The 141997-nt window shown below is 35.4% G+C and overlaps 19 protein-coding genes, 2 long non-coding RNA genes and 1 pseudogene across 26 annotated transcripts; 19 read left to right on the top strand and 3 right to left on the bottom strand.

The window, feature by feature from the left end:
- The first annotated feature begins 1271 nt into the window (after positions 1 to 1271).
- Positions 1272 to 3755, top strand: LOC115720992 (uncharacterized). Its single transcript, XR_004012357.2, has 3 exons — positions 1272 to 1463; positions 1610 to 1662; positions 3395 to 3755. It is a non-coding gene; the product is annotated as an uncharacterized LOC115720992 (long non-coding RNA).
- Positions 3756 to 5580: 1825 nt separating this feature from the next.
- On the top strand, positions 5581 to 9542 carry LOC133029036 (uncharacterized). 2 transcript variants are annotated; one of them, XR_009685110.1, is made up of 7 exons: positions 5581 to 6136; positions 6840 to 6954; positions 7451 to 7556; positions 7673 to 7811; positions 8782 to 8949; positions 9031 to 9149; positions 9243 to 9542. It is a non-coding gene; the product is annotated as an uncharacterized LOC133029036 (long non-coding RNA). The 2 variants fall into 2 exon arrangements; XR_009685111.1 differs by having other exon boundaries at positions 7451 to 7590.
- A 5440-nt stretch (positions 9543 to 14982) lies between these two features.
- On the bottom strand, positions 14983 to 16599 carry LOC115702473 (uncharacterized). Its single transcript, XM_030629918.2, has one exon. It carries the CDS (start codon positions 15905 to 15907, stop codon positions 15059 to 15061), a length of 849 nt encoding a protein of 282 aa, XP_030485778.2. The 5' UTR covers positions 15908 to 16599; the 3' UTR covers positions 14983 to 15058.
- A 14379-nt stretch (positions 16600 to 30978) lies between these two features.
- LOC115718016 (uncharacterized) lies at positions 30979 to 38045 on the top strand. 3 transcript variants are annotated; one of them, XM_061105679.1, is made up of 13 exons: positions 30979 to 31403; positions 31558 to 31719; positions 31935 to 32065; positions 33171 to 33263; positions 33441 to 33710; positions 33815 to 34451; positions 35007 to 35082; positions 35593 to 35866; positions 36041 to 36121; positions 36218 to 36291; positions 36469 to 36573; positions 37056 to 37144; positions 37733 to 38045. In XM_061105679.1, the coding sequence occupies exons 3-8, from the start codon at positions 31961 to 31963 to the stop codon at positions 35594 to 35596; spliced, it is 1185 nt and encodes a 394-aa protein (XP_060961662.1). In that variant the 5' UTR covers positions 30979 to 31403; positions 31558 to 31719; positions 31935 to 31960; the 3' UTR covers positions 35597 to 35866; positions 36041 to 36121; positions 36218 to 36291; positions 36469 to 36573; positions 37056 to 37144; positions 37733 to 38045. The 3 variants fall into 3 exon arrangements, with proteins under 3 accessions (XP_060961662.1, XP_060961663.1, XP_060961664.1); XM_061105680.1 differs by lacking the exon at positions 37733 to 38045 and having other exon boundaries at positions 35031 to 35082; positions 36469 to 37726; XM_061105681.1 differs by lacking the exon at positions 37733 to 38045 and having other exon boundaries at positions 35031 to 35082; positions 35571 to 35866; positions 36469 to 37726.
- A 3483-nt stretch (positions 38046 to 41528) lies between these two features.
- On the top strand, positions 41529 to 43478 carry LOC133032071 (uncharacterized). Its single transcript, XM_061105891.1, has one exon. It carries the CDS (start codon positions 41529 to 41531, stop codon positions 43476 to 43478), a length of 1950 nt encoding a protein of 649 aa, XP_060961874.1.
- A 1688-nt stretch (positions 43479 to 45166) lies between these two features.
- Positions 45167 to 46720, top strand: LOC115712836 (uncharacterized). The gene is made up of 5 exons (XM_061105607.1): positions 45167 to 45297; positions 45392 to 45636; positions 45724 to 46044; positions 46154 to 46252; positions 46331 to 46720. The coding sequence occupies exons 1-5, from the start codon at positions 45207 to 45209 to the stop codon at positions 46610 to 46612; spliced, it is 1038 nt and encodes a 345-aa protein (XP_060961590.1). The 5' UTR covers positions 45167 to 45206; the 3' UTR covers positions 46613 to 46720.
- Positions 46721 to 57349: 10629 nt separating this feature from the next.
- LOC115702353 (uncharacterized) lies at positions 57350 to 61216 on the top strand. Of its 2 annotated transcripts, none has more exons than XM_030629829.2 (2): positions 57350 to 58041; positions 59836 to 61216. In XM_030629829.2, the coding sequence occupies exon 2, from the start codon at positions 59939 to 59941 to the stop codon at positions 60812 to 60814; it is 876 nt and encodes a 291-aa protein (XP_030485689.2). In that variant the 5' UTR covers positions 57350 to 58041; positions 59836 to 59938; the 3' UTR covers positions 60815 to 61216. The 2 variants fall into 2 exon arrangements, with proteins under 2 accessions (XP_030485689.2, XP_030485681.2); XM_030629821.2 differs by having other exon boundaries at positions 57529 to 58041; positions 59793 to 61216.
- A 1004-nt stretch (positions 61217 to 62220) lies between these two features.
- On the top strand, positions 62221 to 63211 carry LOC115716657 (uncharacterized). Its single transcript, XM_030645509.2, has one exon. The coding sequence runs from the start codon at positions 62284 to 62286 to the stop codon at positions 63133 to 63135; it is 852 nt and encodes a 283-aa protein (XP_030501369.2). The 5' UTR covers positions 62221 to 62283; the 3' UTR covers positions 63136 to 63211.
- Positions 63212 to 70953: 7742 nt separating this feature from the next.
- Positions 70954 to 71805, top strand: LOC115716667 (uncharacterized). Its single transcript, XM_030645521.2, has one exon. It carries the CDS (start codon positions 70954 to 70956, stop codon positions 71803 to 71805), a length of 852 nt encoding a protein of 283 aa, XP_030501381.2.
- Positions 71806 to 73030: 1225 nt separating this feature from the next.
- LOC115716677 (uncharacterized) lies at positions 73031 to 74133 on the top strand. The gene has a single exon (XM_030645533.2). The coding sequence runs from the start codon at positions 73080 to 73082 to the stop codon at positions 73938 to 73940; it is 861 nt and encodes a 286-aa protein (XP_030501393.2). The 5' UTR covers positions 73031 to 73079; the 3' UTR covers positions 73941 to 74133.
- Positions 74134 to 74718: 585 nt separating this feature from the next.
- Positions 74719 to 76005, top strand: LOC115709167 (uncharacterized). The gene has a single exon (XM_030637212.2). The coding sequence runs from the start codon at positions 75093 to 75095 to the stop codon at positions 75933 to 75935; it is 843 nt and encodes a 280-aa protein (XP_030493072.1). The 5' UTR covers positions 74719 to 75092; the 3' UTR covers positions 75936 to 76005.
- Positions 76006 to 76047: 42 nt separating this feature from the next.
- LOC115702465 (uncharacterized) lies at positions 76048 to 77865 on the top strand. Its single transcript, XM_030629913.2, has one exon. It carries the CDS (start codon positions 76842 to 76844, stop codon positions 77766 to 77768), a length of 927 nt encoding a protein of 308 aa, XP_030485773.2. The 5' UTR covers positions 76048 to 76841; the 3' UTR covers positions 77769 to 77865.
- Positions 77866 to 83352: 5487 nt separating this feature from the next.
- LOC115702482 (uncharacterized) lies at positions 83353 to 84376 on the top strand. Its single transcript, XM_030629926.2, has one exon. The coding sequence runs from the start codon at positions 83408 to 83410 to the stop codon at positions 84248 to 84250; it is 843 nt and encodes a 280-aa protein (XP_030485786.2). The 5' UTR covers positions 83353 to 83407; the 3' UTR covers positions 84251 to 84376.
- Positions 84377 to 85065: 689 nt separating this feature from the next.
- Positions 85066 to 86223, top strand: LOC115702420 (uncharacterized). Its single transcript, XM_030629884.2, has one exon. The coding sequence runs from the start codon at positions 85294 to 85296 to the stop codon at positions 86128 to 86130; it is 837 nt and encodes a 278-aa protein (XP_030485744.2). The 5' UTR covers positions 85066 to 85293; the 3' UTR covers positions 86131 to 86223.
- A 1749-nt stretch (positions 86224 to 87972) lies between these two features.
- Positions 87973 to 89051, top strand: LOC115702586 (uncharacterized). Its single transcript, XM_030629998.2, has one exon. The coding sequence runs from the start codon at positions 88088 to 88090 to the stop codon at positions 88937 to 88939; it is 852 nt and encodes a 283-aa protein (XP_030485858.2). The 5' UTR covers positions 87973 to 88087; the 3' UTR covers positions 88940 to 89051.
- A 3810-nt stretch (positions 89052 to 92861) lies between these two features.
- LOC115716693 (uncharacterized) lies at positions 92862 to 94089 on the top strand. The gene has a single exon (XM_030645555.2). The coding sequence runs from the start codon at positions 93115 to 93117 to the stop codon at positions 93949 to 93951; it is 837 nt and encodes a 278-aa protein (XP_030501415.2). The 5' UTR covers positions 92862 to 93114; the 3' UTR covers positions 93952 to 94089.
- A 521-nt stretch (positions 94090 to 94610) lies between these two features.
- On the top strand, positions 94611 to 95829 carry LOC115716699 (uncharacterized). The gene has a single exon (XM_030645569.2). It carries the CDS (start codon positions 94907 to 94909, stop codon positions 95750 to 95752), a length of 846 nt encoding a protein of 281 aa, XP_030501429.2. The 5' UTR covers positions 94611 to 94906; the 3' UTR covers positions 95753 to 95829.
- A 1001-nt stretch (positions 95830 to 96830) lies between these two features.
- Positions 96831 to 98056, top strand: LOC115703098 (uncharacterized). The gene has a single exon (XM_030630587.2). It carries the CDS (start codon positions 97052 to 97054, stop codon positions 97910 to 97912), a length of 861 nt encoding a protein of 286 aa, XP_030486447.2. The 5' UTR covers positions 96831 to 97051; the 3' UTR covers positions 97913 to 98056.
- Positions 98057 to 99914: 1858 nt separating this feature from the next.
- On the top strand, positions 99915 to 101402 carry LOC115716708 (uncharacterized; annotated as a pseudogene).
- Positions 101403 to 102001: 599 nt separating this feature from the next.
- Positions 102002 to 103308, top strand: LOC115716713 (uncharacterized). Its single transcript, XM_030645592.2, has one exon. It carries the CDS (start codon positions 102366 to 102368, stop codon positions 103200 to 103202), a length of 837 nt encoding a protein of 278 aa, XP_030501452.2. The 5' UTR covers positions 102002 to 102365; the 3' UTR covers positions 103203 to 103308.
- Positions 103309 to 117952: 14644 nt separating this feature from the next.
- Positions 117953 to 121975, bottom strand: LOC115702467 (serine/threonine-protein kinase BSK1). 2 transcript variants are annotated; one of them, XM_030629922.2, is made up of 9 exons: positions 121275 to 121975; positions 120982 to 121117; positions 120432 to 120565; positions 120232 to 120337; positions 119734 to 119819; positions 119351 to 119539; positions 118667 to 118831; positions 118473 to 118586; positions 117953 to 118371 (listed from the first exon to the last, which is right to left on the bottom strand). In XM_030629922.2, exons 1-9 carry the CDS (start codon positions 121596 to 121598, stop codon positions 118117 to 118119), a joined length of 1509 nt encoding a protein of 502 aa, XP_030485782.2. In that variant the 5' UTR covers positions 121599 to 121975; the 3' UTR covers positions 117953 to 118116. The 2 variants fall into 2 exon arrangements, with proteins under 2 accessions (XP_030485782.2, XP_030485776.2); XM_030629916.2 differs by having other exon boundaries at positions 118667 to 118834; positions 121275 to 121956.
- Positions 121976 to 123689: 1714 nt separating this feature from the next.
- On the bottom strand, positions 123690 to 129673 carry LOC115702487 (protein ALTERED PHOSPHATE STARVATION RESPONSE 1). The gene is made up of 4 exons (XM_030629930.2): positions 127675 to 129673; positions 127220 to 127425; positions 126187 to 126410; positions 123690 to 125217 (listed from the first exon to the last, which is right to left on the bottom strand). Exons 1-4 carry the CDS (start codon positions 128951 to 128953, stop codon positions 124479 to 124481), a joined length of 2448 nt encoding a protein of 815 aa, XP_030485790.2. The 5' UTR covers positions 128954 to 129673; the 3' UTR covers positions 123690 to 124478.
- Between the last annotated feature and the right edge of the window lie 12324 nt (positions 129674 to 141997).

The following is a 141997-nucleotide window of genomic DNA, read 5'->3' as shown; positions in this document are numbered from 1 at the left end:
TGTGAACATCTTACTGTCATTACATATATAAAAATTACTAATAATTACTATAAGAAAATCTATTCAGCAAATGAACAAATAATTTCCAGAACAATTACCATAAATTTGCTACATAGAAAATGAATAATTAATAAGGAACCTGCAAGTTTGCAAATTGACTCAATACCCAGAATCATGTAATTCAATTATAATTATCTTATATAATTTTGTGTTTATGTATAAACACACATTTATAGAGTGGTGATTCATGATTGATGAAAGAAAAGAAAAAATTTTAAAAAAAACATAAGCAACTCAAATGGATGGTTTGCATAAAGAAAAATAAAAATGACCTAATAGAGCCAAAAGTGTAATCCATACGTAAATTTGATGAAGAATTTCGATGTTGAATGTATAAGTTATTACTTGAAAACACCAAGACATTATTTTAATTAATGTAGAACTTCAATAATGAAATTGTAAAATTTTAAAGTACGAAATCTGTATATTAATTAATACCAAACATATATAAAAAATAAGCATTAAGTATAGAAACTACATAGTTTCTTTGGAACATTTCTTAATATCAATGGTGGTTTAAAGAAAGCAAATTGCAGTTTTACTTTTTTTATTTTAGGTAGCTCATTTTTATAAGTACGCATTATTAGAAGGAGGTTACACTCCACTAATTAAAACTCAGTTTAAATCTTTACTATATGTGGTAACATTTATATAGAAAGTATTGTCTTTTTTCCTTCATCAATCAAAACACTTTTTTAAAAGTGTTACTATTAGTAATTATTATTTAGTTTAAAATATAAACTTTTTAAAAATATAATATTTTTAGCGACGTTTTATATTTTTGTGTGTCTAATTATAAAAATAAATAAGTTACCAACACTTTTTAATTAAGTGTTGTCAAATAACTGTTGTTAAATAATATTTTTGTAGTAGTGGCCTTCTCGTCTTTCATCTCTTACTCTTGCCTCTCCTGTCATACTGCTATTAATATAATTAAGTATTTGACTGTACATATAATTTAATTTAATAGCTATTATGAAATATTGTTCACTATTTGTAAAGTGGCCGTGTACTATATCTTTATATATTAAAAGTGCCTATCTAACGGCATTTCTTGGTTTAACAGAATATACTTTAAAAATAAAAGAATATTCTGTTAAATCTAACAGAACAGAAGATCAATGTTCACTTCTCTAATCTTATACGACCATCCTTCGGTAACCTTACGATTAGTTTCAAAAGCCCTAACCTAACTAGGATCTCTCACTCCCAATCGATTGTAAGCCCTCCACACCGGAAATTCAAGTTCGATTCGTTGGTGGATGCCCATGAAGCCAATCGTATTATCGAAGCCAATCCTAATATCATGACCCCAAATTTTAAGCAGCCTAGGCTCATCTCCATCAAATGTGGTATGACGATTCCCCAACACTAGAACCCACCTCCGCCCTCTTTTGCTTCTTGTGAGTCTACAAATTTGACTTTTTTTTTTAGGGTTAGGGTTAGGGAATTTTCGGATAGGTATGTATGTCTTGTTGTTGATCGATCAAATGTTTATTATTGAAAATTTGACCAACTTTTCTATTTTCTTTGTTTTCTGAATTTGCAGTTGGATTGGGTATACGTGTAACTATAAAGATGGATTATCGGATCACACCTCCTGTAAGATCCGACTTCTTTTTTTTTTCTGGTTATGAAGCTTTATTAGCCATAGTAACGATCGTGTACTTTGTTTGATTATTCTACTTTATTAACTTCACGATTGAACCCTGCGTATTTTCGGAGATAACAAACAACAACGAATTTTGCTTTACTGGACGATAGTGAGCTTTTGTGATGTTAGTTTTGTCCACAGTCGATATATTGTTGGAGTTACCAATTTGATTACTCATAATTTGGGAAAACAGTAATGAAGATTGTAATAGAAATACAAAATTCTTAGGAGCATAAATGTGTCTCCCTGTTATGTTTGGTGAAGAAATTCTACTTTTATAGTATTGGTTTCGTTGTCAAATACATGGTTGGTATATCTTTGCTTATTTTAGATCTGTGGTATTGTACTATTGCCTCAAAGGTATATGATCTATGTGATGGTTGCACCACTGATAATATGTTTATATATAATATACATCTTTGTGTGGTTTTAATTATGAAATTCGAGCTGAGTAACTGGATGTTTCATCTGTCATGTTACATCTATCAATGTAGCCCTTGTTCATGCTATTAGACATTTTCCTACCAGTGAAATTTTTTGGCTTTACAACTATGTCCATATTAGAACAAGAATAAAGAAACTTCAGATCAGAGTTCCACCATCACAGTAACATATGCAGGGAGTTATGTTATAAAATTAGATTGTATAATTCATTCTTCATTAATAATTGATCCTCTAAAAGCTAGAAAAGTTCTTATAATAAAAGTTTTTTCGCATTTCCCTTTTTGATAACATGTTTTTCTTAAAAAAAATAGACCTTTCTTTTTTGACCCCTCGATCTGGTTGTAGCACCCAGTTTAATAGTTGCACTCATTGAAGGCTCTGTTAGGACTAGAAGGCTCATTATTGCTTCTGTATGATATTTTATGAATTTTATTATTTTATATATTTGAGCTAATTCCTTTTGCTCTTGTCCCACTTCTCAAGTTTACGGACAGCAAGACCATAATGGAATATATGTAAACTATGTTGGGGTAAACCTCAATTACTAAACACATGCTAAAACTTTTTAAATTATGTAACAATGTCATAGCTTTTATGTTCTTATACAAGTCATTGATCCATTTTATACATATTATGTAACAATGTCATAGCTTTTGTGGAGATTCATGTGTTGTTAAACTTATGGAGTAAGCAAGTTAATCCACATTAGCTTTAATCTTCCAAATTTATTTTGTGATTAAATCTCTTCTGCTTAATACTGTTCTTTAGATGGGAAGCAAATATTTGTTAATGGCTTCATACTAAAGGTATTGAATTTTTCCTTTTTTTTTTTTTTGTTGTAACATGAATTATTTTTCACATAGCTTGAAGCCAATTAATGCGTAAATGAGTTAAGTGATAATAAAACAAAACTAATGCTTGCTGGTTGACTCATGTTATCTTTCCACTACTAAACTATTGATAAACTATTTATTTGAATAACAAACAATGACATACTTGTACTTTGAGATTGAGGGTAAAACATTTTTGGTCAAAACTGATTCTCCTTTTATTTCAAGCATAATTTTTTTGAAATTGCACGCAGATCAGCTATGCTGCCTACAAGACCTTTTAATCTTTTGTTTTCTTTTTCATTGCTAGCTAAGTACTGAATTTTCAATGCTAGATACTTAGGTATATGTATATCAAATATCTTCTTTTATTCTTCTGATTAACTCATTTTAACTATTGTTGCAGGCTAAGTGAGCCTTTCGTAATGTTCCTCAAAACCATATAGTTCATGAACTGACAATGACAAATATATTCCGCCAAATAAGCATGCAATTACTTGAAAATGTACGCGTCCAATGTTGAGTTTCAACATAATCATATTCCTTCTTCTAGGTTTGATAATGTTGACTTTTAGGTTTCTTTTACACATCCATTGTTGTGCAAGCTCAAATAGATAAAAATGGCATGTACTTTACAAATTCTATTATTTTTATCTATAATACTTTGTTGTTGAATCAATTTTTTTTTCTCTTTTCCATCTTATAATATTCCTTATTATAAAGGGCAATAATAACATTTCAAAAAAAATTAGACTTTATTGTACTAATTTGCTGTCCACTAAGAGCTTTATCATTGCTCTCTTCCTTGCCATTTTTTACTCATTATTGTCTTTTGGGTTACGGTTGAAATACATTCCCTGAGTGACTCTACTGATATGACAACTATTTCTAATATTTGCACTACATTTTTTTTTTGAATAATATTGTATATTATAATAATTAAAAGTTATAATAATAATAAAAAATAAAAATGTAACTAAGTATACGTATACGTGCAATGCACGTAACTTCAATCTAGTAGATATTACTATTGCTTAATAATAATATTCTTTCTTAACATAAAATATTGTTATTAGATACTAAGTGGATGCAGGGCCGGTCCTAGGTATAGGCGGACTAGGCCCGCGCTTAGGGCCTACTTATTTTAGGAGTCCAAATAAAAATATATATTTTAAAAAATACACATATTTTTTTAATAATTTTTAAAAATACTATTTATTTTTATTGTAAGGGTTCAATTTTTTTTTTTTGCCCATCCATTTTAACTCAGGCCGGTCCTAAGTTGATGATATACATCTTGATCTTGCCAATAGTTAATAATATTTCTTAATAATTATTAAACTAAAAAATATACTCGATATACTAAATTAATTAGAGCAGCAACAATATATTATAAGAAAATGTTACTAAATACCATCAATGCACTTTAGGATATTTCTCTTATTACTAATAATATCTATATATGCAAATTGCTTTGTATGAGGATGATGATGATGAAATGTTTCCTTTTCCAGCATGGCCTGCATGCCTAATTTATGAAGACAAAATTAATTAATATTTGGCTTGCAACCACACGTGTGCATGCATCTGCTATATTATTATATATATGAACAGTACTAAGGTTCAAAGGGAAAGACCTAGATGTTTTTAATAAGTACATAGTTATTATTATCATGATTTTTGCTACCTACAATAAACTTAAAAAAGATACAATAATAGTGCAGACAAATATATACTTGAGGGTCATCTCCCATTATTTCTGAGCTAAATCCAATATACATTATTAAACAGGGTATATATATATATATATATATCCCAATTATATATAATGACAAGATAATATTCAAAATAGCTCGAAACCAAATTAATGGAAGTACAAGTGGGATATAAATTAATTATTAATACAACTAATAGGAAATTTGAGGAGGTGCATCTTCCATTAATGGGAAGATTGCTAGTTAGGAACACATACCAACTATGATCAAATTATTAGACAACTTGACGAACATTTTGATTAATTTGTAATTAATGCGTACATACATTCATTCACCATATAATTTTCTAAACCGAAGTATATATATCCTCAGATTATTCAATGTATCTAACATATCCTCTCAATTCCCTGTTCATAAAAAAAAAAAAACATAATCCTTTCAATTAAGTACTTCGACTATAGATAGAAGGATCTCTAAATAAGAGATCATATTCTTGATCGATTTTCCTGATCCAACCAAGAGTGGAAAAATCCACGAAACCGCAAAATTCGACAATCGCACATGGCACTTCTAGTTCTATTATTATTATTATTATTATTATTATGGCGTGCGTGTTGTGTGCGAAATAAACCTAAAGCCAGCCATTAATTTCTTTGTTTTATCATTTGCACATCTAGTACACTTCGGAATTATAACCAAGAAGGAGGTAATAAACTCCCAAGAAACTGCCTATTACATCATTTATTACTACTTTGTTATATCTTTATATATTAAAAGTGCCTATCTAACGACAATTCTTGGTTTAACAGAATATACTTTAAAAATAAAAGAATATTCTGTTAACTTTAACGGAGAACTAAAATACATTTTGCGATTCCTCTTTTTTCTTTAACAGAACCCTATGGCGGCCTCAGACAAGAAAGCTTTGGAGCACAAGAAGGAGATCGCTAAACGATTGGGTCGTCCTCAACTTGTCGACGACAGTTCAATAATTATTGCCACTGTATACAATAACATATCACCTCCATCCTTAAGATGAGTAAATTTAAGAATAACAGATCAAAATCTCGATTTCAATAATTTTGTAAACAACTTAAATTTACTGTGATAATTAATTTCATCGGATGCTTACAGCTTGTCATATTATTCAAGCCACGGTTTAAGAAGCTATGCCCTAAATCTCGATTTCAGATGAACGATTTGATTTTCAATCGTTATATTCAAAATCTCACTACCGACTGAATGTGTTCAGAGAAGAAGAAGAAGCCCGATTCGATTTGATTTTCAATCGTTCCCTAAATCTCGACTTCAGATGAACGATTTGATTTTCAATTGTTATATTCGAAATCTCACCACCGACTGAATGTATTCGGAGAAGAAGAAGAAGCCCAATTGGATTTGATTTTCAATCGTTCCCTAAATCTCGATTTCAGGTAAACAATTTGATTTTCAATCGTTATATTCGAGTGTTTGAGTCTCTAAACAGAGATGGCTTTAAGGCACCTAATTACAGAAGTGAGTTTTTTCTTGATAAAGATTGTCTTTTATTTTTGGAATATGGATGCATTGTTAGAGATTATGTCAGTGGGTGGTTTTAAGATTTAATTTTGTTTATTGATTGTGGGAACACTAATTTCAGTTCTTTGTTCTGATTGTGTCTTTGTGATTTCACTGATTGAATTCCTTTTGTTGAAAGAGCTGCATTTTTGCATCTTTTGTTAAAAATCAAATTGTGAGATTTAGGGATGCATTAATTTTATGAAAGGTCTGGGCTTATTGGAAATTTTACGCAACATTGGTTTTGATATTAAGTTTAATGTAGTTGGGAAGGATATAGAATTATCACAAAATGCCTGAGTAAGATCAAAAAAACTACCTTTAGTGAGAAATTTTCCTTTGTTTTTTCAAGTTTAGTTTTGAAATCTAGAAAGGTTTTGATTGAAATTGGATTGAGCTGGAAGCTAGGGAAGAATTTTGTTGACATATTGAGAAGCTTTCTGAAATAGAGAGGGAAACCAGCATTAACATCAGTATACATGTTGATTTGGGAAAAATAACTTCATATATAGCTGTAGATGACAACTCCCTCATGTCTCATTTTTGAGTTCCTCTTCCTGTTGATGCCTTTGGTGATAGGTTGAATGATCTTTTAATGGGTTACTGATCTCATACAATTCAGCATCAAGATCATCGCCAAATAATTTTTTTGGACAGTTTGGAAATATATTTGTATGACAAGAAGATATTGAAGGTAACACCGGTTTCTTCATTTTTTCATGTTTTCTTTACAACATTTTTTAACCTTTCATAATGAATATTGCAACCTGTTAGAGTACTCAACATGAAAATCTGTTGCTCATTATAGGCTATGGGGAAATATTTGTCAATGAGATTGATGCTTTTCCCGTTTCACAGGTTTTGATATAATACATTACATGATAGGGTGTTATGTTCTTTTCCAAAGGCTTATGGCAAAGTATTTCCTTAGGAATAGTAATGACTTAGTTTTTGCTAAAAATAGTAATGACTTATTTGGTTGGAGGAAGTCCTCCTTTTTTAAATTATCTATGTGATTCAATGATTTGAATCAATGAAAGTCAGATGATATTTTTTACGGGAAAAAAGAAAAATGAAAAACTATAAGGTAAAGGGTACATTTTTTAATGTTCAGTCAAGATGTTTCACTCTCATATCATTTCTCTCTTTTTGCTATGGTTTTTTATATTTATCATATTTTTCATTCTCAGGATTTGTGTTTTTCTTTTTTTCTTCATAAACATTGGTTTTTGATTTCTGGGTTTCCGAAGCAATATAAGGTTTCAGTTAGAGCCGCAATCTCTGTATCTTCACGATGTATGGATCTCTGACCCGCACATGCTTTTACATGGTGGCTTTCTTATTTATTTCAAGAGGAACTACATCCTGTTACACATCATAATTTTGAATATTTAATCCTTTTGTTTGAACAGTTTTTGGCATCGTTCAGGCCCCTTACATATTCAGAAATTCTGAAGATGCTTTAGTTATGGGGCCTTTTGGATTTTGATGTGAAAATATTCTTCCCCCATGATTTTCATAGTCTTCCTTCAGGCTACCATAAACAAAAAAGTAAGGAATATGAATTCACTCACATGTATTGACATGACAAGTACTATTATAGTGTTGAATGCTCTTTCTAAACTATTTTATACAAATCATATATTTACAAAATGTGTGTTGATTCTATTCCCTGCAATTACCCTGTCTCTGAGCTTTATTTGACTTAGTTTTGTATGCGTGAATTTAGTTTCAACTCTTCATATTCAGGCGATAGCTATTTAGTGCGGTAATATCTTAAAAAAAATTATCAGTTTTCTTCTCCTTAATGTGCATTGGCATAATAGAAGAGGAAACAAATCCTCAACCCAGAGAAGATCAGGTTCTCATCAAGGTTGTGGCTGCCTCCATTAATCCTATTGATTTCAAGAGAATGCATGGTCTCTTCCAGTAATTCTAACCTTATACTATTGGTAACTTAAATATAGCAACTCTAAAAGTTACATGTTTTTGTTGCTGTCTTTGAGTTGCAAAGGAGGCGGATATATGGAAAGATCAAGGCTTCACCAACAACAATTTTGTTATCTCACACTGTTCCTTTGTGTTCTATTTATTGGCTTCGGTGATCTTTTTCTTCTATATGATGTTTGCTCAATTCTTAGGTTAGATCTGACTGTAATAGATCTTGTATATTCTTTCAAATTTGCTTTTACCAATTTAGTACCATTGTTAAATTTGATTAAAGATAAAAGTTTGTATGTAAATATTAGTTGAAGTGGAAGTTACTTCCGAGAATGCAGCCACTTGAAACTACAGAGCCTTATAGTGTTGATCCTATTCAGGTAGTAATAACATTCACATATGTTACACCATTTTCGGGAGAAAAAAGTAGAGAATCACATTGGGATAAATATATCCACTATAATAATATTTTTTTTTCCATAATATACACAATAAATTAATTAAATATCATTGATTTTTTTTGTAATTAGTATAATATTGAATTCTTTTACCTATATAGTTTTTTTTTTTTTTTTGGTAGAAAGCATACTATTGGATTGAAGCTGAAATCATATTAAAAAAATATCAACCAAGATTTTTATTACATGTCGTGTGATTTATGTAATAAGAAACTTATGTTCTACAACGACAATGAAGAAACAGATTGTGAAAATCCAAAATGCGGAAAAAGATGTCTTCCTACACCACGGTAAGCACATCATAACTAAATTAATATTTGAACTTATTTGATATTCATATTAACCGTTATATATTCTGAATAAATTATTAGTGCAAGGACATATGTACAACTCGACTGGTACTGATTTGCTATATGCTGTGATGTTCGGTGATGCTGCAGAAAACATAATCTCATGTACTGCAGTTCAATTAAAATTATATTCGGATGAGGTAAATATAAAAAAATAAATATGTAAAATTTATACATTTTCTTAAATAGAAATATATTAAATCTTATTACTAATTATTTTTACAGAAACATAGGTTGTTTGTCCAAAAAATTACGGAGCAATTATCAGCCAAAAAATGGAGAATTCAGTTGTATGTAGATCCAAAACGAACAATGAGTTCAAAGTACAATTAATTCACCATTCAAGCAGCTGAACCAATGAAAGATTAAGAAGAAGTTTCACTATACTCTTTTTAATTTTTCTAATAATATTCCATATTTTTTTTAATACTTTTTTCTTCTATTTTAAGATCTTTAAATTCTGCAAAACTTATATCTTGTTCCTCTCAATTTTCTATTAGTAAATAATAAGTATTATTTTGTTATGACTTATATATACCCAATTTTATTTGAATAACCAATTATAATAATATTACTTTAATAAAACAAATCATTTGTATGATCATACCTTTACATACAATCTAAATAAGAAAAAAAAAAGAACTAAACTTTAAATAAAACTAATATTTACGTGCCTCGGCACGTAACTTCTAACTAGTATCTATATATATACTAGTAAAAAATTACGTGCGATGCACGTATATTGAATTTTATGTTAGGTATAATCTACTTTATTTAAAAGTGATACAATTAATTGAAAAAAAAATTATTAGTTATTAAGTGATTATTATTATGTAAATCTAAATAATGTAATTTATAATGTTGACAATTAAAAGTAAATACTGAATGCAATATATTAGTATTTAAGAATGCTTGATAATTTAACTGTAATATGTTCTTAAGATAATTTAAAAATAAACTAAAAATTAATGTTCAAATACTAAAGCAAACACATCTTAAATGTATGTAAAATAAAAAAGAAAATTAAAAATTAATCTCTAAATTATTGATGATTGAAGATAACATATGCCTAAAAGTTGTAGATAAGAAAAATAAAGATACTCTTAATGGGTGGATTTTAATCTTCCTTTGCTTAGAGACAATAAAAGCATATGAAAAAGGTAAATAATTCATCTTTGTATCAATCAATGAAAACTCTAAATATAAACGACAAATAAAAGAGACATAGGGACAATATTAATAATAAAAAAAATCAACACCCTCAATTGACTCCTTAGAGGAAAAAATGTACATTTACAAATTCTTAATTGATTTCCACATATAATGTCAACCTGAAACATCATCTTATAAAAAACTCACTGGTAAAAATTCCCAAAAAATTATGCAAAGGGAGAGAGTGAGGGTCTCGGTATCGAATTCAAAACCTGCAATCATACGAATAATTAATTAAAAGTGAGGGAGAGATCCGAAACTCTCTTGAGCTGACCAAATTCATGTAGTCAAGTAGAGACAAATTCACAATATGGGTTTTAGATTGACAGGAATAAAAAAACTGTAATATGAGTTGAGACATAAGAATAAAGATGATGAAGAATAAAAACTATATATGCTCGCTATTATTCCATAACTTTCCATACAAAATTCAAATTTCTTAACACTAACCAGATTGAATTTTTCTTAGTAATATTCAAATTATTAAAAATTATACAGTTGAAATGAACTACAGCATGAAATGCCACAAAGGCTTCATGTGTCGGGTCAAACTTCAAGATTATTGCCTCTAACACAAAATGTAATTGATCAAAAAGTGAAGAAAAAAATGAGCATTGTCAATTTAATAAAAAAGCTCTTAATTTAACGATTGATACACATGTAACAAATCCTTTAATTGAAATCTAATCAATGAAATTGTACCAAAAAAAAAAGGCAAATACCTCCATAGCGAAAATTGAATTAACAAAATAGAAATTGCAGAATAAGGAGTGGCTGAGAAAGGAAGAACCATACTTGCGAAACCCCCAAAAATAAATTATAAATCAAAATTTTACTATCATAAACTCAAGCTTTTTGAACATCCCTAATCAAAATCGAATGAATATGTGGAAAGTAATTACCTTTGGGCAGCACTTGGCGCAGTTAGAGCAGAAAATCAAGCCGACTCATCGTTGACGATTGAAAATCAAGTCGATTGAATCTTTAATTTGGGCGAATGTGCTGGTCTCGTTCATCTAAAATCGTTCACCTGTCGTTGACTCATCGTTATCGATTGAAAATCAAGTCGATTGAAGCTTTAATTTCATAAGTCAGGCATAGAATGGTTGAAGATGATTTTGATTTTCATCTCTCACCTTCTTCCTCGTCATTTTGAACTTCATGCGATATACAGTGGCTTCATGTGATATAAATTGGGAATTCTATGAGTTGGCATGCTATAAACTATGTTTGAGATTTGAAAAAAGAAAATTATAGATAAAAATAAATTGGGGATTTAACCCCGTTAACCTCAGCGAAAAAAATTGTTATTTTTTAATAGAAAACTTTAATCAAAATTTGGGGATATACAGTTTGTTAGAGAGATATGCGGTTGTTTTCTTTTTAAATGGGTTGTGATTCTCAAATATTTAATATCAATTCAAATATTAATGAGATTTGTTTTATTATTATTTTATTATATATAAATAATATTTTATTATTTTATTAAATAAAAATAAAAAGTCACGCATGAATTTCTCATAAATCAAGAATTTCAGTTATATAGGCACACTTTATATAGAATAGATATATATAATATCTTTATATATTAAAAGTGCCTATCTAACGGCAATTATTAGTTTAATGATTCTACGATTAACTTAATTAACTTAACAAATAAATAAACCCAATAATTAAACCAAAAAATTAAACAGTCTTTTTCAAAATTAAAAAAAATATCTTACCCACATATCTCTCTAACAAATTACTTCATTTAAATTTCAAAAAATAAACCCAATAATTAAACCCATAAAATTAAATAATATTTACGATTAACTTACATATCTCTCTAACAAACTACAATTTTTGAAATTTTTTTATTCATTCAAATTTTAAAAAATAAACCAAATAATTAAACCAAAAAAATTAAACAATCTTTACGATTAACCCATTCATCACCCATCCAGGCAAACACAACAAAAGCCCCTCTCTCAGATTTCATATTTCTTTCTCATCTATTGCAGTTCTGTTATTTTCCAAGAGTGTCCAAGCTAAAGGTTAGAATATAATTACTTTTTCTTTTCATTTCAGGCAAAGATCGCTCTAAGACAATCTGCTCTGACAATAGGGGTGTTCGAGGAACATAATGCAATCATCAGTTGTTAATTCTCATTGCTTTTGGTAAAAATTACACCTTTAATTAATACTTCTTTGTTACTTTTGTTGTGCTATTTTGAGTGACGGTGGCTTTATAATGAGCAGATGAGATTTCAATTAGCATTGTTAAAATTCATGACTTCTGGTAGGCTGACAGTGGTAGCTTCTTAGGAATACTTGTACACATTAATTTTGATTTTGTTCTGTTTTTGACTCCATATCTAAGATTTCTTCTTGGTAGTGAGAATGTTCCTTCAAGTGTTAGTTATTCTTAATTTTGTAATATTTGAACGGGAACAAATGCAACATATAGTATAACCTTATTATTATTGTTTCCAATATGTTTTTACTAATATTTGTAGTTTAATTTAAACTCCATTATACTGGACATAAAAGTTAAATTAAAATTTATTATTCAAATCTCTCTAAATTAAATATTATTTATTTTTGATTCATTTATTTCCTTCCGAACTCATAATATAATACTTAATATAAAACATAGCATACGTACATCGCACGTAACAATATACTAGTATATATATATATATTGGAGTATTTGATTTTAGGATCTCTAGAGAAGTGTACACTATGTCTATATATAATTATAATATAAACAAAAACTCATTTTTTTAATTTTAAGTATAAGAATGAAAAAACTAATTACTATATATATACAAGAGAATCACTAGTATAAATAGAAACTGTGAGAAAATTATATAATTTGTTTAAACAATCATATAATTAATAATGACAAAAATAACACACCATTAATAATTGAAGAAAAACAAGGATGAAGAGAGCATTAAATTTAGAAACGATTAAAGTAGTAAAATAATAAAATCAACACTAAGATATATACAAGATCAACTCTGATAAATTAATGTAATTTATGGCTCTACTCCTGTTTTGGAACACCACCAAAATTCTCTTTATTGATTGAGCAAGAACAGGTACAATACAGTAGAGATAATTCTTTGATTAGTTCTCTCTAAGTGTTTCAACTCTCACACTCTTACTCAAGAATCTTCTTCATCTACAGAAGATTCTTCATGCAAAATCCAAACCCAATCTCTCTCTTTTCTCTATATATGTCGCTCTATCTCGAAACTCAATCGATCTGATCGTTGTGTCTAAAATGATAAGTATTGGTGGTATTTATATACTTAGAATCAAGATCCTATAGTCAATAGCTACAAGAAGCGAGAGTGTTAAGTTAGTTAGGCAATAACCAACTCTCTTTTGAGCGAGATCTCCACGCTATACGTATGAGTGTTTTTGGGAGCATATATGAGGGCTTTCAAAATCATGGACCAAGACACTCACTGAATGAACTTTTTGAATAAGAAAGAGCTAGTTAGAGTTGACTATCCGAAAATCCTTTCTAGGAACCACGATTGGCCATTCAGAATTCCTTTCTGGAGGAAGGCTAGCTTTCCCGAGGACCTTTCTCGGAAGGACAAGAAAGCTTTCCAAGAGTTGGGTTTCAAAGTTCGCCATGTGAATAAAGAATGCCAAACAAAAGAGTTGAGCCTCAATAATGTCATGATGGGATCCATGGATGTGTTCAAGTAGACACGCGATTTTCTCTACATAGAGGAGTTTGCTTGAGAAAGAGCAAGAATTCTAAGGTAGTGGCGGTGTTTCATGTAGGGCCTGTGCTCCAACGCATTAGAGGGCAGTACACTAGTTGGTGGAAAGTGGATATGTGGTAGGGAAGGCAAGGTGCTCCTTTGTTTGAGGGGATGATTGCTAGATGTGTAACTAAAGTTCCACATTGGCTAAAAATGGGAAGATCATGGGTATATTATAAGGATGAATAATATCTCTATTGGTATAAAAAATTTTGGGAAGGTACCCAAAAGTAAATTCGTAAGGGCTTAGACCCAAAATGAACAATATTATACCAATGTGAAAATTGATGGTGTCCAATATTCTAAATTTCTAATGGTGTCAACTCCCAATTGACATAGAAAGTGTTTTTTGTAATAGTAATAGGGGAATGAGAATGATATTTTGATATTTGGTTTGTTTTTATAATGAATATTGGAATACATAAACTGGTACTTTTGTGATAAAGAAAAATGGAATGAGTAGTGTTATTTAAAGTATATTCCTTTTTATTTTACTTTATAAAAGAAGGGTGTAGAAGGGTTAAGCTTGTTTTGCTTTAATTTTTTGTAAACATTTGTAATAGAAATGAAATTTCATTACATAAGTTGTAATTATATTCATGTATATATATGTATTCTATGATGTATTATATAATGTATAATGTAAAATGTAAAGGCATTACAAGATTTTGAAGAACACAACAATGGAATTGGAATTTTGATTTCATGATAAAGTTGATTACAGCCAACCAACCAAGCTCATTGACTACTTCACTTTCCCATTCCACACTCTCCTCTTCTAGTTTTTCCTCACTTTTTCAAAGTCCTTGTTCTCCAGCTGATCTTCGATAATTATAGTTATAATGAGTACTAAAATTGCTTTTGTCATTAATAAAGGATTATTCCATCACAATTTGTCAATTTATAGCTTTCTTATAATTATATTCATTGAAATAAAAGACAATAAATTGCAACTTAGTACTTGAGTGAAACAGAGTTATAATACACAGAAATATTGATGAGACAAATTTTGTATATTTTATAACAAGACAAAAATTTACATATGTACAATATGATTATGAATCTCCTAACTAGTTGTTAAGGATGTTGAGAAAGGAAACTCTGATTTTGATCAAACCCCTAAAGAGTCTGTCTAGTCTTTCTTCAAAGTTTTGGATGCAAGACTCTAGGCATTGCAGCTCAGTTTGGACATTCTCAATGTTCAATGGACACTTATCAGACTGAATGAGAATTTGCAATACAGAATCCACATTTTCAAACTCATTCACAGCTTTTTCTTCTTCCTCACATCCAATCTTTTTGCTTTGCATTAAAAGCTTTGAAACTAAGGACCAGCTGTTTAGTTTGGAATACTGTGACTTTGGCCCAGAAACAAAGCACAACAAGGACTCAAATACTGCAAGAGTGGCTGCTTCTACCTCTCCTAATGCTCCAGCCAATGCCATGGTTTCGATGTCTTTGTTTGAAGCAGATAATATTGCATTCTTTGAGTCATTACTCTTTAGATTTCTTAAGGCCTTTTGGATTGCTTTCTTTACAACTTTCCTTGAGACTGAGTATCTTTTGATCTCGCTTTCGAGACTTCCTCTTCTTCTTCTCATGGTGGATTGGATCTCGCGTGCGCATTCCTTGGTGTGTAACACGGCGTCTTTGGCTGCGCTGCACATGTCCAACAGCCTCAGGGAACCATCTACCACTTGATCAACCCACTTCTCATGGCGGCCATTTACAAGTGCTTTTCGAGTGAGGGGCAACTGAAGCAACTTCTCAGCACAATTATGCAAATCCTCAAGACCACTCAACTTTTGTGTTATTGAAGCTGAAGAAGTTGCATTTAAATCCCCTAATCTGCACAAGTGTTCTTCACATTCTTCAAAAAGAGGGTGTGGTTTGGTGGATAAAATGTTTGAGTTAGCCATTGGATTATTTTTACTATCTCAAAGAAGAGATGGAATGGCCTTTCAGAGTTGAATCTGCAATTGGGTATTGCTACAATTTGCCTCTGACTTATTTGTTTTCCTTATGCTCAATTATATACACTGAGATATGGAGAAGACATACAGAGCATCTTTGATCTTATTCTTAAGATAATCAATATTCAGCACACAATAATGTGTATATGATTAATAAGTAGATTTGTATTTAATAGTAACCATGTTCCCTTCCCACCGTTATATCCAACTCATTTTCTCCTAAATTATTTGCTTGAAGAAATCTCTAAGTATCTCCTTTCATATGAGGCCGTTGTAATATACAATACATTGCACCACGAGTGGTTTTGCCACCAATTTAATTAATGATTCAAGACAATTGCCATTATTTGCTTCTAATAAATTCTTATGCACGAGTGATATATCATGAGATTACCAAATGAAGGACTGGTTTTTGCACCGTTGTGCAAACAGCTCAAAGTTGACGATGCCCAGCTGTCCAGCCAAGACTCCTACCTATCTCCCATGTTCCTGGTATGTATTGTTCTTATCTTTTTTTCTAAGGCTGGCTCCTATACTAGTAATTAACTTGTAGTAGCTCTATATAGATTATTATTAATAAACTGAAAATAAGATTGACTTTCCTATAACCATCTGCTCAAGATCTAAGTTAAGCTTAATTTGACCTTTAGTACTGTATATATTAATCAAGCCCTGCACTATTATTATTACCATATTACTAAAATTTTATTCATTGCAATAATTGCCCTTCTTTGGATGTTACTTACTTTGTCATCTTCCTATGTGATGTACTTTTGTCCTTTTCACAAGAGAAATGCTATTACTTTATATTGTTCTGACATATATAATATATTAGTTTTCATCACATATTTTAACTTTAATTGAAAATATGACACTGGCTAAATTAAACTGGCTACTAAATTACTCCAAATCACAGTATATCATCATATTCGGTGATGAGCTTATCCTGTGTCTTAGTAATATTGTTCTTTTCACAACTTAAAGTCCACACAAGTAGTTGGGTTATTGGATCAACTCATTATCATGAGTTATATTTATTTCGATATTGTCTCCTCATCTACAGTTCACCAACTCATCTCACCCATCTTCTACGTTGATAAGAGTTCAACAAATTAGTCTTATTGTGTTTTGCCTCCCTACGTGCAGACAAACTCTGTACGTTACTCGTGCACAAAGTGTATATTATCACATATAAAAATTGCCCTCTCCCATATGAAAAGAATTAATACATATATTATATGTTTTTGCATGCTAGCATTAAATAAACTGTTTATTTTGAATCTTTACTGATTGGTCTCTTAATACTTCTATTTTTCTCTTAATATTATATATTTTGAATGCTTGATCTTTAAGAGAAATGCTAAAGGGTACCAATGGTGCCTAGTACCTTTCTCGCTATTGGTTCAACTAAGTATCGTGTCTCATATAATTTAATATAATAGCTTTTAGGGAGTATCGCTAGTCAATCGCAACGCGACAGGTGAAGAAAGTACTAAGTACTACTGATGCCTAATAATAATGCTCTTTATATAGTATGCAAAGTGAAAGTACAATTTGCGTTAAAGATACTTCCAACGTATTCATATGCACGAATTTTAATTAGTTTTAATTTTTATGATATTTGTACAATATAGTACACACAAAATTACAAATAATCTACTCATTTAAACTATATGAAATACAAACTTAGCTTAGACAACTCATTTTACGCTAATTAAACACACATGAGCTCTTAGTTCTGTGACTGCTTGCACTATATTAAAACAGCCAAAATGAATGCATAAAGAACACCAATATCACCATTAAGAAGGGACAATAAAGTGTTATATATATGGGTTTGGTTAAAATACAACCCATAATTAATAATAAATGAGAGATTTCAGTGGAAATATAAAACAAGATGACTAAAAGATCAGAACAATTACAACTGAGCAAAATATTTTAAATAAAGAATTACAATCTCAAAGCATAAAATAAAAAAAAAATTACAACTCAAAACTTAAAGATACATGTTGCTCCTAAAATCGCCCAATATACGTGGACCAGTCAGGAAGGGACACGTGGATCAAATTACTTGAGAAGAACTGCTAAGTCTTTGTATGACACCAGGAAGCGTTATTCGCATGGGTCCCGGAAGATGCACCCGGAGTACAAGGTACTCCCGGAAGCGAGCATAGCTTAAAGGCACTCCGGGATGTGTCAGGTCTCTCCCGAGACATCAAGTCGCATTTAATGCCGCATGGGAGGAAGCGTGTTGGGACTGTAACACGCAATAAAGTCTGACGGCACATCCCCCAAACAGCAGCGCTACAGTAATGATCATTTAAGTCTAGCGACGGCTACTCTGCGAAGAGTCACGTCAACCATAAGACAAAAAGGACATTCTCCATAAAAACCCTACAGCACCTAGGGATTTGACCATGCATCACCCATGGTATATTCATCGGAAATGCCCAACTTTATGGATACTTACAGACACATGTGTAAGTACAATTCTAGGGATTACCCCACTAAAACACTATAAATACCCCCTCAAAGCTCATTTAATGGGGTCGGAGAATCTTGGCTGCTTAAGAGCAAACAGAGAAAAAACTCACCAAGAACATTCTTTGTATTAAAGAGAGAAACATTCTCCCAAGTGTAGAATCTGTATTAAAGACATCCATAAATATCAGTGGCTCGTGGACTAAGGCTCATTAACGCCCCAACCACGTAAAAAGTCTTCATCTCGCTTTCTTACAGCTCGTTATTATATTCATATTTTATTAGTTGCCGAAAACCTCGGTCAACATTTTGGTGCTTTCATTGAGAGCTGAGGAAAGCTGCTTCACAACAAGCATTTAACTTCACAACAATGGTGGAGACAAGAGCTACACGTCACCCTCGCCCTCTAGAAGACGCTCAAGATCCCAATGAAGAGGATGTAGCCTCAAGGGCAGCAGAGGAGTCCGAGGAAGAAGTTCCTTATGAAAACCTCGAGGAACTCCTCTACGAATACGCTTACGATGATGGAAGCTACCAAGATCTGGTGCTCCTCAGACAAAAAGCCATCGATCACGAAGCTGAGATCGAAGCTCAGAAAGTGCAAAATCAAAAGATGCATGAGGTGATGCCAGCCATGCAAAAAGCCATGGAGGCAGCTGGCATTCACGTGCATCCCAAGGCAATGGCCGCCGGACTCGACGGGGAGCCGCCCACGTCTTCGCCCAATTCCCGGAAGCAAAGGCCTAGTGGAACCTAGCCCTATAAGGCACCCCGCCGAGGAACACCAAACAAAAACCCTACTTCGCCCCCGGTCGAAAGAAAAGGCGCAGATCCGCGTAAGGTCCGCTCGCATTTCCCTAAAGGGAAAGGTCCGCAGAGGCAAGCCCCAAAGAGGAGTCTTGGCCCTCGTGATCGAGGGGACCGAAAAGCGTTTCCGTGCACCAGAACCGGGGTAGAGGCAGAGGAGGACAGAGATGTCCACCCGTCGATTTGAGAAATCAAATCAATGGAAATCAAGGTGACCTCCGGATCACCTCGATCAAAAAGATACGGCACCCGAAGTCTCCTCGGGTACTGTAAACGAAGGGATTATGGCAGAGCTTGCCATCCTTCGAAAAGATATTGCCCGAGTCTCCCGGAGGCAGAAGGGAGATGACTCCGACTCGGACAGTGAGGACCGGGAGCCCTGCGCCAAGCATATCCCCGGAGGCGGAGCTCCCTAAAAACTTCAAAATGCCCGAAATGGCGGCGTATACCGGGAACTCCGACCCCATGATCACCCGTCACGATTCAACCGAGTCATGACAGTCATGCGGGTCAAGAATGACGCCAAATGCCTATGCTTCCCCCTCACTCGAGCGGTTCGGCGGAGGAGTTGGTTCAAGAAACTAGAACCAGATCGGTGGGATGTCGGAACAAACTCCAAACCAACTTCCGAGACAATTTGTCGCCGCCAGAAGGTCAATTTGGAAGTTAGTGCCTTGACTAACATCAAGCAACTACCCACCGAGACCTTGAAGAATTACATCAAGAGGTTCCGAGAGGAGGCCTCGAAGACCAAGAAGGTTGACGACGGACAACAGCTTGCGCTTCTCCAAGCAGGAATCCGTACTGGGACTCCCTTCTGGAACGAATTACAGCAAAGAAGGCGCTACTAGCCTTCGTGACTTCCAGAAGCGAGTCCAAAAATATATTAACCTCGAAGAAGCCCAGATCGTGGCTTACGGAGGCTATTATCCCACCGGGATAGCAGGGTACATGCCAGGAGTATCGCCCTCGGGTACTGTCCCGACCGCGACCCCTCCGGTTAGTGGCATCTGCGCTCGCCACTCCCGGTACAACCAAGGCCAAGCTCGCCCCCGCATCTTCCCATTACGGCGATCCGTCCGGGTGAATGGACGGGCTCCTTCACAGCTGCCCCAACCGCTAGCTTAACAGGCCCTACTCAAGGGTCTAGAAGCAAGAGGTCTTCCAAGTGGCAAGACCCGAACGGGAGAGAAGCGCCAAAAGAAGGGGTACACACCCCAATACTCCCAAGACACAGAGCTCACGGACTCTCGGGAACGTGTCTATTTTGCCACAAGGCGTAATACGCATTACGGGAGACCCCGGCATTGTATTGGGACGGCTCCCGAGAGATCCGAGCAAAAGGTGCGAATATCACAACGACATCGGCCACAAGACTAACGCAGTGTAAAAATCTCAAAGATGAGATTGAGAATCTGATCCGGTTGGGCCACCTCTATGAGTGGATCAAGAATAGGTTACCCCACCTTAACCCGGGGGAGGTGGCCGGGGGCATGCCTTCGGGAACACCAGGGGGTACAGCAGGAGTACTGCCTCCAGCTGCTCCCGCAGGTGACACCCAGCATATACCCGGACTACCGCCTCGGCCTAATGGACGGTAGCCATGATCTCCGTGAGGTCCCCATATCGGAGGAAACACTCGAAAGGAGCGAAAGAGATATGCCGAGGCCGCAAGGCACAGTGAGGTGTGGGAGGTCACTCAACTCCCAGCTCAAAGGCCTCGGCTAATGGACCAACCCATAACGTTCACGGAAGAAGACGCCAAGACGGTGCGTTTTCCTCATCACGACCCGCTGGTCATAGAGACCCCCATTGCAAATAAAGTGGTGGCCAGGGTCCTGATTGATAATGGAAGTTCCGTGAACTTGCTCTTCAAAGAGGCCTTCACTGCGATAGGGTTGACCGACCGGGACCTCTCTCCTAGCGGATCGCAGCTCACAGGGTTTAACGGGACAACTCTAATCCCGATGGGAAAAGTCGCTCCCGGTTACCCCGTGCCCGGACACTCCACGTAGCACGTTTAAGTATTGCACCTTCGTGGTGGTAGACTGTCCAACAGCCTACAACGCAATCTTAGGCCGACCGGCCCTCGTCGACTTTGGTGCAATAACTTCTATCCGACACCTATGCCTAAAATTTCCTACCCAGGAAGCCGGAGTCGGAACGGTGAGGGGAAACCAAGGAGAGGCCAGGCAATGTTACAACGTTGCCACCCACTCTGCTGCTCATGGTCCGGGCCCCTGAAGTAGAGAAGGCTGAAGAAGACGAGTTGGATCCTCGTATAGGATCCGAAAGGGTCGTAGAACCAATGGAGGACGTCGAAGAGATACCAGTGTGCGACGACGACTCCACCAAAGTACTCCGGATAGGGAGAGGCCTAGATCCGGAGGAAAAGGATAAAATAATAAAAACACTGAAGGGCGCCATTGATGTTTTTGCATGGCGCCAAGAGGACATGACCGGCATCAGCCCTCATGTCATCACCCATGTCCTCAACGTCAACCCGGACATGCCTCCTATACAGCAAAAGAGACGCCCGCTCGACTCGGCGAAAGCCGAGGCCTTAGAGAAAGAGGTGGATAAACTTTTGTCCAATAGCATGATCCGCGACGTATACTATCCGGAATGGCTAGCCAATCCGGTCCTGGTGCCCAAGCCGAACGGACTTGGAGTGGTTTGCATAGATTTCACAGATCTAAACAAAGCCCGCCCAAAGGACCGCTTTCCGCCGCCCAGATTGACCGGATGGTGGACGCCACCTCCGTGATTCAAACTGCTATCTTTCATGGATGCCTATGCTGGTACAATCAAATAAAGATGCATACGGCATCAGAGTGCACTAGCTTCGGGACCGATAAGGGGGTATACTGTTACCTAGTCATGCCTTTCGGACTGAAAAACGCCGGAGCAACCTATCAAAGAATGGTTAACCGGATGTTTAAAAGCCTCCTGGGACGAAACATGGAAGTATATGTAGACGACATGCTCGTCAAATCCAAAGCATGCAATAGCCATGAAAACGACTTAGAAGAATGTTTCGAAGTCGTCCGAAGATACGGCATGAAGCTCAATCCGAAGAAGTGTACCTTCGGAGTCAAGTCGGGAAAATTCCCGGGCTTCATAGTCAGCCAAAGGGGGATTGAGGCGAACCCGGAGAAAATCCAAGCTCTCTTGGACATGCCGTCCCCCAAGAAACATAAGGACGTGCAAAGTTTGACCGGAAAGGTGGCCGCGTTGAGCCGTTTTATCTCACGATCCACGGACAAGTGCATACCCTTCTTCAACATACTGAAGAAATGCCAAAAGTTCGAATGGACGGACGAATGCGAGGAGGCATTCAAAAGGTTAAAAGACCATATGGCCAAACCTCCTATCCTATCAAAGCCCGTCCTTGGAGAAGACCTGTTCCTTTACTTGGCGGTCTCCGAACATGCGGTCAGTGCCGCATTGGTCCGGGAGGAAGAAAAGATCCAACATCCCGTGTACTATGTTAGTAAACGCATGATAGGGGCCGAGACAAGGTACCCGGTCATTGAAAAGCTGGTATTCTGCCTCCTGATGGCATCGCGGAAGTTGAGACCATACTTCCAAGCCCATCCGATCAGAATTCTGACCAATCATCCACTCCGGCAAGTCCTCCGTAAACCCGAAGCCTCCGAAGACTCCTCAAATGGGCAATGGAACCGAGCCGGTTCGACTTGCATTACGTGCCCCGGATTGCAGTAAAAGGCCAAGCCTTGGCGTACTTCATCACCGAATGTAATGAAGCCGAGGCAACAACCAATACTCCGAGCCACCCATCCCCACTTGGAGAGTATTCGTGGATGGAGCTTCAAACGAAAACGGCTCGGGAGCCGGAAAGTGGCTATGATATCACCCACCGGGTTGCGGCTCCAGGCAGCACTCCGATTCAACTTCACAGCTTCGAATAATGAAGCCGAGTATGAGGCCCTGATAGCAGGACTAAAATTGGCTAAAGCTGTAGGAGCCAAGAGGGTGGAAATCTACAGTGATTCCCAGCTGGTCGTAAACCAAGTATCCGGAGAATACCAAACCCGCGGCGAAAGAATGGCCGCATACGTAACAATAGTCCGAGAACTCGCTCCACGAGTTCACGGACTATAAAATAGAAAGAATCCCCCGAGAAAAGAACGCTCATGCGACCGTCCGGCTAAGTTAGCCTCGGATAGTGAGATCGAAGAGCCGGGGGTAGTACCGTGGAACGCTTGGCGAGCCAAGCATCAAAGTAAAAGAGACCACACAAACGGTTGGGCAAGAACCCACCGGATGGTCCCCATCATAAAATACATAACCACAGTGAGTTGCCCCAAGAGAGGGCAAATCGTCTCGAAAGATTCGATCGGAGCTCATCGTTATGTAATGATGGATCAAATTCTCTACCGGAGAGGACTCGCATGCCTTATTTAAGGTGTGTATCGGACCCCGAAGCTAGACAAATCATGCGGGAGGTCCACGAAGGGTTCTGTGGAGATCATACGGGAGGACCCAGCCTCTCAAAGAAAATATTGAGGCAGGGATACTTCTGGCCAACAATGAAAAAAGATTGTGTAGACTATGTCCAAAAGTGTGACTCGTGCCAAAGGTACGCGAACATACCGAGAGCTCCTCCAAATGAGATCACGCTGATGACAAGCCCCTGGCCCTTCGCGGTCTGGGGCATAGATCTCATCGGGTCTCTACCTACGGGAAAAGGAGGAGTAAAGTATGCAATAGTAGCAGTAGACTACTTCACCAAATGGACAGAGGCTGAGCCTATGAAGACAATAACCGCTAAGAAGGCGTTGGACTTTGTTGTCAAAAACAGAGTGTGTCGATACGCTTACCTCACAAAATAGTCTCGTACAATGGAAAGCAATTTGATTGCGAGGAATTCATCGACTTCGCAACCGACACGGAGTAGTGAAAAGCTTCTCCGCGGTAGCCCGGCCTCAAACAAACTGGCCAAAGTGAGGAGCAAATAATAAAATCCTAAAGGTCACCTTGAAAAAGAAGCCGCCGGCTTGTAAAAATAATCGGCCCGAAGAATTGCCAAGGGTATTGTGGGCCTACCGACGACCCTCGTAACCACAACCGGTCATTCGCTGTTCTCAATGGCATACGGTTGTGAAGCAATGGTCCCGGTGGAAGCATTATTCCCATCCCACAGAGAACGACTTATGATCCGGCCATCAATCGTGCCCCGCTCCAAGTTAAGCTCGATCAAGTCGAAGAACTCCGGATGAGTCCCAAATACGGATGGCCGCTTATCAAAAGAAGGTGACCAAGTATTTTAACTCCAAGGTTAAAAACGAGAAAATTCGCTATCGGTGACATGGTCCTAAGAAGGGTCTTCCCGGCCACCCAAGAACCCGGAGTGGGTACTTGGACCAAAGTGGGAAGGACCATATGAAATCGAGGACGAAATCGGCTCTGGCACTTACAACCGAAAAGAATGGACGGAACTACCGTCCCAAGAGCCTGGAACGCCGATCACCTCAGAAAATACTACCAGTAGCGAATTAAACTTAGCTTTTGTTTAAAGGGTTTGTACCGTCCAAATGTATGCCTCCTCTATATTAAATAAAACTGAGTGCCTTAAAAACAAAGTTTCTATGCCACTCAGGGGGGTACTAGGGTATACCACACGGACAAATAAAAACAAGCTAAGTAAAATATCCCGACCCAAAGGGCAGTCGAAGCTAAGTAAAACATCCCCGACCCAAAGGGCAGGTTAAGCTAAGTAAAATATCCTGACCCAAAGGGCAGGTCAAGCTAAGTAAAACATCCTGACCCAAAGGTGTTAAGCTAAGTAAAATATCCCGACCCAAAGGGCGGTGTCAAAAACATGCGCAAAAATAAAAGGCGTAAGTATGAAATCCCGAGCCAAAGGACAGTTGAAATATATAAAGTGTGGAAAAAAAAAGATCGCACATATATATAAATAAAAAAAAATAAAATATCCTAGCCCGAAGGTTAGGTCATACACATATAAATGGCCCGGGGACAGGCCTTAAATTGTCTCCCCTTCAAATAAAAGCTGCCGCCTGTAAGTAAATTATTCTAAGGCAGCAGCAAGTATGTACAAAGAAAAAAAAAAGAGTTATGAAAAGAACGGGTACAATCTGGCCGCAATATGGCGGCTCACCAGCCCGCGGCGGAAGACGAGGTCCGATCCGTGCCTCAAGCTCAGCATCAAGTCTCTTCTTCTTCTCCCGAAATTTGGCAATCATGTCCTCGGGTTTGGGATAGAAGGAAAGCTTCGATACTCGATCGTTGGTGGCCCAAGCCATGTAGACACCATCATCAAAGCCGCTTCGGGCACGGCACGTGAGACAGGGAGAAGAAAGGAGCTCTCGCCCTCTTGGCCTTCCCGATGATCGATCTTTATAGTCCCGAAGCTCCTTCAACTCCGCAGCCAGAGCGGCCTTGGATTCAATATCCGACCGGTGAGTCTCCTCTGAGACCTCACCTTGGCGCCATTTCGTCCAAAGCCTCCCCCGGCCTCCCGAAGGTCTCGCCTAGCCTTCTCGGCAGCCTCAGTCTGAGCCCTTAGCTCCTCCTGATGGTGGGCCTCCATCCTGCCTCTCCGCTGGGCCTCGGCCTGGATCATGTCCTCCGCCTGAGCCTCCCTCCGGATGGCCTCTTCCTCCCTGGCCTTGGCCTTCTCTTCCTTGGCCTTGGCCGCTGCTTCCTGGCGTTCAACCGCCTCCTGATAGATCTGCCTCTCCGCTGTAAGGTCTTGGAGGACCTTCTTGACGTCGTTCATGTCCCCAAAATCGGACAGAGCGAAGCCATGGCTTATGATGTTCTTGGAGAGGCGACCAGCCTCAGCTGCAAGCTGAGCCATAACGGGGTATAAGGAAAAATTTCTCAAAGGAAGAAAACAAAATACAAACACCAAAAAGGAAACGCAAGAAGTTGCAAAGTACTTACCACAGTGAGGGAATGGCTGAGGTCCTGGACTTGGAAGATGGAGTTCAGGGAAGCGCAAGTGGCAAATCGTTTGGGCGCACAGCGCGTAAGCTGAGAAGCGAACTCACCGGTCATTTCCGCGGCGAAGGGAGCCAGAGTGGGCCCTGTGAGGGATTCGGAACCCGGGGCCCGCCAAAGGATCCAGGTTGAGGTTCCACGGATCATGATAGTCCGGATGGTTAATACTCGCCTCAACCTCCGCTCGCAAAATCCTCCTAAGGGCCTCCACATCGGCATATCCCCGGGAGTACTCGTCCATAGCGTAGTTGTGTTTGGCTATGCGAAGCTCCTGCCTTGCCTCATCCCCCGGAATCGGGGTAAGCTCAATGCGAGGAGGAGCAGGATTTTCCTCCATCTGGGAGAAACCCCCGCCGTCTAGGCCATGAGCGGAGTGTTCGGCCCTCCGAGGCCTCTTCGGCTCGTCCCGGGCGATCATCTTGCCCTTACGCTTGCGAATCGTAGCCACTTCGGACTCCTCCCTCGTCCTCCTCTCGCTACCACCCGGAAGAGCTTCGAGGTTCTCCAAGACCCTCGGCGCTTCCTCCGAGAAGTCCCACCCTTTCCCCTGGCCTTCTCCCGAAGCACCTCCTCGTCATCCACCAAGTCGATGGTTTCGGGAGGAGCGCCGAAGAAACCTTCAAGGAAGGGGCCGGGGGAGAGGGGTGAAAGCCGAGGAGCCACCGGAGTATGGACCCCAGCCAGCCGTTCCAGATGGCATCCATGGAGGTACCCGTTCCAATAAAACAAGCAAGTTGTTAAAAGTCCGTGAGAAACTACTTACAAAAAGGTGCAAAGAAATAAACTACTCCTACCCGGACTCCCTAGTTCGGCCCTAGCAAAGTCCCGAACTTTAATGCTGGCAGCATCATCTCCAAGATAACTGTCCGAGGGCCGAAACCAGCTGGACGCTATGTAAGCCGACGGACCTAAGGGAATAGGTTCCGGAGGGCCGGGGCCATCCGGGACCGACCTAGGTAATCTTCTAAGTTTGTAAAATAAAATTCCTTCAAATGATCCCCACCGGTCGACGGCATCTTAAACCTACGGAGACGCTCGTCGAACCCTATGGGCCTACGACTTGTATATTCATCAACGGAAGGGACATATTGGATTATCAAAGGAGACTTACCACCAGCACCAGAAGTGCTAGCACCGGGAGCGCCCGAATTTGGTTCGGGGACTGAAGGCTGAGGCCGGGAAGTCTGGTTCTCAGAAGAACCTTCAAGACGAAGGGGTCCCCCGGCGGAAGGACCTCCAATCTCTTCTTGAAGTATCTTGTCAAAAAATTTAGCTTCGGACTTCCCGCCGATGGCTTGGCTCCTCCGCACCACCGGGCTCCCCACGCGAAGCCCTCTCCCGCAGGCAGCCTCGGGCACTAGAATACGCCTTCTCCCCGGGCCTTCCGATAGAGATAATCTTGGTACTTCTTCTCTGCCGTAGCAATAAGCTCATCCCGAAAGGCCTTCTCCGCGACTGGCGCCCTCACGTTAGGGCAGATAACCTTGGAAAGGTTGGAGTCATCCACGGATTGGTGAGAAAGGATAAGTTTGGCCTTTCTACAATTCTCCGTGGTGACCAGGCCCCCGACGTCAAGATCGACATTGTCGTAGGAGGCGAAGGCTTGGGCCCTTCGAAGGAAAGCCTGAGTGGTAAGCGTCCGCTGGTAAGGTGGGATCCGCACCCACTCCGTGAGAAGCTCCGGATGGTCCACGGCCCTAAAACCGGAGGAGAAGAAAAATCTAAGTGGCGGTACTCCTTAACATGAGTCTGCTCGTTATACGGAACCTTCCCTTCGTTAGCGGTGGTGGATCCGAACCCATAAAAACCGTCCTTAAATTTGTCCCCTTTCTTGGGGACGGATACAAGTTCGTAAAAATATAAAATCTCCGCCGGGCTGGGAGACCCCCAGCCGCGTGCGGCGTAAAAAATAAATAAGCCTGAAAGCAGGCGGTAAGCTTGAGGAATAAGTTGGTATGGCGCAAGGCCGACAAATACAAGGAAATTAACAAAATAATCCTGGAGCGGGAGCATTGCACCGGCCATCAGATGGGTCTGACTCCAGGCCCCGAAGCCATCATAGTTGAAGTTGGGCGTCTCCGAGTCACGGGGAGGCCGGTGGAAGGTCCCTGAAGTAGAAGGTTTGATTCCAGCTACGTTAATGATGTTCTCCAGCTGATGAGGGCGGTGTCGTGGTCGATCGAAGCCTCGGCCGCCTCCCGCCAAAGGGCGCGGGACTTGTACCCTTCCCGGGCAAATGGGTCCCAGAGAAACCTCCTCCAGGGTGGCAATATTCTTCCCTTTCTTCTTCGAAGACTTCGAGCCAGAAGCAGACATGTTATGCTCTGAGAAAAACGAAAAGAAAAAATCCAGCAGTTAGGCCCCATATCAAACCCCAAACCAGAAAAAAAGGGAGTGGGGGTCCCCTAACCGCTGGAAAGAGGCCCCCTCCGGACACGTGTCACCTGGGAAATTCGAAAGAGAATCCCTGAACAAGTGTCGGGTGCAGTAAAATCACAGTAAAAGTGGTTTTGCAAAAAGGAAAAGAAAAGTCTTCCTATGCCCTAAGCAATTGCTAAACGAAGGATACACGGCCTTTTTCAAACGAAACTGTACGCCTACAACTAATACAGTAAAGCGTAAAAGCAGAACTCAAAGAACTCAAACACTCACACTCCAGAAATCTCTAAGTACGAACCCAGAAAATAGACAAGATAAATGTAAGCATGTTAGTGTCTAAAGATGCGAAAAACTTACAGTTGATTGTTGAACTGGGGGTACTGGGTATGGTTGAGCGAGAGTTGAGAAGCACTGGCGAAATCGAACACTGGAAGATTACAGAAAGTGTTTAAGTGTTAAGACGGTTTGTGCTACTTTGAGGAATTTTTCTCTCTGAGAAATTCAAGCAAAAATGGTAAGGAATGGAAAGTAACCGAAATGAAGGAAAGGTGGTGACTTTTATAGGCAAAAGTGCATGAGGAACAGGCGTCTTCACCTACCAATCATACGGTAGGGGAAACGCACGATTCGAATTCCCAACAGATCAACGGGCCAGATCAATCCGCCATTAAGGTGGTGCAAACGCTTGAGTATCCGCCTGACACCATCAATGCGCCGCATCAATCATGGGGCGTGAAACGAATCGACCTCTGCAAAAGTGAATCACTGCATTTAATGCCATTATTAGACACACCTTCACGCGCCCCAAGTCGTATCATAAGACCGAGGAGGCGGCTGGAAACATTCCTACGAACAAGCGTATTGTCGCATTAAATAACATCATTTAATGTGCCCCCACGCGCTCGAGACTCGAGCTGGGGAAACGAGGAGTCAACTGGAGACACTCGAACAAGCCTTGGTTTATTTTTACTAAGTAAACAAGGCTTGGGGGGTAAATGTTGCTCCTAAAATCGCCCAATATACGTGGACCAGTCAGGAAGGGACACGTGGATCAAATTACTTGAGAAGAACTGCTAAGTCTTTGTATGACACCAGGAAGCGTTATTCGCATGGGTCCCGGAAGATGCACCCGGAGTACAAGGTACTCCCGGAAGCGAGCATAGCTTAAAGGCACTCCGGGATGTGTCAGGTCTCTCCCGAGACATCAAGTCGCATTTAATGCCGCATGGGAGGAAGCGTGTTGGGACTGTAACACGCAATAAAGTCTGACGGCACATCCCCCAAACAGCAGCGCTACAGTAATGATCATTTAAGTCTAGCGACGGCTACTCTGCGAAGAGTCACGTCAACCATAAGACAAAAAGGACATTCTCCATAAAAACCCTATTAAAGACTGTGTGATTTGACCATGCATCACCCATGGTATATTCATCGGAAATGCCCAACTTTATGGATACTTACAGACACATGTGTAAGTACAATTCTAGGGATTACCCCACTAAAACACTATAAATACCCCCTCAAAGCTCATTTAATGGGGTCGGAGAATCTTGGCTGCTTAAGAGCAAACAGAGAAAAAACTCACCAAGAACATTCTTTGTATTAAAGAGAGAAACATTCTCCCAAGTGTAGAATCTGTATTAAAGACATCCATAAATATCAGTGGCTCGTGGACTAAGGCTCATTAACGCCCCAACCACGTAAAAAGTCTTCATCTCGCTTTCTTACAGCTCGTTATTATATTCATATTTTATTAGTTGCCGAAAACCTCGGTCAACAATACAAATAAATGTAAACTATATAAAAATATATATATAATAGTGTATATATATGATATAGAATATATATAAAATAGATGATATATAATATAGATATAAAATATAGGGTAAATACCATTTTGGGCCATGTGTTTTGCAAAAGTTACCAATTGAACCCTTTATTTTGTTAAATGACGAAATAGACTCTGTATTTTCTAAAATAGTAAGAACAGGAACCTAAGCTCAATTTTCAACAATTTTATTTTTTAATATAACCAACTTTAAGACAATTCTAACACGAACATATACAGAAAATGTAACCAATTTTATCATAACATCTCTAGACCAGATTATTATTAAGTTTTATTTTGACAAAAAATCAGTTCAGGGTCCTATTTATACAATTTTAGAAAATACAGGGTCAATTTTATCATTTAACAAAATAGATTGTCCAATTTGTAACTTTTACAAAACACAGGGTCTAAAATGGTATTTACCCTAAAATATATATAAAGAGTGTATATAGTATGTATATATAATATATATAATACTATATAGTAGAAATATAATATATATATATCTTTATATATTAAAAGTGCCTATCTAACGTCATTTCTTGGTTTAACAGTATTTCTTGGTTTAACAGAATATACCTTAAAAATAAAAGAATATTCTGTTAACTTTAACGGAGAAAACCAAAATAAATTCTGCGATTCCTCTTTCTTCTTTAACAAAACCCTATTGCGATTCTTTACGGGACAACGATGACGATTAGTTATCTCCATTTAGTCTATCTCTCAGTCGTCAACCAGTCTCGACCGACTAACTCATTCGTTCTCTCACTCCTTCGTCTTCTCACCATCGCCGCAAGCATGGTTCGGTTAACTGCTGGTACATCATCACCTCAGAACATCATCACCTCAATCGGAGAACAGAATGCGACCTCAGAAAAGAAAGCTTTGGAGCACAAGAAGGAGATTGCTAAACGATTGGGTCGTCCTCTTATTCAGACGAATTTTTACGAGGTAATCATGGGAAAAATTCATATTCAAATTCATGTTGGGTGTAAAGTTTTTACCCTTTTTATGTTTAGAAATTTAATTGTCTTAGGGCATATGCCATGTAATCTGATGAAAGAGGTGGGTTTATATTTATTTGTATGATTTGGTTTATCTTCAGGATGATACAGCATTTGAGAAGCAGAGTGCTCTTTTTGCTCTTGTTGTTTCAGATATGGAGCCATGGCTGCCTGCGGCTTGGTCAAGCAGAGTCACTTTTATCGTCGATGATTTTCACTTTGCTATCGAAAAGTACGACTTCAATTCTGAAATTGGGACTAAGGTATACCACACACTCTCTCTCTCTCTCTCTCTCTCTCTCTCTCTCTCTCTCTCTCTCTCTCTCTCTCTCTCTCTCTCTCTCTCTCACACACACACACACACACATGCGTGTGCTTTTGTGCATCGCCAAATTAATGATTATAGATTATTATTTTTTACATGAGCAATTTTACTTTTATTTACTTATTTAACTATTTATTTTCTTTTTTCTTACAGGTGATTTACAGAACACCATTCTTTCAATGAGGGATAGTGCTTATGGGACCAGTGTGGCACTAGCAGCATATGGGCGTGTTTTGAAGACTCATACTGCTTTGACTTCTGAATGTGGTTCTATGCTTGAAGAGGTCTGTTTCATACCTTATCACTGTTTTCATGGAGTGTTTGATTTCTATATGTATTTTAACAGTTACACATCTCATGTTCTGTATTTTTTTATTATAAATTATGTTGATTAAATGCTTATTAAATTTAATTTATTGGCTTTCGCTAGGAAGTCGTCTTCCATATTTTGTCTGTATTGTGTGTGACTGTTTAGTTGCATAGGAAGTGGGTTATCATCAGTCTCCTCCTCTTGTTTAGGGTTTATGATAAAATCTTAGCAGAGTATGTTACCAGAAAGTTATTTGAAGTCCACTTAGTTTAAATTCTTTCACTGGCTTTTGATGTCTACAAATTCAATATCTTTCTCTTGATATCTCACTTTTTTCCATTTACCAATTGATTCAAGGTTTATTTTATTTTGCATTCAATAATTTTTGAACATCACATTCAGGTTTACTTTTCTTTATAAGAATAATCTTAAAGCAACAATTACATCTTAGTTATTTATTTGCCTTGCTGCTGGTTTTAGGGCCAAATTCTCTATAAAACAAGGTGATAGACCCTGGGATTATAGATCATAGTAAATAAAAAGGGTATATGGATCATTGTAAGATAGTATAAATATTGGGGTAGAAGAATGAGTGTGGGATATGATAAGAATTATATTGTAAGTGAGGGTATCTATAAAACAACGAGATAGACCCTGAGATTATTGAATATAGTAAATAAAAAGGGTGTATAGGTCATTGTAAGATGGTATAATTTTTGGGGTAGAAGAATGGTGGGATATGATAAGAATTATATTGTAAGCGAGCCTTGGTTCTTGGGAGAGTGCTGAGCCTCTCGAATACCCAGTTATTATTGTATTTCTCTTTAATTTTCTATAATATCCTTTCTATTGTTTACCATTTCGATTTCCTTTTCTATTTTGGGGTACCCCACAAGGTCATTGAAGAACTGCTTCTCTATTAAAGCTTTCATTTTTCATTGTCTATTGTATTTTGTTTTTGTATTTTTAAACATCTCTTAATGTTCTGTTTATTACTAGCAATATTTTCAGTACTATTATAAGTTTTATTGGTGCTCTCTATGTTGGGTAACCTTTTTTGTTTTGATAAATATTTATAGGTCTTGGCAATAACGGAAGATCTTCATGATGTTCATAATCTGGGAAAGGACGCAGCTGGAGTACACCATTCTCTTATGGAAAATCTTTCAAAGGTTTCTCTCTCTCTCTCTCTCTCTCTCTCTCTCTCTCTCTATATATATATATATATATGTCTTATTAATTTGAAGGTTTCAGTTTAAATGGTTCTGCGGTAATGTGCTGAGCTTGATAGCACTGATCAAATATGTATTGTTAATCTCCTTGTGACCATATATTTTATTATTTCGCAGGCAAATACAATACTTCTTCCCCTTGAAACAGTGCTGTCTAAAGATGTAGCTGCAATGACCGATGCTCTGGCAAGGGAAGGAGACACCAAGATGGAAATATCTCCTATCCATGGACAAGCTATATATCAGTCTTATTATTTGAGAATTAGGGATGCTTTTCAAACTTTGAGGCCATTGGTACCTTCACTTGCATTGTATGTAAAGGGGCTCTATTCCCTGTTGATCAAGCTTGCGCAAATCGCAAGTTTCCATGCTGGAAATCTTCATAAGGTGCGGCCTTTCCGTAAATGATATTTCATTATGTATCATTATTTTTAAATTTTGGCAATGGCAAATTACTATTAATTTTCCTTTTTCTTTCCCATATTTGCCAGGCTCTTGAAGGTCTAGGAGAGAGTCAAGAAGTAAAATCACAAGGAATTGATCAGTCAAGCGCAGACCTTACTGCTGATGCTACTGAATTTGATGACAAGGAGAGAGAAAACCTCCCCACATCAAATTCTAAAAATACTAAAGAGTTTCCCGCATTTGCTGGTACTTCTTTGGATGATAATGAATGGTTATCTCCACCAAATAGTATCTGCAGTAGTGGTTCTGAATCTGATATTACCTCACCTGAAGCAAGTTTTCCTGGTGAAGAAATGGGACAACTTACACAAGATCTTGGGAGGAGAGAATTGCCGGCTTATCAAGATTCTATTCATGTAGCTCAAATTGACTATGAAGAAATTCCACTTTTTGGAAAGTCACAACCTGTAGCAGAGATTGATGAGACTTATACTGGTCTGTTTAATTCAGCAGCTAATGAACCAAGCGAACATCAGAAAACTATAGCTTCACCAAGTGATCGTAAACTTCCTGCTCCTGATGCTTTGCATTCTTCAAGTAAGAGCACTGAGGAAAACTTCGGAGGCAGTGATGAAAAACCTTCGCTGAACAAGGTTAAAATTAAAGATGAAGATTGTGAATCTCTTTTTCCTAATACAAGTGCTGCTGCTCGAGCAGGCAGGGGTGAGTATGAATAATGATCATATAAAAGTTCTTTGATCTAAACTCTGTTGCATCTTTCTTGCCATTTAACAATGTTTTCTTGGTCAATATGCTTCACGAATTGTATTACATCAGCAAGATGAAAATGATCATATAGTTGGCTGCTTGTGGCCTTGCATTAGGAAACAATTATTCAGTATTAAAACAATATAATTAATTCTTTGCTACTATTACAATATACACAAACGGCAGAATTGCAATGCTGAGAAATCATTGTTGCTGACTTCAATTCATGGAAGTCATGACTAATGTGTGACGAAATGCAAGAATAGTTGAATAATACAAGTAGGTTACTTGTATGTTCTGTTATCAGCAGGTTATAAGATTCACCACGTCTACTAAGGCATTTTATAATTCTGATAACTTGTTTATTCTTTCCATACAACGGCCTGTTAAAAACACTTGCTGACGATATCTTTCATCTGAGAAATGTTGGGCTTTTAAATGTGTCTCCATAAAATATATTAGTAGTTTCCACTGTTCTGTCAGTTATTTAAAAGTTAATTCTCTATGCAGGCAAAAATCCTTATGCAATGTCAGTCTTGAGACGAGTTGAGATGAAACTAGATGGTCAAGACATTTCTGATAACAGGTATGTTATTGTCTTTTAATTTTATTATGTTACAGTTTAATTTACTGCCATTAAGCCTTGTTTGTACATTAAAATTTAAGAGACATTAGTCTCTCTCTCTCTCTCTCTCTCTCTCTCTCTCTCTCTCTCTCTCTCTCTCTCTCTCTCTCTCTCTCTCTCTCTCTCTCTCTCTCTCTCTCTCTCTCTCTTTGGGTGTTAATCATAATTCTTGTTTATATATTTTTATTTAATTCAACCTGAATTATGGACAAAATGGGTATGAGCTTGAATACCCAACTGAATGTGGCCACCAAGCTATGCTTATAATTTTAGTGTTAGGAACTATTTAACTAATTTAAGCTAACTTAAGACTTAAATTATGGACAAGTGTTAAGAGTACTATCTATCTAATTATTTTTTGCTCTTGATTAGTTTTACATCATGAAACTGATTGTATAAAACGAACAAAAACTGCAACTGAAGGAGCAAATTTGCAATTATTTCCATAGGTAAAAATGATTTATGATGTAGGTGAGGGGAACTGTTTTCTGTACTGATAATGGTGGAGCATTGGTTAATATTACTGCAAAATCTTCAACATACTTACCTCTTCAAGAAGCTTCAATCCACAGGCTAGCATGTAGAAGAAGCAGGGATAGTTTCTGGTTTGAAAATGGATTTTGTAATTATTGGTGAGAATGAAGTAGATGATAGCATAATCTTGAGCTTGAAGGCTATGTAGTATGATCTCGCATGGGAAAGGTGTAGACAGCTCCAAGCAGAGAATGTTGTTGTTAAGGGTAAGGTAAGTAAGTGCTATAATTTCAGGCAAGTTGGTTAGTTTATTATAGGTATCAACAATGTCATTCTTGGTGTTATAAAGAGTTGATAATGTAAACAATGCTAAAGAAGTGATCATATGATTGTTTTATTGTACTGTTTTTTAATTCAGAAATGTTGTTGAAAATAATGTACTCAGGTTGTTGGAGCAAACAAAGGTGGAGTTGTGGCTGTGGTCGAAGGCTTAAGAGGTTTTGTTCTTTTCTCGCAGATATCATCGGTTAGTCATTTAACTCAGTTTCCCAATTGTGAGGCTCTTTAGATACTGAATATCTGCAACTGGAGACTATTAAATACTAGACCAACATTCCTCCAGGCTTAACCTCCTAATGTTCTACACTTGGCCATCCTTCTTCCTTAGCAAAGCTCTTATTTGAAGACCAAAGCTTGGTATTTATCCTTGTTTGTCTATACCAACATTTCAAATTATTATTTTCTATTTTATTACTGTGTACTACATTACTCTTTTCTCTGTTTGTCGCAACACTGTTTGTCGCAACACTATCGAAGATTTCTTCCCCAAATCTCTGCGATAATCCTCCAAGGTTCACCATTATATTTCTTTAGGTGGAGGTGTGGGCAGTGGATTTCTGCTCATTCTCGTTGGTTATCTTAGTCTCAAAGCCTTCGAGAAGAGGAGGAACTCATATTTTGCTTTGATTCTTGAGACGGGTATGGATTTCTTTTCTTATTTTTCGATTTTCTATTGACGGGTTTTGTGTTTGGGAGATTTGCTTTTGTGGACAGATCGTAGTATTCTGATTGATTTTAGTTGATTATGGAAAACTAGAAGTACTGATAATGAAATTGGAAAAAATAAGAAACTGATCTGGCATTTCGGCTGCTGTGTGATCTATCTAGAACACCAAATAACTATTAAAAAATTTCTTTTCACAAAAAAGAAATGGTTGTTGCTATCTTGTATTATTTGAAGTAACTGCATTTAAGCATGATATTTTCTGTTTACTTTCCTTTGTTTGTCTAAGTACTAGATTTGATTTTGTTTCAGCTTTGGTAAGGAGTGAGAACAGAATGTTGCATGAAATAAATAATTCTTGATTATTGTACCCTATTCATCACTAAAGAAGTTTTAGTTTAGAGAGATGCTACTGCAATGGTTGCTTATTATATCAATGTGTGACAATGATTGGTAGTGTTGCTTCAATTGGCTATTCATTGGCTGCAGGTGGACATGGTAACTCCTATGTACTCTCAATTAACATATGAGGGGCTTTTAGATGAGGTAAGTTACTATAGCTGGAGTGTGGCAGTATTTTACTTATTAAATAACTTTTATGTGGTATGATTTGACTAGAAATATTTACGAGCAAAAGAGATGTTGATGATACGAGCAAAACAAGCACATGTTGTAAATCTTTAGTTGGTCATGTGGCATTCATTCTCACTGTTCTTGTTTAACCAACATGTAAACTAATTCATGATTTTTTTTCTCTTTCCAATTAGTCTGATTGGTGATATTTTTCTCTGTTATCTTTCTCTCAGATAATCTATATTCTATTTGATATTAAATACCTAGATCTGGCAGCAGAACATTTAGTATTACGTATGTTTTATCTTTTCATTTAGTATTACGTATTGTTTCAAACAACAATATAATGTTCCACCTTAATGATCCTTTGGCTGAGGACCTGATGAGTTTTTATGAGAGAATGGGGGACACATTGGCACACCAATATTGTGGCTCAGCAGGAATGTTTTCATTTATTTTGCTTTTACTTGTATGTTTTGTTTTCTGTAGTATCTGATATGGTACCTTATTAGCCCTTGTGCTCAATTTGTTTACATTTTTCTGAACTGTGATGTCGAACAGATATTTTCTCAAAGAAGGGGGCAATGGAAAGCGACAACTCAGTCTCAGGAATTCTTTAGAACTTTTCAACGTTATTACAGTAATGCATACATGGATGCAGAGAAGCAAGATGCTATTAATGTGTAAGTTTACCACATTAAGTATCATTCTTGTAACTAACACCTTGGAAGCGGAGTCCTTTTTTAGAATAAATATTCTGATATCTGAATGTAATAAGATCTGTAATGGGAAATTGTTTTATCTGCTGAGTTTTATGGGCCATGTCTTATTCAAACATTGTTGCTGCGTCATTAGAAACAATTAGTTTGTTTTACTCTTCTTTTCATGATCGATAAAGGCCTTTGGTGGTTGTGTGAAAAAATTAGTGTGTTGCATGCTGTTTGTTATTCTATCATTTAAAATTGATTAATTTTCATGTAATTAGTACTTAGAGGAAAGAAGCAATAGCTTACTCTCTAATTCAGCTAATTAACTGTATTGATCATCTGTTTTAGTAGTAAGAGTATGGAGATTAGGTGATCAATTTTTTTCTTCTGAGTTTCAGAATTGTTTATAACAATGAGTATAAAGTACAATCAATTCATCATTCAAGCAGCTAAACCAATGGAAGATTAGGTAGAAGTTTCACTATACTCTTTTTAGTTTTTCTAATAATATTCCATATATTAAGACTTTTTTTTTCTTCTATTTTAAGATCACACATTCACTTTAATTTATGTTACATAATATTTGCTTTAAAATCTGTAAAACTTATGACTTGTTCCTCCAAATTTTCTATAAGTAAATATTAAGTATTATTTAGTTATGACTTATATATACCCAAATTTATTTGAATAACCAATTATAATACCACAAATATTACTTTAATAAAACGAATCATTCGTATGATCATACCTTCACGTACAATCTAAATAAAAAAAATAAAAAAACTTAAACTTTACCTAAAACTAATATTTACGTGCCTCGGCACGTAACTCCTACCTAGTATATATATATATGATAGTATATATAAGAGTATTTAGAGAAAAAGAAGAGAACAATATAAAACTAGAGAATAGAAAAAAAAAACATAGAAGAAAAAACATCCAAAGTGGAGATGTGGATCACCAAAAGCTTGAACAAGGTTTCTACACATTTGTCAAAGAAGATTATTTTCTCCTCTATGAAACACTTAGGGCTTTGTAGAAATACTTTTGGGAATTATCAAGTCTTAGAACTCTCTAGCTTTGTGTTTGAAAGATAGCACTACAACATTTTAAGTCAATAGCGGCGGGCTTATTAGCGGCGGACCCCCTCCGCCGCTATTAACATAGGTATTAGCGGCGGAGAGGGGGTCCGCCGCTATTGTTGGCCATGGTTAAAATTTTTTTTTGAAAGCATATTAGCGGCGGGCAGTCCGCCGCAACTGCTCCGCCGCTAATACAAATAGCGGCGGACCCGCAGCTATTGCTCCGCCGCTAATAGTATTAGCGGCGGAGCCCGCCGCTAATAAGTGGGCGGGAAAATTCCCGCCCGTTACATTTGAAAGTATTAGCGGCGGGGTATTAGCGGCGGACCCCGCCGCTAATAGTAATCATTTTTAAAAAAAAAAAATAAATAAATTAATTATTATTAGCGGCGGGGTCCGCCGCTAATACCCTGCCGCTAAAATGCCTATATAAACCCCATCAGACCCAGTTTTACCATTTTTCGTTTTTCTTCAAAAAAAAATCTTTTCCGCCTCACCCACTCCGAACCCAACCCACTCCGATCACCCACTCCGAACCCAACCCACTCCGATCACCCATCAGGCTCCCCAACCGCCTCCGCCTCGACCGACTGCTCCGCCTCCGCCTCGCCCACCGTTTCCGCCTCCAACACAGGTGTGTAATCATATATATATATGTCTTTTTGAATGTTTACATATATATCTTTGTGTTTGAAATTTTTTTTTGAATGTTTACATATATATCTTTTTGTGAATGTTGTCTGCTGTTGTTTAGGAAAGGTGTGTAATCATAAGGTTTATTATTATTATTATTATTACTAAATTATTTTTTAAAATGAAAAGTTTGGTCTATTCTGCTAAGTAATTTTGTTCTCACTATTAGAATGAATATGTACCCTTTTACTTTATTTTCTCACTGATCAGAAAATTGAAAAATAATAAAAGTTTGTGTTATTTGTTTTGAGCCAAAGAAACATGCATTTGCATAATGTATCCAATAGTATATGTTTATTTTTTAATGGGAATTTTTCTTTGTCCCGAATTAGGTAGGGTTTAGGTCCAAACTTAGTTAGTTGGCTATGTAAATATATATAAATTTTTTGTATATAGTGTAATTTTTATTAAATATATATATACTGCATTTTTAAAATAATTTCGTATATAGGAAAAATAATACATATATACATATTACCATTTATTACCATATACATATATATATACATATATACATATATGCATTTTTAAATATATATATATACTGCATTTTTATTTTGTATATGTTATTTTTTGTATATAGGAAAAATAATTTCGTGTTATTTATTACCATTTAGTTTGTTAAAATATTGAATTTTTAAAATAATACAGATTCAGAAAAAAGAATTGTTAAATATGATCTCAAAATATATATGTAAATAAATATACATATTTGATTTGAGTATTTATTGATTCTAATAGGAATTATATATTATAATTTTTATTTGATATAATTAATTTTGTTTGGTATGTTAAATATGTAATATTATCATAGTATAGTGAGAATAGTAAAAAATTATTAAATATAATTTTAGGTTATTTTTTAAATAAAGGAAAATAAAAACAATATAAAAAACAAAAAAGTATAATATAACATAATAATTTAAATATTAAAAATTAAAAAGTTAAATAAAATGAATTTTTTAATTTTAATATAAATTGTAATTAAATTAGTAAACTTTTATGTTTTTTTTTTTTAAAAAAAACTTGTTAATAGAATTTTATGTTGTAATAATTTTATTATTATAAAAAATTGAGATTAATAAACTATAATAAAAATGAATTTTTTAATTTTAATATAAATTGTAATTAAATTAATAAACTTTTATGTTTGGTATTAAGAGAAAACATGTTAATAGAATTTTATTTTGTGATAATTTTATTATTTTAAAAAATTAAGATTAATAATGGAATTAAAAAATTATAATTTAATATAAATTTATTTTATAAAAAAAAAGTTTTAATTTTATAAATTAAATACTTCCCAAAAAAAAAAAATTAAAAATTCAATAAAAAATTGAACTTCTAATTTTATAAATTAAATAAAAAAATTAGTTTAAATTATAATATATATTATATAAATTTTGAACTAATTTATTTTTTTAAAATAAATAATTCTTAAAAAAGAGATTAATTATTTTTTAAATTTAAAGTTATTGATAATTAAATGAATAAAGTTTTTTAAATAAATTAGTTTAAACTATAATAAGTTATTACTTTTTTTTATATAAATTAATAAATAATATAAAAATCAAAATATTTTTAAAGAGTAATTTGTTCATTTTTTTTAATTTAAGTTGTAAATATTAATGAATAAAATTTTTATTTAAATGTGTAATTCATAAAATATGTAAATCATAAAATATTCATAAAATTTTATTAATGTGTAATTCATAAAATATGTAATTCATAAAATATTCATAAAATTATTATTTAAATGTGTAATTCATAAAATATTCATAAAATTTTTATTTAAATGTGTAATTCATAAAATATTTCATAACACTTTACAAATTATTCAAATTTGTAACACTTTATTTGTCGCCTAAATTGTAGATGGCGACAATTGATAAGTCTTGGACTAAAATCAGAAATCGTGGTTGCCATGAATTTTGGAATGGTTTACAAGCCTTTTTAGCAATGGCATCAGAACATAAGGATTGTGATGGAAGAATTCGATGTCCTTGTGTGAGATGTATAAATAGTAGGTTTGAAAAAATAGATAGGGTTAGAGCACACGTATTTGATCGAGGTTTCATGCAAGGATATGATAAGTGGATTTATCACGGCGAGCCTGAGGATGTTGTCGATGATGTAGCAGTTGCCGATATTGAATCAGAGGATGAAATGATACCTATTCTAGAAGACTTCTTTCCCCCAACAACAGAGGATGTACAAGGAGAAGATGAACAACCAACCACAAACCCTCAGTTTGATGACTTATTTGAGGAAATTGAAGCTGAATTGTATCCCGGTTGTGATTGGATTTCGTCTCTAAACTTTTTAGCAAAGCTATTGCATTTAAAAGTTAGGGGAAAAATTCCTAATAACATCTTTGAAGAATTATTGAAGCTTTTAAAGTTTGCGTTTCCGAAGGAAAATAATATTCCATCAACTTACTACGAGGCAAAAAAGAGATTGAAGAAATTAGGCTTGGGTTATGATAATATCGATGTCTGTTTGTATAATTGTTGCTTATTTTATAAGGAGAATGCATCCAAGGAGGCTTGTCCAGTTTGCGGAACTAGTCGTTGGGTTACTTCCGAGAACGGGAAAGGAAAAAGAGTTCCTTGCAAAGTCATGCGATACTTTCCGTTGACACCTCGACTTAAAAGATTATATAGTTCGAGGATTACAAATAAAAGCATGATATGGCATCATACTGGAAAATCAAAAGATGATGGGGTGTTGCGACACCCGGTCGATGGTTTAGCTTGGAAAGACTTTGATGCAAAACATCCCGAGTTTGCAAGGGACCCAAGAAATGTTCGACTTGGGTTAGCTGCTGATGGATTTAATCCATTTGGCAACATGAGTCTTGCATACAGCATGTGGCCAGTGGTGGTAGCTAACTATAATCTACCACCTTGGTTATGTATGAAAGATAATTATTTTTTGCTATCTACCCTAATTCCTGGTGCAAAATCTCCAGGTAAAGACATGGATATATTTTTAAGACCTTTGGTGGATGAATTAAAGGAGTTGTGGAATAATGGGGTAGCAACGAGAGATAGTTCGACCAACTCGATGTTCACCATGCGTGCTGCGCTTTTGTGGACAGTGAATGATTTTCCTGCTCGTAGTAGCTTGTCTGGGTGGAGTGGTCAAGGTTATAAAGCTTGCCCTACTTGTAATGAAGACACGACGTCCATTCGAGTGATCGGGAAGACATCATATGTTGGTCATCGAAGGTTCTTGCCAAGTAACCATGCAATGAGAAGGGATACTCGATTTGATGGTAAAGTTGAAAGAAGACCTCCTCCAAGACGATTTACTTGTGAAGAAATATTATCACAAGTTAATGCTCTCGAACCCCAAATTCCCGGACATCATGAAAATTTTGGGGGTGTGAAACGTAGAAGAGTTGCAGAAAATTGTAATTGGAGGAAGAAAAGTATTTTCTACGAGTTGGAGTATTGGAGCACGAATATTTTAAAACACAACATTGATGTCATGCATGTTGAGAAGAATGTGTGTGATAGTCTCCTAGGAACCATCTTGGATAATGATAAATCAAAGGACACAACCAATGCGCGCCATGATTTAAAGAAGATGGGTATTAGGGAATCGTTGTGGATTTATGAAGATGGGAATGGGAGGCTAATGAAACCGCATGCTCCTTATGTTTTGACTCGTGAGAAAAGACAACTTTTTTGTCAGTTTGTTAAAGGAATAAAGTTTCCCGATGGCTTCTGTTCAAATTTAAAGAGCAAAGTTTCTCCAGATGAGTCTAACATTATTGGGTTAAAATCCCACGATTGTCATGTCATTATGCAACAGTACTAGCGGTTGGTGTCCGTAAATTTCTACCTCGTGACACTCGCAACAACTATTACTCGCCTGTGTAATTTTTTTCGACAAATATGCTCTAGAACTCTAAATGTAAAAGATATGGAGGATGCTCAAAATAATTTAATTCTCGTTATTGTGCAAGATGGAATTGATTTTTCCTCCAGCTTTTTTTGACATAATGATACACTTGGTATTGCATTTGCCTGAAGAAGCGATATTGGGTGGCCCGGTCTTTATGAGATGGATGTATCCTTTTGAAAGGTACATGAAAAAATTGAAGAATTATGTGGGAAATAAGGCACGTCCTGAAGGGTCAATTGCAGAAGGTTATGTTGCTGATGAGGCAGTAACCTTTTGTTCAATGTACTTTAAAGGGTGTGAAACAAGATTTAATCGGCTTGATCGAAATGAAGATGCGCCTTCTGTTTGTCGCTATCTCTCAGTTTTTAATTCTCAATCTCGTCCTTTAACTAGCGGACTTATCAAGCCTCTTGATCATACCAGTCGTGAAAAAGCTGAGTGGTACATTCTTCAAAATTCTCCTGAAATCCAAGCTTACTTAGAGTAAGTTTGTTACATTTTTATAAATTATTTTATTAAATTTTTAGTTTTTATTTTCTATCTCCCTCTATCGTATCTTGACATTATCATACTTCACAGTGAACATTTGGACAAGATCAGGCATGAATATCCTAATGGTAATCACGATGCCTTGCATAGGCAAACTTTCCGTCCGTGGTTTCACAAGAAGGTATAACGACAAAATTGTTAAGTTTTAATTCAATCATTTATATTCCTCTCATATTAATACATTTTATGTATTTAGATATATGAGCTGCACAAGCTTGGAACTTTACAAAATGGTGATGAGTTACTCGCTCTCGCTTCCGGGTCCGATTACTTAGCAACATTTTACGAAGGTTGTGTAGTGAATGGTGTTCGGTTTATTGCATCAAAGCGAGACCAAAAGCGGAAGACACAAAATAGTGGTGTTACTGTTGCCGGAATGTATGGTTTAATTATTACGCACACTTGAAGATGTAATCACTATATCTTATACTGGTGCATATACAGTGTCATTGTTTGAATGTAAATGGTATAACACTAATCCATTAAGAAAGAAGACAATCACTGAAAATAATATAACTAGTATAAATACTCGTGGACATTGGTATCAAGATGAACCGTACATCCTTGCTAACCAGGCGAAGCAAGTTTTCTATCTTGAAGATCCACTCAGAGGTCGCGATTGGAAGATTGTTGAAGATATTAGCCATCGACAAATTTGGGACATTACTGACAACGAAGATGAGACTGATGTAGATGTTGTTAGTGATTCTAACTCTGCCAATTTTGTGTTGACGGTTGATCTTGGAGAGTTGATTATGCAATCGAATGAACCTCCAGTAATTGTTCAATCGTCCGATCAGTTAGTGGATTCTGAGATAGAGAATAATGAACTGGATGAGAATTATGTTGCTGAAGAAGTAGATGATTTACTAGTTGAACATGTAGATGATGAAAATGTAAACTTAGTGAATGATGGAAATGATAGTGATTCTTCAGTGTAACTTTTATTTTGTAAACATTTGTTACTAAAATTTTTTACAATTAAAGGAATATTTAATTTCTTTCGTATTAACATTTTAAATACTTATATTTCAATTATGTGTTTCACATTTGTGAATTCTTACATTTTTTTCCGTCTTCAAATAAAGTAAAATGTCAGCTACGTTAGCGACATACCACGGTGGGGATGGTGATGGCAGGGATCCCCCTGATCCTTCTAGGGTACCGTCGTCTTGCGAAGCAGGTTTTCATATTTTTCGAAATCTACAATTATTCTGAATATAAATAGTGAATGTATGATTTACTAATAAAATTATTTTTCCCTCGAATATATATAGTTCCACCTCCGGTCAGAAAGGGTCGTGGGGTTGCCGCAAACGCTAATCTTGAAAAAAAAAGGAGAGAAGCTGGTAAGCCCTTACCGGTGGAGGTAGATCTTGAAACCGGCAAAGTAGTTGGCACTGAAGCCAGCAATTATGTTCGATTTCTTGGCCAACAAGTGAGCATGTTGTGCCCGGGTGGTCATCTAAATTTTTCCGATGTACCCCAACAATACAAGGATCAAGTGCTCAATCGCGTCAGAGTGAGTGATTTTTAATTATTAAAGGTTGTAATAATTTTATGTCCTCATTTATAAATTAACATAATTTTAAATTATTTTATTACATAGTACTACTTTGATATTGATGGGAATCCCCACCGAGACCTACTTATGGGGACTTTATATTCGGTGATGGCGGAGCGGTATAGTGAGCGAAAGACGCTCAGACACAAGCATTTCAAACAACATTACAAAAAACCAGAAGATTGGGACACAGTTCTCAAATTCCCCCCTGACTACTTGAATACCGAGACTTGGAAACCGGTTTGCGAATTGTTCGTTAGCGAGGCATTTTTGAATCGTTCAACTAAAAATAAATCGAATCGGCAACTAATGAAATATCCAACAACGCAAGGCACAAAATCGTTGGCGTCCATACGCCACGGAATGGTATGTATTAATTCTTTAATTGTTAAATGTTTGATAAAAAAAAATTCTTTAATAGTTAATAATATTTTTTTCTTAAAATAAACTAATTTAATTGTTTATATTTGTATAGGGGGGTCCTCCTGGAGAGCATGTAGTTGAAGCATGGAAGGAGATCCATGTGAAAAAACCGTCTGGAAATTTCGTTAATGAATTAGCTGCAACAGATTATGTAAGTGATTAAAATTATTTATTATTAAAATTTATATTTTATATTAATTACATATTCTAATAATTTTGATTTAAATAGGGAGAACTGATCAAGGAGCTTGATAGGAAGCGACTTGAACGACAATCCCAGAGCGATACTGGGACTGAATCTGAATCTGATACTGGTTATCAGTTTGACGTAATGGAAACAGTTCTAGGCCAAAGATCTGACTATCAAAGAGGCGTGGGTAAAAGGCTCAAGGGCAAAGGAAAGAAACCAATCCCTCAAACTCAATCAACGGTGCCTCCCCAACCAACTACTGAAATGATGAGCACCGTGGCAGATATATTCTCAGCTATGCGTGCCACTTGGGGGGGGTAATTTGACGCCTGAACAACGTGCCCAAATATTTAACCCACGCTTTGACAATTTCGTTCAAACGTATAGTCAATCGCAGTCGCCTGGTGGTTCGTCTTCTCAGAGTCATGCCGCTCCTCCGAACAAAGAACAACAACCTCCTACGCAACCACAATTTCAGCCTTCCTCGCAACAACAATTCCAAAATTTGTCACGCAAAGAATTTGAAAATTTTTTGCAAAGAAGAACTCCCAATCTTTTCCTCAAGAATTTCCTCACAAGAAGAATACCGCTCCGCCAATGGGAAATCGCCTATACCGAACACCGTCGTAGTCTCCTCCGCTCGGCTCAAACTTTGCCGATTTTGGATTATTTGGGAGTTCATCGCAGAGAACCAATTTTTTTCAACTCCCATTTTCAACCAAGCCGAGCTCGGTAATTTGACGCCCGGGTTTATCATCGACCAAGCGTATGTGCCTTCTCCGCCACGGGCTTCGGGGACTCGTACCGAAAATAATCCAGATCAAGACTTCATAATTAGAGACTTGAATGAAGATGTTAATGAATAATTTATTTATGTTTTGTAATAATTTAATTTAATTTTGAGACAATATTTTATTAGGATTAAAATGTTAAAGTTAATTACTTTGGAGACAATTTTAAATTATTAATAAATTTTATTAAATTGTGTTAGATTTATTTATTAAATATTTAATTAAATTGTTTTAATTATATTAATTAGATTTATTTATTAAATATTTAATTATTTATTTATATATAATATAAATAAATTTTTAAAAATAATTAATTTTTTTTTTATTATTTGGTGTTGTAGGCCCAGGCGGAGTATAGCGGCGGGACCCCGCTCGCTATTGCCCCGTGTCAGCCTCGAAACACGAAATCGACACAGGGCAATAGCGGCGGGTCCCGCCGCTTGTCAAGCCCGCCTCGCTATTAACAAGATTAGCCACAAGGAATCCGCTTTTTGGCCGCTAATACTATTAGTAGCGGCCAAGCAATAGCGGCGGACCAATACCGGCCGAGATCCGCCGCTATTGCCCTTTAGCGGCCAAAAACTGGAGCAATAGCGGCCGAGGGGCCCGCCGCTATTGCTCCTGAATGTTGTAGTGTAGAAGAGAAGAGTATGTCTCAAATGATGAACCATGCTCTCTATTTATAGTGTTTACCATTACACACTTTAGAATTCAAACATCCTACACCCTATGACTATTACCATCTCTTAATTGGATGTAAATGGGATTAAATGAGTGATTTGGAGGTTATGGGAGTTGTTAAAATGCATCCTCAAAGTAAAAAACAATTCAATATTAAAGCTAAAAAAACAGTAACTAGTTACTAGTTATCAAATTTTTCAGCTTATGTAAATAACTCTCCAAACCATACCAAACCATTTTCACTTTATTTTATATCACTCATATTATATGAAAACTCTATTTTTACAAGAGAGGAAAGATGCCTTATATAGGCAGGGCTTGAACCCGTACAATTGGAGAGAAAAAAGTAACCAACTGATTTAACTAAATGCCTAACAAACTTAACAAACTTGACTAAATTTAATAGGCCCCTTCAAGATGGAGTGTAGAAATTTTTGACACCCATCTTGGATACAATGTCATTGAAATAGTTAGAAAACAAGGGTTTTGTTAGGATGTCGGCTAAGTTGATTTTTGAAGATACATGACTCATCTAGATGTTTCCGACCTTTTCTCTGACAATGTGACATTCGATTTTCACATGTTTAGTTCTTTCATGGTAGATGGGATTTTCTACAATGTGGATTGCTGTTGAATTGTCATAGAAGAGGATTGATGGTAACTGTATTTGTATGTTGAAGTTTTTGATGATGGAGTGCAGCCATGTGAGTTCACAAGTTGCATTTGCCATGGCCCTATACTCTACCTCAGGTGATGATCAAGATACAGTGGGTTGTTTCTTTCATTTCCAATAGATGAGTGACTGTCCAAGGAAGACACAATACCCTGAAATGGATCTTCGAGTGTCAAGACATGCTCCCCAATTAGCATCCATAAAGGCCTGAAACTGAAGAGTTGAACATGATGCATAAAAAAAGAGTCCTTGACCAGGGGAGCCTTTGAGATAATATAGGATGCAATTTGCAGCATGTAAGTGAGGTTGCCTTGAAGATTGGAGGAATTGGCTGAGTTTATTCACTACAAAGCTGATGTCTAAGTCTTGTTATGGTGAGGTAGAGAAGTTTCCTTATTAACTGTAACGCCCTAAATAATTAGGCACGCTACCCAAAATACTTATGAAACCCTAATCCACTAAACGGGATTACTAATCAAAATAGCGCAGAATTTAAACTTTTATATTAAACAGAAAGAAAATAAACTTGTAATATATTTAAAACTTTTAAAATAGTTGGGATCCCAAAAATATTTACAAACGCTATTACAAGTCATTTATTTCTAGCCGACCTAAACGGCAAAATAGAATTTAAAAGTTCATCACTGATAGACCCTTAACCTGCTTGGTCTGATATGGCTTGAACATGTACATTCTTCATCTTGCTCCTCAAACTCATGGTTGATCAACCACTGACTTACCCTTTCCTTTACAGTAGAGCACCCGTGAGCCAAGCCCAGCAAGACAGTATAAAACATATCAATAATATGCTCATCATACAATATAAACAACAATGCTATTCAAATTTGTCTGTGTGACACAGACCTGCATGTTACGCTCACATGCCTATTTATGTCTACGTGGCGTAGACCTACGTGTTGCGCTCACACGTCTATTTATGTCTACGTGGCGTAGACCCACGTGTTGCTCTCACACGTCTATTTACAATAAGGCCTTAGATCTGTTCATCTCGGTTCTTGTTACCGAGTCCAACCTGGTTATGCCTTGAGCGCATAACCCTTAGTCTCAACATATATATTTATCATATAATTATTGGTGCCACTGCACTATTTGTCTATTTGCTATAGACCTGCGTGTTACGCTCGCACGCCTATATATGTCTATGTAGCATAGACCTACCTGTTGCTCCCACACGTCTATATATGTCTATGTAGCATAGACCTACGTGTTACGCTCATACGTCTATTTACAATACGGCCTTAGTAAGGTTTATCTCGATTATAATTACCGAGTCTAACCTGGTTATGCCTTGCTCACATAACCATATTCATATATATTTACGTAATCCATACATTACGTTCTTTCAGTGGTTTATCCTAGTAATATACTAGGTCTAACCAAGTTATGTCTTATGCAAATAACTCTTGAAATATATGTATGTATTCAATAGATAACAAAACATATAGAATCTTAGGGTAATAACCCTAAATTACATACCAAATAGTCTCTCATATAACATATCATTGCATGCTCAAAATAACACTAATAGAGATTTATAACCCTAATTCATGCTTTCACTTGATTAACAATATTATTGTACATCATGACTTTCTTACCTTCACATAACTTCTAGGGTAATAACCCTAGACTGCATTACTATCAAACTCAAGGTACTAATTTACCGAGTCTAACTTAATTATGCCTTGTGCGCATAATTCTTTATTACAATATATTTAGCATGTCATAGCATTTACACATTAATAATTACTAGGGTAATAACCCTAGGCCATTAAACCGCTCACTTTAGGGTAATAACCCTAATCTCGGTTTCTAATTATCACCAATATAATATTCAATATAAGCACCACCGTGCATATCTCTACGTGCAACTACTGTCTTACCTGTTGTCTCGCAAAGGCAGAGATTCCGAATCCCCGGGTGCTCCTGACCAGGTGCCGGTAATCCTAGTCACACAATCTGGGATTTTTCACAAATAGGGTTAACCCCTGATTTCATATTCATAAAATAAATTCATGGCATTTCAAATACAAATAATCACATAGAGCTCGAAAAGAGCTTTCCAACGGTATAAAGAACGTCCCAAACGGAGTCCCGAGTCAAAAGTTATGGCCGAAACAAAATTCAGCATTTCCCGATGAACTCCAACCGGAATTCCGGATGAACCAACCGGAATTCCGGTTGTCTGGGCAGAGAACACGAAATTTCTCAATCTTTAAACCCCCAAAACTCACTCAAATCATCCCCAAACATTCCCAAACTTTCCAGAGCATCAATGTATGTCATAATAAACATATTCCACAACTTAAACCCAACAATTGCACTAAAAATCAAAAAGTGTCATTAAAGCACCAAGCTTGAGTTCCATGAACTCAAGCTTGCTTTTCACATCCAAAATCACAATTAATCCACTTACAGCAGCTAGCAAATATTATAGGGTCTAAAACACATAATTATGCATCAAAATCCAACAATAAACCCCATAATTTCAGATTGCACAATAATCACAAATCATGCTTCAACTAGCAAAACTCCAAGTTCAAGAACTTGAACTTTAACCCAACACATACTTATTCAATTTCCAGCAGTAAAACAATAGATAAAAATTTAGGTTAAGCATGTAAAACATCCTTGAATTGTACTCTAAGCCCAATCAAACACAAATCAAGAGATTAACACACAAATTATCAAGATTAAACATCCATTTCCCTAAACATGCAAACCAAGATCAAACAACTTAAAGCATGCTTTTTCCACAATAATTTCAGCAAGAATTCAACCATAAATTTCACATAAACTTAGCAAGAATCTACCTCAACTCCAAGCTCAAGAATTCACAACTTCAAAGCTCCAAAACAAGCTAAGAACCAAGCTTTTCTTCAAATTCAACTTGAAATAATAAGAGGGTTTGGGAGAGAGAGGGGGTTGGCCAAGAGTGAAAGTAAAACCAGAAATTTGCATTTCATTTCATCAAAAATCAATTTTAATCAAACATAGTAAATAGGGGTCAAATGACCAAAATGCCCTCATGGCTTATTATTCACACCTACACCCTCACAAGGGTAAATAAGTCATTTCAATACTCAATTAATTTCAAATAAATTTCAGATTATCATTCATCAAATAAAATGCCAAATTATCAATCTAATTTACATTTCGAGCCCGAACCCGGTTCGGCCCGAAATTCCCGGTTGTGACTATACCGCGCTAACCTGTCAGAACACACCTGAAAAGACAACACAGGTATACTATATAATAATATAGTTCCATTAAGCACGTAATCAAATTAATTTCATCATTTTACCCTTCTCGGGTCATAATTACCAAAATGCCCCTGGCTCACTAACGGGGTCTTTAATATATTAAAATTCATATAAATCACATATATTGAACTATATAATAATATAATTCCTCCATTATACATAATTATCTAGTTAGGGTTTTGCTAATCCATTTCTTAATTCCGGGTATTACATTAACCTTCTATATTGAGTTGGATTTTGTAAGGGTTTGCCATCATCATTGTTGAGTTTTGTATTTGGTTCCATTGGTGTTGAGACTGGTTTAGAGCTGAGGCAACCTGATTTTTTTAATAATTGAAGTGTGAAGGGTCTTTGAGTGACTGATATGCCTTTGGAGCATCTGCCTATTTCGAGGCCAAGAAAAAAGTGAAGGCTGACAAGGTACGTCTTGTAGTTTGAACTGTGCATCACCAGGGTGGAGATGAAGTTATTCAATGCTGCAATATTGTTAGTGGCAACTATGATATCATCAAAATAAATGAGAATTGCTAGAAAATTGTCAGATTGTTGTCTAAGGAATAGGGAATGGTCATTTTGTGACTGTGTAAAACCCTGCTGCAGTAAGGTGGTGCTTAATTTAGCATACCTTATCTAGAGGCTTGTTTCAAGCCATATAAGTTTTTCTTTAATTTGCAAACTGCATTTTTTTGGGATTACTCCTTTAGAGTGCAACCTTGAGATAGTTTTATGTAAACATCCTCATGTAATTCACCATAGAAAAAAGAATTGTTGATATCCATGTGATGTAGGTACTAATTTTTATTGACAACTAGAGTAAACAGTAGTTTGAGAGTATTGAATTTAGCCACATGGGCATATGTTTCGAAATAATCAATACCTAGTTCTTGTGTGTAGCCTTTAGCTACTAATTGAGCTTTGCATCTTTAGGTTGAGCCATCATGGTTGTATTTCTTTCTATAGACCCATTTGTTTCCAATGGCATGTTGTCCATCAAGTAGGGGAACAACTATCCATATGTTGTTTTTCTCTAAAGTATCGATTTCATCATCCATTGCTATGTTCCAGATTGTGTATAATCTAGCTTCAACATATGTGACAGGTTCAGGAAGTTAAGCTGTAGCAAAGACAGCTGCTCTAAAGTTTGCACTCAACCTGTCATAGGAAAGAAAAATTGTAATGGGGTTAGTTGTGCTAAAAGAGGTTGTTGGTTCACATGTGTAGTCATTCAAGTGAGCAGGTTTCTGAATTATTGGTTTTTGGGAGCTTCTAGTTTGCAGCAGGAGAATTGAAAGCTGGAGTGTTAGGTTGATGTGTATCTACAGGGTTAGTAGCAGTATTGGAAGGAAAAAACATGTCAACATTGATGTTGATGTTGGAATTTTTGTAAAGAAATATTGATTCATAAAAAATGACGTCTCTTGAATGAAAAATTTAGTTTGTTTGGATATAAAGGAGAGTGTAAGCATTTATATTTTCTGGACATCCTAAAAAAATGCAAGGTCTTGCTCGAGGAGAAAATTTATGAATGTGGGTTACATGAGATCCATAAGCAAGACATCCAAAGGTTCTTAAGTGAGCATGGTATGCAATATTTCATAAGAGGTTTTATCATTAAGTGATAGAAGGGGTTCTGTTAAGCAAGTAAACACATGTTTTTACCATGTAACTCCAATAAATGAATGGTAGGTTGGATTAGAAAGCTAAAGCCTGAGCAACATTAAGTATATGGTTGTGTTTGCGTTCCACAACTGTATTCTGCTAAGGTCTCCCTACACAGGAATTGTAATGAATAACACATTTGCTGTTGTAAAAACTTGTTATAGTTAGTTCTTTAGGAACACTACTGACAGATTTGATATTAGTTTAATTTTGAGTATTGACAAAGATGAAAAAGTTTTGTATAATTTGAGGACCTTCATATTTAGCCTTTAGTAGATATATTTGTGTATCTTGAGTGGTCATCTATTATAGTTAAAAAATATTTGTATCCTTCAACAGAGGGTGTTGGTTATGGTCCCCATATGTCGAGGTGAATAAGGTCAAAAATGGCCTTAGAAAAATTGTTGTTGGATTAAAATGGTAATTTCTTTTGTTTTGCCAAGTGATAAGTTGGACAATGAAAAGGAACAAAAATATCATGAGGAAATTATAATTGTTTATTGATCTTATTAGAAATCAATGCAAAAGGATGACCAAGGCAATTATGCCATTGGTTTTTATCTGTTTGTACATTACAAGAAATTTAAATTTGAGAATCAGAGTTGGTTCTTACTTTCTTACTGCATGTAATGGAGTTTTTCATATCTTTTAGTTGTCCCAATCCTCAAGGTCCAAGAAGGTCCCTAAATGTAACAATCATTAGAAGTGAAAACATGTAATGATAATTATATATAAGAATAGAAAATACATTTGATCAATTAAGTTTTGAAATATAATTGTATTACATGCATTAGACTTTTAAATTACTATTTTCTTTGCATTAAAATATTATTTTCATATATAATTTTTTTTTTATAAAGATGTGTGGATTAGATTGGATCGGTTACTTTTACATGTCAATCAACATCCAATCTACACAAATGCGAATTTTGACTTTTCCAATCCAATCCAATCCAATCCGCACAAGTACGAATTTCCGCACTTTGTAGATTGGATCAGCTATTTTATGAACACCTCTACTTTAACTTAACCATAGTGTAATCATAACAAATTTTATTAAAAATTTAGTTGACAAAGCATTGAACCAACTATTTTTTATAATAAAACAGCGATTTCACACACACATTTTTAAGGTTCACTCAAGACCTCATGTCTTGCTTTGTACTGTTAATGACCTTGTGCTCATTCCATTCATTGACATTTTTGAGAAAATATACTCCATATTTCTCATTTAAGGTGGCACCATCCTTAAGTCAATATAGGCAGAATTCTTACAGGATTTCTTACCAAAATACTTATCACAATTGGTAACTCGTTAAGTACTTCACAATTTTTCAAACAGAATTTTATTAAAGACTTTTAAAAGTATAACCCTCAAATTGGTAACTCATTAAGTACTTCACGATTTTGAAGGATGTAACATATAGTACTTATCACATTTGTTCACACATTGATTTATTCTTACTTATTGAACCTAACACTAGGAAAGTTACTAGTATTAAGTTAGGTTATCCTCAATTATGAACCAATTTATGGGAGCATTGCTATTAGGCACCAGTAGTGCCAAACACCTTCTAGATGTGCCGTCTTGTGATCGGTTAGCGATGCTTCTTAAAAATTATTACATTAAACTATATGAGACTCGATACTTAGTTGGACCAATAACGATATTGACACATAAAAGGGTACTAGACACCACTGATGTCCTTTAGTATTTCTCAATTTAGGGAGTTTTAGTCCCATCCCTTTAAAAGTCTTTTCTACTAAATCTCTAGTTAGTAGCTTTATATTTTTCACTTAATCTCAATATTGAGATGACTCCTTTCTTAGACTAATATGTCTACACTATATAGTATATTTAATTTTTTTGCAAAGTGGGTTATATAATGTACTAGTTGAAAGAGTGAGTTTGGAATCTCGCCATTCAATTTATTGGAACCCAAGGAAAGGTAAGTGAATATATCCAGGAAGTTATTGCCCCATTGAGAAAGTTATTAGATAAGTGGAGGAATTCTAAATACTTAGGTAGTGAGATTGGGTTTTTGAAAATTCTGAATCTTACCGAGAAAATTATTTCTAGAAAGATCCAAATTTATTACGAGTTGAAGATTGAGATAATGCAAGGAAAATTTACAAAAATACTGGAATTTGGGTTAACTTTTACAAAAATACTGTCACACGGAAATTTTTTCAAAAATACTGTGTTTTTATAAAACACCAGTAAAACACAAAGCAGTATAACTCAAAACAACAGTAGAACACTAGTAAAACACCGGTAGAACACCAGTAAAAACTTAACACAGTATACTGCAGTATGAAACTTATAAAAAAATACAGTAAAAAAGTAAAAAATACCGCCTGGCAGTATTTTTGTAAAAAAATAGCAAAAGTTAGTATACCATGTAAATTTCCCTAATGCAATGGGATATGGCCACCGAAATTGTTGCTATTGAGGTCTAAACAGGTGAGGTTTACTAATTGAGTGAGGTTAGTGATATGACAAGTCTTCAAAGACCTGGCAGTTGTAGACAAGTATCAACAAAGATTTTAGTGCTGGAAAGATGTAATTATATGAGCGAGTGTATTAGAGAATATTGTTCCATGTAGATTAAATGTAAAAGTATTGAACTATTATATATATAAGAACATGAGCTACTTCACTAATCACCAATTAGTTTTGAGATAGAACCCTAAGCCATATTCCTAGCGGGCTTTCGATTCACACTTATCCAGATGGTTAGCCAGCCGTACAAAGTTTAGATGGTGCAAATACGCTTGAGATCTGAACAAAAAATAAACGAGCAAATGACATGACTTGTGATAAGGTGATTCAAGATTGGTAAGCAAAAATAGCCACCATCTTGAGGAGGATATTGGAGAATATTGTCCTACACAAATTAAATGTAAAAGTAATGAGCCATATATAAGAATATGGACTACTCCACTCATCACTAATTGATTTTGAAATGGAACCCTGTAGTAGAGTGCTCCAATTAAATGTAGACATGGAACCAATAAAATTATAATAATTAACTAATTCAGCATTAGACATGTTGACATATCTAAGAGAAAGTTTTTTGAGATTGGTGAAGTTTTGAAGCATACTTTTCAAGACATAAGTCTCCACAATAATCTTATCTATTTGGAATGGATTAATGGTGAGATGAGTGAGTTTAGAGAGATGGGAGAATTCAACAGGGATATAACCAGAAGAATTGTTATTATCAAGGTTAAGCCTTTTTAAATTGGTCAAACTACCAAACTGAGATTGGAGAGCCATGAAAATTATTGGAGATGACCAAGTGAGAAAAGGGTATTGCTGGAGTGAAGAGGACCTTTAAGAAAACTAAATCTCAAGGCTAATGACATGTCCTGAAAGTTGATCACATGAGACTCCATCCCACAAACAACAGTCTGTTCCATTCTTCCAAGAGAAAGTATTGGAGTTGTGTTTTAATTTAATGGAAAATGAGTTGATGAATTTGAGCAAAGCAGAGTTGTCAGCAGAATGACACAAGTGATGATTCTTAGAAGGTAAAGAATGAAATGATGTATGTGTTATTAGAGAAGTAGAAGAAAGTAGTAGTACAACAAAGCAATGGAGAAACCAGCAGTAACTCATGTTATTATGCAGTCAGTGAATTTAGTTGAATTTGTTAAACGATCTGCTAATAGGTCTGCTCATTGCATTGCAAGACAGTCAGGTTGTATGTTTGATGAGTTTTTTGCTCCATCAGATTTGTTTCTTATTGTAAGGGATGATAGTTTTTCAAGTTTAATAAAATTTTTACCCCTTATCAAAAAAAAAAAAAAAACAAAAAAACAAAATCAATTGTTAAAAATAATAATAAAAAAAAGGTGTAGTATAAATAAGTGATTCTTGAAACAACTCTACATTTCCACGAAGGAATAAGCATAGTTTAGAGTTGAGAGACATATTTAATATTCAAGAGTTGAGACATATGATTTATCAAAGTCTTTCAAACTTACAGATTACTATGATTAAGCACAAAATAGTCCTCATCAAATGTGTAAATTAATTTAAAAGAAATTATTTAGTTTAATTATCATTTGATAAATTATGTTATTATTATTTTTCCTTTTTGACAGAACACATACTTATTATTTATACTAAAAATTCAAAAATCAAGATAACAATTATTACTCCTAACTAAGAGGTAGAGTCTGATATCCAATGGCGGAATAGTAAAAACTCATATTCTATAGCAAAGAGTCGAAAGGATGGAGATGGAAGAGGCTGAAAGAATCCAACAAATTAGTAACTTATGGATATTTGGTTTTAACATTAGAAAGTGAAACTTTGAATGAAGGTGGGAAGAAGGTGATTCAGTAGGGCTTGCGTTTGGTTCGTGTCAATTTGTTGATGGTTGGTATGCAAGAAAATAGGCGGTGGTGATAGCTGAGAAGAAACAAAATGAATCTACAATTACTATATAAACCTTTGTGAAATAGCTAAAAGAGAGGTGTGAGGTGTGAATATAAGATATACAAGATTCTATTTTCGTGTGAAGTCTGTGACAAGTGTGGATTAGGATCTTTTCCTTCTGGAAATGGAAACAACCAAAAAGTTGTGGCACTAATAAGAACAAATGCTTAGGCCTTCTCTTGGACTTGGAAACTCTTCTCCTTCCCCAAGCTCTTTAGGTACTTCCCTTTTTCTCTCCCTATTCGTTTGGATTCTATTATATATATAATTACTTAGTTGAATCTTTAGTGAGGAAATTTTTTATTGCATTTCTACTTGAATATAGTTCAGCAAGCATAGAATTCTAACAGCTAGGGTTCATCTGAATCATCTCAGACCCCAACATGCAATTTAAAGAACTGAACAAAAATTGGGCAATCAAAAAATTTGGTCGTTGTGGGAATTTTATGTGTAATTACTAATTCGCCTGCCCTTCTCTTAATTGCGTTTACAAGTTTTTATGAGATTTGGCATGCAGTTTAGAGATGTCGCAGGGTTCGGTTTTTCTGAGGGGATCGAATTTCATCCATCCCTTTTGAGAGGAATAGTAATGCGAAGAAGATCTGGGTTACTCATTTTGGATCGAATTGAATCAATGGGCAATACCTTTGCGTTGATCCTATTTATCAAAATATGATTTCTTACTGCGAAAAAAAAGAAAAATCTAGTTCACTATTCTAATGATAAGCACTTATACCGCACTTGTGTGATGAGAACACATGGGAATGAGATTGAATGCAATCTTGATTTTCTCTTCATTCACCTTGCGATTTTTCTTGATTGATCTTGACTTATCTTTTTTATTAGTACCCCTCTCAACCTATCAATAGGCTGATTTGCCAGTATTATGTGGCATGTATTGCTTGTGACAACTTATCTCCATTTTTATATTGAAGTAGAAGTGGCACCTAGAGTTTTAACCATCATTTCAAGTATGCCTCAATCAAACTTTTCATGCATTGCTTGTTAACAACAATTTGGATTAAGAAAAGGTGGATACGAATACGAGTAATGATATGTGCACACAAACTTGACACACATTGCACTACAAATAATTTTAATCAATTATCCTTATTTAAGAGGAGTCCTGCTTATTAAAAGTGTCTTGTCACATTTGTGTTTGTCACGTTTGTGTGTGATTTGTGTATGCACATATCTTTACTCTTTAAAAGACTGTAATTTAACCCCAAAATGTGGTTATTGAGCAAAGATTCATGTATAGGTTCTTTGAAGAAGAGGAATATGAAATGGGTCTAACCTCTTCTATTTAAAAATGTGGCTTCCGAAGCCCGTTTTACACAGAGAGACTGACCTTGTCAACTCATAAAATGGGGTTATCTCCTAAGCAAAAACATGAAATGGGGTGTAATTTCAGACCAAAAATTTAATCTGCAGCACTGAATAGGAAATGAGTGCGTGAGAATCGTCTGGTTTTGTTTATATGCATATGCATTGCATGCTCTTAACTGCATATGTATTTTTTGCATTATTATTCGTGAACAGGGGATATTATACCGTCCATTTGAATTTGGTAATGTAAATTAGTATGTATTTTCCAATTCCATGTTATAATTGGCATATTTTCATTCCAAAGTGAGAGCAGTTGTTTTTGCCATTGTAATAAGGAGTTTATCTGTCACCATTCATATCAAAATTTCTCCAGCATAAATCAATAATCTGATGAAAAGGGAAGGTCTACTCGTTTATTGAATCAATAGAAGCTTCCACTAGATGCTTATGTTATCCATAAGAGGGAGTGAGTTTGGCCAGGGTCAATATTATTTTGTAGCCATAGAAAACAACACAGATAAATAGAACGACTAACTGCTCTCAATAATGTTAGCTTGTGCTTTTGAATATTTTCATTTATTTATATTTGTTTTTCAAATACTTGGAGAAAACTACTTTTGCCCTTTATCTCACCTCACAGGCAGCTGGAGCAACAGATGGTAACTGTAGTATTTGTGTTGCAGCCTGGACCTTTAGATGCAGGTGTTGTTTCTGATTTAAAAGAGGATTGATTTGTCACTTGTCGATAAAGATTCTCAGAGTTCTGCCAGTGAACGAAAAATAGAGATGAATGCAGAAGTTCATAAAGAAAATTGTCCAAGGGACATTGAGAAGCCAGATGGGAATGATGCTTCTGAAGTTGTTCCTCTTGGATTAGGACTTGGAGGTTTGGAACGCAAGAGACGTGTCCGCACTCAGCCACAAAAACCACTGGCCCAAAGTGTAGACAGTGTGACAACTAGTACTTCTGCTAATCAAAGTCAGCAAACGAGAACCAACCAACAGGTTTCAGGACATCCTTCCTCTGTGGTTCAGTTGGCCAGAAATGGTGAACCTTTGGGGGGGCTAGGTTCTGCCAGCCAAGATGATCTTGCTGCTGTTATGTCTCAGGTTCTGCAAAGTCCTGCTCTAAATGGTATGCTGTCCGGCGTTTCTGAGCAAACTAGTGTGGCATCCCCAGATGCCTTGAGGAATATGTTGCAGCAGTTCACGCAAAGCCCACTAATGAGAAATGTAGTAAATCAAATTGCTCAACAGGTTGACGGTCAGGATGTTGGAAACATGTTTATGGGACTGGGAGGCCAAGGTGGCGGATTTGATTTTCCAAGAATGTTTCAACAGATGATGCCCATTGTGTCTCGAGCCCTTGGAAGTACAGGGCTCCAAGCATTGCCACAGTACAATCAACGGAATTTAAGTGGATACGAGAACAATGACCAGGCTTTACAGGGTGACCTTCAATCTGTGACTCAAAAGATTGAAAACATGAGTGAACCGGAAGACATCTTTCAGTCACTAGTTGAATATTCACTTAGGTTATCTGGAATTGTAAATGGCCCTGAAGAACTTGTTGATGAGTTGTGCAGCAACAAAAGCCTTGTTAAAGAATATCTAGAGTTATTACGAGACGAAATAGGCCAACGGTTTCAGAGTGATTTGTAGGAGAACAAGTGCTAGCGTTTATTTGGCTTGAAGGATTTGAGTTGGATTTGCCTATTTGGATATTGCTTTGTGGGATAGCTCGAAATCTGTTTTACGAGTAGATGTCCGAATTGAAGGATTTAAAAAGATTTTTACTTTTTTGTACAAAATAAGGATTAGGGCTTGATGTGCTCTAAGTTATTTTTTTTTTTTGAAATGTGCTCTAAGTTATTTAAGTTCATGAATAATAATGCAATAAAAACAGATGCAATTGAGATCATGCAAGGCACAATTATCAAACTTTACGTTCCAAACCTTTTCGATACTAAAAGGTTAATACAACCAATTTCATAGTGTCTAATCTGTACTCGAGACTTAACAGAAATCAATCTAAATACAATCGAGAGCTATTTTGATCTTTCATATTTCGTCTTCTTTTTTCTTTTTTCGTTTATTGGTGCAGTGTATCAAAGAATATACATTTAATAAAGTTGCCACAAGATACATATCACTTCGATAGAAATGGTAGCTTAGATGGCACCCGCTTCACAAATCAATGAAAAGTAACTTAAATTTATGAGTCTGCTAAGTGCTAACCAACTAGCACCAAGCCATTTTTCTAATAGAAACTGAACTGAGTACATAATTAATGGGCTTTTGGAGATATTGCCTTACATATTAAAATTAAGTAATATTATTTGTTCCCTAATTATGCTGTAAACGTGTACCCCAAGTTGAGTAGGTCAGGCTCCAGCCAGGGCCGGCCCTGAAAATATATGGGCCCAAGATAAATTAAATTTTGGGGCCCTCAAATATATAAAAAAAAATTAAAAGAAGAGTGTTATGGGATTTGAACCCATGACCTTAGACTTTATGCCATCCACCTCAACCAACTAAGCTATAAATATTTATTGTTTATAATACACTTAAATTTTACTTAAATAAAAACCTAATAATTTTTTTTATTTTTTTTATTTCGGGCCCCCGGAAAGTGTGGGCCCTAGGCACGGGCCTAGCCCGCCTATGCCTAGGGCCGGCCCTGGCTCCAGCAATAACTAACTTTATATTGAAAATTTTGAAATAATACAAACATAGCATCTTTCGTGAGATTAATTAAATGGCACTTGGCCTGATTTATTTAATAAGGAAATATGCCAAAACCACTCGTGTTGATTACAAAATATCATGCATATAGCAAGGCCTCATGAAAATAGATGCTCAAAGATACAAGTTAATATACAAATAGGAAATGAGTTGGAGATAATGGTGAGCAGGGAACATTGCCTAAACATTGCTGACATAAAGTTTCGATTCAATTCTCCATGTGTTATTATGCATTGATATTTGAATAAGAAGATGCTTTATGTTTCCTTTACCTAATGATATCTATAAATACATACATAGTTGATTGCAAAGTAATCAAGGCAAAATTTGCTAAACAATCAAAACTCACAAACAAAACTTTCCATCTTCTTGAGAGAAAGAAAGCAATGGCTGCCACAAAATCAAACTTACATGTGCGCTCAAACAGTTTGCCCACCAAATCACACCCTCTTATTCAAGAGTGCAGTAACCATTTGTTGAGATTAGGGTCTTCTTATGCAACTTCATCATCATCTTCCATTGCCCATCAACTCAATGGTCTTGAGGACTTGCACCTTTGTGTTGAGAAGTTGCTTCAGCTTCCCCTCACTCAACAAGCATTTTCCCAAGGCCGCCAAGAGAAATGGGTTGATGCATTAGTGGATGGATCTCTTAAGCAGTTAGACATGTGCAGTGCAGCCAAAGATGCTGTTTTGCACATAAAGGAATGCGCACGAGATATTCAATCAACCATGCGAAGAAAAGTTAGCCTTGAGAATGAGATTAGAAAATACTCTGCCTCAAGGAAAGTTGTTAAAAAGGCAATCCAAAAGGCCTTGGGGAGTTTGAAAGGGTTTGAATCAAAAAACTCAGTCTCTCCTTCCAACAGTGATGGTGAGATCACAGCTTTGGTTAGTGTTATGAGAGAGGTGGAGGCTGTCACTCTTGCGGCGTTTGAGTCCTTGTTGTCCTTTATTTCTGGACCAAAGACACATTCTAAGCTTGGTGGTTGGTCTTTAGTTTCCAAGCTTATGCAAAGCAAAAGAGTTGGATGTGATGAAGATGTTGTTAATGAATTTGCAAAGGTGGATGCTGCACTAAACAACCTCATGAGTAATGAGACAAGGAAGACTGACCAGGCTGTGATAGAGATGCAAAGTCTAGAAATGTGCGTTCAAGATTTTGAAGAGAGACTAGAATGCTTGTTCAGGCGTTTAATTAAAACCAGAGTTTCCATTCTCAACATCATCAACAATTAGATGAAAAAATACATCTAAAATTTTGACACTGTAGATAAAAAAATGTTCACAAATATATACTTGTAAATAATTACTCTTTAGTAAATCATGAATACACTTTTTTTGCTATATTGCGCCTCGTTATTCGATTATTGAATATCTTATATTTTCAGAGCTTTTATTTTGTTCTTTCAATTAGATCATGCATTTACATGAGTGAAAAATAATAATGGGGATCCTGCCATAATTGAAATTATCAAGGATGCAAGTTGTTGGTATCAACTTGAATCACCCTAGCAATATTATTTTGGACTTAATTAGGTTGATGCCACATGGTGTTATGTTAATCCTAACTAAATCTTATGTCAAATTTGTGAAGATTCCCATTATCGATCTCAAGGTAGATACATAAATTATAATACCTGCAATGCAATAATTATCAGACAATATATTAAACTTGAATATTTCCCATATGATATATATATAGTGAAAGCTACCTGGCTGCCTTACTGCCTGCTATACAATAGTGTCATAATTTTTTCTCCTTAACATTATATTTAATTATATAAAGAGCTTGCTGGTAAGTTATATGATTAGTCTTTTTTGAATTTATTATTTTGTTTACTCATAATTTTGTTAATATAAATGAATTTCATTTTATTTGTATTTATTATTTTATTGGTAAGTTATATGATTAGCCTTTTTTGTATTTATTATTTTGATAATTAATGCTGGAAATAATATTATTAATAAATAATCTATTGAATATAATGAAAAATTAAATAGAAATAAATTTTTAGTTTTATAGTTAAATCTACATAGTTTACGACTCTAGTTACTTTTATTTCTATGAGTGTTTTGAGTACAAATTTTGGCAGGGATTTTGCATACAGAATTTGATCGTTCTTTTTTCATTATATTCACCGCTATTTGTAGGAGTATGATAGAAGTTATTTAATCTTATCGTGGGTTTTCCTATGTTTTACTTGTTTTACTAATATGCGAGAATATAATAACCACTTGCTTTTTTGAAATTATAAATGAACTAGTGCTTAGACTTAGTCAAAAGCATACTTTTCTGTTGTCTTCTTCTCGAAAAAGCTTATCAAAAGAACCATAAATCGAGTGCAAGCTTCTTTGAAGCAGACTTGATGAGCAAATCAATACTAACCATCTTTTTTAAAAAAGTGTGAAGAAACAAATTTGGTATTGAAATAGAAAAAATATTATTTTATGGTAAAAAAATGCATTGTTTTGAGCCATAAAGTTTCTCACAAAGATATTGAGGTGTGTTAATACAAAACCAAATTAGGAATTTTATTATATTCTGTCACTGTTGCATAACAGAATTTAATTTGTTATTTTCCTTTTCTTGGTTTTTGTCTTTCTGTAATGAGAGTATTTGTACCTCTATAAATACCTCTGTAATGTTCTATTAATAATAATGTGAGCTTTATTTTTTGCTTCTCTCTCTTCTTCTCTCACTCCAAAATTCATCTATGAATTCTACATGGTATCAGATTGCCATTGACTCTCGTCATCAATGGAGTCTACCTCTACCGATCCTTTTTTTCACTCCCTACAGTCAACCTTGACTCTGCAACATTAATATACACTGGTGCTGAAGGGCATGTTGTAGGCTGATGGTTTGAGAATAAATTTGTATTGGTTTTGTTTAGAATAGGTGGATATGTAGTTAATAGTTTGATGATGTTGATAAGTTGGATGATTGGTGGGATAAGGAAGAATTATGTAGTGTTTTAATTTTTATGTGTGTAGTAAGAGAGGAGACAAGGTAGTAGGCTAGTAGTAAAAGACTTGCTTTGGCTACTCAAGCTTGGTTACAATTTGGAAGTTTGATGGGGTATTTATAGTTGCTCACCCCTTACACTTTATGGCTAGAATTATTTCTTCTAGATCTTTCTAGTTCAAGGATTTTATCCATACATTTCTACATATTTCTTAAGCATGCATAACTAGAAACTTCTAGACTAAAGTTTTCTAGAAATGCCTATGTTCTATTGGATTTTTACATGTCTAGAAAATTCTAAATTATTCTACAATTATCTAAAAGTTTAGAGTATGTTTTTCTACAAATGTGTAGAAAATTCTAGACTTAATTTAGTATTGTAGAAATGTGTATCAATTTCTAATACTCCTCCTTGGTACACATTTCTGTAACTCCAATCATGTTTCGTAGTAGCTCGAACTTGCCTCTTGGTAGTGCCTTTGTGAATATGTCTGCTACCTGCTCTTCAGTCTTGCAGTGCTTGAGCTCGATTTCTTTGTTTGCTTCTGCTTCCCTGATGAAATGGTACTTGATGCTTATATGTTTAGTTCTACTATGAAATACTGGATTTTTCGCCATTGCTATAGCTGATTTGCTATCGCAATATATCTTTGTAGCTTCTTCTTGTAATTCTCCCATGTCTTCAAGTATTCTTTTGAGCCATATAGCTTGGCTTGTAGTCATTGCTGCTGCAATGTACTCTGCTTCTGTTGATGATTGTGCAACAGTTGCTTGCTTTTTTGATACCCATGAAAATATTCCTGATCCAAGTGTGAAGGCATATCCTGACGTGCTCTTCATGTCGTCCATGGATCCTGCCCAGTCACTATCTGTGTAGCCAACAAGTTTTGAGTCACTTGTAACTCCGTACCATATTCCATAGAATTTTGTTCCTTGCAAGTATCTGAGGATTCGCTTGGCTGCTCCGTAGTGAACTTGACTTGGATCATGCATGAATCTTGATAGGAGACTAACTGCGTACATTATGTCTGGTCTTGTAGCAGTTAGATATAGAAGGCTGCCAATTAGACTTCGAAATTTTGATTCATCAGCTTTCGGTGAGCCATCTTCTTTCTTGAGAGCTTTGTTGTTGTCTAATGGAGTTGATACAGTCTTGCATCCTTCCATTTTGAATTTCTTCAATAGTGTCTCTGTATACTTCTTTTGTGAGATGAAGATCCCATCTTCTTTTTGAGTTATTTCGATCCCGAGAAAGTAGTGCATTAATCCCAGGTCGGTCATCTCAAAATTTTTCATCATGTCTTCTTTAAACTTGTTTATCATCTTCTCATTATTGCCTGTGTAGATGAGATCATCAACGTATAAAGAGACAATTAGTGTATCATTCGTACCTTGAGTTTTGATGTAAAGAGTTGGCTCACTCTTGCTCCTCCTGAATCCTTGCTCGGTAAAGTAGTTGTCAATTCTGCTATACCAGGCTCGTGGAGCTTGCTTTAGGCCATATAAAGCCTTTTTCAATTTGAGGACTTTATCTTCCTGTCCTTGTACCACGAACCCTTGAGGTTGCTCCACATAAATTTCTTCTTCAAGATAACCATTTAGGAATGCTGACTTCACATCGAATTGAAAAATCTTCCATTTCTTCTGTGCGGCTAGAGCTATTAAAGCCCTAATAGTGTCGAGGCGTGCAACTGGAGCAAATGTTTCGTTGTAGTCGACTCCGTATTGTTGTGAGTATCCTTTCGCAACTAATCTTGCTTTGTGCTTTTGGATAGAGCCATCTGCGTTGAGCTTTGTCTTGTAGACCCACTTGACTCCTATAGTATCTTTGTCTTGTGGACGATCTACAAGCTCCCAAGTCTCATTCTTCATAATCATCTTTATCTCTTCATTCATAGCTTTTCTCCATACTTCTTGTTTATGAGCTGCTTCAAAGCTTTCTGGCTCCATAAGTACTAAGTTGCATGTCTCGTAGATTTCTGATAGTGGTCTTGTTCGCCTTACTGGTGAGTCTGGCGGAGATTCTATGACTTGTGCAGGTTCTTGTGTTCTTGGTTGAGTAAGAACTTCATTTTGATCAGCTTCTTGTCTTGGTGGTAGAGGAATATTGACTGTCTTTCTTTCAACTTCTTGTGTCTCCCAGTTGTATGCAGCATCTTCGTTAAATTTTACGTCTCGACTGATTATTAGCTTATTTGTTTCTAAGCTATAGACTCGATAACCTTTTGATTGAGTACTATAGCCTAAGAAGATTCCTTTCTCTGCCTTCTCATCAAGCTTGCCTCTTTTCTCTTTTGGAATGTGACTGTAGCATATGCAGCCGAAGACTTTGAGATGCTTTGCTGATGGCTTACGTCCGCTCCAAGCTTCGATCGGCGTCTTATTCTGCACGGCTTTGGTTGGACATCGGTTGAGCAAGTAGACTGCAGTGCTTACTGCCTCTGCCCAAAATCGTTTTGGGAGACCTTTCTCTAGCAGCATGGCTCTTGCTGCCTCCATAACAGTCCTGTTTTTCCTTTCAGATACACCATTCTGTTCTGGTGCGTATCCAACAGTGAGTTGGTGCTCCATCCCTTCATCTTCACAGAACTTGTTGAATTCATTAGAAGTGTATTCTTTGCCTCTATCACTTCTAATTGTCTTGATGTAGTGACCACTTTGTCTTTCAACACGGGATTTGAACTTTTTGAAAATATCGAAGACTTGCGACTTTTGTTGCATAAAATAAACCCATGTCATTCTAGTAAAGTCATCAATGAAGAGAATGAAGTACCTGTTTTGGTCATTTGATGGAGTGCGCATTGCCCCGCAGACGTCAGTATGGACTAGCTCCAGTGGCTTTTTGGCTCTCCAAGCTTTGCCAGATGGAAAAGGTTGTCGATGTTGTTTCCCGAGCATGCATCCTTCGCAGACTGTGTTGATCTCCTTAATTGCTGGGAGGTCTCGCATCATATTCTTCTGCTTGAGGATCTTTAGCCCATGGAAGTTGAAGTGACCAAACCTTCTATGCCATAGCCATGACTCATCTGTTTGCGCTTGCATTGCCACATTGCTTGCATATCTCCATTGTATGGGAAAGCATCTATTTTCTTTCATTTTTACCTTTGCAATTTGAAAGGATTTATCTTGCTTATCATATATTGTGCAAGAATCTCCTTCAAAATGCAAAGAGTACCCTTTTTCAATCATTTGACCTACGCTAAGTAGGTTTTGATCAATGTTGGATACCAAGAGTACATCATTGATGTATCTCTTGCCTTTTTTAGTGTCAATGGCAATGGTGCCTTTGCCGACTGCTTCCATGAAGTCACCATTACCGATTTTGACTTTAGTCTTGGATCTATCAAGACTACAAAAGATGCTTTCATTTTTCGTCATGTGGTTACTGCAACCACTGTCAAGATACCAAGTATCTTTTCCTTCTTCTGTTGCAGCTTGGCAGACATAGAAGAGATTATTTTCATCATTTTTCTCTTCGGAAAAATTAGCTTGATGGGATTTCTTTAAACGACAAGTTTTTTCAGTGTGGCCAAGTTTTTTACAATTTTGGCACTGTGGTTTTCCTTTGAACCAACAGTCTTTCTCCAAGTGACTTTTTCTTTTACAAATGCCACATAGAGGATACTTGTCGTTATTTTCTTTTTGTTTTTCTTGTGTCTTTTTCCCATCAGCTTTTGGTTTTTGAGACCGCGAATTGATTTTAGACTGAAAGGCATTTTCTACTTCACTTTCCTTATGCCTTTCTCGTCTACTTTCATATGCTTCAAGAGAGCCCATTAGTTCAGTTGGTGATAGAGTTTCTAAATCTTTAGTTTCCTCTATCACAGAAACTATTGAATCATATTTTTCTGTACAAGAAATTAGTATCTTTTGTACTATATTCTTGTCAGAAATTATTTCTCCATAGGCTCCCATTTGATTTACTATTTCTTTAATTCTAGAATAGTAATCTTTTGCAGTCTCATTATCTTTCATTCTAAGATTCTCAAAATCTCTTCTAAGCTTTTGTAGTCTAACTGTGCGTACCTTGACTGTTCCTTGGAACTCCTCCTGCAGCGTGTCCCATGCTTCTTTTGCTGTTGTTGCGCTCATAATTCGTGGAAAAAGATTGTCCGCCATAGCTTGTTGCAAGCAATATAATGCATGAGAATCCTTTTGTTGATTATCCTCGAGTGCCTTCTTTTGGTCTTCCGAAAGAGATGTAATATCTTCCGGAATAGTGATTCCTTCTTCAACAATTTTCCATAGATTTTGTGATCGAAAATAGGTCCTCATTTTGATGGACCAAAAATCATAATTTTCTCCATGGAAAATTGGAAGAGGTAGTGAAGAGCGATTGTACTCCGAACTCATGTTGATGAGTGAAAAAGATTACGCCCAGTGATATATGATCGAACGTAGCTCTGATACCACTGATGGTTTGAGAATAAATTTGTATTGGTTTTGTTTAGAATAGGTGGATATGTAGTTAATAGTTTGATGATGTTGATAAGTTGGATGATTGGTGGGATAAGGAAGAATTATGTAGTGTTTTAATTTTTATGTGTGTAGTAAGAGAGGAGACAAGGTAGTAGGCTAGTAGTAAAAGACTTGCTTTGGCTACTCAAGCTTGGTTACAATTTGGAAGTTTGATGGGGTATTTATAGTTGCTCACCCCTTACACTTTATGGCTAGAATTATTTCTTCTAGATCTTTCTAGTTCAAGGATTTTATCCATACATTTCTACATATTTCTTAAGCATGCATAACTAGAAACTTCTAGACTAAAGTTTTCTAGAAATGCCTATGTTCTATTGGATTTTTACATGTCTAGAAAATTCTAAATTATTCTACAATTATCTAAAAGTTTAGAGTATGTTTTTCTACAAATGTGTAGAAAATTCTAGACTTAATTTAGTATTGTAGAAATGTGTATCAATTTCTAATATAGGCAATGGTAAGGAGTTACAAATTTCTAATATAGGTTAAACATTTCTCTCCACCCCTAACTTTTATCCCATTAAGTTGAATTCGATCTTACATGTCCCCTCTATACAAAAGAGTTTTATGGAGAACAACCCTTAACACACTACTATCCTCACCCATTTTTAACCCACTATTAAACATATATATATAAATAAATACATGTTCTACTCTAAGAAGTAGAATTAGGTTATTGGGCATCTATCTTTAATGATAGTGGATTATGGTTTCATGGACTAACCTAGAGTCATTAGAGTGCTACCATTTGCCCAAATACAATTAATAAACTGACCATATCCTAGCTATTATGATCCTAATTGCATAATCAACATTATATCATTCATATAGTTATTCACGTGTACTAATATCGATATTGTGTGAGTAGTACTCAATTATGTAAGTCCATATAAATATTCTAACATTGTACTCATCATCTTTTTATTTGATGAAGAGTATCTTGAACTGTGAACCTGATATTATCCCTTAAATAGAAGATGCTTTAGATAAACAGACCTATTAGAGTCTTTTTTTTTTTTTATCAAATAAGCTCAAACATAGTTTTACATGTATTTTGCGTTGTTATTTCCAAAGGAAATAACATGATTTTGTCTCTTTATTTGTGCAGCCAACTTAAATATTTATTTAGTACAGGTTTCATGTATTATGCCACTAGATTTATTTATTTATTACTGGAATTAAAAACAAGTATAATTAATAAAAGTATTACTATTTAGTATTAGTGGTGTTTAGTATTTTTAGATATATCACTTTGGGATTAACATGTCTAAAAATTAATAACAGATATATGATTTAAGTATCATAATTGCTCATTTTGAAATGTTAATAACAGATATATGATACACGCATGTCTAAAATATTATTAATAGCCAGAGAGGAACCAGGTGGTGGGGGAACACAGTGTCAACATCCTCACAACAATACTATGTTTTGACCAAAATTATATAAAATTATGCTCATTTTGTATTGAAGAAGATGAACGTTCCTCTTGTCTCCCTTACCATCCGAGTATATAAACAGATGATAGTATGTGCCAAAGGAAACCAACCTAATTCATCAACATTCAATACCTATCAAATTAACTCTTTCTTCCTTTCATAAAAAGAAAAATGGAAGCTCATCACGTTCGCTCTACTAGCGTGCCCTCCAAGCAACATCCTCTCTTTTCTGAATATGATGAGCAGTTGTGCAGATTAAGATCCTCTGAAGCAGCGTCTTCATCATCAACTGTTGTATGCAAACTAACTGGACTTGAAGAACTACATGATTGTGTTGATAACTTACTCTGCCTACCTCTTAATCAACAAGCCTTGTGTAAAGAGCAAAACCAGAAATGTCTTGATGAGATTTTGGATGGATCTCTTAGAGTTTTGGATGTATGCAACACTGTCAAGGATGTGTTGTTGCAAACAAAGGAAGCCACACAAGAACTTCAATCAGTTATGCGAAGAAGAAGCAGTGCTGAAGCAGAGCTGAGTAGTGAGATTAAGAAATTCTTGGCCTCTAGAAAAGTGATGAAGAAGGCACTCCACAAGGCTATGGAGAAGAGATGCAACTTCAGTCCCCTTAACAAGGATCAAGAGACAGTAGAAATTGTTAGTGTGTTGAGAGAAGTTGAATCAATCACTCTAGCCATTTTTCAATCATTAATTTCATTCATCTCGGGGCAAAATTCACAATCAAAGTCAAATAAATGGTCATTGGCTTCCGTGATGAAGAATTCGAAAAAAGTATGTTGTGAGGAAGTAATGGAATCAAACAAATTTGCTAGCGTTGATGTAGCACTGTCTATTTTCGTCGGCCAGAAGTTGAAGAAATCAGATAATAAGTTTGTAGAGAATGTACAAAACGAACTCAAAGCATTAGAGTTGTGCATTCAAGATATTGAAGGAGGAGTTGAGAGCCTTTACAGGCGTTTGATTAAAACCAGAGTTTTTATGCTTAACACACTCAACTACTAGCTCAATACTCAAGTAGACAGTAGTGTTATATAGTTATAGGCATACAGAATAGTGTTTTTTTTTCATATAAACTTGTACATCGATGAGATATAAATACACGTGTACATTTTTCCACATGAATTTTGATCATATCATTCTCTGAAATTATGTTACTGATATTTTTCCCCCAACATATTAAATTCAGAAATGAAGTATCTAGTTCTACTTACAATAAAAATCTTGTACAAGATGCAAAAAGAAAAGAAATATCTAACACAACATTTTTAACAAAATAGCATAGAAATAAGAGCTAACTAAGATTGAATCCGAAGAAAGTCAAGTAATCAATCCTTCAGAAAGTGATTTTAACATTTTAATAGTATATATATATATATTTATATATATATATACATTCAGTAATGGATATAGTAGCCCTTACAATCGTACCAACACAAGTTATTTACACATTTTTAACAGTTCTTTTTGAGTCTCACTTGTACTCCATTATTGAGATAAACAATGTTGTCAAAAAGTAAGTCGTATGAGCAGTACTTTGTATATTTCAGAGACCAACAAATATAGGAATATCAAATATATATTTGATTATAAAAGTATTAATTAGTACTATGCAAGTGGAAAAACAATCAACGGTTTTGTTTATTGAAGAAGATTCATACTGAAAAGAAGAACGTTCATCATCTTCATAATTAAATAATGTTGAAAAAGAATTCCATTATTGAAAAGAAAAAGGGGGAAAGTTGAAAAAGGACATAAGCTTTCTGTACGATAAATTTTAGAGAGGACCTAAAGCAGAGCATGACAGCAATTAAGATTCCGCAAAAGCCAAAAACAGCATATTTGAAGCAGACAGTTTTTTATTTTTAAATGTTGTGAAATGAAAAGCAGCACAAAACATTTTGTCTCCTCTATATGATTTTTCTAAGGCCACCAACAGTACAAGCCATTGTACTGTACGATGGAAAATATACGTGAACTTATTGTCTCATATGGCCACTCGTTCATTGCATAATGAAATGGTTGTTTTTTGTTCTGAAACATAAATATGGTATTCTAATTATGTAAGGTTTGGAGTTGGTGGAGTAGGGGAGACATAGCATGAACATGGTTACGCTCAGTGTATCAAAAATGATGAGATTCCTCTTGTCTCCCTTACATTCCCATACCATATTTGGGTATATATAGAGAAATGGCAAAGAAGGATAACAATCAAGTTCAACACATTCAATCAAATACCAATACATCATATATCTCATCTCCTCTGCAACATAAGAGAAATGGCAGCTTACCACGTTCGCTCTAATAGCTTTCCCTCGAAGAAACACCCTATCATCCCTGAATTCGATGCCTTGCTCTGCAGGTTGAGGTCTTCAGAAGCCACTTCTTCCTCATCCTCATATGTCTCCTCCAACCTAAATGGACTTCAAGATCTCCATGATTGTCTTGATAAGTTGCTTTCCTTGCCTCTTAATCAACAAGCGCTCTCCAAAGAACAGAATCAGAAAAAGGTTGATGTTGTTTTGGATGGATCTCTTAGACTCTTGGATCTTTGCAACACAGCCAAGGATGCCTTGTTGCAAATGAAGGAATCAACTCAAGAACTTCAATCAGCTATGCGAAGAAAACATGGGGGTGAAATCAGTCTCTCAAGTGAGGTTAAGAAATTCTTGAGCTGTAGAAAGATGATGAAGAAGGCACTCTCCAAGGCCATGGAAAACAAATCCAAATTCACTACTTCATCAGTTAAGAAGGAACAAGATACTCCTGAAATTGTTAGCATATTGAGAGAGGTCGAGTTGATCACCTTCAGCGTTTTTGAATCAATGGTGTCTTTCGTCTCTGAATCAAAGTCATCAAAATCAAACAGCTGGTCATTAGTTTCCAAGGTGATGAACTCCAGAAGAGTAGCTTGTGAGGGAGTCAAAGAATGTAACGAATTCACAAGCGCAAATGGTGCCTTGGCCAACCTCATCAGTAAGAAGACAAAGAAAACAGATAACAAGGTTGAAGAGATCAATGCACAAAATGAGCTCCAATCAGTGGAGTCTTGCATCCAAGATCTTGAACAAGGAGTTGAGAACCTTTACAGACGTTTGATCAAAACTAGAGTTTCTCTGCTCAACATCCTCAACCACTAGCTAGCGCAGTTTAAACACAATAGTACTTAGGTAGAAACTTAAGGAATATGAAAATTCATATAGCAATAGAAAAGTCTGGGAACCAGCTTTTCATATACACTTGTACATAAATTAGATACAAAATCAAATACTCTTTTGGCCTATATATTTTTCAGTCATCTTATTATTTCTTCTAAACATACTATTACTATACAATTCCTAGCAGAAACGCCTTATGATAATTAGCCGTAATCTAGTTCTAAATTCAACGTGTTTATGATTTTAATGTGAAAAATAAAATAAAATAAAACCAGAATGATCTTTAAAAATCAATTTATAAGACATACTTTACATATGGTATACTTTACAATTTATGATTTTTTTACTGAAAGATTTTGTCAAAAAATAAGAATTTTTATTACAAAAATATAGTTTACATATGATACAGGAAATTCTATCTCAAAACCAATTGACAATGAAAGAGTATTCATGTTATATATGACAATTTATTTTCATACATTAATGTGGGACTAACTCTAATAACATCACCCAATTTAGTTAAAGTGGAAAATATCTCTTACAGATGATATTGAAGATCTTTCACTTATATTTTGCATAATTATAAGTTTCCGATCTCTAGGATAATTATAGTATTGGCTGTAAATTTACTTCCCTTGCTAATAATAATACTACACTTAATAAAATCTCTATGTAAATGAATGCATGAGCAGCGCTCCAACAATAAGAGCTGTATTTACTTTAAAATTATCATACAATGAAACATATAATTAATAATCAAGATAAATATAATGGCACTTGTCTTGAACTATTATTAAAAAAATGTGTCATACGTGACTTGTATGCTTTGCATGTAACATATCAAAAAGTAGTATTCATTAAAAAAGATTCTCTAAGATATTATACATGTTAATATATAATTAAGAGAATGAGTTGGAGAAATGGGTGGGCAGGGAGCACGGCACAAACATCGCTACACTGTATATATCCAAATCTCAATATCATGTGTTGATTTAGAAGATGCTTCACGTCTTCCTCACCTAATGATTTTAATATAAATACATATAGAGTAGATGGCAAAGAAAGCATAGAAAAATTTGCAACAACTTATCACATTCAAAACTTTAGCTCAAAATCTCTTGAGAAAGAAAAAAAATGGCTGCCTTAAAATCCAACTTCCATGTCCGCTCAAACAGCTTGCCATCAAAATCACACCCTGTAATTGAAGAGTGCAATAACTATTTGCTCATATTAGGGGCTTCTCATGCAACTTCATCATCATCTTCCATTGCTCACCAACTCAGTGGTCTTGAGGATTTGCACATTTGTGTTGAGAAGTTGCTTCAGCTACCCCTCACGCGACAAGCCTTTTCTCAAGGCCGCCAAGAGAAATGGGTTGACGAATTAGTGGATGGATCCCTTAGACTCTTGGACTTGTGCAGTACAGCCAAAGATGCTGTCTTGCACACAAAGGAATGCGCGCGAGATATTCAATCAACCATGCGCAGAAAAGTTAGTCTTGAGAGTGAGATTAAGAAATACTCAGCCTCAAGGAAAGTGGTGAAAAAGGCAATCCAAAAGGCCTTGAAAAGTTTGAAAGGTGTTGAATCAAAAGACTTAGCCTTTAACGCCACCAAAAGTAGTGAAATTTCTGCTTTGGTTAGTGTTATGAGAGAGGTGGAGGCTGTCACTCTTGCCGCGCTAGAGTCTTTGTTGTCTTTTATTTCTGGACCAAAGACACAGTCTAAGCTCGGTGGCTGGTCTCTAGTTTCCAAACTCGTGCAAAGCAAGAGAGTTGCTGGCGATGAAGATGTTGTAAATGAATTCGCAAAGGTGGACGCTGCCCTTTTAAGTCAGGAGACAAACAAAGCTGGCCAAGCTATGCTAGAGCTGAAAAATCTCGAGATGTGCGTTCAAGACTTTGAACAAATGCTAGAATCCCTGTTCAGACGTTTAATCAAAACCAGAGTTTCCCTTCTCAACATCCTCAACAACTAAGCATAGAAGATCATTATATGTATATAGTCCACCATGGGCATCCAAAATTTTGATAGCCTAGATGAAATATATGTTCACATACACTTGTAAATGATAGGATATACTTGTATATTCACAGTAAATTTAAAAGACTCATTTTGCCCATTTGACGCTCTCTATGTCTCTGCCTTTTTTGTTTTTGGTGAACCATTTATTACATGAGTGAAAGTAATTCTTTCAACTACCGTAAAAGAAAACTATAAATTAAATCAGAAACAAAATTGCAACTTGTTTGATATGTCACATGGGATTTATGCAATTATTATTATTCAATACAGCACAACGCTTGCATTTACTTACCAAATGTCTCTTGTCGCTAGTGGAGCTATGCAGATCCGGATAGGTTGGTCACTGCCCCTTCCTTGTTTGCAACGAGCTGGTGTCAACGCCACTTAACTGTCTTATTGAAAGGAGACCAATGGAATCATAGGAAATAATAAATAAATCCCAACGTCAATATTAGAATTAATTTTCACATGCTTAATGCAAAGGTGCATACACTGCTGTCTTATTGAGAGGAGACCAGTGGAATCAAAAGGAAACTTACTCGCCAATGACATCTCTATTGTAACTTCTCTTGTCTCATTCGGAGGATTGATCATTGCTTCTTTCACAAAAAGGTTGTATTCAATGCACTCGTGCATTGCAAAAATATTAAATGCCGTATTATATAATTTTCAATAACAAGATCCGCACATGGTGGTTGGGAGACATAGCATCAACATCCTCAGTAATGTATATATATGTATATATATTATAGTTTATATAAAAATCACAATCATGTCAGCCTTACTGTACATGTGTGTGATGAGGATGAGATTCCTTCTGTTTCCCTTATGACTTTTTGCTTATATAAATAGAGGGTAGATGCCAAAGGAAACTCAATCAAAATTTAGATCATCATTAAACATTCAAAAGCTACCAATCCCTTCTCCATCTTTTTACAGGAAAAGAAAAATGGCAGCTTACCACGTTCGATCAAACAGTTTCCCCTCAAAGCAACATCCTCTTATTTCCGAGTTTGATGGTATACTGAGGTCTTCTGCAGAAGCCTCATCTTCAACATCCATAACCTCAAAGCTAAATGGCCTTCAAGATCTCCATGATTGTGTTGACAAGTTGCTTTTGCTACCTCTTAATCAGCAAGCACTGTCTAAAGAGCATAATGAGAAAAGTCTCAACGAGATTTTGGATGGATCCCTAAGACTCTTGGATATTTGCAACACAGCCAAGGATGCCTTGTTGTTAACAAAGGAATCAACACAAGAACTTCAATCAATTTTGCGTAGAAGACGCAGTGGAGAAATGGAATTGACAAGTGAGATTAAGAAATTCTTAGCCTCTAGAAAAATGATGAAGAAAACACTCCGCAAGGCCTTGGAAAACAAAAGCAGTTTCAGCTCCCTCAAGAAGGAGCAATTGAGCTGTGAAACTGTGAGCATGTTGAGAGAGTTGGAATCAATGGCTGTGGCTGTTTTCGAATCATTGCTTTCATTCATCTCTGAGCCAAAGTCAAGCAGCAGCTGGTCATTGGTTACCAAGATGATGAACAACAAAAGAGTTGCTGCAGAGAATGTTAACGAATTGAATGAATTTACAAGTGCTGATGCAGCATTGAATTTGCTCATCACTGCTAAGAAGGTCAAGAAATCAGAGAGCAGCCTAGAAGAGAATGTGCAAAACCAACTTCAAAACTTGGAATTGTGCATTGAAGACCTTGAACAAGGAGTTGAGAGCCTTTACAGGCGTTTGATCAAAACAAGAGTTTCTCTACTCAACATCCTCAATCACTAACTCATTACAATATCATAGATTTGTATCATAGATAGGGCATACAATTGTACATGTTTACAAGATATACATCGCATACTTTTTGCGAATACAAACTTATTGGATACTTTTCTCACATATACCTTTTGTGTTTACATTACTTATATCCAACTATTCATAATTAGCAAAAAATTAGAAAAACGGTTGTTGATAATTCCTATGTTCTAACATTTCACACAATTCTTAAGCTCTAACATTTCACACAATTCAAATTCAATGTTTTATTTCTAAAGAGCAATTAAAAGTCAAGTGTTAAATTTAGAACAGAGGCAGAATGATCAGATTGACAATGAAAAAAGAACACCTATATAATTACTACATGTTGGACACCACAACACGTCAAAAACGTAATTACTTTATTATTGTAAAAGCAATTACACCAAGACTTGAACACTTTAACTTGACCACAATACGCACTAAGCACTCACTCTTTTATTTTATCAGTAGACACCTTTACTACACACTTGTGTATAACTCACACTTTTGGGATACTTTGTCTTTAGACACTTATTAAGAACTCACACACTTTAGACTCTTTTTCTCACACTTGAACTCTCTTGCTCAAACTTGCATCTTAAGCACACACCTCACTTATATTTATAGGCTACAAAGGATGTATCTAAAGATTTCTAGATTTTTCTAATTTACTAGCTAATTAATTACTTCTTACTATTTTCTAAACAACTCTAGAATTATCTAATCTTAGTTCTAGTGATTCTAAGTTTTCTCTAAAACTTTCTAGAGTGTTCTTGATTTTTCTTACAAATTTCTTAGAACATTGTAAAACATTCTAACATATTCTAGATTTGATAATGATTTTTAACACTCCCCCTCATTATCAAATCTTTTTCTTTCATAGCTCCTAGTCACTTGGAGTTTTGGTATGCCTCTTCATATGACTCTGGTTCTCTGAACTTTTCTTCTTCAGCTACAGCCGCATTAGCATATTTCGGATTTGGCTTTCGTGCTCTTGTTGATCTCCGAAGTTCTGGTTGACTATCATCATCTCCTTCTCTTTGATGCACCCCCGTTTGCCATGGATTCTGAGGTGCCTCATCCTCGGTGTTTTCTTCTTCATCTGTATCTTGAGTTGTAGGTAACTCAACAATTTGCTCCCCCATTTTCTTCTGTAATTCATCTTCCATTTCTATAGAATCTGGTAATGCTTCCTTTTGCGATGACCACCATGATGATGTCTCATCAAAGACCACATTCCTTGATGTATAACACTTTCCAGTTGTAGGGTCGCAACATCTCCACCCTTTCCGTTGGCTATCGTATCCCACAAAGATACATCGTATCGCCCTCTTGTCGAATTTGCTACGTAGGTGGCTTGGCACGAATACGTAGCACACACAACCAAATACTCGAAAGTGATTTACTGCAGGTTTACAACCCCACAGTTTTTCAAAGGGTGAAATGAACCCTAACTTAGCCTGGGGAAGCTTATTGATTACATGAGCGGCTGTCTTCATACCTTCAGCCCAAAATCTCCCTGGAACATTCTTTGCATGTAACATGCTTCGACATGTTTCTGCAAGATGGCGATTCTTCCTCTCGGCTACTCCATTCTGTTGTGGCGTATTTGCACATGTGAATTGATGGCGTATGCGGCATTCTCGAAGATACTCAGAAAATTCATCTGAGGTATATTCGCCACCGTTGTCTGTTCGGAGACATTGGATTTTCTTGCCGACTTCTCCTTCTACTATTTCTTTAAACTCTTTAAATTTTGAAAAAGTTTCAGATTTTTCTTTCATAAAGAAAACCCATACGTACCTTGAGAAGTCGTCGATGAATGTAACCATGTATCGCATACCACTGATTGATGGTTGTTTGACTCGCCCAAATACGTCAGAATGGACCAGCTCCAATGGTGCTTTAGCTTTGAACTTTGAATCTTCATACGGTAATTGATGCGCCTTACCGTATTGGCAGCCAGCACATACGGTTTCTGTTCTGACCTCGAGTTGAGGAAGACCCTTCAGCATAGACTTCTTCATCATCATCTTGAGTTTATGATAACTGACATGTCCTAGCCTTGCATGCCACAAATCTGTTGTTTCATTCTTCCGAGTCTTGTCTACATAGGCAGACTCTGCTGACATTACATAGACAGACTCTAAGCGGCATCCTTTCATCATCGGTGTTCCAGAGATTTCAAGATCTTTGTAGATTTTGACATCTTGAGGGCCAAATACAACATGGTGGCCTGTCGCCGTAAGTTGTGCCACTGATAGTAAGTTTTTCTTCATCCCAGGTACATGGTAGACATCCTGGAGTGAAACTTCTTTTGGGCTGAATCTCGGCGTGATTGTTGTTTTACCGATGTGCGCGATCGGTAATCTTGAGTTGTTGGCTGTCACCACAACGCGACCACCTTTATATTCTGTCATATCTTGCAGCTTCTCTTCATCTCCTGTCATATGATTTGAGCAGCCAGAGTCGACTATCCAATCATTATTGTAGTCGATCTTTCCTGGAACAAAAGCTGTCAAAGCTAATTCTTCTTCCTCCACTGCGAATGATGCTTCTGCGTCCCATTCTTCATCGCTTGTCCTTTCTGCATTTGATGTGGCTGCATTGCCTTCTGCAGTTTTCTTCTTGAACCAACAATTTTTAGCCATGTGGCCATACTTGCCACAGTTGTAGCATTTTCCATCAAATTTATTGTTATTCTTTGATTGACCACCCCGTTTGTCTTTATTTGGAGCTCCCCCTATTTGGGAGCTCCCATGATGACTATCCTTGTCATCATGTTTTCTAGTATTTCTACAAGTATTTGGTCGGGGTCGTCCTTTCTTATCTCTACTAAAGAGTGCTTCTTCGTCACTCTTTAATGAGACTCCAGACGCTTGCTTAGCTAACGCTTCTTGGTCAGCTAGCAAGTTTTCTAACTCAACAAGAGAAGGTTGGCTTGGCCAACCTTGTATTGCAGCAATAAAAGTTCTATATCCTGGCCTTAATCCATGAATAATAATTCTTCTAATTCTAGCATCTGACATGCCAGCACCAGAGTCTAATGCAGAGATTTCGCGACAAAGAGATTTTACCTTGGTGAAGTATTGGTTGATCGTCATGTCGCGCTGCCTGATTGAGAGAAGCTCATTCTCCAAAAGCTGCAATCTTGTATCATTCTTCTTGGTGAACAGCGATGCAAAAGTATCCCATGCTTCCTTCGGTGTCTTCGCCGGCCTGATGTGCTCCAACATCTCATCTTCGACTGTGGTCCGAATCGCAAACATGGCTTTGCCCGCTTTAATCTTCCATTTCTTTAAAGCGGATGCATCCTCTGGTTGTGTGACTTCATTGCCACCAACGATCTCCCATAAGTCTTGGCCTTGGAGATATGCCTCCATGTGCATCGACCACGTGTTGTAATTTTGGTTGTTAAGTTTCTTAATTCCGCCGATCACTTGAAGGTCACCCATCGTGCAAACTCTATAGTACCAAACCACACACGATCACTTTAAGAAACTCAACAAAGGACTCTTTCGGAACGAACTTGATCCGGCTCTGATACCACTTGTTGGACACCACAACACGTCAAAAACGTAATTACTTTATTATTGTAAAAGCAATTACACCAAGACTTGAACACTTTAACTTGACCACAATACGCACTAAGCACTCACTCTTTTATTTTATCACTAGACACCTTTACTACACACTTGTGTATAACTCACACTTTTGGGATACTTTGTCTTTAGACACTTATTAAGAACTCACACACTTTAGACTCTTTTTCTCACACTTGAACTCTCTTGCTCAAACTTGCATCTTAAGCACACACCTCACTTATATTTATAGGCTACAAAGGATGTATCTAAAGATTTCTAGATTTTTCTAATTTACTAGCTAATTAATTACTTCTTACTATTTTCTAAACAACTCTAGAATTATCTAATCTTAGTTCTAGTGATTCTAAGTTTTCTCTAAAACTTTCTAGAGTGTTCTTGATTTTTCTTACAAATTTCTTAGAACATTGTAAAACATTCTAACATATTCTAGATTTGATAATGATTTTTAACACTACAGAGTTCAGAAGATACATTTTTGTTAGAATTTGGAATAAGATGAACATGGAATTAAATTTCAAGATTCTTATTGCCTTTCATTCTATTTTAGGTCGAGTACTTAAAAAAAAAAAATTGACTTGTCAATTATTTTATTTTGAAACAGACAATTTATAGTTTAACGGATAGAGCATCTAGGTTTGAGCAATAATACCTGTCTTTTCTCTTTCTCGACTGTGTTGCTGTGAGAAAGAACTACAATCATTGTCCAAAGCCAAATGGTATTAGGAGGAGCAATCTATGGTTTTTGTTTATGAAGAAGATTCATACTGATAAGAAGAACGTTCATCATCATTGTTAGAATATGTTGTCTGTAAATTATCTAAGAGTAGTTTTTTTTTAGGAAAAATACTGTGTTATCATAAATTAAAAGTGCGAGTCATTTACAACAACAACAACGGAGTAAAAGTAGGTTGAAACCATTTGAACCAGTGAACTTGTCCACCTCAATCTTGTTGTGGCCATTCAAACCATGTTCTTGATTGCTTGAATTTGGTTCTTGAAAGTTCAAGTTTGATTCTTGAAATATTGAAGATAAATCTTGATTGGTTGAAGGTGATTCTTGAATTCTAGACCCTGAGCTCTGAACGATTTGTGGTGAAAGATCACCCTCAAAACACCGCTGTTACAATAGTAGTGATATTCAAGAAAACACAAGAGACTTACTTAGGTAGAAACTTAGGCTAGCTAGTGGTTGAGGATATTGAGCAGAGAAACTTTAGTCACTAGCTAGCTCAACATAAACACAATAGGCTTACTTAGGTAGAAACTTAAGCATATACACTTGTACATAAGATACAAAATCAAATACTCTTTTTCGCCTATACACTTTCAATCATCTTATTATTTCTTCTCAATGCACTTTTACTATAAAATTCATAGTAGGAACGCCTTATGATAATTAGCCGTAAACTCATTTTAAATTTAAGGAGAATGTGATTTGAATGTGAAGAGTGAAATAAAATAAAACCAGAATGATCTTTAAATCAATTTATAAGACATACTTTACACAAATGGTATACTTTACAATTGCATAAATATAATTCTCAGATCTCAACGATAATTATAGTGTTGCTGTGGATTCAATGGTTCCCTTGCTAATAATAATACTTCACTAAATAAAATCTTTATGTAAACGAGTGTATAAGAAGGGCTCCAACAATAAGAGCTGTTTACTTTAAAATTATAAAAATAATCATACACTGGAACACAAAATTAATAAACAAGATAAACATTAATGGCACTTGTGATAAACTATCATTAAAAAAATGTGTTTTGCATGTAAAGTATTCATTAAAACAGATTCTCTAAGATATCATACATGTAATGGGTGGGGAGGGAGCATGGCACAGACATCGGTACACTGTCTATATCCAAATCTGAATATCATGTGTTGATTTAGAAGATGCTTCACGTCTTCCTCACCTAATGATTTTAATATAAATACATATAGAGTAGATGGCAGAGAAAGCAAGGAAAATTTTGCAACTTATCACATTCAAAACTTTTAGCCAAAAAGAAGAAAACATGGCTGCCTTAAAATCCAACCTTCATGTCCGCTCAAACAGCTTGCCATCCAAATCACACCCTGTTATCGAAGAGTGCAGTGGCCATTTGTTGAGAATAGGATGTTCTGATGCAACCTCATCATCATCTTCCATTGCCCACCAACTCAGTGTTCTTGAGGATTTGCACATTTGTGTTGAGAAATTGCTTCAGCTACCCCTAACACAACAAGCCTTTTCCCAAGGCCACCAAGAGAAATGGGTTGATGAATTAGTGGATGGATCTCTTAGGCTCCTGGACTTGTGCAGTGCAGCCAAAGATGCAGTCTTGCACACAAAGGAATGTGCACGAGATATTCAATCAACAATGCGTAGAAAAGTTAGTCTTGAGAATGAGATTAAGAAATACTCAGCCTCAAGGAAAGTAGTAAAAAAGGCAATCCAAAAGGCCTTGAAAAGTTTGAAAGGTGTTGAATCAAAATACTTAGCCTCTACTTCCACCAAAGATAGTGAAACTGCTGCTTTGGTTAGTGTTTTGAGAGAGGTGGAGGCTGTCAGTCTTGCAGCATTTGAGTCTTTGTTGTCCTTTATTTCTGGACCGAAGACACAGTCTAAGCTTGGTGGCTGGTCTCTAGTTTCCAAGCTCGTGCAAAGCAAAAGAGTTGGCTGCGACGAAGATGTTGTAAATGAATTCGCAAGGGTGGACGCTGTCCTTTTAACTCAGGAGACAAACAAAGCTGACCAAGCTATGCTAGAGCTGAAAAATCTCGAGATGTGCGTTCAAGACTTTGAACAAATGCTAGAATCCTTGTTCAGACGTTTAATCAAAACCAGAGTTTCCTTTCTCAACATCCTCAACAACTAATCTTAGAAGATCATATGTATATTTGTCCACCATGGACATCCAAAATTTTGATAGCATAGATGAAATATGTTCGCATACACTTGTAAATATTGACAGTAATTTCAAAAGATTCATTTTGTCCATTTGATGCTCTCTATGTCTCTACTTTTTTTTTTTGGTGAAGCCTTTATTACATGAGTACTTAAAGTAGTATTTCTACCATGGCGACCGTAAAAATAAAACTATCAACTAAACCAAAAACAAAAGCGATAGGCTTACTTATCAAAGTAATTTAATTGCAGCTTGTTTAATGTCACATGGGACTTGAGCAATAATTATTAAGGTTTATTTAATTATCTTGCATTTACTTACCAAATATCTCTTGTCTCTTGTGGAGATATGTAGATCCGGATAGGTTGTTCACTGCCTCTTCCTTGTTTCCAACTCTACTGAAATATATATTCGTATATATAATCCTTTGCAAAATTCAAATAAATAAGACCAACCGTGTAAAGATTCTAGTTGTCTATGAAATATAAATATTGGTTTAATTAAAATTCACATGCTTGATGCAATGGAACTTACAATGCTGTCTTATTTAGAGGAGACCAATGGAATCCTCAGCAAGCTTTATCACCAATTTTAAAGTATTTGAAAACACAACCAGCTCTATTATAAGCTCTTGTCTCTATTATGGCAATTGCTTCTTTCTCAAAAAGGTTTTGTTCAATGCACTCGTGCATTGCAAAAAATATTAATCACTCACTATTTGATAATGCAAGATCATTGCATGCCCACTATATATATAATCTTCAATAACAAGATCCGGACATATAGGTTGGGAGACATAGCATCATCATCCTCAACAATATGTTTACATCAAAATCATACTATCATGTTAGCCTTACTGTACATGTGTTTAGAGAGGATGAGATTCCTTCTGTCTCCCTTATGACTTTTGCTTATATAAATAGAGGGTAGATGCCAATGAAAAATCAATCAAATTTTAGATCAACATTCAACAGCTCTCAATCTCTTCTCCATCTTTTTACAGGAAAAGAAAAATGGCAGCTTATCACGTTCGATCCAACAGTTTCCCCTCTAAACAACATCCTCTTATTTCCGAGTTTGATGGCATATTGAGGTCTTCTGCAGAAGCCTCATCTTCAACATCAATAACCTCAAAACTAAACAGTCTTCAAGATCTCCACGATTGTGTTGACAAGTTGCTTTTGCTACCTCTAAATCAGCAAGCGTTGTCCAAAGAGCGTAACGAGAAAAGTCTAAATGAGATTTTGGATGGATCCCTAAGACTCTTGGATATATGCAACACAGCCAAGGATGCCTTGTTGCTAACAAAGGAGTCAACACAAGAACTTCAATCAATTCTGCGTAGAAGACGCAGTGGAGAAATGGAATTGACAAGTGAGATTAAGAAATTCTTAGCCTCTAGAAAAGTGATGAAGAAAACACTCCGCAAGGCCTTGGAAAACAAAAGCAGTTTCAGCTCCCTCAAGAAGGAGCAAGTGAGCAGTGAAACTGTAAGCATGTTGAGAGAGTTGGAATCAATGGCTGTGGCTGTTTTCGAATCATTGCTTTCATTCATCTCTGGGCCAAAGTCAAGCAGCAGCTGGTCATTGGTTACCAAGATGATGAACACCAAAAGAGTGGGTGCAGAGGATGTTAATGAATCGAATGAATTCACAAGTGCTGATGCAGCATTGAACTTGCTCATCACTGCTAAGAAAGTCAAGAAATCAGATAGCAGCCTAGAAGAGAATGTACAAAAGCAGCTTCAAAACTTGGAATTGTGCATTGAAGACCTTGAACAAGGAGTTGAGAGCCTTTACAGGCGTTTGATCAAAACAAGAGTTTCTCTACTCAACATCCTCAATCACTAGCTCATTACAATATCTTAGATTTGTATCATAAATAGGCATACAATTGTACATGTTTACAAGATATACATCGCATACTTTTTGCGAATACCAAATTATTAAATACTTTTCTCATATATCTTCTGTGTTTACATTACTTATTTCCAGCCAGCTATTCAAAAATTACATTACTTATTTCTAAGTTCTGACGTTTGAAACAATTCAAATTCAAAGTTTAATATCATAATTAAAATCAAGGCTAATAATATTTAAATTCGAACATCTCTAAAGAACAATTAAGAGTCAAGAGCTTATTTTGAAACACAAGCAGAATGATCAGATTGGTAAGGAAATAAGCATACCTAAATCATCACTTCGAAGTGAATCTTTGAGAAGATATATATTTCTCAAATCATACCCATTGTATCAAAAACTGTAGCGATTCCGTTAATGAACATGGAAAATTCAAGATTTTTATTGCCCTATAATTTTCTTATTTTGTTAAAAAATATTAACTCATTATTTTACTGAATTTTAATAAACAATTAGGATTTATTGTATTATATTAAATTGGATTATATATAATATTTTTATATAATACTATGTTAAACTTTAATTTATAAATATTATGTATTTAAGTATATATAATTTTACATAAAAAATATTGCATGAAATACAATTTAATATAATACTATACAATACAATACGGTGTAATACACCATACCAAATGAACTATTAATGACATAATTTATACATTCACGGTTAGACCATTTCCAATGCAAAATGTAAAAATCTAACTATATTTGGTATAAAAAGTAATTTTGTGATATTTTACATTAACTTTTATTATTGTGCTATAATGCAGAATTATAAATTTTAATGTGAAATTTAATATATTATTTAATGTATACTAAGACAACTTTTTTCAAGAAATATAATAAAAATGATTCATGATAAACTGTATACAAATACTACTTTTTGACATAAAAAAATTTCGAATATAAAAATGACGTGCAAACAAGATACTTGTTAAAACAACATAAAAATAATTATTAAAAAAAATAAATCCATAAAAATGTTAAAAATTAAGTAAATACATATTTTTGTAATTTTTTATCTTTATTTAGGTAATTATGAAAAAATCCCAATGCTATTTAATTTTTTTTAAAAATAAAATAACTATAGAAATATGCTGCTTATTTTTTTTCTTCTCTTTTTTTTTAATAACAATATATTGGAGAATATGCCACAGCTAGCAAAGCTTGCTGGCAATTCTTAAGAAATGAAAGCTTTGATTGATTTTCATGATCACACGCGTTTAAGCTGTAAAAAATGAAGAACAAAAAAGGTATCTCCTCTGTATTGGGGACAATCCAATTGATTAATTTCTTTTCTTTTCTTTTTTGATATGATAAGCCTAGGGAATAGGATATTGAAGATCTTGCATTTCTTTCACATAACAATTAACAACCACATAATAACATTTGTTTTGTTAGTTTAATGGCTCTATAGATAATACCATTGATTTAGTGCACGAACGAGGACTCTAACAATAACAGCTATATTGGTATCAAAATTTTCAAAAATCATACAGTGGAACATATATAATATATATATGAGAAAAATATTTATTAATGGTACTTGTCTTGAACTGCTGAAAAATGTGTCATAATCACACGTACGCGTTGCATGTAAAATATCAATGAAAATAGATACTCGAGATTTATATATGTTAATATAATGATGAAATGAGTTGGAGAAATAGGTGGGCAGGGAGCATTGCATAAACATTGCTGCACTGTATACATCCAAATCTAAATACCATGTGCATCATTTTAATCAGAAGATGCTTCATATCTGTCTCACCAAATGAATCTTTCTTCCTTTTTTGTATAAATACATATAGAGTTGATAGTAGAATAGAGAAAGAAATCATCACATCTAAAACTTTTAGGCCAAAATCCCTTTCTTGAGAAAAAAAATGGCTGCCTCAAAAACCAACTTACATATTCGCTCAAACAGCTTGCCTACGAAATCACATCCAGCTATTGAGGAGTGCAATGATCATTTGATCAGATTAGGGGCTTCTCGTGTAGCTTCATCATCATCATCATCTTCCATTGCCCACCAACTCAGTGGTCTTGAGGATTTGCACCTTTGTGTTGAGAGGTTGCTCGAGTTACCCCTCACTCAACAAGCCTTCTCCCAAGGCCGCCAAGAGAAATGGGTTGATGAATTAGTGGATGGATCTCTTAGGCTCTTGGACATATGCAGTGTAGCCAAGGATGCTGTTTTGCACACAAAGGAATGTGCACGAGATATTCAATCAACCATGCGTAGAAAAGTTAGTCTTGAGAGTGAGATTAAGAAATACTCTGCTTCAAGGAAAGTGGTGAAAAAGGCAATCCAAAAGGCTTTAGGGGGGTTGAAAGGTGCTGAATCAAAGTACACATCCTCTCCTTCAAATAAGGATAGTGAAATCTCAGCTTTGGTTGGTGTTTTTAGAGAGGTGGAGGTTATTACTCTTGCTACCTTTGAATCATTGATGTCTTTTGTTTCTGGACCAAAGACACATTCTAAGCTAAATGGATGGTCTGTAGTTTCCAAGCTTATGCAAAGCAAACGAGTTGGGTGTGACGATGAAGTTGCAAATGAATTCGCAAAGGTGGATGCTGTCCTATTGAGTCATGAAAAAATTAACAAAGGTGATCAAGCCATGCAGGATTTGAAAAATCTCGAGATGTGTATTCAAGACTTTGAACAAATGCTAGAATCCTTGTTCAGGCGTTTAATCAAAACAAGAGTTTCCCTTCTCAACATTCTCAACAACTAGTTTATAAGTATTTTGTATATAATTATCCAGCCTTGGCATCCATTGTTTTGATAGCCTAGATCAAATTGTACTTGTGTACTTGTAAATATAATCCATATAGTAAAGTAACAGACTTTTTTGCCCAATTTCTTCTGTTTATATTGTTTATTAAACTCTATTTCTTTTTTGCCATATGATCAGTATTGTCAAGGGTGAAAGTATTACTACTATATATACCATTGAAAGAAAATATTTATAATTAAAATAATAAATAACTAGAGTTGATCTGCCAACATGGGATGCATGAAAATTAATAAATCGATCAAATGTATTAAGATTTTTTTTTTATCTCAAGGAGATCATTAAATAAAATATCGCATGCAATCACTAGACTTTACTTTCACACGCTTTAGACAGTAAAATCTGTGCTGGCTTTGTTACTATTAAAGTAACTGAATGAATAACAAAATTTAAACATGCTCATTAAGGGATCTTACTTAATTTAAACGAGAATGCCAATCGTGCATTGCATATATAATAGATTAAACATATATAATATATAAAAACGTCAATAAAAATGAGATCTGGACTTGGTGGTAAGAAGACAGTCCTCAGTCCTCACAAAGTATGTTTGGATTCAAATCTCAATATATTGCTAGCTAAGAGAATGGAATTCACTAGCCCGCCGTTTACCAAGCCTCCTCTTTCGTACTGTTGCATAGCCATTGGGTATGTTGTAAAAATTACTTGTTTAACACAAGGTTGATACTAAATTCCTAGAGAGTGGTAAACCCCAGGAGTAATATTAGAGTGTCTCACATTGTGAAACTAAATTCCATACTTAAGATGTATGGGCTACTTCTCTCATATATAGCCAATTGATTTTGAGATAGAATCTCATGCATCTTACATTCTAATATAGTATCAAAGTCAAACTAAACTCTTACGAGTATTCTATTCAAATTTATAAAAACCGGTCCAAAAAATGAGCCAAAAGAGTTGCTTCTAATTCGAGAATAGTGAGTCACGAAGAGTCATTGTGAGCCAAAAGAGCCACTTGTGAATCGATCAATCGTTGGTGGGCATAAAAATAGCCACCACCTTGAGGGAGGATGTTAAAGAATCTCACATTGATAATATGTTAAAAGTAAATAGTATATAGATGCATGAGCTACTCCTCTCATAACCAATTAATTTGAGGTGGAACCCCATACATTTTACTTACTAGTCATTCAGCATACTATACTTGAAAAGTTGAAATGATGGTGGCTCCATACCTTGACTGCGGGCCGGATTGTTTTTGGCCTCAATACCCCTTAACAATTAATCCCCAGGGGATGAGAGGTGAACCAAAGCGAGAGGAAGCCCTCGTAGTCAGAGTGTTCCCTAGATTTATCAGTAGAAGCAATATGTTACCCTACATAAAGAGGAGCTTGTTATCAGTAGTTTAAAAGTAACTTTAAACGATTGAAGTTTGAAAGTTTCTTCACATATTTTATCATAATGTTTTTCGAAAGATTGTCTTAGTAAATATTTCCCGTAGCATGAATTTTAGTAATATATATAATATGATCTGCTTTTAAAGAGAAAAAAAGACTGTAGAAGAAAAAACTATAAATATAGGTCTTCCCCCAAGAAGGTGGTAAGACCCTTGCAGATCGAGTTCCCCAACAACGCATAGAGCTTGGGAAGCTAGACCCCATCAAGATCTGAAAATAAGCACTCAACTACTACTCTAGTATTTGTTGTTTTTTTTTTTTCCAATTTGTCTATGGTTCCGTTGTTGGACAATCAATGGGAATTTTGGGTTGTCCTTCACAAGTGATCAATCCAAAGAGCTTCGGCGGTGGAAGAAAGCACTCAACCTCAAAGGTTAAATTTTGGCTGGAAATTGTAAATTAAAACACTTGAATCTTAGCTATGAAACCCCTTGCTACTGGATCACTCTAGTGCTTTGAGTACTACGAACCATCTGCCATCTATTGCAACGGAGCCAATTCATGAGCCGTCCCACTCTTCAAAGCGGGGAAAGCTCAAGAAGGATGAAGAGAGAGATTAAGCTCATATAGATACATTAATATGAAATCAGGAACGATTCATATGCAATATTTTTAGATTGGTCACTACTTCACATAATATCATAATATTGTGTGCAAAATTTCAATAAAAAGACAATATATTGTATTCAGAAGATGGGAATAGATTAAAACTCGTGTTTCAATGAAAATATTAATTTTATGTGATCATGAAGATAGATTCTCCAAGATTAGGGAACATTGCATAGACAGTGGCTATATATCCAAATCAGAATCTCACGTGCAAGTTGAATAAGAAGATGCTTGATGTCTTCCTCACCTTATGACATATAAATACATACAGAGAAGACAAACAAATTTTGTAAAATTGGATCACTTAAGTTTAGGCTAATATATCTTTCTTGAGAAAGAAAAACAATGCATGGATTCTTCAAAATCCACTTTCATGTTTGCTCAAATCACACCCGGTTATTGAAGAGTGCAGTGATCAATTGATCAGATTAGGAGCCTCTAATAAGACTTTATCATCATTCATAGCTGTAAAAATCAGTGGTCTTGAGGATTTGCACCACTTATTGAGAGAAATGGGTTAAGGAACTTGCGGCACAAGAAATTCAATCAACCATGCATAGAAAAGTTAGTCTTGAAAGTGAGATTATAAAGTATTCATCCTTGAGAAAAGTAGTGAAAAAAGCAATCTAAAGGGCGTTGATGAGTTTGAGCAGCGTCGAATCAAACATCTCGAGCTATAGACACATTATGTGCTTGGTGTTTGGTCCCTAGATTCCAAGCTCGTGCAAAGCAGAAGGGTTGGCTGAGATGAAGAAATTAAAAATGAATTTTCAAAGGTTGATGCTGCACTACACTACCTCGTGTACATCATGAGACAAACAAAGCTGGTCAAGCTCTGCTGAAGCAACATAATCTTGAGCTATGCGATGAAGAAGCTAGAATCCTTGTTCAGACTTTTAAGCAAAACAAGAGTTTCTCTTCTCAACATTCTCAACAACTAGCTTGAAAGATCATTGTCCAGCATACGGCCGACATCCAAATTTTGATAGCCTAGATGAAAATTGTTCAAATACTATTCACACTCAATTTAATTAAAAGACTTTTTGTCTAATTGATCTCTCTATTCCTCTCTATACTATTTATTTTATAATTTTCTTAGCAATCATGCATTCTATCAATTCAGTGAAAAGTGATCATATATATTCAGCCGCAAAAAGGAAACAATCTATTAAAAAAAAGAGTGAAAAAGTCCACATAATTAAATGGCACCTAGTTTTGATGTCTCCTGGGATTTATATGCAATAATTATCACTCAACATTTAAATTTCAGTGCAGTATATATATATTATATATAATCAAGCACTGCACTGGCCAATGGAATCATGCAATTACGACCAAAAAATACCCTGCCTGTTCCTTGTTTGCAAATTGTATTGCTCATTGTGAGAGAGATGTATACATGTGCCTATTAATTCTTTGTATAAAATAACAGAAAAGAGAGAGAGAGAGAGAGAGAGAGAGAGAGAGAGAGAGAGAGAGAGAGAGAGAGAGAGATAAAACGTGTATTATTAAATTACAATGTCATGTCTGCAAAGATTCTAATTCTCAGGAAAATGATGAAAATCATTATTAGACTTGAATTTCACATGTTTAATGCAATGAAACTTAACACTATCTCTATTGACAGGAGACCAATGGAATCAACAGCACACTTGCTCAACAATTTCAAAGTATTTGAAAACATAACCAGCTCTATCATGAGATATCCACATATCTTGTCTCATTTAAAACTATGCTGATCTCTGAATAAAATGGTCATTGCTTGTCTCTCGAAAAGGATGCATTAAAAAAATATTAAATGCTAATTGTAAGGTATTTAAAGCCTCTTCCATAACAAGATCCGGAAATGGTGGTTGGGAGACACAGCATCAGCATCCCCAATATATAATATGTTTACATCAAAACCACTATCAAGTTAGCCTTACTGTACATGTGCGTGGGGAGGATGAGATTCCTTCTGTCTCCCTTATGGCATATAGCTTATATAAATAGAGGGTAGATGCCAATGAATATCAATCAAATTTTAGATCAACATTCAACAACTCTCAAGTTTCAATCTCTTCTCCATCTTTTTACAGGAAAAGAAAAATGGCAGCTTACCATGTTCGATCCAACAGTTTCCCCTCTCAGCAACATCCTCTTATTTCCGAGTTCGATGGCATATTGAGGTCTTCTGCAGAAGCCTCATCTTCAACATCAATAACCTCAAAGCTAAACAGTCTTCAAGATCTCCATGATTGTGTTGACAAGTTGCTTTTGCTACCTCTAAATCAGCAAGCGTTGTCCAAAGAGTGTAACGAGAAAAGTCTAAATGAGATTTTGGATGGATCCCTAAGACTCTTGGATATTTGCAACACAGCCAAGGATGCCTTGTTGCTAACAAAGGAATCAACACAAGAACTTCAATCAATTTTGCGTAGAAGACGCAGTGGAGAAATGGAATTAACAAGTGAGATTAAGAAATTCTTAGCCTCTAGGAAAGTGATGAAGAAAACACTCCGCAAGGCCTTGGAAAACAAAAGCAGTTTCAGCTCCCTCAAGAAGGAGCAAGTGAGCAGTGAAACTGTAAGCATGTTGAGAGAGTTGGAATCAATAGCGATCGCTGTTTTCGAATCATTGCTTTCATTCATCTCTGGACCAAAGTCAAGCACCAGCTGGTCATTGGTTACCAAGATGATGAACACCAAAAGAGTGGGTGCGGAGGATGCTAATGAATCGAATGAATTCACAAGTGCTGATGCAGCATTGAACTTGCTCATCACTGCTAAGAAAGTCAAGAAATCAGATAGCAGCCTAGAAGAGAATGTACAAAAGCAGCTTCAAAACTTGGAGTTGTGCATTGAAGACCTCGAACAAGGAGTTGAGAGCCTTTACAGGCGTTTGATCAAAACAAGAGTTTCTCTACTCAACATCCTCAATCACTAACTCATTACAATATCTTAGATTTGTATCATAAATAGGCATACAATTGTACATGTTTACAAGATATACATCGCATACTTTTTGCGTATACCAAATTATTAAATACTTTTCTCATATATCTTCTTTGTTTACATTACTTAATCTAGCTATTTAAAAATTCAATTATTGTTGAGTTTTACTACGTACTTTGATCGTGCATTTACTTGAGTGAAAGATATATAATTTGGGACAGTTAAAACTAATTCACATATAATAATTTTTGCTCTTTGAACAATTCATATATAATAGTTAACGAAGAAAAATAACTAACAAATTAAATAATATTAAAAGAATTAAAGTGCAAATTGTCTGCCAACTTGAACCATTGAATTGTCTGTTCAATTTTGATATCCCTATAATCAATGTATCCCTATATTATTTTTCAAATAGTAGAAGACTTTACATATTATGCATATGCTTTTATGCAATGAAACTAGGCTGTCTGTCTCTCGTTAGGAGGCAAATGGAATCATCTACACGCTTGATTACCAATTTCAAAGTATTATTTGGTATTGGAAACATAGCCAAGTAAAGTTATGAGATATATATCATGAAAATCTCTCTTGTCCCTTATGGAGGTATGCGGATCCGGTTTGAATGGAACCACTCGTGCATTATTGCAACTTATAAATATTACTTGAAAATTGGAACTATCTCTGAAAGATAAATATTGATTTAAAAAGATAGATAGTTGATGGTGAGGAGACAACATCAACAACCTCACATTAGTATTGTTTAGTTCCAAATCACATTCATGTTATGCTCATTGCATGTGTATTGAAGAGGATGAGATTCCTCTTGTCCCTTTTACCTTTTTCGGTATATAAATAGGTAGAGCATAAGCCAAAGGAAAGCAACCAAATTCTAATCTTATTCTAAAGCTATCAAGTTCTTCTTCTTTCCTTTGAAACAGAAAAAAATGGCAGCTTACCATGTTCGCTCCAACAGTTTTCCCTCTAGGCAACACCCTGTCATTTCTGAGTTCGATGAGCAGTTGTGCAGATTGAGGTCTTCTGAAGAAGCCTCTTCATCATCAGCCTCTAAACTAAGTGCTCTTCAAGATCTTCATGATTGTGTTGATACATTGCTTTCACTGCCTCTAAATCAACAAGCATTGTCCAAAGAGCAGAATCAAAAACGAGTTGATGCACTTTTGGATGGATCTCTTAGACTCTTGGATCTGTGCAACAATGTTAAGGATGCCCTACAACAGACAAAGGAATCCACACATGAACTACAATCAATTTTGCGCAGAAAGAGAGGAGGCGAAATGAGTCTCACAAGCGAGATCAAGAAATTCTTAGCCTCTAGGAAAGTGGTGAAGAAAACAGTCCTCAAGGCCATGGAAAACAGATGCAGCCTCAGTTCCCTTAAAAAAGAACAAGACACCGTTGAGATTGTTAGCATGTTGAGACAAGTCGAATCAATCACTCTAACTGTTTTTGAATCAATGATTTCCTTCATCTCTGGATCAAACTCTCAACCCAAATCAATTGGTTGGTCATTAGTTTCCAAGATCATGAACACCAAGAGAGTCTCTTGCGAGGCTACCAACGAATCCAATGACTTTGCAAACGCTGATGTTGTATTGAATTTGCTCATCAGTCAGAAAGTAAAGACAACAGATAACAAGCTCGAAGATAAGGTGCAAAACCAACTCCAAAACTTGGAGTTGTGCATTCAAGATCTTGAAGATGGTGTAGAGAGCCTTTACAGGCGTTTGATCAAAACAAGAGTTGCTATGCTCAACATCCTCAACCACTAATTAGATTAAAACAATTAGATTATGTAGTCATACAATTACACATACAATTTTACATGAATGTCACATAGATTAGTGTATACTCTTTCTGATCAATACAAAATATCAAGATAACTTATTTCTCATAATAAATTCTGACTTTATTTTGCTTCTTTATTACTATGCACTTTCAAAGCTTGAATGCTTAATCCATTTAAAATACAAATCAATAATTTTTGTTGAAAGGTTTTGAAGAGAATAAAAAATATCTCAGCTTTTGAAGACAAAGGATGGTTAAATGTTAGCACAGAGAAATTAGTATAATTAACAATAATGTTAAATGCTAATGGTTTAAGGAGTAAAAATTGTTAATGTTTCTGCTATCAATAATCATTAACAGTGTTCGTCCAATCTATCTTAATCTCCACCATCTGATTCATTATTTAGACATATTTCTTTTAACAAATTACTTAGACATACATTGAAAAAACAATATATGATGCTAAGATTAGTTATGATGGTTAAGACTTGTGAGGAAATTGAGTTAGAATAGTTGCTCAGTTGTTAGTTTTTGTTCAGTTTAAAAGAATAATTCTAGGTGCAATACCTACTAATCATTTGAACTATGTTCTATTAAATCAGTAATCTTTATTGGGAACTTTAGAAATAAGTAAAATATTTGTTTAAAGAAAAAAAAATAGTTATAGAGAATTAAATCACATGATATTGAAAAGGAAATTAAATTAAAACGACAATATTACTTGAAAAAGCAATAGTGTGAATTCAGAAAGAGAAGCTCAGCTTATTTTAATTTTATTATAGAGAGAGATAACGAAAAGTAAAAAAAAAAAAAGGACACTAGACGGAATTTTCTAGTAGACAACTTTTTTATTTTCAAATGCTAATTATGAAATGAAAAGCAGTACAGAACATTTTTGGTCTGTACGTATATGATTGTTTTAGGACTACATTAGTGGTACAAGCCGCACTACTGTACGAATTGAAAAATATATCTTAGCTTATTGTCTCATATGACCATTCCATTGGAAATTGGAAATTGGAAATGCTAATAATCTTACCTTTAGGGGAGACATAGCATAAACATCATCACCATACATGTTTACATCACAGATCACAATCAGATTAGGAATAGGATCACTGTATGTATTCAAAACCATGAGATTCCTCTTGTCCCCTTTACCTTATCTTAGATTCCCATACCATATATTTATGAGTATATATAGAGGGATGGTAGATGGCAAAGTAGGAAAACAATCACACAACATTCAATTCAATACAAATACATTTTGCTAGAAAAGAAAAATGGCAGCTTACCACGTTCGCTCTAATAGCTTTCCCTCGAGGCAACACCCTATCATCCCTGAATTCGATGCCTTGCTGTGCAGACTAAGGTCTTCAGAAGCCACTTCTTCCTCATCCTCATATGTCTCCTCCAACCTAAATGGACTTCAAGATCTCCATGATTGTCTTAATAAGTTGCTTTCCTTGCCTCTTAATCAACAAGCGCTCTCCAAAGAACAGAATCAGAAAAAGGTTGATGTTGTTTTGGATGGATCTCTTAGACTCTTGGATCTTTGCAACACAGCCAAGGATGCCTTGTTGCAAATGAAGGAGTCAACTCAGGAACTTCAATCAGCTATGCGAAGAAAACATGGGGGTGAAATCAGTCTCTCAAGTGAGGTTAAGAAATTCTTGAGCTCTAGAAAGATGATGAAGAAGGCACTCTCCAAGGCCATGGAAAACAAATCCAAATTCAGTACTTCATCCCTTAAGAAGGAAGAGCAAACTGCTGAAATCGTTAGCATATTGAGAGAAGTTGAGTTGATCACCTTCAGCGTTTTTGAATCAATGGTCTCTTTTGTTTCTGAATCAAAGTCATCCAAGGCAAACAGCTGGTCATTAGTTTCCAAGGTGATGAAGTCCAGAAGAGTAGCTTGCGAGGGAGTCAACGAATGTAACGAATTCGCAAGTGCAGATGGTGCCTTGGCCAGCCTCATCAGCAAGAAGATAAAGAAAACTGATAACAAAGTTGAAGAGATCAATGCACAAAATGAGCTTCAATCAGTGGAGTCTTGTATCCAAGTTCTTGAACAAGGAGTTGAGAGCCTTTACAGGCGTTTGATCAAAACTAGAGTTTCTCTGCTAAACATTCTCAACCACTAGCTAGTAGTATAAACACAATAGTACTTACTTATGTAGAAACTTAGGCCTACGAAAATTCATATAGCAATAGAAAAGTCTGGGAACCAGCTTTTCATATACACTTGTACATATCAGTTTTAACATACAAAATCAAATACTTGTTCGTATATATTCTTCAATCATCTTTCTTCTCAACTTACCATACAATTCATCTCAGAAACGCCTTATTATCACAAGTAGGCGTTATCTCGCTTTAAATTCAATTTGCACATGATTAGAATATGAAAAAGATAAAAAAGCATAATGATCTTAGTTTCATTTCAAGGTTTTTTAATGAAAAAGTAGTTGGCTAAATAATTATACGTAGGAGCTTGATTTTTTTTCTCGTATGAATAACTCAATTATCAATACTTTTTCGGAAATATAAAGTGTGTTTCGTCAGAGATCCAAGAGCAAGAACTCACAACAAGCACAATCAATGTCATTGATTAATGAATTAATCAATAAACACAGTAAAGTAAAATTACAATCCTCCTTGGATTTACAGCAATAGATTATAGATGTCTAAACCAAGTTCACTAATTTTAGAGTATAATGTCCCATATGAAAAATGTGAGAAAATTCAATTCATTTATAATATCAAATTTAAGATGAAACCTCATTATAACTAACAACCAAAAACATCAAACATTATAGATCTTTGTTATTTCAGCAACTTCAATCTCGAGATAATTATCACTAGGAGTGTCTGGCCATTCCGACGTAATTTAAAGGCCACATTTCATAGACTGACTCCACTCAAATTTATTGAGAAGCCTCACTTGTGGTAACATATGTATTTTAATATAAAACATAAAAATCTACTATTATAGCTGAACCAACTCTCCCTTAGGGTTAATCTAACTATACACTATATTTGCCCAATCCCTGCATAAATTTAAAAATGACAAGTCTTCAAAAATATTTTGACTTACAAATCCAAGGTGCTACCCAAAATTTAGTCCACTCCCACACTTCCAGTGCTGAGTTCTCTTTTGGCCACTTCGACCAAATGAAACAGAGAGAGAAAGAAGTCTGCAAAGAAAGGAAAAGATCACATTGATTGAATGGTACCACAAGGATTTTATACAATAGAGGAAGAAAGCCTTTACAATAGAAATTAGTGATGACATTGCTGTCATAATGAATCTAAGAACAAGCCCTATTGACCAACCCATGACAAAAACAACTAACTAATGTTAACAGTTCTAACCAGGAGCAACATCTTAAGCGTCAATATGAGTAGATTTATGTGATCTAGTCTTGCTTATGTTATCGTAGGTAGTAACAACAAAACTTGTTTCTATGTTGACATTGTCACAAACATGTACGCAATATACATATGTAGTTACCTTTTTTTCTTAATGGAAAAATTCTGTGTGATTTACATTGCCATTTTTCTAATGCCCTGTACCATTTCCCCTTTCCAATAAGTGGTGTTCTTTACCCTCAAGTTAGACCTAATTATGAGTTAGTACAGAAACTGTCACATAACAAAGCCAGTTGGTCATATAGAAGCTGAGATCACACACGCTTTAAACAGGAAGGAACAAAAAGTATCCATTTCAGATAATGGCCTAAAGATATTAGGTGGCGTTTGGTTGGAGGTAATGAAATGGAATGGAATGGAAAGGAAATATTTTTCATTCCATTCCTTTGTTTGGTTGCATTTTAAAGTATTGGAATGGCATTCCAATGGAATGCTCTTTCCACCATTTTGGTGGAATGGCTATTCCATTTTAAAAAGAAAGGAATGACCATTCCAATGTAACAAGAAAAAAAAAAAATTAATGATTTTTTTATCAATTTTTTTTTATGCATTTTAAATTTTATTCCATTCCTATTCCTATTCCCATTCCCATTCCTATTCTTATATTTTCATTCCTCCCAACCAAACACCTCCTTAATGATCTTCCACTTATCTCATTTTACTAGTGCCTCATAAATATATAATAGGTTCTCTATATAAACGTGTGCATGAGCAGGGTTTAATTAAAATTTTCAAAATATAATCATACAATGAATGGAGCATATAATATGATAAAAATATAAATGGCACATACTTTTTTTTAGTGTAAATGGCACATACGAAACTATTGAAAAATGTATCAAACTCACTCGTATGTTTTGCAAGTAATAAATTAAGTATCAAATAAGTAATCCTGAAAACAGATTTTCTAATATATAATTAAGAAATGAGTTAGAGAAATGGGTGGGCAGGGAGCATGGCATAGACATCGCTACTCTATGTCCATCAGTACCTGAATATATGTGTTGTTTACTATGCATTCCATATAAGAAGATGCTTCACGTCTTCACCACCTAATGATTTTTATATAAATACACATATGGAGTAGATGGCAGAAAGCTTATCTCATTCAAAACTTTTAGGCCAAAATCCTTCCTAAGAAAGAAAACAACAAAATGGCTGCCTTAAAATCAAACTTACATATTCGCTCGAACAGCTTACCATCCAAATCACACCCTGTTATTGAAGAATGCAATGACCATTTGCACAGATTAGGGGCTTCTTATGCAACTTCATCTTCATCTTCCATTGCCCATCAATTCCATGGTCTTGAAGACTTGCACATTTGTGCTGAGAAATTGCTCCAGCTACCCCTCACTCAACAAGCGTTCTCTCAAAGCCGCCAAGAGAAATGGGTTGATGAATTAGTGGACGGATCTCTTAGGCTCTTGGACATATGCAGTGCAGCCAAGGATGCTGTTTTGCACACAAAGGAATGCGCACGAGATATTCAGTCAACCATGCGTAGAAAAGTTAGTCTTGAGAGTGAGATTGAAAAATACTCAGCCTCGAGGAAAGTCGTGAAAAGGGCAATCCAAAAGGCCTTGAAATGTTTGAAAGGTGCTGAATCAAAAAGCTCAGCTTCTCCTTCCACCAAAGATGATGAAATCACGCTTTGGTAATTGTTTTGAGAGAGGTGGAAGCTGTCACTCTTGCATCATTTGAGTCATTGTTGTCATTTATTTCTGGACCAAAGACACAGTCTAAGCTTGGTGGCTGGTCTCTAGTTTCCAAGATCATGCAAAGGAAAAGAGTTGGTTGTGATGAAGACGTTGTAAATGAGTTCGCAAAGGTGGACGCTGTCCTTTTGAGTCACGAGACAAATAAAGCTGACCAAGCTATGCTGGAGCTGAAAAATCTAGAGATGTGCGTTCAAGATTTTGAACAAATTCTAGAATCCTTGTTCAGGCATTTAATCAAAACCAGAGTTTGCCTTCTCAATTTCCTCAACAACTAAGCTTAGAAGATCACATATAATATATTTACATATATATTGTCCACCATGGGCATCCAAAAATTTTGATAGCCTAGATGAGAAGTGTCAACATACACTTGTAAATTGTAGTACATACATGTATATTCACAGTAAATTTAAAAGACTCGTTTTGTCTATTTGATACTTTCTATGTCTCTTTTGCTGTTTCCTTGAGTGAAATTAGTATTCTACTGCAATTACCGTAAAGAAATATACTCAGTTAAACCAAAAACAAGAGAGAAATGCTTATTCATCAACTTAATTCAAGCAGCTTTTTTGATGTCACATGGGATATATGCAATAATTGCTATTCAACATATAACTATCCTTGCAATACAGCACTAAAACAAACTTGCATTTTACATACCAAATATCTCTTGTCTCTCGTGGAGCTATGTAGATCCGGATAGGTTGGTCACTGCCTCTTCCTTGTGTGCAATGAGCTGGTGTCGACGCCATTCCTACATATATATGGTAAGATAAGGCGTGTCCCAACTGAAAGGTATATACATGCGTGTATAAAATTTTCAAAACAAAACTAAATAAATGAGACTAAATGTGTATTAAACTACAATGGCACGTCTGTAAAGATTGTAATTGTCTCGGGAAAATAATAAAAGCCATATTAAACTTAACATTCACATGCTTACACTGCTGTCTTGTTGAGAGGAGACCAACGGAATCCTCAGCAAACTTTATCACCAATTTCAAAGTATTTGAAAACACAACCAGCTCTATTATGAGCATCTCTTGTCTCATTCGGAGCTATGCTGATCCGAATAGAATGCCAATTGCTTCTTTCTTAAAAAGGTTGTGTTCAATGCACTCGTGCATTGCAAATAATATTAATTACTCACTATTTGATAATGCAAGCTCATTGCATGCCTATTATATAATCTTCAATAGCAAGATCCGGACATAGTGGTTGGGAGACATAGCATCATCATCCTCACCAATATGTTTACATCAAAATAATACTATCATGTTAGCCTTACTGTACATGTGTGTGGAGAGGATGAGATTCCTTCTGTCTCCCTTATGACTTTTTGCCTATATAAATAGAGGGTAGATGCCAATGAAAAATCAATCAAATTTTAGATCAACATCAACAGCTCTCAATCTCTTCTCCATCTTTTTACAGGAAAAGAAAAATGGCAGCTTATCACGTTCGATCCAACAGTTTCCCCTCTAAACAACATCCTCTTATTTCCGAGTTTGATGCCATATTGAGGTCTTCTACAGAAGCCTCATCTTCAACATCAATAACCTCAAAGCTAAACAGTCTTCAAGATCTCCATGATTGTGTTGACAAGTTGCTTTTGCTTCCTCTAAATCAGCAAGCGTTGTCCAAAGAGCGTAACGAGAAAAGTCTAAATGAAATTTTGGATGGATCCCTAAGACTCTTGGATATTTGCAACACAGCCAAGGATGCCTTGTTGCTAACAAAGGAATCAACACAAGAACTTCAATCAATTTTGCGTAGAAGACGCAGTGGAGAAATGGAATTAACAAGTGAGATTAAGAAATTCTTAGCCTCTAGGAAAGTGATGAAGAAAACACTCCGCAAGGCCTTGGAAAACAAAAGCAGTTTCAGCTCCCTCAAGAAGGAGCAAGTGAGCAGTGAAACTGTAAGCATGTTGAGAGAGTTGGAATCGATGGCTGTGGCTGTTTTTGAATCATTGCTTTCATTCATCTCTGGGCCAAGGTCAAGCAGCAGCTGGTCATTGGTTACAAAGATGATGAACACCAAAAGAGTGGGTGCAGAGGATGTTAATGAATCGAATGAATTCACAAGTGCTGATGCAGCATTGAACTTGCTCATCCCTGCTAAGAAGGTCAAGAAATCAGATAGCAGCCTAGAAGAGAATGTACAAAAGCAGCTTCAAAACTTGGAGTTGTGCATTGAAGACCTCGAACAAGGAGTTGAGAGCCTTTACAGGCGTTTGATCAAAACAAGAGTTTCTCTACTCAACATCCTCAATCACTAGCTCATTACAATATCTTAGATTTGTATCATAGATAGGAATACAAATGTACATGTTTACAAGATACACATGGCATACTTTTTGCGAATACCAAATAATCATATACTTTTCTCATATATCTTCGGTGTTTTCATTACTTCCAGCTATTTAAAAATTCCATAATTGTCGATTATCATAAACAGAATTTAAGGTGGAAAAAAATGGTTGTTGAATATTGGAGAACATTGTCCAACATGGATTAAATGTAAAAGTATTGAGCCATATATAAGAACATGGACTACTTCACTCATTGCCAATTGATTTTGAGTTGGAATTTCATGATTCTCAACATGGTATCAGAGCCATATCCCTAGCGATCTTTGAGTCATATATAAGAACATGGGCTACTCCACTCATTGCCAAGTTCTAACATTTCTTATAAACAACAATTGAGAATCTCCAAGAGTTAGTTTTTGAATGGATATCAGCGTGAGCAGAATCATACCATGTGTAAATTGCACACCCAAGGCCACGAAATAGATTCAAAGAATATATATAGATTCTAAACTTCAAAATGAATCACACCTAGACAAGAGATACTCTTCACAAATAAATTTCATCGAGTTATACAAGTCCAAGGGTTTGCAATTCAGATAACTGATATGGAAACTTTCAAGATTAATGAAATAAAACAAAATTTAATCTAGGAACGAGTACTTATATGAAAAAGAAGAGTAATTAAAATAAGTTATTGAGTTTGATAAAATTATTGACATAATATGTGTATAGGAAAATCAAGGGTCATAGGTAGGTGATAGTGATACCTACTTTCTTTTCTGCGACAAAGATTATCATTTATTCTTTACCAAAGAAATATCATGCTTCTCCAACCGTGAAAAGTGAAGGGAAATTTTTAAAATAAATACATGTTCTAATTATGTACTTCTTTCTAAAACATCAAATACAATATGCTACTTTATTTTTTATGATCAATTTTACCGTTCAAATCTAAATTCATTAAGCTTATTATGACTTGTATCTCCACTCTCCGGTTTTCCCTGCTCTTTAGTGGATCTCTCCATAGTTTTTTTGAAGCTAAAGAGGTCTTAGGCAGGGAGATTCTATGTCCCCATTACTTTTTGTATTGGGTATGGAGTACTTAAGTCGGATTATGGTTAAGGTTGGAAAAAAAAAAGACTTTTTGTTTCATGACATATGCAAGGATATGAAGTTGAATCATCTTAGCTTTGCTAACGATGTTTTACTCTTTTGCAATGGTGACTACAAGAGTTTATATTGTTAGACTTTTATTTGGGCTTACATTAAATTTTATTGGTTTTATTAAAACTTGGGTTGATAGGATAGTTCTTTGCTGTGTTAGCCCATGTTGTTGGTGATCAATTGTTAATGGGCTTAGCATCTGTGTAAAGTCTAGGTGAAGCAGAAGTGTGGGCTTTTCTAGTTAACTGAAGCCTTTGATGAGCAGGCCCAGCCCAACTAGGGTTTTGTAGCTAAGTCCCCTCCCTAACTCTATAAATACATATTGTCTCATCACAATTGTATACCTTTTGATAATCAGATAAAATAAACTGCTTCTGATTTAGAGATCTAGGGAGGAAGACTTAGTTGATAGTATTGCACTATCAAATTGGAGTAACTGCTGTGGATCAAACTGAGATAATTGCTATGGATCAATCAGGTACACATACTCAATTATCATATACTATTATTGTGTTCTATGTTATATACAAATAGATCTTGGGTTAATTGTTAATTTATGTAACATGTGGTATCAGATTGCCTATTGTATATGATTTAGAACCTATTATTAGTATAATTAATTTTTATATGTTAATTATCTAAAATTACATATCAATTTCGTTGTTATTTTATGTGCAATTTTTAGTTTATAAATCTTAAAACTTTAGGGGTTTTATAGATCGTTAAATTCTCTTTCAATTGATATATTATATACATGAAATCATTGTGTATATTAAGAGAATTTTAACTTTAAAGTTTTAGGGTTTATATAATTACATTATGAAATTATAATTTGTGTTTTTTAATTTTATAGTTTTTGATCTAAAATTGATAATAGATTTCTCATTCTTAATTGTTTATGAATGTTCTACAATGATTAATTTTGTATTTTGATCAAGATTAATATCCAAATAAATTTTTTTTTATGTTCTTTATTTTTTGGATAGCTTTTCTTTAGATCTATTATTTTTTAGCAATTAATAGCCGAAATTAATAGTGTAAATCAACTAGAAATCGATTCCCGATCGAAACCCATCCAAAATCCCCACTTTTCGTCGATTTTTTGGCCGGAAAACACCCACAGACCCGACTGGGCCAAACCGGGTCGCGTGACCCGTTTGCAGGAACCGGCTGGAGGAAGAAGAAGGTTCCAGCCAGCGAAGCCCACTCAAGGCAGGTGGCGCGTGGGGCGCGTGGGGCCACGTCCGAGGTCCTTTTTCGACGTTTTTTTTTTCCAGCGTGCTTAAAATTCAATTTCTGATTTTTCTATGATTTTTAATTAATTTTTTGACTCCGTTTAATAATTATTATTATTTTAATGATAATTATGTAGTTAAAAAATTATTAAAAAAAATTTTTTTTGATGATTTTCCGAAATCTATCGATCATAGAAAATTTTTTGGGTTTCTTCTCGTTCCATAAAACATAGTCACTCTCTTATTTAATTTATTTTGACTATGTAGTCTCCACCAATTTTCTTATATTCACATCTTTTGATTATTTGTTGTTTTAAAGTTATAAAACTTGGTTGTTTGATACAAAAATAATGTGTTATGGTGGACACTTTATTTTTTGATTATCAATATAATAAAAGCAATTATATATCTCTTTTGGAAATTTGGTTGAAAATTATTAATTTTCAAAGATTGTTTTATCACTAAATTTCACATGTTGAAGAAAATATTATATCTTTTGGTTGACTATATGTGTAATTACTTGCCCAAAGGTAGTATTTACATATATTAGTTCACATTCCATGAAGTGAGTTAATATTAAATATATGTATTTTAATTATTTGCCCAAAGGTAATAATTTAAATATATAAATTTATTATTTTTTTTGCTTGAATTAATACATATTTTTAAGAAATTTATTTGCCCAAAGGTAATAAAATTCTTAAATGATATGTATTTTTTTCTTTGTTGTTAACTTCATGAAGGTAGATCATGTGTGTGTTATATTCTCACCCCAAAGGGGAGTTTATAATGATCAGTTGATTCTACAATATTTTCTAATACATTGCTCATATTGCTTATTCAAGTTTTAATTTTTGAATTTTTCAGTCTCCTTTTCTGTGAACAACAATAATGCTTCCATCCATATTTTGAATGCTTCCAACTACAAGACATGGAAACGAGATGTGGAATTTACTTTAGGCATAATGGATTTGGACTTGTGCCTACGAGAAGAAAAACTTGCTGATCTTACTGACTCCAGTACAACTGCCGAGAGAACTCATCATGCACAATGGGAAAAGTCAAGTCGTCTTAGTCTTCTTACTATGAAAAGATCCATTCCTGAACATCTATTAAGTGGTTTGCCAGACACTACAAATGCCAAAGAGTTTTTCAATGTTGTAGAAAAATTATACGACACTGGTGAAAACGGCGAAATTTGGACATCTTATGGATGAAATGACAACCATTAAGTATGATGAATTAAAAGGAGTGCGAGATTTTATTCTGAAATTGGTGAATGTTCAGTCCAAGTTGAAAGATCATAATATTCATCTTCCTGACTCTTTCATTATTCATCGAGCTCTTCATGCTCTTCCTGCCTCTTTCAGCCTTATCAAGACAGCCTACAACACTTACAATCAAACATGGACTATCAGCGACCTAATTTCTCAGTGTGTAGCTGAAGAAAGCAAGCTTAAAAGGGAGAAGAATGAATCTGCTAACTATGTTTCTCACCTCAAGCCCAACAAAGGAAAAGGAAAATTCAAGAATAAAAATGATGGTGCTACTAAACAGAATGGTAATGGTAAGGAGCATAAGAATAAATAGAAGAATAACAATGGAAAGTCCAAATACTCTAATGTGAAGTGTTACTTTTGTGAAAAATTGGGGCATCGGAGAACAGACTGTCACAAATTTAAGACTTGGTTAGAAAAGAAGCAAGCACAATCAGGTAATGGATCCATTGGCATGTGTTTGTTTTGAATCTAATCTAGTTGATGTTCCTATTGATTCTTGGTGGTTAGACAGTGGTGCTACTGTTCATGTTTCTGCTTCCTTACAGGGGCTAAGGGATCTCAGGAAGCCAAGTGAGAGGGAGTCCAAGCTTAAAGTGGGCAATGATGTTGGAGTTGACGTTATCTATGTTGGAACATTTATTCTTGAATTACGGTCTCGTGATAAGATTATTACGAACAATACTTTTTATGTTCCTACTTTTAAAAGGAATTTAGTTTCGCTTCCGCTTTTGGTTAAACAAGGATATTCTTTTCATTTTGCAAATGATAATGTTGACATTATGCTTGACTCTCGAATTATTGGAAATTGCTTTTATTCTGATGGTCTTTACAAGTTGTCATTGGCTCCTTTAGATTCCTCTTTTAATGTTGTGAATACTGTGGGTAAAAGACCTCATATTAAGGAAACATCCTTATTGTTATGGCACAAAAGATTAGGTCATATTTCCAGAGAAAGGGTTGATCGTTTAATTAAATCTGAAATACTTCCTCCTCTTGATGCTTCTGATTGGGATACTTGTGTTGATTGTACTCGTGGAAAATTGACTAAAACAAGAAAGAAGACTGCAAATCGCAGTCAATCTTTATTGGAAATTATCCACACAGACATCAGTGGTCCTTATTCCACCACGTTGTGCAGAAACAAGTATTTTATCACTTTTATCGATGATTTTTCTCGTTATGGATTCACCTATTTAATTAAAGAAAAATCTGACGCCCTTGATAAACTCAAAATTTTTCGAAATGAGGTTGAGAAACAATTAGGAAGAGTCATCAAAGTTGTTCATTCTGATCGTGGAGGAGAATATTATGGTCGTTATACAGAATCTGGACAACACATGGGGCTTTTTGCAGAGTACTTACAAGAAAATGGTATAGTTGCTCAATACACTATGCCTGGTTCACCAGAGCAAAATGGCGTTGCTGAAAGGAGAAATCGCACTCTCATGGATATGGTTAGAAGTATGATGAGTAGAACAAATCTTCCAGAGTTTTTATGGGGTGAAGCACTTATGACTGCAACTTATATTTTAAATCGTGTTCCCAGTAAATCTGTTCCCAAGACCCCTTTTGAGTTGTGGACTGGGCGGAAGCCTAGTCTAAATCATCTTCGTGTATGGGGTTGTCCAGCTGAAGTAAAGATTTATGATCCTAATTTGAAAAAGTTAGATCCGAGAACAAATCGCTGTTATTTCATTGGTTATCCAATGCGCTCAAAAGGCTATCGCTTTTACTGTCCCACTCGTGGTACGCGAATTGTTGAATCTCAGACTGCTAAATTTCTGGAATTTGATGTTGCTGAAAAAATTCCTTCAACATCTCTTGAAATGGGAGAGTCATCTAAAGGAATTTGTATTCCTATGTCATTTTCAAGAGATGATAAGAGTAGTCTCCATCCTACTCCAGTTGGTAATGCCCCCAGTGTTGATGAATATATTGCTCCCGATATCGAAGATGATGAAGGTCCTATTATTGATGAAAGGCCTATTAATGATGAAGCTCCTATTGTTAATGAGAATCTTGTTATTGAAGAAATTCCAGTTGTGGAAGATGTTATTCAAAACAATGATCAACAAAGAGAAGTTATTCCAGAAGTACCTCCTCTAAGAAGATCTCAGAGACAAAAGAAGTCAACAAAGTGTCATGATAATTTTGTTTATCTTGGAGAAGGAGAATATGATATTGATCATTTTGTGGATCCTGTCACTTTTAGTGAAGCACTTAATAGTCCACAATCTTCAAAATGGTTAGCAGCTACGGATGATGAGATCGACTCCATGAAGAAAAATGGTGTATGGGAGCTAGTTTTATTACCTGATGGTTTTAAACCAATAGGTTGTAAGTGGATTTTAAAGGCTAAAAGGGATAAAAAGGGACAGATTGAAAGGTTTAAAGCGCGTTTAGTGGCTAAAGGCTTTACTCAAAGAGAAGGTATTGATTACACTGAAACTTTCTCACCTGTTTCCACTAAAGATTCATTCAGAATTATTATGGCCTTAGTTGCGCATTTTGATTTAGAGTTGCATCAAATGGATGTTAAAACTGCTTTTCTGAATGGAGAATTGAATGAGGAAGTCTATATGTCTCAACCTGAAGGCTACAAGGAGAATGGAAAAGAACACTTGGTTTGCAAGTTGAAACGATCCATTTATGGTCTCAAACAGGCATCTCGCCAGTGGTACTTGAAGTTTGACAAGGTTGTGACATCGTTTGGTTTCGTAGAGAACAAGTTTGATCAGTGTATTTATATGAAGATCAGTGGGAGTCGTTATATTTTTCTTGTTCTTTATGTAGATGACATTTTACTTGCCAGCAGTGATTTGTCACTACTAAATGAGACCAAAAATTTTCTGTCTTCCAATTTTGATATGAAAGATCTTGGAGAGGCATCCTATGTTTTGGGGATTGAGATCAATCGTGACAGGAATCGAAAAGTTCTTGGCTTATCTCAAGAAGCTTACATTAATCGTGTGCTCAAAAGGTTCAACATGGATTTGTGTAAAGCTGGTTTTGTTCCTATTCTGAAAGGGGACAAGTTCACTAAGCAGCAATGTCCTAAGAACGACTTGGAAAGAGGAGCAATGAAGAACATCCCTTATGCAAGTGTAGTAGGGAGTTTGATGTATGCTCAGGTTTGCACTCGACCTGACATAGCTTTCGTAGTCAATGTTCTTGGGAGATATTTATCTGATCCTGGCCTTGATCATTGGGTTGCAGCCAAGAAAGTTTTGAGATATTTGCAAAGAACGAAGAGTTTTATGCTTGTGTATAAGCATGTTGACAATCTTCGAGTTGTTGGTTATTCAGATTCAGATTTTGGAGGTTGTGTAGATGATTTAAAGTCAACTTCGGCTATATTTTCACCTTGGCGAGTCTTGCTATTTCTTGGAAGAGTGTCAAACAGACTTTGATCACGTCATCTACTATATATGCTGAGTTTGTTGCATGTTATGGGGCATCTTTGCAAGCTTTGTGGCTGAAGAATTTTATTTCGGAGATACGAGTGGTTGATTCTATTTCCACACCTATGCTAATCTATTGTGATAATAATGCTGCTGTTTTCTTTTCAAAGAATAACAAGATTAGTAGTGCTTCTAAACATATGGAAATAAAGTATCTCACGTCGAGACTTGGTCAAGAAAGGAGACATTGTCATTGAAAATTGCAAGACCGAGTCGATGTTAGCTGATCCTCTAACCAAAGGGTTAAGTGCCGTCTTCATTTAATAAACATGTTGTTAATATGGGCATTTTAGAATCTTTTGATCTTTTGGGTTAGTGGGAGTTTTGTTTTCTGTTTGTTTTTAGAAATTATTATTTATAATTTTCTGAATAAAGTTATGAACTACATTTTATGTTTCAATATTTTTTATTATTGAATGGATATGTTTTCAATTATGTTTTGTTATATTCTCGAGAATGATTGAATTGAAAGCATGTGGTTCATATTGTTGTGATCATTGTCTTTTAAATTTATTTGCTTATTGACAATGATATGTTGTTGGCTTAATTATTTAAGCAAGTTTAGTGACATTTACTTATTTTAAGTGGTGTATGTTTAATTTCACTGGCTTATTTATTAAGCATCACGGTATCAGTGAAATTGAGGACTGATAAGGATATTATGTTATTTTATATTGATCACATGTTGAACATAATTCCTTACCACACTACTAGACTTATTGACCATGTCGATTTAATACTTTGGTATTTGTGATTATGAATGTCTTTTGTTGAGTTAAAAACAATATGATTGTCATAGTTCATTATCAAAGGTTAAATTGGACCGGTATGTTGAGATGCTATCAGAGAACTATCATTTTTTAAAGTGGCCACAAATGTTTTCCTGTTGTTCAACCCATGAGTCGTTTTCAAATAAAATTATTTTGATATATAATATATATGTATTAAAATCAATGTAGCCCAAGTGGGAGAATGTTAGACTTTTATTTGGGCTTACATTAAATTTTATTGGTTTTATTAAAACTTGGGTTGATTGGATAGTTCTTTGCTGTGTTAGCCCATGTTGTTGGTGATCAATTGTTAATGGGCTTAGCATCTGTGTGTAAAGTCTAGGTGAAGCAGAAGTGTGGGCTTTTCTAGTTGACTGAAGCCTTTGATGAGCAGGCCCAGCCCAACTAGGGTTTTGTATCTAAGTCCCCTCCCTAACTCTATAAATACATATTGTCTCATCACAATTGTATACCTTTTGATAATCAAATAAAATAAACTGCTTCTGATTTAGAGATCTAGGGAGGAAGACTTAGTTGATAGTATTGCACTATCAAATTGGAGTAACTGCTGTGGATCAAACTGAGATAATTGCTATGGATCAATCAGGTACACATACTCAATTATCATATACTATTATTGTGTTCTATGTTATATACAAATAGATCTTGGGTTAATTGTTAATTTATGTAACATATATTACATGCTTCAGGGCCTGAAAACATTCCGAATGTCCAAAAAACTGCTATCTATTGCAGTGGGATGCAAGAAAGAGAAATACTCAGACTTCTAAATATGTCTGGCTTCACAAGACATCCAACACCATTTAAATACCTTGGCATTCCAATATGTGCCAAAAGAATTTCAGATGATGAATGCACGGGTTTAGTACAGAAAATGGTTGCAAGAATTAAAGTTTGGAACTCGAGGAACATCTCTTTTGCAGGTAGAGTTGTTCTAATCAACTCTGTCTTGTTGACAGTACACACTTACTGGTGTCAGCTTCTAATCTTGCCAAAGAAGATCATATCAGAAATAGAAAAGGTTTGCAGGAATATTTAATGGAAGCAGGGCTTGGCTGAGGGCCCTGGCAGTGTAGCTTAGGGCAATTTGTGCAAACCAAAAGATGCTGAAGGTCTAGGATTCATGAACTGGAATGAAGCAGCACTTTTTAAACATGTGTGGTCCATTGCCAATAAGAAAGACAATCTTTGGATAAAATGGGTTCATAGTGTTTACATTAAAAATGAGGAGTGGTGGGAGCACAAAGCTCTTTTGAATAGCAGATGGTATTGGCGGAAAATAGTTGAGGCAAAAGACAAAGTGAAGCAACTGATGTGTCCCAATACATTTGCCTCTGAAAATTATAAAAGAGCAGCAGGATAGAAGTTGTTGCAGGGTGCTTTTGAGCATCCTTTCTGGTGCAAAGAGGTCTGGAGCAGGCTCAATGTGCCTAAGCACAATTTTATTCTTTGGTTGGCAATGCAAAACCGATTGAAGACTAAAGAAGGCTAGCAAAATTCAAAATGTTGGAGGATGCGAATTGCTCTCTCTGCAACATGGCAACAGAAACATTAGAGCACTTGTTCTTTGACTGCAGGTTCTCCCAAGAAGCTCTGCAGCAGGTGAAATTCTGGCTTGACTGGAGGATAAAATAGAGTAGCTTGTAGGGTATTATTCGAAGAATTGAGAGGGGCAAGTACTCAAAATTCAAAAAACATGTTTATTGTGTTGTAATTGCAGCCCTAGTGTATTCAATTTGGCTAATTAGGAACGACCAGCTTCGGAATTCAAAGCTTGATACTCCCAGCCAAATGCTACAGCAAACAAAATGGATCCTAAAACATAGAGTATCATGTGTAATGCCACAAAAAGTAACAGAGAAAGATAAAGTTTAGTTTGAAAATCTTTAATACAATAGCTATATATACACACTTGTATAGTATACACAAAGGCCTTGATAAAGGTGCTTTTAGTTTGTAAATGTTTGTTTGGTGTAATGAAATTCCTGATTCATCAAACAAAAAAAATTACCCTTCAAATAACAAAATTAAAATTTAATCCATTTTCCTCTCATTCCCTTCACTCTCTTTGACTCTTTCTATCTCTACAAACTCACCCACACACATTCACCTTTGTCGAATTCTTCATTTGGCGGAGCACCATTGACAACCAAGTGTGTAGAGCAACCCAAACTCCCTACCAACATAATTCTTGAGAAAAACAATGTAATTTATTTAGTAATTATTATTGGATTAAGTTATTTTTAGTTGTATTTAGGTTGAAATGAATAGATTTACACATATCAATCTTTTATTTTGGTTGTGTTGTTCTTGAAATTTGAGTTGTCAAAATTTTGCGCTTTTTGATTAATTTTGTTTTAACGACATTTTGCGATACTTTTCACGATATATAGTGACATTAGAGCATACTGAATGTTCGGGATGACTTTTATTAATATTTGGCGACATGTTTTACGATATGTGGCGATATTAGAGCATACTGATTGTGAGGAATGACTTTTAACGATATTTGGCGACAAGTTGCGACTATATTTACGACATGTTTATCTTATGTTTTCAAACTACGATGGTCGCGATGTATATCGACATTATTTGCGATATTTGTCGATATTATTCGAGTTATATATTAGTGAATTTGGGAATGATATTTATCGATATGTTGCAATATGTGGCGATGAACTTATCGACATTTCACGATGTCACTTGTGATATTTCTCGACATATTTTTGTCAACTAAGGTTTTTTCTTCTTTTTTTGCAGATTCAACTGTATTTGTGGTCATACTTTATGATGGAGCTTGGGCAGTTGAATGTTTCAACTTGATATTCAATAACACAAAAAGCAAGATGTTAATATTTGAGGTTGATACTACTTTACAGAAGATACAATAAATTTTGTATGAAGAGTTGGATATAGACCTTCTTGTGTATGAACTGAAAGTAGATGTGTGTTACATATACATGAAAGGCAATATGATACCGTCAGAGGTTTTAGTGAAAGATAGTCAATTAAGATTCTTCTTAAGAATGAAGACAAAAATGAGTGTGGAAAAATTTCTTCTACTATTTGTGATTAAGGTTAAGAGACATGCAATTTTAGGGCCTACTCCGCCAACTGTCCCCCCAAGAAGTGTTGTTGGGAGTTTTATCCTAGAAATAGATCCAGCGATAAGTTTGAATGAGTAAACCCCTACTAATATAGATGAGGACAGGTTTGATAATGCATGTGAACAGTTTGATGAGTTTGATACTCCCTTTTACAACAATAATCATGTGGTAGATTTGAACGAGGATGGTGATGTGGAGTTGCAAGTTGATGAAGCTGTAGAGGTACCTGCTTTGAGGTTAGAACTACCTCCACTACCACTAAGTAACCAGAGGACAGAGCAAGAAAAAAGAACCCCTCGTAGTGAAAATCACCAAATACCAAGCACTAGTAGCAGCTGGCTAGGTCCTACTCATAGTACTGTACCATCTAATTTTGAAGTTTGTACAAAATTTGAACCTATTGTATGGACAAGGAAAGACATAGAGGAAAATAATATTTATAAAACTTCTCTTAGTGGTACACCTTTAGGGAAAATACATATTGGCAAGTTGTACACAAACAAGACTGAATTGAAAAATATAGTGGGAAGGTTTGCATTAAAAATAAATTTTGAGTTCATGGTGAGGAAGTTTGGCACCAATGTATTTTACACAACTTGCAAGGATTGAAATTGTTAATGGAGAGTGATGGGGAGGAAGAAGGCACATTGTGACTTGTTTGAGGTCACTATGTATCACAATGAATACACATGTAACCCAAATTCTAGACATGATGATAGCCGCCAAGCACCACCATGGGTCGTTGGCCACCTTATTAAGAACAGGTTTAAATCAGGTGGAACTAAATACATTCCCTAATTTAAATTAGTTAGATATTCAAACTTTTTCTTGGTAAATTTTATATTTCAATAAATCTCATTTATTGAAATCAGTTCTATTACAAATTATGGCAAATCTAAGCCCATAAAAAAGCTCAAAAATAATAAAATGTCATAAAAAATAGGCAAAGTTAAATTTGTCATATTTACGTAAAAAAAAATTAAAATTCTATATTAAGTGTAAATTCTACTAAAACTATTTTGATATGTATGCATATAATCCATTTAAAAAAAAAAATTAATATAGTCCAAGTGGGAGAATGTTAGATTTTTATTACTTGCATTAATCTTTTATTGTTTTTATTAAAATATAGGTTGATGAATAGTGTTTTGTTATTTTAGTACATATAGTTAGTGAGTTGATGGGCTTGATATCTGTGTGAAGTCTAGTTGAAGTAGAAATAAAGATTTTTCTAGTTAAATGAAATCTTTGATGAAGCGGCAGAATCCAAATAGAGTTTTGTTGCAAAAATATAATTTTTTTTTTTAAAAAAAAAATGTTATTTTATGGAAAAAAGAATTAATAAAAAGTTAAAAAAAAAATATGAAAACCGCATGTAAGGGTAACTAGGTGCCCATAGAATAACTAAAAAGGTAATTAGTTACTTTATACTTTTTTGCTATATTTTTTAATTTATTTTAAGAAAAAAATTCTCATAAAATAACTATTTTATTATTAAATCATATTTTTGTAAATTTATACCTTAAAACCAATAAAAATAAAAAATAAAAATGCTTTTAAAATCACACTAATATTAGTAGAAATTACATTATATATAGAAAAATTATAAAAGTTTACTTTTTTATGGCATAAATAAATAATGCTAAGGGGTTATGGATTTTTTTTGTTTTTTTACATTTATATGGGTTTTTTTATGCCATATTTTTGTAAAAAAAAAAAAGATGGAAATTTCATATTTGTAAACAATAATAAGTTTTTCCGGAAAGTTTTCGGCATCGAAAAAATCACCGGAAAAGTCATCGGCGCCGGAAAAGTCACCAGCGCCGAGAAAGTCACCGGAAAAAGTTAGTATCGCCAGAAAAGTCACCGTCGCCGAAAAAAGTCACCGAAAAAGTCATCGTCGCCGGAAAAAATCACTGGAAAAGTCACAAGAAATAAATGTCTCAAATATAAACAAAAATAGAACTGAATCTATAATATAATGAATGAAAATAAATAACACAAAATAACTCAAACCGGTTATAATTGAAATATAATTGGTTCTGTAACATAATGAATAACTCAAACTAATTATAATTAAATTAGAACAGGTTCTATAACAATGTTATAATGAATAAAAACAAATAACACGAAATAATTCATACTGGATATAACTAAAATAAAACCGGTTATATAACATAATGAATGAGTACTTTTGAGGTAGATATGGTATGGGTGTAATTATTTCGTGGGTTGGAGCATGTTGAATGGATGTTTTTGTTTGAGCTATTTCATTTAACTGGTTTTTGTGTGAGAGTTTTTATCTTAGTTGCTTTACGGAATCAGTTTTTTTGTCTTAAATTTTCAACTAGTTGATAAATATAACTTGTTTCATTATATTATATTTGAGTTATTGTATGCTATTATTTGTATTTATTTATTTTGTTATGGAACTAGTTCTTTTCATATTTATGCCTCAATATTTTCTGAAATTAATCTCTATTTTTTCTAAAAAAAATTATAATTAGTTTTATGAGGTATTATATGTTATGAGGTGTTTTATTATAGAACTAGTTTTGTTTTTAATTTATGTTTTAGGGTTTTAGGAACTGATTTTCACTTTATTTTTTAATTGTAATCGGTTTGAATTATTATGTGTTACTTGTTTGTATTCATTATGTTATATAATCGGTTCTATTTTAGTTATAACCAATTTTTGAGTTATTTCGTGTTATTGGTTTTTATTCATTATAACACTGTTATGGAACCGGTTCTATTTTAATTATAACTAATTTGAGTTATTTTTATGTTATTTATTTTTATTTATTATGTTATAGAACCGGTTATATTTCAATTATAACCAGTTTGAGTTATTAGTTTTTATTTACAGAACCGGTTATATTTTTAGTCATATCTGAGACATTTACTTCTTGTGACTTTTCCAGTGACTTTTTGACGAAAGTGACTTTTCCGGTGATTTTTCCGGCGACTTTTACAGCGACACTAACTTTTCCGGTGCTGTCGACTTTTCCAGTAGCTTTTCCGGTGCCGACGACTTTTTCGGCAAAGCTTATTGTTGTTTTCAAAATGTAGAATTTCCGTTTTTTTTTACAAAAATATGACATAAAAAACCATATAAATGTAAAAAAAAAAAAAAAAAAAAAAAAATAAAAAAAAAATCCATAAACCTATAGTATTACTTATTTATGCCATAAAAAAGTAAATTATACCCTTAATTCTCATATTTATAAAAATTCCCCATTATATTACTTAGATTTTACTCTATTATTTTACAATTATCTTCACGAATCAATCGTGGACGTTCTAAATTATATGCAAATTTAATCCTGGTATTCTATAAATTGCTCACAATTTTCTCTGGACAAAATCTATTATATTTTGCATAGTTCCCACCCAGTTGTCATATTTAGTGGATTTTTATTCTTCATATATTATGTAAACAACATCAAAAAAAAAAAAAAAAAAAAAAAATCCATAAACATGAAGTAATTAATGAAAAAGAAAAAACTTATATAGGCTTAACTCGAGTCATTTCGTTATATTTTGTAAAAATCTACATTTAGCTAAGTCCAATAATAAGAGCTATATTGCTCCAAAGCAAAACAATAATATAGAAGGAAAGAGAATGATGCTGATAAACAATAATATGAAAATAGCAAACTTTATGGTGAAAAGATGATGCTGATAAACAAGATATTTTTCTATAAATAAGATATATAAACATTTCAATTGAGAAAACAATCAAATTATGATTTGCAGCTCAGATTTTATACAAATTTGGGTCAGCCTCAAGTAAACAACATTGTGCTATTTGTGTTGAACGAACAGGTTTGCTTGTCATTCTCAGGATCCCCTAGTTCCTCGTTGCTTCTTTTCTTCTAACGTAGTCGCTTCATTCAACATGTCAGCCGCATCTTTGTGCATGTCCAGCTTCGCCAGAGCTACTGATTGCATATAGAAAGCTGTTGGCCAATCTGGAAAGACACATTGGGCTTGCATTGCATCTCGGAGAGCAGGGTCTGGCTGATCGCATAGCAGATAGCAAAGACTTCGTCTAGCAAAAACAGTTGGAGACACCATTGTTCCAACATTTATGAACTGCAACAACATCACAAAGACCACATCATGATCCAATTTCTATTCTTAGTTCAAGGCTGGGTCTTTCTAACACAAGCATATGAATTTCTTTATTAATGTACCTGGGAATAACAGTCAATGGCAGTTTTGAAATCTTTGTCCCGAAAGGCAAAGTCCCCCCGCTTCCTTGCCTCCAGCATGTCTCTCATTTGCTGAGTCCACTCTTGGAACGATAACTAATACAAAAGAAATTCACATGAATATTCCAATACCGATTGCACCACACAGCATATGCCAAGCATCATTGATTGCTTACCTCATTTGTCCCTTCATCATCCTTGTAGTGTGTTGCAACTAAGATTTGATGAATGGCTGTCAGGTCCATTCGGGAACAGGCCTCACCCATTGGCGAAAGTGGCCGTTGTGGGGTTGATGGAGCTTCATCATGCTTAGGAATTCCAAGCATTAAATAAGACGGAACCTGCTACCCCAAGATTTTTTTTCTTATATTGTATGAGAAGAGGAAGTAATGAACCTTCCACAATAAGAAACATTGTGCATGTGAAGAAACATAATTTCAGGGATCATTGCTCACCATAACAGTGGAGGACACATTTTTTAACAGTGTTGACTATAAAAAGACTTGGAAAATGTAAATGTAAACAGTTGATTGAAAAATCAAGTTCTGTTAGAGCAAAGGAGTATGATAACTGCTACAGAAATATTGTTCATACATACTTCATGCGCTAATACTAACATCCTATAACTTCACATACTGAGCATATGTAAATAGACGAGATGATAACTAGTGCAGAAAGACCAATAGTGTTTAATTATGAACTTTAATATTAGAACATCCAATGATAACTTCCTGCACTAACGTGAAGAAAACAGAAAGAACTCATTCCAGATATGCATAGATAACGCCTGAAAGCAGAACACGACTCCAGACTCAAACTAATAATTGGCGTTTCTAATATCAGAATAAGAGAATTCTTACATCTGTTTTAGAATGCAATGGAGCAAGTGTTGCAATGAGGTCCTTTGTGTTTGGCCGGTCCCTGGGTTCATATTGCAAACACTTTGAGACAAGATTAACAACCACTGTCGCCTCCTCTGTGGAAAACTTGCCTTCCAAATGTGAATCGGTCAAAAGATTGATATTCTTCTCTCTTATCATATCAAGAGCCTAAAAACATGATCATAAATCAAATTAATCAGTCTTGTCAGTAAAACTAAATAAACTAATTCATAGACCTCTTCAAGTTACGTAGTAAGTAACAACTTTAACTCTGCTCTCTCCACCAGTGCTATGGTGTTACAAATTAACAAAGACAGCTAATACAAATATGAATGCCACATATAACCAAAGAAACCACTTACATGACTTGGAGGAATATGTTTGCCACTTAGAAGATCCAAAATGACGGTGCCAAAACTGTAGATATTACTTTCTGGAGTGACCCTTCCTAGAACACCAAATTAACAATTATGGGAACAACTAAGATATAGAAAATGCAATTACAATCATGAGAAACAATAAAAATAGTTAAACTCATCTTGCACACATATATCTATTTGAGTTAAATAGCAGTAGAGTCGCAACATTTCAAAGATCGGGTTATAGATAATTCAAAACAGTAAACAAGCACCCAGTAGGTCAACCGGTTTGTCCATGAACAGTCTGACATATTATGAGTTTAAGACTAGGAGATTGTATCTTGAATGTGGTTTACATACTAGGCACTTTAGTAGGTCAGATTAACCCATTCCATTAGAAGTGAAAATCTACCATAGAAGATGTTCTATATGTGGAAACAAGAAGCTAACGAAAACAGTATCACAATCAATATGTGTTAATCAGACTAGAGGAATTAATACCATTTTTTAAATATTCAGGAGGCGTATAAGCAAGATTAGTACTGTAACTCTTGCCATCTCTACTATTTTTCATCAAGCCGAAACATGAAAGGCGTGGATCACCATCCTACAAATTTAGTTAAACGTTAAATAATGAAATCAGATCATAATAGATGCAAAATCAAAGTTTTGGGATAATATTTCAATTGTAGAAACAACACCTCATCAAAGAGAACCCTATATGCATTCAAATCATGGTATAATGGATGACCCCCAGAACTACAATAATCCAAGGCTTCAGCAATATAAAGGGCCACTCTTAAACGCATGGCCCACTCAATTGTTTGATTTTCCCCTGTCAAGAACAAACAAAGCCCCATAAAGAAATTTGAGATAAACAATATCCAATGCCTTCTTCATAAATGTGAAACCAAAACAACAAAAGAAAAGACAGAAAACACACGCACAAAAGCCTACAATCTAGGAATAGACGGCACCAAAAAAAAAAAGTGATAAACAAAGAGAAAAATATCAAAAAGAGAACACAATTTTGTAGAACTAAAGAGACAACATTACCACATTCACATTAAAACAATTCAAAACTCCATCAAATCATCACCCTTAATGCAAACCACGATAAAGAGAGATTGAAGATAACATGAAACAAATGTGCAAGCTTTTATCTTTATAGGAGTTATTGCTACAAAAGATAATTAAATTTCAGTAGTAGTTCAAATCAAATAATAAAAAAAAAGGAAGAGAGAAACTTACAGTGAAAAAGATGCTTAGCAAGAGTATCATTGGGCATGTATTCAGCAACAAGAAGCCTTTCATCACCCTCACAGCAATACCCAATCAAGTTAGCTAGTCTCCGATGGCGAAGGTTTCCCACGCTACTAGCTTCCTCCTAAGAATCAAAAACCCAGAAAAGATTCCAAAAACCCACATAAAAAACAAAAACGCAAACAAAATTACCTAATTCAACAGCTCAGCTACCACAACGACCAACCACACCCCCAAGTCCCAACCCCAAAAAGAAAGCAAAATATACACAAAAAGGGTACCGCAAACTGCTTGGGATCAGGCCAAGCGATCTTGGTAAACTTCTTTACAGCGATCCATGACCTGTTCTGAAGACGACCCTTGTAGACAACGTTAGGGGCTTTCTCACCGCTCTCGGAGACGATGAATTCGGAGCTGAAGTTGTTGGTAGCCGCTTTGAGGTCGGAGAAGGAGAACTCAGTAAAAGGCGGGGCAACCCCAGTTAGTGGCTCGGGCCCAACTGAAGGAGGAGGGTGTTGTTGTTGTTGTTGTTGTTGTTGTAGATGTTGGGTCGGACTCTTCTCCGGCTGAGATTGGCTCAACAACAATGATTGACAACAACCCATCTCTCTCTCTCTCTCTTACCTCTGGTTTCCTTGTTTCACTGTTTAAAGCTGCTTATTAGCCAAGCCAACTCAGAGAAACCATGAATGAATGAATCAATGAATTGAGTGGGTGGGTGAGTCAGTGTGTTTAAGAAAAAAAAAATGAAAAGTAGAGAGAGAAAGACTTCAAATTTCTTCCCCAGTAAAATACACTAACCAGTATTCTCTCTTATTATTATTCTTAATTATCTTCCTTATTAGTTTGTTCTATGTTAAAGTTAGTTCCTACGGTAATAAATTTAGGATTACAAAAATCATTAATCTCTTCACTGTCTACAGTTTTTCTCGTTAAAATGTTTTTTACTTTTTCATTCCTTAATTAACCCTTTCTCTCTCTTTCTCTGAGTCTTTATATATATATATTAATTAAAGAAATAAATGAGAGAATTTATTTTCCAAGGCGGCATCGTCAAAAGGTTATTGAGTTTATTTTGGGTCATCAACGTCATTAGAAATGTGAAAGGTGTTTTAGGATTGTATGATCGGATCATTTCTCCTTTGTTTGTCTTTTTTTTTTCATTTTCTTCATTTACATATATAATATAATTATTGTGTAACTTGACGTTGTCTAATTCTCTTGTCGAAAATTCTAGATTGTTGGTGTTAGAAGTTGAATTACTTAATCGTTATCACTTATTTGTATAAATATAAACAAAAACCACTTGATCGAAAAAGGTTTCATAAGTCTCAAAATGTGTAGTGGTCCAATTTTGAAAGAGCCCAATTGAGCAAACTATGGAACACAGACAACACAACACAACACATCTATGCCCTATTTTCCTTTATATTGGTTTTTTTATTCATTATTAATATTATCATTAAGGTGGTGTTGGGACAAATATAGAATCTGGTAGCTGTGTTTATTCATTTGTGTTGAATTGATGGAACTACACATACTATTTCCATTGCAGAATAGTTTTAATTGATGTTAAAAAAGACAAATGATTTGTATGTACTTTGTGTACTGTGTCTATGCTGTTTTTTAACATTATTTGATACCCGAACTTGTTGGGTTGTTTTATAAAAAATAAAATTGTTGGGTGTCTGATTTAGTAATTTATAGTAATGAGTAAACTAAAGTGTAAATCTGATTGGAAAGCATATATTCTAATACCAAATTAATTAGTGTTTGTTCTTCTGTGGATCTTACAAATCATGATATGCCACTTTTACGTGTACACAGTCTCACACATTCATGATTGGTTGGCACTATCCCAATGGTGCCAACCATACTTAATAAAATATTGTAAAAGTATCATTTTTTTTTTTCATATTCTACTTCGTTAAGAAAAAATAAGAATAAATAAGTATAAAACCAGCCAAAGTCAGTAAAGTTTATTATCATTATGTATTCAAGTAATTGAAAATAGATTAGCTGCTATACAGAAATGGATCAGTGTGAACTGACTTCAACAATTATTTAACACAATCAAGTGTGATTTAGTTGATAATCGTTATGAGGAAGTTTACTAATTGGGAAGTGAATTATTTGTAGTAATGATTTTCATTAAAATTCTGAACTTGGAAAGAGTGCTATCCTGCTCGCACAATGATATGTTTATTCATCATTCTCTACTTATTTTTCCTTTTTTTTTTTGGTATGAAAAAGAAAATTATAAAAGTCAGTCCACTGAGGTACCACGGTACATTATTGGGAGTTGTTTATATATATGTACTTTTTTTTCTTTAGTTTATTAAAAAAAAAAAAAAAAGATTGTTTATCTGGGAAGCAAAATTAAATAAGTTTGATAAATTTTTGTTTATAATTGACTTTTAATTTCCTATTTTCTAATAAGCTATTATCATAATACAGCGAAGAAATTCTGGTTTCAAATAGACATGTATGTCTTGTTTTCTTGTGGATTGAACCACAAATTTATATTAAGTGGTTTTGTTGAATAAAATCACATTAATTTGAATACATCTTAAGAGCTCTAATTCAATACATTTTTTCCAAGTTCAGCCTTCTTCAATTCAATCATTGAGAAGAAAGGCAAACATGGATAACGACACTTATAATCTTTGGCAAATAAAAGCAAGCATTATACTTGGTTAATTTCCAAACCCCGCCTTATTATTAAAAGTGTTCTCACTTGGCTAAAATGTCAAAGGAAAAGGAAAGTCTTCTGTACAATAATTCAATTAAATATCAAACAAAATAAGCTAAGCTAGGAAAAGGGAATCTATACATGGTACAAGATTTTATAATTAATGGGGCATTAAGCTGACTTGCGTCACACTCAAACAAGCCCATCAAATATACATATACCTACACTACTCAATCTCGTCATCAGGCAAAATTGAAAGGATTTTGGCTTACTGAAATTATGCAGTTGGCCCCATTTGTGCATGCTTCTTTCAATGGGATCCAATTGCAATAAGATTAACTTCAAGACTTCAGAGCCCCGACTTTAATAGATGGCATTGTTTCAATTTCACCCCTTGCATTGAGGAAAGTTCAGGAAATAATCCCGTGTTCGACTCAGCTGCATTATTGCCAGAGCAACTCAAGATCAGCTTCTGATTCCTGAATGCACCGTTAAAGCCAATTCAACGGCAGTTTTCCAAATAGTTTGGACTTTCAATCTGTCTCTTCCTTTTCACCCTTGGCAGTTTAGGTAGTTCAAAGTTGCAATTTTAATATAATCTGAATGACAGTGCTTTAAAATATAGTATATAGATCCAGATGATTGCAGACTGATGCTTAGTCGTGCATACATGCAGGCTTCAACTTGTCTTGTTTCTCATAGCTAGCAAGAACCACCAACAGCAGTTGAGCACTTAAACGGAGTACAAGACTCCTGGCAAGGGATGAACCCATTAACATTTCATAACACGGCCCTATGTCTCTTGCTCTCTCGAATGAGTTTCTTCTTCACTGCGCTGCAGAAGCTCCTCATAAGCTTTCAATGAGTTAGCTGTGAACTTTTCCATGGCCTCAAAAATACGTTGCAGGCTAGCCTGCAGACTAGCATTACTAGTGTCGCTTTGATATACAATATGTCCACTTACAGATAGATTGTTATTCTCCCCTGTGACAAGCTCCATTTTCTTGTCAAATGCTTGAATTTCCTTCTGCATCCTCTGATCCTCTTTATCCATGTTCCTAACTTTTCTCTCTAGATCCTTGTTTGCCATCATTCGTTGACGCATTTCATGCTTATCTTGTTCCCAGATCTGAAGAACACTCGAGGCAAATACACGCATAGAATCAACCACTTCCTTTTCAGATATGTTGTCCATAGCTTGCGACCATTGATGACAGATTACAAAAACAGGAGGCGCACCCATCCTCCCAGGTGAGAAAGGAACTATTCCATCAGCTGTTTCTTCAGGCTCGTAGAAAATACATTTGACTAGCCAATCATTTATGGCCCTCACATAACCCTTCTGGGCACTTATCCAAGTAGAGAATCTGAAAGTCCAGTTAATAAGCTCACGCCCAAACTGCAAAGTTGCTTCGAGATGAGCATCACCAAGCTTTTTACCAGATCCAATAGAGCCTAGAGCTCTAGCTTCTCTGATGGCTTCACATTGAATGCTATGGCATTCAAGCATACATTTCCACATCCTGGTTAACCTGAAGACATTCCAAAACAACTACCCATAAGAATCAAATGCATAAGCATCTAATATAAAAGGACATTAATCCGGATGTGTGAGAAAATTAGTGGTGTGATTTCAGAAAGCTAAGTGTCAGTTAACATAAAGGCATACCAAGAGGACAAAAGATCTTTCAAAAGGACAATGATTTACAAAAAAGAAAGAAAAATGCTATTTGTCTCTAGCTAGAGCAAGAAAATGATCAAGTGTTCATATATTGGCATACAAGCCCTTGGAAAGTCAACGTAGAAGTTTTATATATCTCCAAAAGTACATAACAGTTTTTTTACGTCAAGGTGGACTTACAGTATTGGTATCTTCATATTCTAGGAGTTATGCCAATACCATACAAAATTACATCAAGGTGGACTTACAGTATTGGTATCTTCATATTCTAGGAGTTATGCCAATACCATACAAAATTTATCATACTTAGTAGTGGGATTCAACTCTAGCACAAAGCTGTTCTGAGAGTTTCACAAAGTTCCTTATAATGAACAATCGCAATTAATGAGCATGCATATCAAACTAGGATAAAAGCATTTAAAAATTCCTTTCTTCTCATTTTAATTTGTCATCTATGTTTTTTCGGACTCTTAAAAATCCCAAAAGGCTGCGAAGGAACTTTCTACTTTAGCTGATAGGCTCTCCTTAAGACAATTTCTGTCTGCCCAAAGTCAGATTTCTCCAACAGAACCTTAGATTTCAAACTAAGCTCACAATAAATACATTTTGATATTCCTGCAGAAAGAGTAATGAAAACTGTATGTGCAAAAGAACTCTTATAACTATGAAATAAAAAAATCCAATCTGAAATTTCTTAAAAACAATATCTAGATGCATCAGATTCTGATAAAATGCTATATTATAGTCAAACACAAATATTTACAGCACAAAAGACTAAGATCCTGCAAAGATCCAATAGAGAACTAGTTATTTCACATACCCTTGAATTAATTTATTTAATTGTGGCCATAATTCTTCATCTCTGATCTTGTTAATTGTCACGGAAATCTTATCAACAACTTGAATTGCAATTCTTATCTTTGTGGATAGACCCTTTATAAAAGTTCTAGTTGCCTCAACTTTGTGTGCCTCAGCACCTCTTTCATCCAATCGCTTCAGCTTACGGCACTTCCTGTCATGCATTACCCGCATTTTTTCCTCAGCCTGCACGTGTATTAACATAATACTATTTAGCTCCACATCAACAATAAAAATCTGTGACATGCCCCTGCATCAAAAGCTTACAACCCAGATAATAACCTAGAAAGACGGAAATAGTTTAAAAGGCCTGATGCAACATGTCCAAATAAATAAATTACTAAAATCAGAACCTAGGATCATGAACACCCCTTTTGACAGATAGCTTATGTTAATCAAAACTAACAACCATAGACTGAGAACCTCTCCTCGTATCATAAACACAAATCAAACTTTTGAAAGTTCCTTCTGTTATTATCACAAGACACTCTTAAATTATCATCTTAGGTCATGTTTAGAAATAACTATAGGAACTTACTGGATTGAATAGTCCGAATGATGTGTTCTTAGTCATGTAATTAGAGAGCAAATTGAAAAGAAAAATCCAAGTACCTAAATTAATCCAACTAACATGAGATAATTTAATCAGGTTATGAAATTTGGATAACACTATTCTTGCCAATACAATTTCCTTTGGCTATATAATTAGACATAAAATAATTCTCTATCAATCTTTTCTTTTTTCTGGCTGCAAATGATAATTCCTATGGTCCTATCATTCTTCTTTAATTATTTTCTAAAAAATATCCAATGATATCACATCCAATCTAGAGCGAGCCCTCAAAAGAATGATATGAATGAAAGCATGAAGAGAAATGTTCTTGTCAGAGAAACCAAGTGAAAGTAGTCTAAAGATTAGTAAGATACTAGAGGGTTCCCTGATAAATGATAAAATAACGTCAATATATCGTGGGCTTGAACAAAAAACAGTATACCTTAACTTCATTGTAGAGTTTCTTCTCCCAAAGATACAGCTTATGTAATGTAGAAGAAAGATTTTTTGACGTGGTCCGTAATTCTTCCTCAAAGTCCAACTGGGCAGGAGCAGCCGCAGACGAAGAGGACTCTGCAGCCTTAGATGTAGACGGCTGTGAGGACATTACCGACAGAGATTGAGTACCCACGTGTAACATCTTGGAAGCTGCTTCAAAATATAGTTGAAAGTAAGTTAAACAATGCAGCTAACTGAAATTCCAATTCACCCAAGTTTATACTTTTATTTTACATTTTGAATTGGTTTGCCGTAATCATAGGTCATCATGAACAATTGTAATGCTACATTATTAAGCACCAAAAGAAAAAGGCAGACTTCATCACGAGATCGAGCTAGCAAAACCGGAATAGCCTGAATTCTATTAAAAAATTAAAAATAATAAAGGAATTTACATACCATGTCTACGGTTGTACGGAAGCTTTCCCACCTCGAGCATCTGAGCAATTTCATTACCAGACTCTGAAGCTCGTTGAAACTGGGTCTCAATTTCCCTTACCGCTTCAAAAACATCTCGATAACCACCTCGACCCTTGAATGCAGCCCCGCCACCGCGGTCCTTCGACCTCTCCTCTTCATCAACAACTTTCTTTTCCACGACGTGAACCTCATATTCCATCCCTTCATTCTCCATCGATTCACGCGGCCTAGTCTGATAATGTGAGACCTCTGGTTCATTAACCTTGTCATCAGCAGCTGCAGCGGCCGCCGCCTTGGCATGCTTCCCACCATCAGCTGCAGCATACCTTTGATCACCGTGAACTTCCTTCACAACCTCGTGCTGATATTCCTCGTCTTCCAAGTCAGGAATTCCCTCCTCTTCCCTTACCTCCCTCGAGTCTCGGCTAGGGGTGTACTGTGAATAGTACTTGTCCTCGGCCTGAAATGGGTTCAAAAAATCCCAAGCCGAAGCCCTCGGTGGTGAAGGCGGAGGAGGAGGTGGCTTAGACGAAGACGCCACAGCCTGGGAAGCTCCAGCCGACATAGCCCCATAAGGAGGCGGCGAAGAATTACCATAATACCCACCCATCCCACTGGCATAATTGTCATACCCATAATACGAATATTGATTCTGATTATTGCTCATATGATTAGGATAAGGGTAATATGAAGAAGAAGAAGAAGCAGAAGCGTCACCCACATGGTGTATGATCTCGGGACTGAGGGGTCTCTGCTGGTAGACCACAGAAGGCGTAGCTTTATTCTGCATATAATTCATATTTAAAAACCCTCCTCCATACGAGCCCAATCCTCCTTGATCCGTTTCCATGTAACCATACATACCACCGGGACTGTGCAAAGGCGATGAATGATCCGAATGGTGAAGCGAACCCGAATCATCTGAGTCCGAATCGGAGTGGAATTGTAGATGAGCATCGGAATTGTCGTGATTGTGCGGCGATTTCGAAGCTTTGATAGTCTTACTTACATCAGGATCGCCTTTCCGTTGAGGAGGAAGATTAAGCTTAGGAGAGGGAGGAGCCCCAGAAGAATTAGCTAACTCCTGCTGAACAAAAGTTTGCAATGAGTTACCAATACCTTTAAGAGAGAGAATGTAAGCCATGTGAGACTCAGCAAAGGCAAAACGCTGTTGAATCGCTCGGTCAAGGTGGTCACAGCGCTCTCGGCAGAGCGCCACCGCCGGGAGATCATCGACCTTAGAGCTGGCGCAGCCCATTATCTTTTTTTTTTTCTCTTTTTCTTTAAGCTAATAATTTTTTTTATTATTATTACGGACCGGTTGAAAAGATAGAGGAGGGTGAGTTATGATGGGTAGATCAAGTAAACCACGGCCATGATTGAGATAGCGATGTAGACAGTGGGGCAGCGTTTGTTTCTGGGGAAAATTTTTAGGGTTAGAAGAAAAGAAGATAAAGAGAAAAAGAGAAAGAAAGAAAGAAAGAGAGAGATTGTGTGGGAGGGTGAAGAGGGAATCTTTGCCAGCGCGGAGTTTTGTCGTCGGCTTGTATTGTAGTAGCAGTAGCAGAGAAAGAGAGAGAAGCCCAAAGAAACTATAGGAGAGAGAAACTTCACACTGTATCAGACAGTATAGTGTTAGTGTGAGAAACAAAGAGAAAGAGAAAGAGAAAGAGTATTGTACTGTATTTTTCTGTACACGTCGGTGTATAATTATTTTTTAAAAAATAAATAAAAAATAAAACGGCTTATTTATTTATTTATTTATTGATGTACCTTTTTGAGAACATCTCTCTCTGGTATTAATATTATTATTATTATTTTTAAAAATAAAAATGGTTAACAAAGTAGTGAATTGAAATGAGAGTTGAGATGGAGGAGGTATGATTTGGTTAGTTAGTACCAAAAATAAAAATAAATTATGAATGTGGGGACCTGATTTCTTTCTGGTCATTTTATTTGCATTATTATTATAATAAGGGTTATTAATATTATAGAGTTCATGGGGATATTTATAACTACAGAGGTGTTTATATGGTTTGACGGAAAGTTGACCCTCTTGCCGCCATATAATTTTCCCGTTAAACTATTTATTCTAAATTTCCAGTTCTACCCTTGTATTAGTTTCAGTAACACGTTTGCTTTCTTTGGATTTTCCTTTTCTTCCTTTTGAAGGACATTAATTTTCTTGGTTGGTTCCAAGTCGAACTTCTTCTATAGAAAGTTTTTAGTTTTACCTTGTCTAATTCTTGGAAATTTTGTTGTGGACCGATTTATCACATATTTTCTATGCCCCAAAAAGAAAATACTATTTTCATTTTTCACAAATTTTTCTTTTTTTTTAGGATGTCTTCTTTTTATTATTATTTAATAATTATATTGTGTTGTGTTTAGACATAAAGTCTCAAATTGGTATGTAAGGGTATTTAAATTTTCAAATGTCCAATTTATTTGAATTTTCACTTGATTTATTTTTGTCATTTATGTTTTTTCCTTCAAATTTTTATTTAAATTTTCAAATGGCCAATTATTTGAATTTTCACTTGAATTATTTTGATCTCCATCAACTTTTGTCATTTATGTTTTTTCCTTCAAATTTTTGCATCCTTCCCATTTCATTATTATTTGAATAATTATTAAATTTATCTTGGAACTTATGTTATTACTAATTTGTGCCCCTAAAATATAGAGATTATTAAAAAATTTCCTCAATATATAACTATTCCTCCTTTTGTTACGTATTTTAATATTTAGTCGTTTATTAGCTAAGGTAGCATAAGAGAATTTGATGTGCCATTATAAATTGTTGGTACTTAAAAATTAATCGTAAAATTGAATATTTTGGCCTACATTAACTATGTACCCTAATAAAAAGGTAATCAAATAGAAATTAAAAAAAATCCTATTTCTCTTCATTTCTTCTTCTCCGTCCTTTCTCCCCGCAATTTGCTCTGTTTGCTCTGTTCTTACAAAGAAGTTTAGGCTTTAAAAGGAAAAACAAAACTGAAATCCTAAGGTCCAAGCTTTTGGAACCGGAACCTCAGAGATTTGGAAGTAAGTAATGTTCGTTAAGTTTTTTGAAAAATAACTTGTTGAAATTCCAAGGTCCAGGCCATTGGAACCACGATTTCAAGGAACCTAGAAGTAAACAATTTACAAAAAATTCAAATTTTAAGTACAAAAGTCAAAATCCTAAGGTTCAGGCCGTTGGAGCCAGAACCTCAAGGAATCCAGAAGTAGACTAACTTACCAAGCAAAAATTCATTCAAGTTATAACATACTTAATGAATTTAAAATAGATATGATAAATAAAAGCAGTTTACACCTCTAGAAGGTTGAAGGCTGAATATTTACATGTCAAAAGGACCCCGTGGTAAGGGCACCAGAAAATTATCTCCGTGTATATAAAAAGAGGAACCCTTATCCCAAAAGCAAAGTTAAAAATAAATATAAAGTTAGGATTAGGCAGATATGTCTAGATGAGCGGATAAATCAGACTAGATGGATGTATCTTGAAGTGTGGAGGCATCAGTAGCCAGATCTACATTAGAAGTTGGAAGAGAAAGTTCCAATGGTGGTTTTGTAGCTAAAAGAATTGTTTTAGATCCAGACTATGCAGTTTTTTCTTTGGAGAGCTTTTCCATTCTTTCGATCTCCATGATCTTGGGATCCTAGCTATCTCATATATCCTATCGAGCTATCAAATCACGAAATATCTATGACGAACTAACTCTAAGAAGTATAGGTCAAAGCCCCCTGATCAACCTGATTCAAGTCTTCCAGACTTGGAGCATAGATTAAACAAAAAGGAGAACTATCTCTTCCAGATGTACTTGCTCTCAGGGTGCCTTCATCCGAAACAACCCCATAAAATGGACCTCGAGCTCTGCTTTTTCGTTCATGGGCTTCGAATGAAGTGGGCGCAGTCTTCCAACCATCTCTGGTCTTTCTTGATGGCTTTTCACACTGCATCAACAACTATCTCTGTAATAACCTCTTTAAAATCCAGAGAGTCTCCATGAATAAAGTCTTTGACGTGAAAGACATATATGCTCTGATGAGGAGCAAGCAAACCAACTTGCCTAAGGTTGGCTGTAGTAACAAGCTTTTCCACCTGCAAGTCTTTAGGAGGAAAGCCCTGGTATAAAGCTTGTCTAGCCTCCAAGAAAGGGGTGGCTACCGGACGTGTAATTTTATCTAGAAATAAAGAGGCAAAAGGATCCTAATTAGAGACTATAGGGAAAGATGATCCTAATTAGAGACTATAGGGAAAGATGGGCAAAGAAATCAAATAAGAAAGAGTAATCCAATTACTTTCAATATAAAAATCTAAAAAAAGGGTCGGAACCCTCTTCAACTGGAAACATGTTGTGAAAAACCAATAGCCCTTGAAGTCGTGCATATACTTCACGGTACTAGTTGGACAGATTAAGGACTTGAAGTGCTTCTCAAGCTGGTGGAAGCCTATTTTTCTCTTATTCTTCCACATAGATTGAGGCTTTACTTGATAAAAAATAGAAAATCTCTTCCGGATTAGGGACCTCCATCTTCTTGTCTTTGCACAAAACGAACCAACCCGCAAGTAGCCTATAAACTTAGGGAATAAATTGGAGAGGGCGATGCCTACTATCGCACAAAAGTTGGCAAAGTATCTCCTAAGTGGAAGATGTGCTCCCATATTAATATGGGCGCCCAGCTGCAGACGTTGAAGTCGTCTATACATTTACATGGTGACCCCCCAAGGACGGAGAGTCTGATCCAGAATAAACCTAGAACACTCTGGAGGCCACATTTTGTCTCATACTTCCAAAGATTGCCATAATTTTGGAACTTATTGGTGTACTGATCCATCTCCCAAGGAGAAGAATTGTATACCACTTTGGGAGCTGCAACTTCTTCTTCTAAAACTTCAACTTCCTCGCGCTGGTCAATTTTTGTCATGGTAGAAGCTGGAAAAGAATAAGAAAGAAAATAACCAAGCAGTTAGATACTCATACTAAAGAAGATAGTAGGGACAGGAGAGAGTCCTCCACTATAACTACTTAGAGAGGTCCCCACCAGACCTTATATCCAAAAATAAAACTCAAAGAGTATCAATTTTGAACGATCATATCGGGAACATAGATGGCCAATTGAAAGTACAAACGAAGTATTACCTAAAACTATAAGGGTCCTGGATAGAGGAAGGGATTTCAGTCATCCCTATTTCAATCAAATGTTCAAACAAAAAGGGTGAAATTTCGTAGAACCTAGTCAAGACTACAAACGATATGTGTTAAATGTCCTATTTCTACAAAACATTCAGAATCACTCCAAGGCCTGAAATCCTATTCATCAACAATTCAAGGTAAACATGTAAGGATTGAAAGTGAATGCCAAACCCTAACAATAATCAAAATTCTAGAAAGTAAAAGAAACATACTTGAAGAAGAACTAGAAAAAGACAAAGAACTTTAGGAAGGCTGAGAATTTGGGGAAAAAATTCTAGCGTGATGTGATAGTCACAAGGAAACTTTCATCGAAGGAATTTGGTCAAGACGTAGAATCCTAGACTGAATTAGACGAATCTTACTAAGGAGGTTTTCAACCTCCACTTGAATATCTAGTGTTCTCTATGGTGGTGAAGAATCGATAATTAGAGCTGGGGTTGGTGCTCCTGGATTTTCTCACCAACAAATTTGAAGGAGAAGATGAATACAATGATTAATGTAGTACTCCAAGGTTCTCTCGTCTGTCGTTGTCTTTTCTCTGCAAGTTTGAACTCAGTTTGAAATTTGGGTAAAAGTGGTGAACGAACATGTTTACACCATATTTATACACATAAATGGTGATCTATGTATTCCCAGATCAACGACCAGGATTATGCTCAAGAAAAAGCAAGAAATATCCAATGGTTTAGGAAAATTGACAGTCAGACATTTAATGCAATGTTTTGAATTGAGAAAATTCGAATGATGATATTTTTATCAACTTCTATTTCACCAAGCTTCGCCAAACGCACCTCATTGGTGAAAGTTACCACCATGAACCGATGATACACTGCCATATGCAGCTCTATTTCAAAAAATGGAGAGTTGTCAACCACGAACATGATCAGTATAGAAGGTTAGCCTCCACCTGTCCATCTGCGAGGAAGAGTGCAAGCTTTCGCAACTCCTAGAGTTCCATAAGCTTAGGGGTAAATATTTATTCGTGTTTCTAGATGGGGACATGTGGTATTCCAACAGCAAATACATGCCCAAATAAGATATTAAACCAGGTCTAGAAGCAAAGTTAGTCCTTTCGGATGATGAGTAGAAGACTCTTCTAGGCGAAATATCCATCCAGCATGGTATGCGTCCAGAAGACTTTAGATGGAGCATCCAAGAGAAGTAATCAGCAAGCATTCAGACGTCAAATACTGTTCCCATTTATTAATTACCAAATCCCATAATATCAGGAATTAACTCTCGAGGATCTCGTTCGAAGATCATATCTTCCTAAATATGGAAAGATAGTAATGAGAAATCAAGCATTTAATGTGTCTTTATTCTCCACGAAGATAGGACACGAGTTTTGGAAACTGTCAATGTGAGGTGGCATCCACATCAACATACATTGTGCACCCCTTGGGCCAAGCTTCACCAGATAAGCTCATGTCAATATGTTACTTATAATCACTCCATCAGGGTGCAATACTTTAATTTTTTTAGTTTTCAAATAATTATAGCAAATTTAAAAACTTATTTTTTTAAGAAAAAAGAAGCTCGGTTTGGTCGATTTAAACCGACCAAACTGTGGATTAAAACGGTTGGTTTTTTTACATTTATATAATGGTTGATCGGTTTTTGGATTTTAACCATGAAAACCGAAAACCAAATTTCGATTTTTTTTGTGTAAAAAACGACCAAACCGACCGTTACTCACCCCTACAAAAAACTTTAACAAAATATACCTCCCATGTGCTCTCTAAACATAACCAAACAAACACAAGAAAATGACTAAAAACTCAATATATTACATGTATAAAAACAAGTACCAACAGGATACAATTGCAACAACTATTTTTCTTTGCATTTTTAACATCGTGATAACCCTAATCCCTTAGAATGCACACTACAAACCTTGTTTCGAAAAGAAGAAGAAAAATGAAAAAAGAAACATACCATAAAATGGGACGTCGACCCCTAGACGATTCTCCTTCGGGTACCCTTTCTTCTTCCTCGATGAACAAATCCCTTTCTTCCCCATTTACAGATTCTAATTTTTTCTTCTCAAAATACCCTAGTTCTTGCACCAAAAGTTTCTCAATTTTTTGGCTTGCCCTAAATCTTGGTCTATTTGTTCTTACAGACTGTAAAACTTTTACATCCTTTTTCTTTTTGGTTTTTATTCAATAAAGTGAAAGGAAATGCATTTCATTATATTTTTTTATTATTTTTTTATATTTTGTATTTTTTTTTTAAATAAATAAATAAAAAATTACAAGGAAAGAGAACCCTCTATTTAATTCTCGAAACTATTGTCAATTACATTTTTAACCTTCATCTTATGCTACATCAATTAATAAACGATTAAATATTTAAAAACCTAATAAAAGGGGACATTACTATACTGATTATATATTGAGAAGATTTTTTAACGACCATTATATTTTAGGGGATACAACTTGCTAGTAAAATAATTTTAGGGGGAAAATTTTACTAATTATTTTTATTATTTACCAATAAATAAAATGAACCAATCTAAAAGATGAAAACTTATTAAAAAAAATAGAAAATGTTTATGATATTGTGTGTTTTGGGCAAATAATTGGATATACTTTCAAATGCACAACTCCCATAAATAATTTCATTTTTATTGAATGATGAAATATTGTCAAGCCCTTGATCATTCAAAGAAAATAAAATTGTCAAGCCCTTAAAAGTTGAAATTCATGTACATATATTTTAAAAATGAATACCAATAACACTTCCTAAAAAGAAAAACATTGGTGGGTGAGAACTGAGAATCAAACCAACTTAATTCATGTGAATTAACTTAAAATTACTGTAAAGTCCTTTTTTGGCAAGTTAGGTGACAAAATAATTTTTCCTTTTTATGGTAAGATTGTTTTGCATTAATTTTCGAAATCTTACCTCTTTTATTCGGTTATAAGTTGCCATTTTCCTTGTTTGGAAAGTTGCACTTTCAGCTGAACTTTCCTTTGTTGAAAACTTCTCAAAAGAGAAGGAATTCTCTTTTGGAAAGTTGTCACTTTAAGGGAAACTTTGATTATTGCCTTTTCCTTATTAATTTCGATTGTATCTTGATACAATCAGAATATCTAATCTGTCTTTGGCAGGAATCAAGCTTTGAAAGAAGATCGGACCCGATTTTAGTAAGTTTCCCGTTTCTGGGCAGATCTGCTTCGTCAGCAACCGAATCTGATGTAGCAGATCGTGTTTGTTTTTGGAAAGTTTTTGTACAGCTGCTAATTCGAACTTGTGGTTGCCTCTTTGGTTTCTATGATCTATAAATAGAGCCTAGAGAGCAACCATTCGAATTAGCTCTTCCAATATTCATTTTTTGCATTTATCTTTTGTGAGAAGAGAGTGTTTCTTTGTTTTGTGAGAGCCTAGTTGTTCACCTAGGTTCTAGTTGTTCTATTTCTGTTCTTACTCTATCTTAGAGGTTGTGAAGAACTACTTGACTGAACAAGAGATTGGTCTTCAGAGAAGACTTGATTAAGCCTTACTTCGGGAGGAAGTAAGCACTTGGTCTTCGGAGAAGACTTGCTAAAGCCTTACTTCGGGAGGAAGTAAGCACTCACACTTCAAAGACGAAGGGAGTTCGGGCTAAGCCAAGGTGTTTCAAGAAGTCGATTCATAAAGTGGATTACAAAGGATTGCGCAACACTTTCAGAGGAGTCTAAACTTGTTTAAGTCAATTGTCTTTGTAATTTTGATACTTTATTAATTGATTTCATTCTCTGGGCGTGGCCCGATGGATTTAGGAGTGTTCGTGAGAACACCGATACCACGTATAAATCTCTTGTGTCAAGTTATTTATTTTTCTCGCAAAATATTTTATATTCGCCCGTTCACGTTGGCAGAAAGGTAATTACTTCTCGCCGCAAACGATTACGGTTTTATATTTTCTTATATATAATCGACATTTGCAAAAACACGGTTTTCGCCAATGGTATCAGAATGACACTAAACTCTTAAGGTGGTCATATAACGTTTTTGTTAGAATGTCATTTTTTGCGAAGGAAGTTCTATTTCTAGACCACCATTGCTTAATGACTCTAACTATCCTTACTTCGGAAAGTTAGAATGAGAGCCTTCATCAAATCTCAAGATGAGAAGGCGTGGAGAATGGTTCTATCAGTTGGTCTCCTCCGCCGAGCAGATTCTTCAGTAATACTATTATAAAATCTCGAACCGGAATGGTCTATTCAAGATGATAAACTATCTCGCCTACAATAGCAAAGCCTTGCATGCTATCTTTAATGGTGTAGGTGAGGGTTACATTAAACTTATATCATCTTGTGTTTCTGGGGAGATTCTTCAAACTCGGTTGAAGGAACTTCGATGTGAAAAGATCTAGATTTATCATGCTTCAAACTAAATTTGATGAGCTTAGAATGTCCGATAATGAAACTTTAACCGAATTCTATGAAAAATTATCTCGACATTGCTAATGAATATTTTGCTCTTTGGAGAAAAGCTTGATGACTCGTTCTTGTGAGAAAAATTGTTAGAGTTCTTCCAGAGAGGTTTGATACGAAACTTTTGGCAATGGAGGAAGCTAAAGATTTTAGCACTATGAAAGTGGAAGAATTGATGGGTTCCTTACGTACTTTTGAATTAAATCAACAGATTAAACAAAAGGACAAACCCAAATCCATTCCGATAAAGGTAAAAGTATTGCTTTGAAAGTTACGATAATGAAAATTCCGATAGTGAATGTGATGATGAGATTGCTTTATTAACTAAGAATTTTCGTAAATATATGAAAAAGATGGGAAATAAAAAGAATATTTCGAAAGGTTCAAAAGGTAATACTTTCATTAAACCATCTGTCTCTAACAAAAAGGGAATTCGGTGGAATGTGAAGGTTTTGGGCATATTCAATCCGAGTGTCTGCAAACACTTTGAAAAAGAATAAGAAAAGTTTCAATGTCACTTGGAGTGATGATGAAACCGAAAGTGATGAAGATATTACCGAAAATGTTGCCCTAACCTCTCGTTATGACTAATGTGTTGTGTGATTCACAGGAAAGATAGATTGGTATGTCCGAATAATACCACCAAACAAGAGGAATCGGATTCGATGAGTCCGAAATCGTGAAGAATCTCTTGCCGAATCATACAAAGTCATGTATGAAAAATGGATTCAAGTTGCTTCGAAAATAGAGAGTTGAATAAATTGAATAAAAAATTGTCTCATCGATTGAAATGTGTGAGTTGAAAATAAAAGAATATGAGACAAGTGTTTGTGATAAAGATGAAAAACTCTCTCTATTGAAGAAGGAACTTGAAAACTTTAAGAAAAATGTTCAAATGCTTAATCCTCGGATCTTCTATTTTTGAAAAAGCTCGAATGCAGTCGAGAGGTTTTGCGGTGCCTTGGTTCTAATGGAATGGAAAGTTCTCGAGTCACGAAGTTTGTAAAATCAAGTGTTCCAACGAATCACCACGAGGCTACAAACTCCGCCGTATCAATTTCACGGCACGTGCGCGCAAGAATGCTCTTCGATGCCGCAAAATCTCCAGGATTTTCGAAAAGGTAAGATCTCGTGTAAAAAGATTTGTTCCCATTTGTCATTTCGTGGTAGAAAAGGATATATCGTACCCTAAATGTTTCACATTAAATAACTCGTTTAAAACAAATTATTTTGATAATTTGAAAAAATCTCAAAAGAAACATAAAGGTTTCGAGACAAGTATGGGTGAAAAAGAAGTGTCTAGCCGGTTTTTCCGATAAACCGTCGCATCTCAAATGTGGTATTTTGACAAAGTGGTTGCTCTAGACACATGACAGTGACAAGGATTTTTGACTAACATACGGCCTATGCAATGTGGAGAAGTCACTTTTGGTAATGGCTTATCAGGAAAAGTTGTTGGTATGGGAACTCTAAATTTTGAAGGGTTACCTAGACCGAAAAATGTGATGTTAGTTGAAGGACCGAGGCTAATTTACTTAGCATCACCAAATCGTGATCAAGGGTTTACGTTTCTTTTGATAGTGATCATTGGTATGTTATGAATGATGACAATGAATGTATCTGGCAAGGATTTCGATCCAATGATAACTGTTACACTCTAACCCCTGTGGTTACTTGTCACTCAGCTATCAACAACACCACGTATCCGTGGCATGCCAAGCTTGGGCATATTAATTTTAAAAAAAACCTCGAAAACTCGTCAAATGCAGTATTGTTCGAGGTCTTCCCAAGCTTGGTAAGGAAAGTGAAGGTAAGTGTGATGAACCGTGTCAACTGAAGCAATTAAAAATCACTCACAAGCCTGTGTCTGATATCAATACCTCAAAGGTATTGGAATTGCTTCACATGGATCTTATGGGTCCAATCCAAGTTGAAAGTTTGAATGGTAAACGATATATCTTTGTGTGTGTTGATGATTTCTCTCGTTTTACTTGGGTAGATTTCTTAAGAGAAAAATCTGACACTTTTGATGCCTTTAAAACTCTGTGTCTGAGATTAAGAGTTGAGAAAGGTTGTAATATTGGGAAAATTGTTCGAATTCGAAGTGACCATGGTAAGGAGTTTGAGAATTTCGTGTATGATGATTTTTGCAAGTCTACAGGGTATAACTCATGAATTTTCGGGGCCCCAAAACTCCTCAACAAAATGGAGTTGTTGAGAGGAAGAATCGAACTTTACAGAAATGGCAAGAGTGATGTTAAATAGCAAGAAGTTGACAAAGCGATTATGGGCTGAAGCTATTAACACAAATACTACATAATAAACAAGAGTGTTTATTCGTCCGTGTACCTTAAAAACATCTTATGAAATCCTGGAAAGGTAAGCGCCCAAATGTAACTCAGTTTCATGTTTTTGGATGTGTGTGTTATGTCTATAGAGATCGTGAGCATGTTGGTAAATTTGATGCTAAAAGTGATGTTGGTGTGTTTATCGGATATTCCTTAAACAAGAGAGCTTATCGTGTCTATAACATGAGAACTCAAATCTGTTTTGGAATCAAATGTGGTTGTTGATGATTTTAGAGATTTTTCAGAGTTTTCCACAGAAGCCAAGATAGATAGTCTCATGGATATTCCTCCAAAAGTTGTAACAACAGATCCTGATGCAGCAGAACCCATTGCTGATGCTGCAAATGACGAATCGTCGCCGCAACCGAAACTCGGAGAACCGTAACCGTCTATCTTGACTCATCCAAACATCATCACCGACTACTATTCCGTAAAGAACCAAGCACCCGCAGTCAACCGAATCATCCAAAAGATCTCATCCTTGGAAATCCCGAAGAAAGCATGGTAACTCGCGAAGGTACATTAATTTAATCGGCTTTCTTTGCTTTGTTTCTCAATATGAACCGAAAAATGTGAAGGAAGCCATGACCTTTGAGGAATGGCTCAATGCAATGCAAGAGGAACTCAACCAATTTGTTCGCAACAAGGTATGGATTTTGGTCCGAAGACCAAAAGGTATAAATGTTATTGGAACAAAGTGGTTATTTAAAAATAAAAGTGATTTGAGTTCGGTACAATTGTGAGAAACAAGGCTCGTTTGGTGGCACAAGGGTACACTCAGGTAGAAGGTATTGATTTTGATGAAACTTTTGCTCCTGTTGCAAGATTAGAATCAATACGTTTACTTTTATGTATTGCTTGTATACTCAATATTAAATTGTTTCAAATGGATGTGAAATCTGCCTTCCTTAATGGTATTTTGAATGAGGAAGTTTATGTTGAAGCAACCAAAAGGATTCGAAGATCCTCAATTTCCAGACCATGTATACAAACTTGAAAAAGCTTTGTATGGACTGAAACAAGCTCCTCGAGCTTGGTATGAAAGGTTGACTCAATTTTTACTTTCTCATGGCTATCACAGAGGTAGTGTGGATAAAACTCTTTTCATCAAACATATAAAATCTGATTTTATCATTGCTCAAATTTATGTTGATGATATAGTTTTTGGGTCTACATCTAATCATGAAGTGCAGGTATTTGTTGATCAAATGAAAAGTGAATTTGAAATGAGCATGGTTGGTGAGCTTAATTTCTTTCTTGGTCTTCAAGTGAGACAAATGGAAGGAGGTACATTTGTATCTCAAAGCAAGTATGCTAAGAACCTTGTCAAGAAATTTGGCCTTGAATCGCTAAGCAGTAAGTACTCCTATGAGCACCACACTGAAATTAACAAAAGATGAGAATGGAGTAAAGGTAGACACTACACTCTATCGTAGCATGATTGGAAGTCTTTTGTATTTAACTGCTAGTCGCCCTGATATATGTTACAGTGTGGGAGTGTGTGCTAGATATCAAAGTAATCCTATGGAATCTCATGTATCACCGTAAAAAGGATTATTAGATATGTTAATAGCACTCCTGATTATGGAATTTGGTACTCGAAAGATACCAATTCAAATCTTGCTTGTTTTAGTGATGCAGATTGGGCAGGAAATGCTGATGATCGAAAAAGCACAAGTGGAGGGTGTTTCTTCCTTGGGAATAATCTAGTATCTTGGCATAGCAAGAAACGTAATTCCATCTCTCCTTATCCACTAAGTGAGTACATATGCCGGCAGTTGTTGCACTCAACTATTGTGGTTGAAACAAATGTTGATTGATTATGGGTTTGATTTGGGTGTTTTGACTATTTTTTGTGACAATACTAGTGCCATAAATATTTCCAAAAATCCGTTCAACACTCTAGAACAAAGCACATTGATATAAGACACCACTTTATTAGTGGAACTTGTTGAAAATAAATCATTGCAATTAGAATATGTTGATACTCGAAAAACAATTAGCTCGATATTTTCACAAAGGCCACTAGATGCAAGTCGCTTTGACTCCCTCGAAAGTCTTTGGGAGTTTGCATTGTTTAATTTTATCTGTTCATCATTCGTGTACAATAGTGTTGTGTGATTCTTCTCTAGCTCTAATTCTTCTATCATTGTTTTTGACAAATCATGTTTATGCTTTTGGAATATAATTAGTTAGGACCTCTGTCTGATCATACTTTGTGATGTTGTTTTAAAAGATTCATGTTACTCTTTATTTGTGTCTGGGATTAAAAAAATGTTCTTATACAGAGTTGAGCAATTTTTGTTTCATGCTTGTCGTGCCCCTT

Source organism: Cannabis sativa, chromosome X, assembly GCF_029168945.1.
Source record: "Cannabis sativa cultivar Pink pepper isolate KNU-18-1 chromosome X, ASM2916894v1, whole genome shotgun sequence".
Lineage (NCBI taxonomy): Eukaryota > Viridiplantae > Streptophyta > Magnoliopsida > Rosales > Cannabaceae > Cannabis > Cannabis sativa.
The sequence above is the reverse complement of the archived record's forward strand: the minus strand, read 5'-3'. Positions and strand labels throughout refer to the sequence as shown.

What these genes read in the sequence shown, in the direction of transcription:
- LOC115716657 (XM_030645509.2), top strand. Translation starts at nt 62,284, where the DNA reads ATGGCTGCCACAAAATCAAACTTACATGTGCGCTCAAACAGTTTGCCC.
- LOC115702487 (XM_030629930.2), bottom strand. Translation starts at nt 128,953, where the DNA reads ATGGGCTGCGCCAGCTCTAAGGTCGATGATCTCCCGGCGGTGGCGCTC. An exon ending in AACTCTACAATGAAGTTAAG is followed by an intron (nt 126,411 to 127,219) that starts GTATACTGTTTT and finishes ATACACGTGCAG; the next exon opens with GCTGAGGAAAAAATGCGGGT. An exon ending in TTAAATAAATTAATTCAAGG is followed by an intron (nt 125,218 to 126,186) that starts GTATGTGAAATA and finishes GAATGTCTTCAG; the next exon opens with GTTAACCAGGATGTGGAAAT.
- LOC115702482 (XM_030629926.2), top strand. Translation starts at nt 83,408, where the DNA reads ATGGCTGCCTTAAAATCCAACCTTCATGTCCGCTCAAACAGCTTGCCA.
- LOC115709167 (XM_030637212.2), top strand. Translation starts at nt 75,093, where the DNA reads ATGGCTGCCTTAAAATCCAACTTCCATGTCCGCTCAAACAGCTTGCCA.
- LOC115702353 (XM_030629829.2), top strand. Translation starts at nt 59,939, where the DNA reads ATGAATGCAGAAGTTCATAAAGAAAATTGTCCAAGGGACATTGAGAAG.
- LOC115718016 (XM_061105679.1), top strand. Translation starts at nt 31,961, where the DNA reads ATGAGGGATAGTGCTTATGGGACCAGTGTGGCACTAGCAGCATATGGG. An exon ending in GTGGTTCTATGCTTGAAGAG is followed by an intron (nt 32,066 to 33,170) that starts GTCTGTTTCATA and finishes AAATATTTATAG; the next exon opens with GTCTTGGCAATAACGGAAGA. An exon ending in ATGCTGGAAATCTTCATAAG is followed by an intron (nt 33,711 to 33,814) that starts GTGCGGCCTTTC and finishes CATATTTGCCAG; the next exon opens with GCTCTTGAAGGTCTAGGAGA.
- LOC115702586 (XM_030629998.2), top strand. Translation starts at nt 88,088, where the DNA reads ATGGCTGCCTCAAAAACCAACTTACATATTCGCTCAAACAGCTTGCCT.
- LOC115702467 (XM_030629916.2), bottom strand. Translation starts at nt 121,598, where the DNA reads ATGGGTTGTTGTCAATCATTGTTGTTGAGCCAATCTCAGCCGGAGAAG. An exon ending in ATAGGGTTCTCTTTGATGAG is followed by an intron (nt 120,338 to 120,431) that starts GTGTTGTTTCTA and finishes CTAAATTTGTAG; the next exon opens with GATGGTGATCCACGCCTTTC. An exon ending in TCCTGAATATTTAAAAAATG is followed by an intron (nt 119,820 to 120,231) that starts GTATTAATTCCT and finishes TTGGTGTTCTAG; the next exon opens with GAAGGGTCACTCCAGAAAGT.
- LOC115716713 (XM_030645592.2), top strand. Translation starts at nt 102,366, where the DNA reads ATGGCAGCTTATCACGTTCGATCCAACAGTTTCCCCTCTAAACAACAT.
- LOC115712836 (XM_061105607.1), top strand. Translation starts at nt 45,207, where the DNA reads ATGTCAGCTACGTTAGCGACATACCACGGTGGGGATGGTGATGGCAGG. An exon ending in CGTCCATACGCCACGGAATG is followed by an intron (nt 46,045 to 46,153) that starts GTATGTATTAAT and finishes ATATTTGTATAG; the next exon opens with GGGGGTCCTCCTGGAGAGCA. An exon ending in AATTAGCTGCAACAGATTAT is followed by an intron (nt 46,253 to 46,330) that starts GTAAGTGATTAA and finishes TGATTTAAATAG; the next exon opens with GGAGAACTGATCAAGGAGCT.
- LOC115716677 (XM_030645533.2), top strand. Translation starts at nt 73,080, where the DNA reads ATGGCAGCTTACCACGTTCGCTCTAATAGCTTTCCCTCGAAGAAACAC.
- LOC115716693 (XM_030645555.2), top strand. Translation starts at nt 93,115, where the DNA reads ATGGCAGCTTACCATGTTCGATCCAACAGTTTCCCCTCTCAGCAACAT.
- LOC115702465 (XM_030629913.2), top strand. Translation starts at nt 76,842, where the DNA reads ATGCCAAAGGAAACTCAATCAAAATTTAGATCATCATTAAACATTCAA.
- LOC115716667 (XM_030645521.2), top strand. Translation starts at nt 70,954, where the DNA reads ATGGAAGCTCATCACGTTCGCTCTACTAGCGTGCCCTCCAAGCAACAT.
- LOC115703098 (XM_030630587.2), top strand. Translation starts at nt 97,052, where the DNA reads ATGGCAGCTTACCACGTTCGCTCTAATAGCTTTCCCTCGAGGCAACAC.
- LOC133032071 (XM_061105891.1), top strand. Translation starts at nt 41,529, where the DNA reads ATGGCGACAATTGATAAGTCTTGGACTAAAATCAGAAATCGTGGTTGC.
- LOC115716699 (XM_030645569.2), top strand. Translation starts at nt 94,907, where the DNA reads ATGGCAGCTTACCATGTTCGCTCCAACAGTTTTCCCTCTAGGCAACAC.
- LOC115702473 (XM_030629918.2), bottom strand. Translation starts at nt 15,907, where the DNA reads ATGGCTAACTCAAACATTTTATCCACCAAACCACACCCTCTTTTTGAA.
- LOC115702420 (XM_030629884.2), top strand. Translation starts at nt 85,294, where the DNA reads ATGGCAGCTTATCACGTTCGATCCAACAGTTTCCCCTCTAAACAACAT.